The following is a 107,749-nucleotide window of genomic DNA, read 5'->3' as shown; positions in this document are numbered from 1 at the left end:
CTTGATTCCACGATCACACTTTGCCTTTACCTGCACCACAAACACATATTGAGATGCATGAGTATTATTAGAAACACTCAGTGAGGTGATCATGGCCAGAACACCCTCCTCCTGTTGTTCTAAGCAAACTCTACCAAGCTCAAATGGTCTGCCCAATGACCACCCCAATCCAACACGCACATCCTCAGTAAATCCTCCAAAATCTGGATAGTCCTCTCTGACTGATCGTCCGTCTGAGGATGGTATGCTGTACTCATATGCACCTTCGTACCCATCTCAGCCTGAAATAGTTTCCATAACACCGAGGTGAACTTGGAATCTCTATTAGACATAATACTAGCATACACACCATGTAATATGACTATCTCCCTCACGTAATTTCTAGCCAAAACCGCTGCTCCATCAGTTTTCTTGATGGCCAGAAAGTGCGCACACTTAGTCAAACGGTCCACAATGACCCAAATCGCATCAAACGTCCTCGACACAGGCAATCCCACCACGAATTCCATCGTGATCATATCCCACTTCCACTCTGGAATGGGCAAACTCTGCAATAATCCACCAGGAACCTAATGCTCCGCCTTCACTAGCTGACAAGTGTCACACTTTGCAACCCAATCGGCTACGTCCTTCTTCATCCTGACCCAGTGATAATACCGCTTGAGGTCACGGTACATCTTGGTCACTTCTGGATGAATAGAGAACTTGCTCGAATGAGCCTCTCTCAGGATCTTCTGCCTCAACTCCTCATCCTTAGGCACACAAATCTGCCCATGCACCGGAATAGTACCATTAGCCGAAACCTGATACTCTGAATCAACACCCTTTGAGGCATTCACCAGCCCCAAATCCTTCTCCTGAGCCAACCGCACTTTGCTCAACAGATCTGCTCTATCAGCTGCTCCTGAGAAACCGCACACAAGCTCAACGCACTGATCTCTCCTACCAGAGACTCCATATCCTACTCCTGAGCCAAAGCCGCCCGCTTCCGACTCAAGGCATCTGCAACCAAGTTAGCCTTACCAGGGTGATAGGCTATCTCCAAATCATAATCCGCCACAAGCTCCATCCACCGCCTCTTCCTCAAATTCAGCTCGGGCTGATTGAATATATACTTCAGGCTCTTTTGATCTGTAAACACCAGTTCCTTTGCACCATAAAGATAAGATCTCCAAATCTTCAGAGTATGATAGTTGTCCTCATGCTTCCACAACTGCCGCGAAGCATAGGCAATCACCTTCCCATGATGCATCAACACACACCCCAAACCAACTCTGGATGCATCTGTATGAACCACATAGGGTTCTCTCTGCTCAGGCAAAGCCAACACTGTTGTAGTAGTCAACATCTCCTTCAAGCTTGCAAAGCCCTCGCACTCATGTGACCACACGAAGGGAACATCCTTCCCTGTCAAATTAGTCATAGGACGTGCTCTGCTTGCAAAGCCCTACACAAACCTCATGTCACGTCAATCTCTAATAGCCTGAATCTTCTCCGGATCTACAAAAACCCCATCTACAGACACAATATGACCCATAAAACCCATCTCACGCTGCCCGAAACTAGACTTTCTCAGCTTAACAAAAAGCTTCTGCTCACGCAGCTTCTCCAGAACTGCTCCCAAATGCACTGCACGCTCCTCTCTTAGAATAAACCAGGATGTCTTCGATGAAGATGATGCTAGACACGTCCACAAACTCCTGAAACACGTTGTTCATCAACCTCATAAACGCTGCTGGCGCATTTGTTAACCCAAATAACATCTCCACGAACTCATAAACTCATACCTCGTCCTTCTACTTGACGAAAAACACCGAAGCTCCCCACGTTGAAGTGATAAGACGTAAGAACCCCCTATTTTTTTTCTTCCTCAGCTCTACTAGACTAATATTCAAATATGCTGACATCAACTCACCACCACCCGAATATCGACACCTCTTGTCCACCTAAGAACCTTTATTAACTTGTCTCTTAGGGAAACTTCCATAAGATAGCGTAATACAAAATTAGCTTTTCGCTTAGCAATTTTCCACAGCAAATCATCAATACGAGCGTAATATTCTGATTTACCTCATCGAATGCTTTGCAAGCCGCCAACTCAAACCACTTGCCTTGTTTCCCTCAGCAAGCTTACTGAACCCTTGAATCTAGCAACCCTGTCCATCTCCAATGAACGTATTCCAACATAGTCGCAACAATTAGATTATCCTGCCATGGAGGCTTCTCATGAACTTATGAACATGCCTTTCCCAGCTCAAACCTGCTGCAACTCCCCTTCCCGGGACTCCAGCACCACCGATGTCACAATCCTGGCGCAACAGCCACACATTCAAACCGCTATTGTCATAAAACCTTGACCCATTGGTCAACATATCCAACACCCAAGATTAAACCACCGTCAATCTCTCGAGGCCTACATTCAATCGTTATGTTCATACTCACGTCCTAGGAATTGCTTGCTCCCAAATCCTCCACCCTTAGGTCGCAACCTTCGAGCCATACCGATCTCACTCTCAGACCATCGTCTTTGAGTTATACCGTCTCACTCTTGGACCACAATCCTCAAGATCTCGGTATCAGGGGAACTACTCATCCCCTCAGGGGAACATAATTCCCCTCTGCCACTCTCGGAGCCCCCAACCCCTCGAGCTATTGGTATTCAGGAGAATCATCATCCCCTCAGGAGCAACCATCCTTAACGACTATAAACATCTCCCGACCAAAAGTACCTCCTGTGGTCCGAGTATAACATTGTAATGTTACACCTTCCCACTCAATTTCTCATATCATCCTGGATTACCCACCAAACAGAGAAGTATCTGATCCAACTGCATATGAACACCTATCTGCCCCTCTAGGCTCGATACCTCTCGAGAAAAATCTCGTACCGGTCATCTACAATTGCTCCATCCTCCTAAAAAAGATGGATAGTCCTCAACATCTGCAGCCCTCGACTGCACCCCGCCAAAACATGCCAACAGATCCGCCAAGCGATCATCTCGACCCTGGGCTCCACCTGATGCAACCCCACACTTGGGTTCCCAGCACCCCCGGCACGCTCACCGGCTAACCCCCTTTGGTCCCTCCTAATACGCTTGTGATCCTACGACGTACCTCCTCGTGGAACTCTGGACCACACACTCGCTGGCCTTAGGAAACCCGCCCGACCACGACCACGATAACGCCCACGTCCACGACCAACAACTCAAACACCTTTAACCACTGCACTTCCAAGAACAGAGGCTAACAAACAATCTTAACAAAACTCAAAAACACAAACACATAAACTCACCGTGGAATCACACTATAGGCTCGAAGAGGATGTTCTAGGACCTCCTGCCACACACAATTGACTAAATCACATAATCAACACTAGCATGAAATCCCAATGATCAACATCAAAAGCACAGTGAAACCTAGACCTAGAACCGTAAGGGCTATGATACCAAAATGAAAAACCCCTTCCCGTTTTTTTCCGTTTTTTTTTTAATAATAATATTAATTTAATAGTGGTCCCATACCCACTAACAATCTAGCAATAAACCACAACAGCGGATAACCAAAACAGTTCCATTAACCAATAAGAATTCCAACAACAACAATCCAATAACCAACAGTGCAATAATCCTGAACCATCAATGAAATAACCAAGTTCCAACATCCTACAATGTTCTATCAACTCAACACTAGAAACCTAACAATAGCTAGACCACAATTAATCAAGCCTCTAGAACATCCTCCTCCTCATCGCCTTGATTCCACGATCACACTTTGCCTTTACCTTCACCACAAACACATATTGAGATGCATGAGTATTATTTTAAACACTCAGTGAGACCATCCTCCCATCTATTGGGCTATACACACAAGCAACTGAGATTCCATTGCTAAGCTAAACAAATAAACACAATCAACACAACAAACAAGGCAAAACTCATCATCTGTTAAGATGGGTGTCGACCGACACCAGGTTGGTGTCGATCGCTAGCACAACATGGTGTCGACCGACACCACCTTGATGTCGATCGACACTGCTTCTGCAGACGCGAACTGCAGGAACCCGAACGTCGATCCTCCGTTTCAAATCATCTCGAAATCGTCCCATACTCACCCAAATGCCTCAGGAACCTATGGGAAACACGAAGACAACAAACCCAAGCAAGCAAACACCACAAATAAACAAATAACAGCCAAACAAAAGAGATCTCAGGCTTAGATCAGCCATGGAATAGCAATCACTTCTTTTACAGGAAGATATGATTGAAAAACGGTGGAAACAACACCTTAGGAAGCTTCTCCTTCGTTCCCAACAACAGCTCTACCTTCTACAGCCACAAATATTTTCAAAAACACCAAGAACAGACCCAAAACCTCACAGAAACACTCTCCAACCCTTTCTTTCCTTTTCCTCTCTTTTTCTCACTCAACGGCGACAAAAAAAAAACAAAAACCCTCGACTTGGGTCGTCCTTTCCTTGAAATACACGGTTTAGATAACCCAACCAAACCAAACCAACCAAAATTGCAAATTAAAATCAAACCTGACGAACCCAGAATTAGTGGTGTTGGTCGACACTCACTCTAAAAATACAAAAACTGGTTCGGGAATGTTACAAGGATCAACAAAGAGACCTTTGGGGGGGGGGGTGCTAGAACGAGTGTCCTCACGACTAGCAGGTTGGAAAGGGCAAGATCTGAGCATGGCATGGCGTTTGACATTGACAAAAGCTGTGCTCGCATCGATAACAGGCCATTCTATGAGTGCTATTGTGCTGCCGAAGTCGACTCTGGACTCGTTGGATAAGATTTGAGATCTTTTTATGGGGTCCACTCTAGAGAAGAAGCAGCAACATTTGCAGTCATGGAAACGGGTTTGTAAAACTAACCAAGAAGGTGGGTTGGGGATTCGGTCTGCTAGGATGATGAATACAACTTTATTAGCCAAATTGGGGTGGCGACTGTTAAATGACTCAGGGAGTTTGTTGGTTGAGGTGTTGCATACTAAATATAAGGTGAAAGGAGTGTATAATCTCTCTTGGCTTGTGCCTAATGGAACTTGGTCCTCTACCTGGTGAAGCGTGGGATTGGGCTAACGAGAGGTGGTGATACCAGGCTTGAGTTCGATATTGGATGATGGCCAGAGAATTCTTTTTTGGCAGGACAAGTGGAGGTTACATGTTTCCCTTTGTGATTGTTTGATAGGACCTTTACCGGATGAAGATGACTTAGTAACGATGTCTGAGGTGTGGAGAAATGGGCAAGGTTGGATATTGGATAAGATAGCTCCATATGTACCAGATCATGTTTGGTTGCGCCTGTACTCTGTAGTGTTGGAAAATGTTATTGGTGCGAAGGATCGAATTTCGTAGGGTGAGAGTTTGGATGGAAAGTTCACGGTTTGGTCTACATATAGTTTTTTAACTCGAGATGCTACACCTCGATCAGATCTTAGTAAGTTGTTTTATCATGTATGGAAGTTGATTGCTTCAGAAAGAGTGAAGGTTTTTTTGTGGCTCAGCGTGAATCAAGTGGTAATGACGAATGTGGAGAGAAAGAGAAGACACCTTTATCATGATTGTTTATGTCAGGTATGCAAAGGAGGGCAGGAGACAATTCTCTATGGGTTAATATATTTTCCTGCTATGTCTGCTGTGTGGAGCCAAATTATCCCGCAACGACACAGAGATAGTTTTTTTACACAGTCTTTATTTGAATGGGTGTATGATAATCTCAGGGATAAGGTGGTAGTGAGTGAGGTTCCTTGGGCCACACTATTTGTGATGGCCATTTGATGGGGATGGAAATGGAGATGTGGTAATGTTTTTGATACCAATGGTAAGTGCAAGGACCGTGTGAAGTTTATTAAAGACTTGGCCAAAGAAGTGATCTAGGCTCATGTCAAGTCATGACCTCATGGGCAGGCTATTGCTCAGGTGGAGAGATTTGTTTCGTGGGTTAAACCGAGAGGGAACTGGTTAAAGCTGAACACTGATGGGTCTTCTCGGGGGAATCCTGGCTTGGCTACGGCAGGAGGGTTTGGTTTGAATATTGGCATGTGTTCCGCTCCTTTAGCGGAACTGTGGGGTGTTTATTATGGCCTACATATTGCTTGTGAGTATCGCGCGACTTGTGTGGAGTTGGAGGTAGATTCAGCGGTAGTGGTTGATTTTCTTCAGACAGGGATTGATGATTTGCATCCTTTGTCATTCCTAGTACGACTTTGCTATGGCTTTATCTCGAGGGACTGGATAGTCCGTATTTCTCACGTGTATATGGAGGCTAAACGTCTTGCTGATGGGTTAGCAAACTATGTGTTTTCTTTACCGTTTGGTTACCATTCTTTTACTGTTTGTCCTGATGTTGTTCGTTCAGTGATGTTAGACGATGTTAATGGGTCTTCGATCCCACGTGATGTTCGTTTGTAATTCTTTAATTTTTCATAAAACATAGGAGACATTATCTCTTATTTCATACCAAAAAAAATATTTAAAGTTTCCTATCTTATATAAAACAGATAAAATCGAAAATTTGATAACTAAACCTTAAATTAATATAATATTTGTAAATTTATAATAACTAAATTTGTGTTATTTCTAACTCTATACCAAAAGTAATTATAAATCTTATTCCATCAGTTTACCAAAATTGTAAGTAGCTAAGTTATATGTCAAACTAGGTCATATGTGATATTAATAATTATATTATGGTTTTATTATTTATATTAAATGAAATTATTAGTGTTTGATATATTACATAAGACTTATCCAAGCAGGAGTGCTTGGCAAATAGAATAGCTCTAATAAAACAACTGCTTTAATTAAGAAAAAAAAAAGAGAGAGTTTAACACGTCCTTGGTCTCCATTCATGTTTTTCTTTCAAGAAATAGGAGATGTTTGGCTCCCTTGTATGTGATTTTCAACTAGAAAAAATATTATATTACTTAAAATATATTAAGACAACTTATAAAAGTTGTTGACAAAAAGAAAATTAATAAAAATTATTTAAATTATCATAGAGAAATAAAGTTACATATGCTCGCAAGTATGGACCTAAAAAAAACACCCTTTGAAAAACATAACTGGATAAAACAAAACAGAAATAAATATGTCATATTGTTTGAAACTTCATGGTTACAATCAATTTTCAACAAATCTATATATACTTTATATTGAATTTGGTTTGTGAGTAAGACTATTCAGATAGATTTTTGTACTCTCAAAACATATATTAAAAAAAATATATATATATAACTTCAATCCTTGATCCCATAGGATTGTCAAAGTCACCCCAACTCCCTTAGTTTTGTCCATAAAAATCAGGGCTGCTTGTCTGTGGTTGGTTGGACTCATTGATGATGAGTTGCTGGAACATGTTTGGGTCATTTTGATACATGTTTAATCCATCAGATTGGCTGTCGTTATGCATCACTTTTCCTATTACCATCTTTAGCCGCTGCACTTCTATCATCAATTGTTCGTTCGATGCTAATACTTCCTTCAGCCGTTGTGCTTCCACACTCACTTGTCCGTTCAACGTTGTCGTCCCCTTTAGACTTTCAATATCTGCATGCAATCGAATTATTTTGTTAACATATAACAGCCTTAAATCTTAAAGTTCAAACATTTACTATAGATTGCAGAACAAAGAACTTGCTAAAGTATCAATAAAAATTAATTAGGTGATGGTACCGTCAGGATGGAGTTTTGTCTGTTGCTTCAGCGATTCAAGTCGAATCCTGATTTCCTCCTTTTCATCAACCAACATTTGTTTATCTTTCTGCATGCAACAACAATATAAATTCCTTACATGAACGGATAAACCGTTTAGATAGAATATGACAAGTTTATATACTTGGTAATGTGATATGTCTCACCTCCAAAAGCTTCTCTTTTTTTTGCATCAACATGATCGCCTTTTCAAGATACTTTATTCTGCATTCCAAGTCAATACGGTACTGTGACTTCCTCTTCTTTGAACTTGCAGCTGCCTCTCTGTTTGCCAAGATTCTGAAAGACCATTCACGTCGATGAATCGTAAATGTATGATAAAAGAAAAAAAATGAGGAAAAAGAAAGATTTAATTAACCAGTACTTACCTTCTCACTTCCTTAGGATCAGGTCTGCCCTCATCTTTACCAAACTCGAGGTCCAAAGTATTCGCGCAGTCTCCATCAACCGAACTGGTAGGAGAAAGAGGCAGCTCCAAGAAGTCATTGAAACAACTATCCACCGAAACACTCCTGTAGTGTCTCATAATCGAAGGAGGCGATGTAGGGTTTTCGTTGAGCCTAATGGAGGAGTCTATATCCTCCACATCAGCCGATGACGAAGAACCACGTAACAACGTTGGAGAAAGGCTCAGCGATCTTAGTGGATGATTACGTAATGACGACGGAGAAAGGCTCAAAGGCGGCAAGGAGGAGTAGAAAGCCGACCGCTGCATCATCCTCGACAGTGGTTCGGAAGGAGTGATATTGTCCCATCCATTCATTGTTAAGGATTGTAGAAGACCAACAAAACAATGAGAGTATCTGCATCATATATATCAAAGTTATTTTTTATACGTATATCGTTTATCTTTCTTGCGTGCGAAAAAAACGAATAGATAAATGGGAAAAAAATAACAGTTTAAAACTATGATTAAAATTTAAAATTATCGAAGATCATTTATTTTCAATCGAGATTGTCATCACTCAATCAATTTATAGAAAAAGAAGAACAAACGTTGACCAAAGAAGAAAGAGTACTTATTACCTTAGGTTCAACAATGAACTACGAAAGTTGAACAGAATGATATGAGAAACTAGAATATGATTGTTGTTTTCTTTTATATTGATTAAGTGGAGGCTCATGTTTCAGGAATTAATCTTATTTTTTGTCAGTAAATTAACTTTTATTTTTTGAAGTCAAAATACTTAAATGAAGTTTGTGTTTTTAGGTAGTATAAATGGTCATTATAGTTTTTGGTTGACTCAATCTTAATTAAATTATTTATTTTGGCATGTTATTTACTTTTGCTAGTGAGAAAGTTTTGGTACATTGCATATTTTCACTAGTGAATAGCTATTTTGGCAAGTTATTTATCTTTGCTATTGACTTAGTTTTAGCATGTTGTTTAACTTTTACTTCTCAGTTGACATGGTCTTTAATTTTGCTATTAAGTTATTTTAGCAAGTTGTTTAATTACTTTTGGTAATTGAACAAGATATTATTTTAAAGGATGATAATCTAATTTCTCACTTTGCAAAAGAGGGGAAAAATGCCATTTTCCACCTGTACACCCCCAAAAGTGCGAATTCCTTTTTGTACATTCATGTAGTGCTAATTTAGATCTGTACCTCAATAAAATTCACAATTCATACATGTACTTATAAAATTGAGCCGATTTCAAAGTCCATGTTAACGGATTTAAGTCAACCGTTAGAGATACTGATTCAAACGAAACGACGCCGTTTTGCTATGTTAAATTTCAAAAAATATTATGTCAGAAATCTCCACTGTCGTGAATCGAACCTGTACACTCATACATGTTAGCATGTGACATAACCATTTGATCCCACAACCATTCTCGAAAGTAACATACAAACTTATTTTTATAAACAAGAAAAATTGTAAGTCGATAAATGAAATATCGTTGTTTTGAATTGGGAGAAAATTAAAAACCTAGGATTTTTCCTCTTCTTCGCCATTTGTGTTTTATTCGGGTTTTCTTCTTCTTCTTGTCACTGAACCGAGACCTGCTTCTTTTAATGGTAGATCTAAAAGTTTTTATGGATTCTGTTATGTCCCTCTGAATATTAGAATAATACAAACAGAGTACTTTAATGGCTGACGCTAAAACAAAATAGAAAAAGAAATACAGCTGTAGAAAACATCCCAAGTTGTCTGCAACTTTACGTTTCGTCTCAAAAAAAAATGTGAATCTATCGTACGAAGTGAAAAATAATATATAATACAAGGCCTAGACAAATGTTTTCACTATCACATACATTATATATATTTTTAATTCTTAAAAGTAAACTCAAGAGTATTATTCGTTACGAACGCTTCAATTTAATATAAAGTTTATTAATATTTTACAAATTTGAATAGTAAACCAAATAAGTTATATTAATACTGTTGTTTCGTATAACTTATTTTCAATTTTCTGGAGATAGATGATAAAATTGTAAAAAGTGGCGATTTCGATCGAGTGTTTTCTTTATTTACAAGTGTGTGTCGTAATATTAAATCTTCACGCTTATATGTTTTTAAATCTTTATTTACTAGTGTTTTATTACATTTTATAAACTTAATTGTAAAAGTAATACTAACACTATTCAAAATTGGAGAAAGAGTGTGTGTGAGATTTGAGTGTGATTACGGGTTTGTTTCCGTCGGTTTTTTTTTTTAAAAAGGACGATATGGGTGAGGTAAGACAGAGTTTCGAAAAAGGCATAACGATTAACGAGATCTATGGGTTGGAAGACCTAGAACCAATGTTTGATGAGGAGTACTTGAACGAGAAGGCAGCCAATGTGGATTTGTCTAAGCAGGACGAAAACATATATGTGGGGAGGACATTTGCTAGTAGAGAGCATTTCAAGGTTGGTTTATCTATATATACAATAAACCGTGTATTTAGATACAAATTCACATGGTATGAGAAGAACTCATTGGTTGCCGAATGCTATGCAAGAAAGGTTGTGACTGGCGAGTGTACGACCACCAGATATGTGGGACAGAAGAATATGCAGTCAGAAAGGCATAGTTAGAGCATACGTGGGATGTACAGACGCATAGCAAGTTCTCAGCACATGCCACATCCCGTGTCGTAGCCGCGCTGCTCAGGTCAAAGTATGCAAAAGCATATTGTGTACCAAGAGCTAGAGACTTACCAGAGTGTGTCCTGTCAGAGCACAACATACGGATGACCTACTGGAAGGGTTGGAAAGCAAAAGAACTTGTAGTGGTAACAGCTCACGGGACAGAGGAGAATAGTTAACTATTGTTTCCTGTGTATTTGCATTTCCTTCAGTTGGCTAATCCAGGAACCGTTTACCATCTGGAAACAGAGGCTATTCCCTGTAGCATTTGCTGTTGTGGATAGTGAGAACGATGATTCATGGTCATGGTATATGAAAAAGCTCAGTGAAATAGTTCCTGATGGTGATGAGCTAACATTTGTTTCTGACAGAAATGCGTCTCTCTTAAAAGCTATTTTAGAGGTGTATCCCCAATCACATCATGGAGCTTGTCTTGTCAACATTAAAAGAAATGTGAAAGGTAAGTATAAGAAAAAAGTGGACTACCCTCGCTGGTGTGGAGGGCAGGAAAAATGTACAGAAAGAAGGATTTTGCGGCTGAGTATGCTAGGATTAAAAAAAGGAATAGAGGATGTTGGGAATACCTAGAAGAAATTGGCGTCGAGAATTGGAGCAGAGCTCATTTTGCCGGCGAGAGGTATAATTTGATGTCATCTAACATTGCTGAGTCCTTGAACAATGCATTGATACCAACTAGAGGTAGTCCTGTTGTAGCATTGCTGGACTTTATTAGGAAAATGCTAGCTAGGTGGTTTGAATCACGTAGGAAAATGATTTCGAGAACTGTTGGTGATATACCTATAGCGGTTGAAAGAGAGTTGTTGAAACGGTTCAAAGGAGGACTAGGTATGGGTGTACTTGCTGTAGGAGAATGGGATTTCGAGGTTACATCAAAGGATGGAAAGCAATTCCTTGTGTCACCGGAAGACAAAACCTGCTCCTGCCTGGAGTTTCAGAAGCTCAAGATCCCTTGCACTCACGCAATGGCTGCAGCTCATGACAGGGGTTTGGAGTACAGGACACTTGTTGGATAGATGTATAGGATATCAACATGGACTCCTACAGTAGGAACAGCTATTCTGCCTGTCCAAGATCCAGCGGAAGTGAATGTCCCAGAGGAAATCAGAGTTGTCTGCTTGAGTCCTCCGATAACGAGGAGACCACCAGGGAGACCCCCGAAGTTGCGCATCCACTCAGCAGGAGAGTATTTGGTAATATAGAAATATTTAAGATGTATTCAAATTATATTCTGAATATATTAACTAATATAGTTTGCAATGTGTAACTGCAGGGAAATAATAAGTCGAGGCAACCAAACAAGTGTGGACGTTACGGTGGTTTTGGACACAATAGGGTAACTGATATGATCGTGGCCAGCAAGGAGACATAAGCTGCAGAGAAACCGGAGATCGTGGGAAGGATCACTCGTTCAAGAGCTAAGGAGATGGCCAAGGAAGCTCATGCACTCATAGCTGACGGGTCATTCAATCTACCGAGGATCCAAGTCTTCAACATATCCACCCTGAAGACTTCACCCGATAATGATAACTAGATAACTTAGGTGTGAAGTTTCTACTCTTTTTCCCATAGCTGAGTTTTGTCCCACTGGGTTTTCTCGGTATGGTTTTTAATGAGGCAAATGGATCACTACGTCGAGTTATCTAGAAGTCATTACCAATGGGGAATAATGTACTAATACAAGTGGCTTCTGTACTACTACAGATCACTTAAACGCTTCGTTGTTTTTCTTATTTCCTTTACACGCCTTGTTGTTTTATTTGGAGTGTCGAACCCTAGGGTTTATTATAAAACCCAAAAGCCACGCCTCCTTGTTTGGGAGCGAAGAAGTTGTATGAACAAGTATTGTCACACTTTTTCCTCACTTTGAATTCTAGAATGCGTTCTTGATTTCTGGGTTTCTGTACACTTTGTGAATCAGAAACTCTTCACTTTGTTCCAATCCATACAACCACCTAAACATCTATCTCCATCGAACCACTGTTTTCATCATTCGATCTTCACACATCATCACTCAAAGTCATTCGCCCATCATCATCAACCAGATCACGTCACCTATCACCTATCCTCAGCCTTTCATCGGAGTTCTATCCTAGGGAGATCGTATTATGTGGTATCAGAGCCAACTCTGTGCCAAAGGCTAAGCGATTCTAAAAACCCTAATCTCGTTTGTGGCTTGATTTATTTCGTTTGTCTAGTTTTAGGGTTTTTTTCGTTGTTCATTGGTGTTTAGATCGAGTTCTGTGAGTTTAGGATTTAGTTTTGGTGTTGTTTCGAATTAGACTGCAATTAGAATTAGTTATTTCGAATTTTATTCATCATAGGGCTGATATTGTTCGATTTTTCTAATAGTCTAGCTCGACAGTAGGTCTGCAGTCGTGTTTTCTTTTTAAAAATTCAGAGTTTCAGAGTTTATTTTCGGTTTTCTCATTCAAGGAACACTTTACTTCGAGTTTTTTTTTTTTAATTTGCAGGTACAATGGAGCTTTCTCCAGAAGCTATGGAAGCTTTGAACCAAGCCATGGCTAAGCAAATAACAGAAGCAAACAAGACAATGTCTACTCAGTTCCAGCAACAGATGGAGCAGCTCAGTAACATGTTTGAGAAGCAGATCAAAGATATAGCTCACACAACTAGCGCTTCAGATCAGGGTTCTTCAGAACCGCCTAGTCCTAATAAGGCCCTCCGCTTAGCTAAAGGAAAGGCACACGTGGGAGCTTCTTCCAAGCATACACGGATCAGAACAACTAAGTCACCTACTGGGGGAAGAGAGACTTGTTTCAATCAGAGAAGAAACACTCAAAGCACAGAAAGAGAGCATCGAAGAACTGGTAGAGATCCTACACGCCCACGACGAGCTGAACAAGTAGCTGGGCATCGAATATACATTGAGTCAGATAGAGAGTATTCTGAAGAAGAAGAAGTTTCAGATCATAGTCAAGAGACAATGAGGAGAAACAGAAACAGAGATCACGGTAGAGATTATGATCCCTTGAGGCATCAGCTGAATCATCTCAAGATTCAGTATCCTTTGTTCCATGGTACCAATGATCTAGAGACTTATCTAGATTGGGAAAGGAAGATGGAGTCGAACTTTCAGGTTCAGGGTACTTATGAGTTGAACAAGGTGAAGATAGCCATATCCGAATTCAATGGCTATGCTTTGTTGTGGTGGGAGCAGCTGGGACTTACTCGACATCGACAGAGAGAGCCTGCTATCACTACATGGGAACAGTTAGTCACGCAGATGAGAAAGAAGTTTGTGCCTACACATTACCAGAGAGAGATTCTTAACAAGCTTAGGCGTCTCATCCAAGGCACTAAGTCTGTTAGAGACTACTATCAAGAGCTGGAAACGCTTATGATCAGGGCTGATCTAAGAGAAAGTGAAGACATGGTTATGTCTAGGTTTCTTGGAGGTTTGAACAGAGAGATTCAAGACAAGATAGAGCTGCAGAACTATGAAGATGTGCAAGAAATGGCACATAAGGCAGAGTTAATTGAATCACAGATCAAGAGAAAGGGAGTGAGGTCAACATTTACGCCTAACATTCCCAAGCCAAGAGAGTTCAGTAAACCCGCCTTCACCAAGGACAGCAAACCCGTGACAGCCACAGTCAAAGAGGAAGTTAAAATCGATTTCAAGCCAAAGAGTAGCACCTCTACAAGTCATATCAGGTGTTTCAAATGCCAAGGAATGGGGCATTATTCCAGAGACTGTCCTAACAAGAAGATGTTTCTTCTTCAAGAAGGAGGAGAGATTGTGCCAGTAGACAGTTCAGAGAGTGAACCAGAGTCTGAATTCGGTGAAGAAGGTGAACCAGCAGTCATGGGAGAGATGCTAGTAGCACGCAGAGCTTTAAGTGTTCAGATTCACCCAGATGACAGAGGGCAGCGTGAGAACCTATTTCACACCTGGTGTATGGTTCAAGACAAGGTCTGCACCTTGATCGTTGATGGTGGTAGCTGTACTAATGCAGATAGTGAAGAGATGGTACAGAAGCTGAATCTCAAGACGACTTCACATCCAAGGCCTTATCAGCTACAGTGGTTGAACAACAAGGGAGCTTTAACAGTCTCACAACAAGTGATGGTGAAACTAGCGATTGGGAAATATGAGGATGAGATGCTTTGTGATGTGATTCCAATGAATTCAAGTCATATCCTTTTGGGAAGACCATGACAGTTTGACAGAGGAGTGTTTCATGATGGCTATACCAACAAGCAGTCATTTGAGTTCAAAGGACGCAAGGTCACTCTTCTACCACTTACACCCAGCGAAATCTACCAGGACCAGCTTCACATGAACCGCAAGGATACAGAGAAAGTGTCTCACAGCCTGTACATCAATCACAGCGAGTTCAAGCTATTTGATCCAGAGATGACCACATTCATGTTTGTGTGTAAGGAGACACTCACCAGTACTAAGTCAGCAGGAGAACTGCCACGCGAGATGATAGAGATTATAGAGGAGTACAAGGATGTATTTACAGAAGAGATACCTCCAGAAGGAGTTAGTGGACGATGAGAAGGTCAAGGCTATTAAGGAGTGGCCAACACCCAAAACCGTGGCAGAAGTCAAGAGCTTTCATGGACTAGCAGGGTGCTAGAGGCGATTTGTGCAAGACTTCAGTACTATTGCAACGCCACTTACAGAAGTTGTCAAGAAGGATGTAGGATTCAGATAGGAGGAAGCACAAGAGAGGGCATTGTCAGCCTTAAAGGAGTAGCTTATCACTGCCCCTATTCTTTTACTTCCTGACATTATGAAAACTTTTGAGATTGAATGTGATGCCTCTGGAGTGGGTATAGGTGCTGTTTTGATGCAGGATAGGAAGCCAGCAGCTTACTTCAGTGAGAAGCTAGGAGGATCGACGTTGAACTATCCTACATATGACAAGGAGCTGTACGCCTTGGTTCGGGCTCTTCAAACGTGGCAGCATTATCTGTGGCCCAAAGAGTTCGTTATTCACACAGATCATGAGTCCCTGAAGCATCTCAAAGGACAACAGAAGCTCAACAAGAGACATGCCAGATGGATGGAGTTCATTGAGACATTTCCCTACACGGTTAAGTACAAGAAAGGTAAGGATAATGTTGTCGCAGATGCATTATCCCGGAGGTACATTCTCATTTCTACTTTGTCTTCTAAGCTTGAAGGTTTTGATAAAATAGTAGAACTTTATGAGACTGACATCGATTTTGCTGAGAGCTATGGCAAATGCCATAAGTTTGCTTTTGAAAACTATTATAGGCAGGATGGATATCTATTTTATAAGGATCGATTGTGCATACCAAGCGGATCCATAAGGGAACTGTTGATTAGAGAAGCTCACGGAGGTGGACTAGCTGGACATTTCGGAGTGTCAAAGACTCTACTTGGACTGCAAGCACACTTCTATTGGCCTCAAATGAAGAAAGACGTTGAGAAGGTTTGTTCTAGGTGCCATATCTGCAAAATGGCGAAGGGTAAGGTACAGCCCCACGGCTTGTACACTCCTCTACCTATCCCTTCTCAACCTTGGACTCATATTTCTATGGATTTTGTTCTTGGCTTACCTCGAACCAGAAATGGTAGAGATTCGATTTTCGTTGTGGTTGACAGGTTTAGCAAAATGGCTCACTTCATTGCCAGTCACAAGACGGATGATGCTGTTATTGTAGCTAACTTGTTTTTCAGGAAAGTAGTACGTCTGCATGGAATACCTCAAGCAATCGTTTCAGACCGAGATACTAAGTTTCTAGGACACTTCTGGAGAACTCTATGGGCTAAACTCAGAACCAAGCTATCATTCTCAACCACATGCCATCCACAAACAGATGGACAAACCGAAGTTGTGAACAGAACGCTATCTACACTCCTCAGGACCTTAGTGAAAAGCAATCTCAAATCATGGGAAGAATGTTTACCACACGTAGAGTTCGCATATAATCACGCTAAGCATTCTGCTACTCTATTCTCTCCTTTTGAAATTGTTTATGGTTTTAATCCACAATCACCTCTAGACTTGATTCCTTTACCTTTAAGTGTGAAGTGTAGCTTTGATGGCAAAGAAAAGGCTGAACAGGTCAGGAGGATACATGCTAAGGCTAAGGAGAACATAGAGAAAAGGACCCAGCAATACGAGAAGCATGCGAACAAGGGGAGGAGGGGGATCGTTTTCGAAGAAGGAGACTTAGTGTGGATTCACTTACGCAAGGATAGGTTCCCAGAAGAGAGGAAGAGCAAGATTCTACCACAAGCTGATGGTCCATTTGAAGTCATCGAGCGGATCAATGACAACGCATATCAGATTGATCTTCAAGGTAAGTATACCATATCATCAACATTCAATGTTTCTGACTTGCTCCCTTACTATGCAGATTCCGATTTGAGGACAAATCTTTTTGAAGAGGGGGAGGATGATATGATCGTGGCCAGCAAGGAGACAGAAGCTGCAGAGAAACCAGAGATCGTGGGAAGGATCACTCGTTCAAGAGCTAAGGAGATGGCCAAGGAAGCTCATGCACTCATAGCTGACAGGTCATTCAATGTACCGAGGATCCAAGTCTTCAACATATCCACCCTGAAGACTTCACCCGGTAATGATAACTAGATAACTTAGGTGTGAAGCTTGTACTCTTTTTCCCATAGCTGAGTTTTGTCCCACTGGGTTTTCTCGGTATGGTTTTTAATGAGGCAAATGGATCACTACGTCGAGTTATCTAGAAGTCATTACCAATGGGGAATAATGTACTAATACAAGTGGCTTCTGTACTACTACAGATCACTTAAATGCTTCGTTGTTTTTCTTATTTCCTTTACACGCCTTGTTGTTTTATTTGGAGTGTCGAACCCTAGGGTTTATTATAAAACCCAAAAGCCACGCCTCCTTGTTTGGGAGCGAAGAAGTTGTATGAACAAGTATTGTCACACTTTTTCCTCACTTTGAATTCTAGAATGCGTTCTTGATTTCTGGGTTTCTATACACTTTGTGAATCAGAAACTCTTCACTTTGTTCCAATCCATACAACCACCTAAACATCTATCTCCATCGAACCACTGTTTTCATCATTCGATCTTCACACATCATCACTCAAAGTCATTCGCCCATCATCATCAACCAGATCACGTCCCCTATCACCTATCCTCAGCCTTTCATCGGAGTTCTATCCTAGGGAGATCGTATTATGTTCCCATAGCTGAGTTTTGTCCCACTGGGTTTTCTCGGTATGTTTTTTAATGAGGCAAATGGATCACTACGTTGAGTTATCTAGAAGTCATTACCAATGGGGAATAATGTACTAATACAAGTGGCTTCTGTACTACTACAGATCACTTAAACTCTTCGTTGTTTTTCTTATTTCCTTTACACGCCTTGTTGTTTTATTTGGAGTGTCGAACCCTAGGATTTATTATAAAACCCAAAAGCCACGCCTCCTTGTTTGGGAGCGAAGAAGTTGTATGAACAAGTATTGTCACACTTTTTCCTCACTTTGAATTCTAGAATGCGTTCTTGATTTCTGGGTTTCTATACACTTTGTGAATCAGAAACTCTTCACTTTGTTCCAATCCATACAACCACCTAAACATCTATCTCCATCGAACCACTGTTTTCATCATTCGATCTTCACACATCATCACTCAAAGTCATTCGCCCATCATCATCAACCAGATCACGTCACCTATCACCTATCCTCAGCCTTTCATCGGAGTTCTATCCTAGGGAGATCATATTAGTAACATGTACTGCTCCTCTTCGATGATGTATACGGTGAAGGATTTTGTCGGATTTTGAAGTTTTTTGATGAACGAGTGTATGGTTTTTTTGTAATTAAATGTAGAGCCCTTAAATGTTTGATCAATAATTAAGCCCCGTACGGGTATCCAGCATTATGTGTATTGCTGGGGTTTTAACATCAAGTAACTCAATTGATGTACGGTGTGAACACCATTAACACAGGGTAGTTTTATGTACATCTTTGTTTGAGTACAGGATGGTGTACATATAATCCGAATTCACTATCTAATGCTTCGTAGTCCATTATATCCCGTACTGATACATCAATGTACAGAAGTAAGTGTGCCAATATTGTTGTACATGAAACCATACACGCATGTAGTTGTGCAGTCAGGCACCCCAGGTAAGCGAAGATGGTAACCATATGTTACGAATTCATGTAGTCAACAGCCTGTACACCTCCATCTGAGTACGGGATTGGTGTACACTAAACAAATTCATATGTGGGTGTACAGATAATCGAAGATGGTACACAAATGTTACGAATTCACGCAGTCAACAGCCCGTACACCTCCATTTGAGTAATTGATTGGTGTACACTAACAAATTCATATGTGGGTGTACAGATAATCCAAATTCACTATATAATGCTTCCCAGTCGAATATATCTTGTACTCATATATTGGTGTACAGAGGTAAGTGTGTCAATATTGTTGTAAATCAAACCATACACATTTGATGTTGTACAGTGAGGCACCTCAGGCAACTTGTGGGTTGGAGAAAAAGTAGTTGGATATGGGTTTTACATACCCACTATAAATAGAAGATATTCAATGTATGGAAATAAGAAAATGTCAATATCAGAAATACCAGATGATATCTTCATGATAATACTGAAAATGCTTGGAAATGAAAATTATAGTTACTTTGGTCCAGTATAAGGAGTAACAAGTGTGGAAGGGATTTGGCGTTGTCAAGGGAGGTCTTACAGTCAGCGAACATCTCCACCTTGTGCTACACACCTAGAAACATATATGAAGGTGAGATAGGTAGGCAATTCTTCGTTCGATGTTTGGGTTATGAAAATGAAATGGCTTTATATTACGAATCGCTCAGGCTGATAACAAAAAATCATGATGTGCACGGTGCACTAAACCTCCTAGATCAACTAGTGCCATGACATGGCCCAACAACCGTAGCGTATGCCATGTTTCAGATGTTTGCGGGTATGGGTGACATGGTTGGGGCCGTATTTGATGTTATATTTGACAGATTTGGTGGTAATCCTTACCATGAAATCTACTCGATGGTTATAGAACAAATGTGTGAAAAACTAATCAAGACTTTGATGAGATTTGATCCGCCGTTGGGAGTTTCCATCAACAGACAAATTATACACCAATGACTGTAGTGAGGTGCACGGCGAAGACTATCATTGCGAGGGATGTTACATCTATGAGACTGCATTGCTTATCTTTGATCTGCTTTAGTAAAAGTCAGATGTAGGTATGTCCTTTAATAAATGTCAAATGTAATAGTTCCTGTGTTAATAGAAAGTTATACTAAGATATGTTATTTGGGAACAGATATTTTATTAATTCTCTGATTTAAAGTGGACTACAAAAAATGTTCCAGCCTTTAGGTTGATGTGACGCAAAATTTGTTGGCCTTTGGCATGAACGAGAGTCTTCATCACCCATCAAATCAAAAGTAATTTTAAATAGTAGCGTTATGGAGAGTAACACTTGCCTTTAGCCTGCGTAGAAGACACTTGATCCTATATTGAAGTAAATTTATATTTGCAACAATTGGTCACAAAAACAGTGACTCTTGAAACTTTTGTATTCCTTTTCTCTTTAACACATTATTTAACATTAAAACAGTAGACAACAATACATTATTGAACATATAATCCGACATAAAATTAGTAAGCTTACATAGGATACATAAGCAAATGATTATTCAAAAAACGAAACAGCATAACAAAGCATTACAACTTCTAAGAAAGAGTTATATTTTGATGAGAGATACTTATTAGAAAGGGGGACCAGACACACTAAATAAGCTCTGAAACTTTATTGGCTAACCACCAAATGTAGCAATTGACGCACCTAATATCATAATCGAGGTACTGTAGCCCTGAAACGCCAAATTGCAAGCAGCAGAGAATAGCACAGTCAGGGTTTGGGATAGTTGGGCATTCGGGATACCTGAACGTTTCCTCGAATGAATGACTGTACGGGGTATCAAATTTTATTAATTCCCAAATGACTTCCTCCCCGCAAAACCGTACACCCTCAGACAATAGCAGATGGTCATGAGATCCTAATAGGTGTAGAGACTGGACGGCCATGTCCTCTTCCCCGGCGCAAAATGAGAGCATAGCACAAGCAAGGGTCGCATGTCTAGCTTCGGGAACGTTCCGGCTTAGTAGGGCGGTTGCACCTTTAATATCCCTTTCTACAGCGGCAACCCTTAACCCTTCGTGGTAGATTGCTCTCTTGTTTCTGGCTTGGAAACATCTCTCGAAAAAGGGACGGTAACATCCTGGTCCGGCGAGACGACCAGATGTGTGATACGATGTGTAAATTAAAGGAGGATGCTGAATTAATGAGTATATAGACGTCTCCTTTAGTACTTCGGCTAGATATACGAAGTTCTTCCCTCTCTGGCCAGACTTCAAGATAGGAGCTGAGGAACGAGATGTCATCCCTGGCAACCCTTTTTACAATACTGACTAAAATATCGTCGGGCAGATCTGGAAAAGGCATCGATGGAATAAAGTGGGCAATTATAGATGTTATTGGATTATTTCCACTGTGGGGGATTGAAGGGAGATGTGGGACATTAATGCACGATGATTATCTCTAAAATGTTGTGTCTACTCTTTTAAGCCCTGCCTATATAATAGAGAAACTATTTATAAAATGAGTAATTTGTGTAAGGACTAAGAGAATAGAAGGTGTTGGGGAAATAACAATTGATTTCTTAACTGTTGTGAGCATATGACAGTTAGTGGGACACATAGGTACTAGCCCTTAACTGTTAAAAGATTATGTACTCCTTCGTATGTGTAGAGTCAAACTTATTGGACTAGTGCATAGTAGGGTACTGTATTGATTTGACACAATGTTACCTGTACACTTATGTGTGAGTACAGATACCATATAGGAAAATATGTGTACCTGCTTAATTCAGCAATTTAAATAGGAATTTTTTAAGATCCTGTACTCCTTAGTATGTGTACAGTCAAACTTATTAGACTAGTGCAGAGTAGTGTACCATCAAAGTTACTTGTACGCCTATGTTTGTGTGCATAGGCCGTACAGTAACATAGGTGTACATGACTAATTCTTCAATTTAAGTAGGAGTTTTTAGGGATTCTTTGAAAATTAGCCCTCTACATTTAAAATTGTCATATGTAAAGTCAGAGTAACGAAATGGTAGGACAAGAAGAAAAGTTGCCGGATTTGCCAGAAGATGTATTTTTGAAGATAGTAACCCTTGTAGGTGAAGACAGATGGTGGGTGCTCGGTCCAATTTTGAGGGCAGGACAAAGAGGGAAAAAAGTTGTTTACAGTGAATAAGTTCTCAAGGCTGCTGCTATCTACTGCCTATGTACGGATCCATCAGAAATCAACACATCATTGGATCCACACGGCGACCTCCAAATTGAAGGGCGTAACCGGTGTTTCTTCTTGAGATGCTATGACTCCGGCAACAAGATTGCCATCTACTATGAAGGGCTAAGAGTTGTGGCAACGGAGAGAGATCTAGCTCTTGAGATTAGTATACTCAGTCGTAACGTCCCAGAGGAAGCGGATGCAACACTTGCCTGTGGTGTTCTTAGTATTTGTCAAGGTAATGAGGAGAAGGCTGTCCGTTACCTTTCGCTGTTCAGTGCAAATCATTATCCTCTGCTCTCGGGGGTGTTAGGCGTATTGGTCGTATATTAATTTATGAGCTTTCTAGATACAGGACGGCCCGGGATAACACGTACGAACATTCTTATCTCTATCCATCCAGTGCATTGCTCCCTTCGCCAGACTGTGCTGAGATTTTTTATTCTGAATTCAGACGCCATTATCGAATGTATGAAAACACAGACATCTTCTGCAAGCATTGCCACATTTGGTGGTTGTCGAAAAAAATTTGTGAGATCCTCTAGGGTTTCCATAAGCCTATTGTTTTTTATTCTGTATTATTGTTTGTAATGTGCATTTTAATGTGTTTTTGGGTATTGATATGTAAAATATAGTTTTATCGAAGTCTTGTTATTTAACATTTGGTCCATGTAATCTGTATGCAACTATATTTGACCAGTAACAACCTCGATTTTTTATAAAGAATGAATATTATAAACATGTGTCCCAATTTTTGGTTTAGCAAAACTAGTTATCTCAAGCAATCGAGATAAAATTGTGGACATGATTAGACAGAATGATAGTTTTTAGAAAATATAAGTTTTGATATTCTGTATACAATAATCTTAACTAAGTAGAATATAGTTAGATAAAGATAAGATGGGGCAAGTGTAACAATCTAACCCATGTTTAAAGCAAAAAATATTTAAAACACGGGTTCTAAGTTCCAACATTGATCAAAAACAATAAAGGTAGATAATATCTTCAACACTAGTGATATCCAGCTATCAATTGAACGCTCTGCACTAGATTAGACGGATTGAGATTGTGTCAAAAGTATCAGTTTTTGATATTCTATCGAGATTTTGCAATACATGGGCTCCAACATTGATCAAAAACAATAAAAAGTAGATAATATCTTCAACACAAGTGATATCCAGCTATCAATAGTACGCTCTCCAATTGATTACACGGATTAAAATAGTGATATATGTTGATTTCATGACCTTTACTACTACTCGTTTACTGCCTTAATTACATCAACAGCTTTTTTGCTTCTAAAAATCTACACACTTGGATCATAGATACTGCCCACTACACAAGTGGATGCCTTGTCGCCAGATCCATCCAGCCAAATTAAGTACGGGCTATGAGTTTAGGGGATTGCTCAGTATACATGCCCATCCACTAAAGAGCAATACACTTTTGTGTAGAGGTAGCCGGGATATATACACGTACTCTTAAATATGTGTACATGATATAAGAAAATAAAAGAACATCTAAACGCCAATTAATTAATAAATACATAAACCATCAAAACATCAGAAGCATTATAGAGTATTTTACATATTTTACATAAACTTCCATAGCCAACAAAAGAGTAGTCTTACATCAATATTATTAGGTTCAAAGGCATAGCTTTTTAGTTTCAATACAATTAAGGTAAACGACGAACAATAGTTTTAGGCTAACTCGCCTTCAACGAATGACACGTACGTGTCAATGGCATCTGACTTCCTAATGCATACTACAATCTCGTCAGAAAGTGCAGCCATTTCCATCAAACCAAGTCCAAATGCGTGCATTTCGAGAAACTTGACACTCACAGGGCCGCAATCTTCATCTCCCTTGTTGTTGTATAAACCACGCGTACGAGACCATGTGAAAGGAGAAGTAATTAGGCTTTCCGAGATGTCAGACTTGACGAACCTTTTTAGTACCCAAGGCAAACATTGTATAACCAGAGCCATTTGGAAAGCTACCACATCATCGGTGAAAGGTTCAACGACGGGTCAAAGATCTCAATAGATCGAAGCTTCAAGTTGATGACCAAACCTACCCAATGAGTAGAACCCAGTTCATGGGGACGTACAGAACATCAACATCTTTAAGGAAAGCAGATTTCATTAATTTCCCGGTAGACTTCCCTTCGACATAAGCCTTGATACTTGGCCCCCAATTGAAGTTTTCCTTCTCATCACTTTTGTTGAAATCTTCATGGTGTGTTACAAGTAAGTCCACAAACCAGGGGTCGAGGAAGACTACCCTTTTAGCTGCAAAAGTTGTTGCCCTACGCTGCATAAGCATTGACGTAATTACCTGGATATGTTGCGTGACAGGAAGATATAATTACAAGGTCATCCAATTTAAGGAGATGTTAGTTGAATGATAAGAGCATATAGTTTTGTTACCTCTGTTGTGATCCACTTTTCTTTGGTTGCAATATCCAGGAAATGTCGGTTGGAGAGTTTGTGACCAGTGCATACGGTGTAGTACCTATGAAACACATAAAGTGTGACATGTTTTGATAAAATACACCTAAATCATTGTTTGCAAATCCATCAAAAGGATAAGTATTAACCTTACTGATCCTTGTCCTCATCAAGTACAGCCTTCCATTTCTGGAACTCAGATTCATCCACCTGTGGGAATGGGGAATATGTTGGTTTCTTCTTACGGCTGTTGAAAAGATCTTTGATCCAATGATCCCCAATGAAATCTTCATCATCAAGTAGCCGAGAACGTCTAGGAATACGCTTTGGTGGTAGAGGCTGACAAGGGTTAGTTGTTTCATGAACATAATAAGTTGGCCCCACGACAACAATCGAAGACAAGTGGCGGTATTTAACGACATAGTCGCTAGTCCTGCCATCGTTTGATTCTTTTATAGGCTGAAATGATTAAAACCTTAGTTAAAGCAATAATCAGGCAGTTTGCATCATGTTAACGAAGGAAAAAAACGTTAAACCTGAACAGGTGTGGCTGGTGTAGAAGGGCTTAATATAGGGGATGCATCAATGCTGTCAGGAACATCTACATCCACAAAATCATTAACATCTTCAGGTTCCGGGTTTTCATCTTGGACAGGGGCTCCGTCGTGATAAGACTCATGGTCCTGCCACATGATACAGTGTAAATCTTTTTAACCATCCAGTCAAGCCTATGAAAAATGTGGATACTCAGTAAACTATTTTGGGAATACCTGAACATCGGGATCTGGAATATCAGGACCACACTCTACATCCATGCTGTCCGGAACATAATGGTTAGGGGCTCCTTTGTGGTCAGACCCATTTACCTGCCAAATGACACAGTGTTAATCTTGTTAACTATCCAGTAAAAATAAGACATAGTGTACATCTGGTTATCCATCCAGTAAGACTAAGAAAATGCGGGATACCCAGTAACTATGTTGTTACCCATCCAGCAAACCAAAGATGGTAAAAAACGGAGAGAGATGACATATAATATGTAGACAGATGTGAGATGATCTTATATCTTGAATGGAAAAACCAACCTGGTCAATGACGCCTTTGGAAATACCATAAAAATCCCACCTCTCGTCATTATCACAAGTAGGACCAGGCAGAGGCGTATTTAACCTGACTCTTGAGCTTTGCGGGTCACTCCCAGTAGGAAAATGTTGGTTTACAGGAACTTCCTGGGGATTTATATTTGATTTACCAGGGTCTACAGAGTCATTGCCCACGACTCCAGTACACGGAGTCTCGGGAGAGTGTTGTTTGTCGGGATTTGATGTTTTCGGCCCTACTATGCCCATAAGATGGTGCATATCAGATACAATGTCACGACGGTGTGAGGCTAGCTGGGACGTAATCCAAGACTTTAAGTCAGCCAAATCTGAATGTGTTACAAATTGATCAACACGAGCTTGCCTGATTGGTTCGGCTGAAGCACCTTCACAAGAAGGAACACCTTTTATGGGTCATTTACCAACCTGACTTCTTCTAGAGTTCCGTGATTTGTTATCTTGCTGAGCATTGGTGGCAGATCTGGTGCACGGTTTTCGATTAACGTGTTGGTGTCTGAATTTTACCTTTTTCGTAGGAGGAGGATCCACAGTAATATCCACAACATCGGGCTCCTTTCTCCGACCACGAGGGATAATAGGTTGATCACCAACAGGCCATTCGTAAGGAGTGAACTTGTGTCCCTGCGATAACATGGAGAGGATGGTATCCACCTTATTATCACTTTCCTCATCACCCCACGCGAGCTCTTCTTCATTGACAGCAAACTGTGGGAATACAGTGTATCCAACAGACAACTGAACAAATAACAAACAAAATAATAGTTAAAACACGTATTACTAAAACGTAGTAACCTGTAAATCATATACATTTGGGAAGTAACAACTAAAATGTAGTAAACATCTTAATATTTACTTACATTAGGATCTTTCTCAGTCTCGTTGACGTCAGACTCTCTAATGAGACTAGCGCTCGCTACACATTCGGAGGACCTCTGAATGAAATTTCTTCAATCTAATGGGTCCTTCAACTTACAACATAAAGCAGGAATGGAGTTGAGAACTTGCAATTGTAGAGCGAGTGGAAAACCATAGCAGCAAGATGTTTGCTGTGCCAGCCTTTTCTTAAGTTCCTCAAATGGATCTTCCTTACCAAAAACAGGACCAAACCTGGACAATGTCTGACTAAAAGACAAGCGACCCCATGGGTATGACAGGAAGAAATCAACATCGTGCAGCATCTCGACATATTCTCCAGAAATACGACCATTTAAGGTGTTGCTGCATACAACAACACCATCAACTAACACAATCAAAGCAAGGCATAACTTTTTCCAGTGAGTAAGCCGGTTTTCTGGATCAGCATTCATATCAGCCCTAGGAATGTCCAAAACATCTTGAACCATTACAATCTTCTTGAAACCAAAAAGCCTATTTCATACACTTAAGTAGGCAGGGTCGTGGTGTTCAGCGACTTGAGCCTCTGAAGGCAATGGTCCACAGGACAACCCGGTTGTAAGGTGGAACTCTCTCAGTGAAAACCGAATTGGAAATCCTCCATATACGAACCACAATTCGTGTTTTTTTCTCGTCACCAACTGACGAGCGAACATGCCATGAATCAATCTCGCAGAGTGCGAACATCTCCTGACCGGGAGATCGAAAAGTCTCCCAAATTGTGAGGACCTGATAGTCTCCCATGCTTCACATCCATCGAGGAGTTCAACCAATAATCCCAAATACTCGGGCTTCGAGTGAATGTTGAGTCGAGCCCCATCGGGTAGCCGATCAACTGCGAAAAGCCGATATGGGAGATTAGGGTTCCAATGAATAGAATCCGTCTCCTCAGAACCAGCTGGAAAATCACACGGGAATATAATTGAATGAGTACGAAAGGTGGGCAATCAACTAAAAAGGTTCTTAAGATTGACCCAGGGAAAATAATTACGAGTACAACAAACCTTCGTCAAAGATGGTAGTTTTATGCCTTTCGCCGGCGACGGATGATTGTCCACCTTCCGCTTTCTTACATCCTGCAGATCTACTAGATCGCTCACTTCGGGAAAGAGATGATTGCAACCCTGTACGCTTTTTAAGTGCTCTCGTCATCAAAAACAGGGGGATCGAAGAAAAATGGTAGTTTTACCCTTGCAAAGTACCTTTTTACAATCTATATATTGGATAAGGCGAAATTGTATTGCGTTATGGATAAACGGATAAGGAATCGTCAAAGTTACTGTAGGATGGCATGAATGGTAATTAAATTGATAAGTGATACCCAAAAATGGAAAAAGAATAGTGTCAAAAGTTGGTCAACGGTTGTTTCTCTAATTGTAAATAGTATTAGTAATAGTTTTACAATTAAGTTTGTAAAATGTACTAAAACACCGAATAGCTCTTTTTAATCTGTAGAAGAAGAGGAAGACAGCCAAAATAGATGATAATTATATAGGGATACGGAGACAGCCAATAGGAAGGTGAACATTAAGCCAAATAAAAAAGAGAGGACAATGCATCGAAGAAGAATAAGATCAAATGATCTCATGTGAGCTTCAAAACACAAAGTATGTCACATTTATGTTTAGATATTATCAACCAAATCACATGTCAATGCCTAAAATCCATATACTTTTCAAATTATAATGTTAACTGATTTTTTGCATATTTAGTTGTAAATATTGAAGCTAGGAAGAAAGATGTGTGGCTGTTGGCAAGAGACCCATGGCAATGATCATCAGGTCTGCCCTGCTGCCAAATTTATTCTCTTTATATTTTCTTTAATTCGAAGATGCAAACAGCATATACTATATATGAAGATCATACTCAAATAATAGAGTATCAAAAATTTTCGACTTCTATGTCAGTGCGAAGTATAAAAAATAGTAGAGTTTGCTTCATCTAAACTAAGATGGTAGATAACAACAAATCAGGTGGGTGTTTTAATTTGTATTTTATGGTTTGACTCTATGTACCTGATACTACCTTTGTATACAATCTGCTGGGATAAATCAAAAATCATCAGCTCTGAGTATCACTCGACGGGATCAATTCTCCAGACCTCATCTCATTGATCTCAGCCTTTGCAAGCCGAACCAAGAACAAACCCGCCAAAAAAATTGAAACGATAAGCATGAAAAAAACACTGTTCCACCCTCTGCTCGATATGAAACCAGCGAGCAGCGGTCCCAAAGCCGCCCCAACTGAACCAGTACCGTCTATAATAGCAGTTACCGTGGCCAACGCCCTACCATTTCCTTTAATTGAGTCTTGTGTTCCAAGATCAGCTGCAACAGCCGTGGTTATGAGTGCATAAGGACCGTTTACTAATAACCCGGATATAAACATCAAGGCGATGTTGATGAACATGGACACACTCCCATAGATTCTGTATATAATAAGGGCAGGAATGGAGAGTGCCAAGAATGTGATTGATGTGACGGCACGGGCGTTGATTTTATCAGATATAAACCCTGCTGATATTCCACCTAGCACTCCTCCTACGTCAAAGACTGTCGAGAGAATCCCAGCGGTTTTATGCGAGAGATTCACACCCGCAACAGCTGTTTCAAAGCATAAGAGTAAGAACGTGGATGCAAGCCTGAGAGGTATATGGGAAAAGCCATGGATGCATACCTGTGTGCCTTAAGTAGTATGGTAACCAATACAGGAACGTGTAAGCGACGAGTTTCGAGAAAAACAAACAGAAAGCGTAAGGTGCCACACCAGGCAATCTCCAAGCCTCGAGAAACCCGATAGCAAACAAGGATTCATCTACTACAGTTTCAAGAAGCACTGCGTCCTCAGCTTCCTGTTTGCTCTCAACATTCACACCTAAACTCATCTCAATCTCCATCTGTTTGCCCGGTTCTTCAAACCCCAAATCATGAGGACTCACAACAAGAAACATAAACACAAACACCCCAGACACAATCACCAGCCCACCAGGCAAAACAAAAGACCACCCCCATCCGAGATCGAGAACCGAGGACGCAATAACCGAGCCAAGAATGTTCCCAACAGATGTATGAGAATTCCACACACCCATAATCAAACCACGTTTCTCTTTCCCAGACCAGTTACCAACAACAGAGACAACACAAGGCCAGCCAATAGACTGAAACAAACCACAAACAATCTGAACACTCAAGTAAAACCCAAGCGTATGAACATTCATCCAATACCCTAATCCAAAAACAAGGGTGAGGATCCCACTACCCATCATTCCAAACACAAGGAAGTATCTCAAATCAATCCTATCTCCTAAATGACCTGCAAAGTACATACCCAAAGCATACGACGAAAGAAACGCGTTCGGTTCCATTAAACGGAGCCCATCCATTGTCAATCGAGGATGAATTAGATCCAACTGGAGGTGGTCCGAGGACGCTCTTGACGATGCTGGGAGGTTTACGGGAAGCGTGAAACGAAGCATAGGCTATGAATGTAATGATGAGAACCAAGATTTGATGGAAAGTGAAGGTTTTGTGAGGTGTGTTTAGGTTAGGGAATAGAGAAAACGCCGGAGCTAATACGACGATTCTCGATTGCATTCTTGCCCTCAAACTCTGAGTTGAATCATTTGCAGAAAAAAAAAGGATGGATCTTTAGATCAGAAAAGCTTCAACCTTTGCGGATGTTTTACTTTTCTCCTCCTGGTTGGTGGGTACCGTACCGATAGGTCAGCCTTGTTTTTTTTGTCGGCGGTCAACTTCTGTTTGTTCTTTGGGTATTTTAGTTAGTTCCCGGTGGAAAAAAATTAAAGCTGGTCTGAACCGGAGTTTTTGTCTTATTAAGACAAACCATTTAGAGAGTCATCATCTTCCTATTGGATAAATCTAAATCTCCATAAATTAATAACGTCCAGATAGAAATATTTATTAATTTATATAATATTAGTTTATACGATAATTTATAAAGATTTTTTCTTTTTGTATTTTTCTAAAAAATATATTTAAAATCAGTTCTTTTTTTTTTATGAAAAAAATTATTTTTGAACTAATTAGAATTTTAAAAAAAGACAATTATCATCTCTAGAAATAACACCAATTTTTTTTGGATATAGTAAAAGAATTAAAATCAACTCCAACAAGAATTAATGCAAATTCAAGAAAAATATAGAATATTAATATCATATTTTCAACAAATTTTCTTACATATAGTATATATATGAAAATATTATTTTATAGTATTGATTTGAACATACTTTTATATAGGTGATTTGGAAATATGTATAAGTGATTAGGAAATTTGCCCAGTAAAAATATCATTAGGAAAACAGTGATCTTATATCATGTTAAACTTTTTTTTTTGAATATCCATTAGAAAATCCTTTTTTGGGCTCAAGACCTTCTCTTTTACTTAGTGTCTTTGCTTAAACCAAAAGTAGAACTTTCAGGTTGGAAAAACACTTTCCCTTTGTCGAATCTAGCCGTTTTTCACTATTTTACTGCTCTTTTAGATCAAATCCTCCAGATCTAAGGTGTTTGTGAAGGAAGTTTTTTCTGGGATTCCTATCTGTTACTTTTCACCCGGTGAATTCTTCCCCTAAAAGTCTAGTTGGTCACATCATATTGTATCTATCTGTTTTATCATGTCGTCGGCGATGGATAAGGCCCTTTTGGCCATGACTCTCGAAGAAGAAGAAGATTCCCCTTTCTTGATGCCTGATTACCAGATTTCATGTCTTTGCAGAGAAATTCTCTCAGCTTGATAGGCAGAACTCTAAATCCGGCTTGTCAAAAGATGAAGAATCTTATCAGAGAAATGCCCAGGAAATGGTAGAAATCTGGGAAGATGCAAGGCATAGCTCTTTCGGAAGAGAAGTTTCAGTTCATTTTCAGAATGAACATGACTTGCAGGAGGTCCTTGATAAAGGTACCCATACCTTCAACGATTGGTCTCTTGCAGTAGAGAGATGGTATGCGGTTGCACCAGCAAACTATTTGCAGTCGATACCAATTTGGGTTCAGATATGGAATCTTCCTGTGAATTACTATACATCAAAAGCTATCACCACTATAGGAGAATTACTAGGAGAGGTTAAGGAAGTTGCCTTTGACCCGGATAAGCCTTAGATCCATGGCTTTGTCTGTGTGAAGATTCTCTTTGATGTTTCTAGGCCCCTGCGGAATTTTAAAGTTATAGAATTACCAGAAGGAGGTTCGACCACAATCAAATTCAAGTACGAGAAAATCCAAAAGCGTTGCTTTCATTGCCAGCGTTTGACTCATGATGTGGATGTGTGCCCTTTTCTGATCAAGAAGAAATAAGCGGAAGCAAAGGTTAGGAAAACAGGAACTCCGATCCCTAAACCAGACAAGAAGACTTTCTTGAAAGCCTCTGATACTTTGTTTGGTGTTTTGCTTGAAGATCAGGTTGGAATTGATCCTAGTTCAGGTAGACATAGAATCGCAGAGGAGGTCCTTGAAGGTATGCGAAAACATTTACGGGCTAACACAAAAGAGGATCTTCATGTCAAAGTCGAAAGGATACAGAAAAAAGTTGGTGAGGTAGAGAAGGATCCCATCGCTAAGAAGTCCATACTCCGGTTGGAACCTTTGCCTATTATCCATCATGATGTCATTAAGAACAATAGTTTAGTTTATGATTAGCTCAGATCTCTCTTTGGTGGGAGTTTCTTCTACCTCCAAGACGCAAATGCATAAAGAACAAGGTCCTCCCTTGAATTTAGAAATGAATTGGTCTAAGGAAGATGGTTCCTCCAAGTCGTTTGTCCAGCCGCATCCAGAATTTCCATGCCTCTCCCTCGCTTTGTCCCAACCTTTTCAGGATAGTGCAACGGTTTTCAGGGCTGGTTCTTTTGGAGTTGGTTCCTCCGGCACTATCCCAAAAAAGCCTAAAGCGAGACGTAGACCCACAAAGAACGCAAGGTTGCCTAAAACTATTGAGCTTAGTGTAGCTGAGGGGTCTCATAGTCTTGATTCAGGTTTGGCTCCAGTCAGGAAAGATAAGAGAAAAGCAGGTAATGAGGGTACAAGCTCTGCAAAACAACTCAAGCTTACTCCCTTAGAGGTGGTCCCAAGGGAGGGACTGCCCCACTTTTAATGAGCATCCTGAGCTGGAATTGCCAAGGATTGGGACGGTGTCAAGACTTGGTTTTTCCCCGTCTGAAAGAACTGCGTAAAAAACACTTCCCTGAGATGATGTTTCTGATGGAGACTATGCATAGTAGAGATATATTAATTGACCTTCAAAGTATCTTAGGCTATGACCGTGTATATACTATTCAACCTGTTGGGAGGTGTAGAGGTCTAGCTCTTTTTTGGAAGAACAGTGTCCAAATTTACTTTAAGTTTTCAGACAAGAACTTGTTAGACATGCAAGTGCAATTTGGAGCTGCTTCTTTTTTTGTATCTTGTGTTTATGGAGATCCAGACTTCAAAAAAAGGAAGGTTATTTGGGAAAGAATCTCCAGGATTGGTTTAGCTCGTAAAGATGGTTGGATTATGGTCGGCGACTTTAATGACATTTCCCATAATGGTGAGAAGATAAGAGGACCGAGGAGAATTGATTCCCTCTTTAAACCTTTCAATGAGATGTTGTCAGTTTGCGATATGAACGAGTTATCAAGTAATGGCAACTGATTCACATGGGCTGGTAGAAGATATGATCTCTGGATTCAAAGTCGTTTGGATAGAGCTTTTCGAAACAATGAATGATTTACTTCTTTTCCAGCGTCAAATCAACATTTCTTGGAAATGAGAGGCTCAGATCACATGCCGGTTCTCATTCATCTTATTGCTTCTCAAGACTAGAGATATTGGTACCTTTAACCAAACTCTCTTAGAAAAGCAGGCATGGAGAATTATCCAGGAGCCCGACAGTCTGTTTTCTCGTCTCATGAAAAGTCGTTATTTCCCTAGAGAGGACCTTCAGTTTGCCCCTCTGGGTAATAGACCCTCCTTTGGTTGGAGAAGCTTACTCCATGGAAGAGAATTGTTATTCAAAGGGTTAATCAAAAGAGTTGGAAATGGAGCTAGCTTAAGTGTTTGGTGTGATCCTTGGTTGGTTGACGGGACCTCGAGAGCTCCTTTGATTAAAAACGACCTAATCAATATCAATCTTAAAGTCAGTGACTTGATAGACTTTGATAAAAGGGATTGGATTATTGACAAGCTGGATGAGCTGTTCTTTCCAGATGATGTCCAAAAGATAAGAGCAAATAAACCGGTGGCTTCAATGAACGACTTCTGGGCGTGGAAACACAACAAAAGTGGTGATTACTCGGTGAAATCAGGTTCCTGGTTGGCTTCTCAAATTGCAAAAGCTCCTCTCATAAGGGAAGTTTCAGCTTTACCATTTATCAATGGCTTCAAAGATCAAGTTTGGAAACTCGAGACTGAGCCAAAGATTAAAGTGTTCCTATGGAAATTATTGAGTGGAGCTCTTCCAGTAGGCTATCTGCTCTCTCGCAGGGGGTTAAAGTTTGATGTGGTTTGTTCTACGTGTGGCTTGGCAGGAGAATCGATCTCTCATGTACTTTTCTCTTGCTCTTTGGCTCGTCAGATATGGGCTCTTTCAGATTACCCTACACCAAACTTTAATCCGGGTGAAGGCTCTGTTTTTTCCCACATTCACCACCTCTTCATCAATAGGGATAACATTCTGTGCCCACAGAGATCAGAAGAAGTTTTCCTTGGATCTTATGGAGGATCTGGAAGAACCGGAATTCATTATTCTTTGAAGGAAAGAGTTTCTCTCCGTTAGAGACGGTGAAAAAGATCAAAGTTGATGTTGATGTTTGGTTTGATGCGCAAAGGGTGGAAGATTCAGGAGATACCCTTCCCCTCTCTTCAAGCATGCCTACTGTATCACCCTCCCCATCGACGACCTTGATTCTCTGGGATCCTCCATCTGAAGATTGGTTGAAATGTAGTATTGGAGACTCCTGGTCAAGAAGAACTGAGATAGTTGGAGCTTCTTGGATTCTACAGAATGCTTCTGGAACGGTAATCCTTCACAGTAGAAGACCTTTCTGCAAGATCAAATCCAAACAGGAGCTTCTCTCATTAGTGCGATTTGGGCAGTCGAAAGTATGATAAGCCACAAAATCAGTAAGGTCCTTTTTGCATTGGACGATTCGGTATTGGTAAGTGCAGTTAACAGGCCAAAGGCGTGGCCATTTTTTAGGTTCCATTCCTCTCAATTGGTATTGTGTTTAAACCTATTAGGGGAATGGTTTTTTGTTGGGGTTTCAAGGGCAGAGAATCAAGGAGCTTTTCTCATTGCCAGAAGTGTAACTGAAGATAATAGACTTCACTCTTATGTAGCATCGGGTCTTCCTTCCTGGTTAGCATATTTGTATTTTCATTGAGTGAATCCATTCTTAGATTAATCCGCTAACCCTAGACAAGATTTTTTTTGTTTTTTGTAAAGATCATGGTCTATGACATGTATCTACTGCGACTAGAAAATCCTTTCTAGTTTTCGAGTCCCTGGTCAGGTGAAGGCTTTCCATAAGCCAGTTCCCTGTTTGTAACACCGAATCTTCTAATCAATATATACTCAGTGAAAAAAAAAAATATCATGTGAAACTTGTATTACCAAATTGGCAAATTGTAATTAAATGTTTTATATTCATTCATCAAATCCGTAACATTATTCATGTCAAACATAATCCAACAATAGGTAGACGAATTGCTTTAAACAAGCATTACGAAGACGACTTAATTCTTTGACAAAAAAAGAAGAAGATGACATAATTCCAAACTCCACAAATCATTTCAAATCAACCATATGTATCATAAAATTTTAGCTTCAATAACCTGTACAAAGCCGATCAAGCACTGTAAAAATGATGAACCGATATGTGACATTTTGGTTTAAAAAAATTGATTTGACCACTTATGTCACAAAAGTGCATTTATCTTTTCAGTCAAAGATTGTGAGAGAACTCCACAGTTAAGGGTGTTTATGCTGGAGTGTCTCAGAATGGTTAACCTTCTCCTGAATCCTGAGGGGACGGGGGTTCCCTAGATACCGATAGTTCGAAGGACAGCGGTCCTGAGGGTGGCAGAGGAGATGGGGGCTCTCCTGAGGAGATGGAGGTTCTCTTGGTACCGATATCTCGAGGGTGAGACGGTATGACTCGAAGATGGGGGGTGTGAGAGTGAGATCGGTACGGCATGAGGGTTGCCACCTGAGAATATATGAGTGCGAGAGCAAACAGTGTCTAGAACATGGTTATGAGCATAGTGACTGGATGTAGACCTCGGAGGTCGGGAGTGATCTCGTGTTTTGGGTTGTGCTGACCAGTGGGGTTAGGGTTTTGTGGTCCGTTGGTCACGGGGGTGTCCGGGCTGTTACGATAGATGCATGGGGAAACCTTGGCAGACGTTGTTCAGTCCAGTCGGTGGGTTTACGGGCGGTGGTGACGGTTGTACGGAAGTCCTTGGTCAAATTTCCTATTGTGACTGGATGCGGATGGAAGAGATTGATGGGGGTTCAATCTCAGATTTCCTATTGTGATCGGATATGGATTTAGGAGATTGATGGGGGTTCAATCTCAGGTTTCCGGTTGAGACCGGATGTTGATCTCAGGGTTGATAGGGGTTCAATCTCGGGGGTTTATGTGTGTTGACTGGGAGGGTCAGGTGTATGCTGGTCGGGGGGACCAGCGTTGTGATGATTAGGAGAGTATGGTTTGGATTGACAAGTGGGGTCAGGACTTTGTTGACCGGTGGAGTCAGGATTGTGTCGACCAGTGGGGTCAGAATGATATTGACCGGTGGGGTCAGGATGGGTCGACGAGTGGGGTTAGGGTAGTTTGGACCAGTGGTGTCCTGGTTGTGGCAGACCAGATGGTTGGATGGTGCGAACCTTTGCGATGGTTGTTGGATGAGTTTTGTGGTTGAGTGGTGGTGTTTTGCAGATTCGAGGACAAATCTTTTGTTAGAGGGGGAGAATTGTAACATCCATGAACCGAATTCTGGATTATGGGGATGGGTGTCGATAGACATCAAGGTTAGTGTCGATCGACACCAACCTTAAATACCGAATTCTGAATTCTGGTTCTTCCGGTTTGTTTTAATTTGTCATTTGGTAGGGTTTGGTTTAGTGGAAACCTTAAATACCGATGTATTTAAGGTTGAACTCGACCTAGGTCGTGGGCGGGGAGTCGTTATGCCGTTTTAGAGATTAAAGGGTGAAGGAAGAGGGTTCTTGGGAGATTGGGAGTTTCTTGGCTTGGTTGAGAGATCTGTTGATGTTGAGTGAAGATCTTATGCTAGGCACAAAGGAGAAGAAGGGAGATCCGTCTTCTTCATGTGTGAGGGGATGGATGGGAACTTGGTGGTGGATTGGGATAGAGAAGGAGGCTTACTGAGGCTTGTTTATCCAGGTAAGTCGTGTTTTTTGAATTTAATCGATTAGGGAATAAATGGTTGTGAAGGATTAGGGTTTTGCAGCGAGAAGGAGCTTGAATGGAGGTTCGGATCGTGATTTCTGGGTTGGTGTCATTCGACATCATTGTGGTGTCGGTCGACACCAACACCTGCGGATGAACAACGCGAACTGGCTAGAGAGGGCTACTTTGGGCAATGTTTGGAGGATGAAACGGAGTCCGATTTTGCTGAATTTCGGTAGGCAGCTTCGTGGTGCTATAAGCTTCATATCCAACAATGAGTTTGTGAAATGATCGGTTTTTTTGTATTTTAATAAGTATTTGTATTGTGATCTGGTAGAGATGGTTTTGTGGTAAAGTTAGGGTGTCAAGCGACACCAAGATGGTGTCGGTCAACACCAGCATGTTGTTGTTTGTTTGGGTCGTAGGAGGACAGCTGGAGTTAGGTTTGGATGAAGAGAGATCGACGGAAATGATGTCGTGAACGTCGGTGTGTTGGTTCGCAAGTGGTGCGGTGGGTGTCGTTCGACACTAGACGAGTTGTTATTGAATTGGAGTAATTGTGTGAAAGTGTTTTCTGTGCCTGGACGGAATCAAAAATTCCAGCCCACCTCTCTTGTTACTCGGTCGCTAGGGGTTGTTGGTTGTACGACTCAGTAACTAGATGAGGTGGGTTTGGTGTGTTTGTGAGAGTTTTTGTAAAGAGTGATTTCTACGCTGGTTGTCTCGTAGGAATTATGGATCCTGTGTGAGGATTGGGAATCGTTTCGCGTGGATCCTGTGTGAGGATTGGGAATCCGGGTGCTGTCGTTTCACCTTCCGAGAAGTGATTGTCGGAACTGTGCGAGTGAAGACAAAACACAGAGAAAGATCATATGGTGATTTGTAGGAACGGTAACAAGTTTTTAAAACCTCCCGGACAGAGCAAACTGACCGTCAGATATGGGTGGGCTCACAGAACTAGTGAGAGGACGTGAAGCCCATTAACAAAGGTTGGCTCATGGATTGGGAGTGGACATAAGGTCCACTGAGAGGTGGCGTTCGGGTATTACACGGTGGTTAAAGGTTTTTCACCAAACCATTAAGCCTAACAAGTCTTGGAGTTGCTCTAGAACACTATCAATGCTGAGTCAAATATTAAAGCCTATTTTCTAAGTGTAACATCCGTGAACCAAATATTGGAAATTTGATTTGGATGTCGACCGACACCAGGAAGGATGTTGCACAACACCATTAGATCACAAGGTTTTCGATTCGATTTCAGGATTCTCAGTTCGAGCTGGTTCGTTTTGGAATTGTATTTAAGGTGTGAAACCAATGTTTTTAAGTTTAGTGAACCTATTGTCGCCTCCTTTTTGTGAAAAATAGAGAAAACGATTCCCAAAAGTTCCTTAGAGTTTCTGAAGTTTTTTCCTGAACCTTTTATTCTTGTTCTTGTGAGTTATGTCCTTGTGGTTGGAGGTCTAAGGCTGAGTACGTAAGAAAAGCATGTTGCTGTGTGTTTTTCGTCATTGTTGGTCAGAATATTCCTATTCTAAGGGTGAGTGCATTACCATGGCTTATCTAAGCTAAGATCTTCCTAGTCTTAGTAGTGCATATTGTTAGAGGTGTTGGAGCCTGTGTTTAAAAAGGCAATGCCTAGGCGTGACTAGGCGCTAGTAGATGAGGCCAGGCTATAACCCAAAGGTGCTCCCTCTTTGATGCCTTGACGTGAAGCTCGCTCTGGGATGCCTTGCACCTATTTAAAAAAAGGTAATGATAGTTAAAAGGTTATATTTACTTCCCTTTTATTGTTCTGATAAATATGTGGATGTGATTTTATTGCTAAAAAGTGAAAACCCTAAAACAATTTGTGCATATAAACTCCCCACGTCTTCGACCACTTCTCACGACTCTCAAATCTCCATTCTCCCTATTCTTTCTTTTTACTCTTCTTTCTTCATCAACTCCTCATCATGTCTCATTCTACTAAGCAACTTGATCCAACAAGGAAATATACCACTCAAGTTGCTAATAAACATGGTAGTTTTATTTGTATCTTCTGTAAGAATGTCACAAATGGTGTAGTTCAACGTATAAAACAGCATATTGTTGGGGGGGGGGGTTATCGAAATGTTACTGCCTGCAATCTAGTTTTAGATAGTATGAAGGAAGAAGCGAAAACTTTCATGCTTAATAAGGCTGAAGTTGAAGCCACTACTCAAATGATGCCACCACAAGCCACTATATACGATGTGGAAGATGAATATGAAGATGAAGGTTAGCCTAGTCAACTACCTTCCAAGAAACGTAAGGGTCCAATGGATAGGTATGTTCGTCCTACTCCTCATGATATTTTGAAAGGAAGAAAAGATGGAAAATAAGTTTTTGGAAAATCTGATAAGGAGCTTAGGGACAAACATGGGCTGCTATTGCAAAGTAGTTCTATGATGCAGGGCTTTCGTTTAATGCAGTTACCTTTGATAGTTCTAGATAAGCACTTGACTTATTTGGTCAATATAGGTTTGGCTTTAAACCACCAACTATGTATGAGTTGTGGCTTCCTTTCCTGAAGAAGGAAGTAAAAGAAACAGAAAAATTGATGGTGGAGCACAAAACAGAATGGGCAACTAAAGGATGTTCAATCATATCTGACAGATGGCGAGATTCTGTTGTCAAGAAGGACATTATTAACTTTCTTAACAACAACAATACAATGGAATTTATGTCATCATGTCATAATTACATCTCTATTTCTTAAGTAACAATCTTATTTTTTTTTTTACCTTGGTATCTGAAACTGACTTTCTTTGTGGTGTATGAATGAATGATGTATGGAATGATGATATATGGAATGAATAGAAGTCAGGGTGTTTCAATTCCCCTTATGCAGTTGCAGTATAAGAGGTGTCAATCCTATCTGAGTGATTGTGAACAATTAAGATGTGCATATGAGTCTAAGTCAAGCCAATTGTAAAGATTGTTTGTCACTAACAATCCTAAAATGAGATATGAAATGCAGAAAGTAAAAACAACTAGAACAAAATACTAAATGCAAACAGAACAGACAAATTAAAGCTATAAAGAAACTAGAACAGAGATAGACACTATGCTAATGAACTAATGCAAGACAAGTAATGAAGAGGAAACTATGTGAATGCAATGGAAATGAAACAGGAATGAAACAAGACAATCACAAATCAAAAACACAAGTTCTGGGGATGAACTCGAGCAGCACTCGACCGAGTGTAGGTCGAGTACGTGGTCGAGCTAGACTTAAACGTGAAAACAGAGCAACACAAGAAAAACAGAGCAATGCTAAAAGTAATCAAACAACAAGCAATCAATGATATTTAGACTAGGATTTCAATAAACAAAGAAGGCCTTGAGGAGGGATTCATGGGCTGAGCTAATCATTGTGGTTATCTAAATTGGTCAACAAATCTCAAGCAAACATTGAGCTGATCTCTAGACATACTATTTTAAGACATGTTTAATCCACTCTCATGGCAAGAAACAATCAAACCTATGAAATTCTAGACTTGTTCTCACAAAGTAAAGAATCTACACAAGCAGGCATTAAGCAATACATCTCAAACAAAACAAGACTCCTAATCTCTTAGCAAGCCTAATGGTAAGCTCTAGATCTAGCCTTATCTATGCTCCTTAGACATTGGTGTGATGCTAAGATGCTTGAAATCAAACCCTACCTTCTCAGATATAAGATCAGCATTAAGATCATCTAGCCTAGAAGAGATCTACAACAATCAAGCTTGACCAAATCAAACAAACCACAAGATCAACCCAGCCTAACCCATCCTCAAGGTCCTAAGCAAACTACTCACAAGAACACATGGTGAAATATGTCAAAAACCCAAAAAATAATGAAACTTGCATCATTAGAGAGATGAAACAGAGATCTACAATATTGATGAAGGAATAAAACTCGAAATCTTAATACTTTGAAAGTTATGAAACAAACAAAATATAAGAATCTAGTCTTTCTCTCTCAAACAAGTACAAGATCTAAAAAAATAAAATAAAAGTGCAAAAGGAATAATATCTAAAAAAGGTAAAAACTAGGTTTTGGACTCTCTAAAAAGCTGGACTCTTTGGTGGCTGCAAGTACAAGGGCTTTATATAGGAGGTGAGGTGGAAGCCCTAAAAATACAAAAAGTCAAAGTGGTCAACGGCTCGGTCAACTCGACCAGTGCTCGGTCGAGTGGCTGGTCGAGCTGGCTTCTCTCTTGCATTCTCCACTCGGTCGAGTCCTCCTCAGCACACGGTCGAGTCCTCCTCAGCACACGGTCGAGTCCTCCTCAGCACACGGTCGAGTGGTGCGGTCGTGTTGGACTCCGGACCTTGATTCTACAGCCTTAAATCTCTTGTTTTCTCTTCAGGACAGCTTTACTTCTCCTCAGCATTGCTTCTATGCTCCTTAAGCTCCAAAATCACCTGTTTATGCATGAAAAGATGCAAATGCAATGCAACTATACTCTAATGCATGATTAGTCCTAAAGCTACACAATAATGGCCTAAATGGATAGCAAAAGATGCAAAAGTTGTGAATAAACTAAGGGAAAACAAGGTAAAATATATGAACATCAACACCCCCAAACTTAGTCTTTGCTTGCCCTCAAGCAAATAATCAAAGACAAAAGAAGGTAGGTGAGGTTTGAAAGTGGGATCTCAGCTCCTAAAGCTTGCAAATAGACTATCTAGAATCAATGTCCAAGTTACTAGTACTATGATGCAAGTTGAATGAGCTATACTTAAAGACTTTAGACAAGCATATCACAACCTTCACTGATTTGAGCCTTAGACATCCACATGCATTCAAATCAACCATTTCCTTTAACATTCATTAATCAAGAACATGAATCAATTCTATGCAATGCTTAAACTCATTTGGCTTGGCAGTAAAAGGTTTAGAGACAATGATGGTCTCTTTTTAGAGTAGGGCTTATCAATATCAAGGTTCTCTCATAAAAAATGAATTGAGCTTTAGAAGAATGCTAAAGGTAAGAACACTTAGACACATCCAAGAACAAAACCTTGTCTACCCAAAGGTACCCAAAGTGTTTATCCTATCAATCTAAACCCAATTGATCCTAGTGCTACCCTTTAACTTCTTTTCTTCTTTTTCACCCTTTTCTCTTTTTGGTTTTAAAGTCTTAGGAGAGGTTTCTTATTTGATCTTTCTAGTGGAATGGGGGATTCTTACTCATTGGCTATGGTTCTCTTTTCTTCTTATTCTTAGGACATATAAGCATTTTGCTAGACTTCTCTTTTCTTTCTTTCTTTTCTTTAACTTGAACCATCTTTAAACAACCTTATTCTTCCCATTCTTTCACTAGACTTTAAATTTTCTTAAACACATTCCCCTCCTAAAGACCCTAACCTTTTCTTTCTCTTTTTCCTCTTTTCTTTTCATAATAGCCAAGTCCCAAACCCAACAAGTGAACCACCTAGTCCTATCTAGTTTGAAAAATGCAAACTAGAACTACACAAGGCTTTACTCTTGTCAGTTCAAACCTAACACTTTCTACCAAGCTCAATCCCAAAAATAGGCCTCACACACACAAGAATAAACATGGCTTGAAAGAAGGTTTGGTTTAGGGGTAGGGGAACTGATTCTTAATGAGGAAATCAGCTACTTGGATCAACAAGAGTGGTAAAAAGGAAAAAGATGATCCAAATATGTATGTGGTATCCATGAGTTTAAAGCATTGCACACATTGATAATTGAAAGTCAATATTAGGTTCTTATAAATAGGAAATGGTTTCAAATCTCAACATGCTTCAATTTAGACCAAATGCAATGTAGGAATTCAAGGCTTGGTTCAATCTTATTCTAACCACTCAACTAGCATCAAAGTACTATTAACTTGGGCATTGATCCTAGTCTAGTGAATAAACAAGCTAATAAGGGAATACTCATCATAGATCCCTAATGAAAGTACTATACAATCCTACATGAAACATGCTAAACAAGATCCTAATGTGCAGTGCAAACTACATGAACACTCTCTTTTTTTTATATAAAAGATTTTTGCAAAAAATTTCAAATTTTTAGGGTTTTTCTATGCCTTAGATGCTATGCAAGTATTAACATGATTATGCTAAAAATTTGAAATAAGAATCACAAAACACAATGTCAAATGCTATCTCAAACCCTCCCCCAAACTTAAATCACACAGTCCCTGTGTGAAAGAAATTTGATTGAGGATTCAAGATGAAAAACAAAAAACAAAACACAATGTCAAATGCAATGATATCTACAAGGGAAGGTGATAGTGGTACCTTAGGGATTGTGGAAGTAGTTGTCCACATCCATCTGCATGCTGTCATAGGAGTAGTTGGGGTCTTGTTGGTGACTTGGAGGTGGAGATTGGGGCAGCTCGACGATGGGGATCGACCGGGACTCGGTCGAGTACGTGCTCGAGTGGGGGGGTCGAGCTGGACCACGAGTGTCAAAATGCGGTCCTTGCTGCTGGTAGAACTGCTGGTAGAGTGCTGGATCCATGAAGTACTGGGGTGGGATGGGAGGGTAACCTTGATATCCTGGATAAGCAGCTGGAGGTGGGAAACCATAGGGTGATCTGGGCTGGAACTCGGCCGAGTGCATTGGGGGTGCTCGGTCTAGTGGGTGCTCGAGTGACCCGGTCGAGTACCTTGAAAAGGGTTGTTCTCGGGTACTTGAGCTCCTCTTCCTCTGATTTGGCTCATACATTGAAGCCCTAGCTGGTTCCACAGGGTTCGCAACTCTAGAAAGTGCTCTAGTTGAGCTACTCCTCCTCAAAGGGCTTGATGGTGTAGGTGAAGAATTCCCACTCTTCAACTCAGCAATCTCCTTCTTTAAGCCCTTGATGGACTTAGCCATGTTGGTCACCTTCTTCTTCAGCTTATCAAACCTCTTCCCATGCCATTTGTTCCATTTTTGCAGAAGGGTTAATCTCTTGGTAGCCTCCGTCACCCCTCTACTATCTCTTGGGTTGAGCTCATAATCCTCAAAGTAAAATTGCTCCTCCCCATCAGCCATTTGCACATCTCCAGCTTCATCAACTCTAAGTTGAACTATCCCATCAAACAAATGCTCCTCAGCTGGCAAAAAGTCAATGTTGGCTCCTTCTTGAATGGTGGTGAGCTCTTGGTTAGGCAAAATCAGTTGCTTTTTCCCAAGTGTTGGAAGTTCAAAGTTGAAAATGTGATTCCCTTGATGCATCTCCTTGGCTAGGATGAGAGTAGAGGTGAGGTAGCTAGAGTCAATCCATCTTGGTGAAACCCTTTCTCCTCTAAGTGGAACCTTAGCAGCTTGAAGGATTGGAGTAATGATGCCTCCAATGGTTAGTGCTCCTCTTGATCCTTTGTTCTCCAACTTGCCTATCCAACTTCTCAAGTAAATCATGTGGTCAATGAGCACCATTGCTAGGTCAGTCTCCACAGTGCTCCCAAGAATGACGGTACCATTTCTTGCTTGGAAGATGACTCCATTGAGAGCCAAATCAATCATCTTTAGCTCCCCCTCATTAATATTCCCAGTTTCCTTCCTAGCAAAGAAGATGTTGGCAAGAGCTTTGTGGAAGTACCTTAGAACTGGGCTCCATATCCTTGAACTCTTGGAATTGGAGGATGAGTAGTATTTGTTGTCCCCAATGGTTTCCCACACAGCATAGAGCTCTTCTCTTGGAATCATCAAACTCCTATTGCTCCCAACCTCAAAACCAAACACATTGGCTATCTTCTTCATTGAAAGTTCATACCTTTTCCCTTTGATTGTGAAAGCAATGTGACCAGCTCCAAACTCAGCATCCTTCCTTGCATATGTATGCAGCTTGACTGTGGCTAGAAACTCACAACTCTCTTCTTTGTAGCACTCCATGCAAAGCCCCATAAACTTGGTTAGGTTGCTCTTCTCAAAGAGATACTCCACATCTTCACCAATGGCTAGCTTCTCCATGGTTTCCTTGTGTGGATATCTAGTCCCTAAGAACTCCATTCTCATGAAAGCATCATAGAGTTGCCTCTTTGACAACCCACAAGACTCAGCTTCTCCATCATCCTCTATCTCTTCTTTTTCACTTTCTTCCTCACTCTCATTCTCACTCTCCTCTTGTTCAACCTCAACTGCTGGCCTCTTCCCTTTGGCCTTGTGTCTCCTCATGAACTCATTGAGAGTTGACTCCCTTTCCTCCTCACTCTCAGTCCTCTCAGGATCTTCCTCAACTCTCTCTCCCCTTGGACGCGGCATCTGGCTCGACCGGCTGCTCGAACCACCACTCGGTCGAGTGCATGATCGAGTGGGGCGTCGAGTGGTCCTTCCAGCTTGTCCTCTTGATTCAAGGCTAGCATCATGACGTTCCATGGAGGTTGCAGCGGTTTGTTGAGATTTCCTAGTGATTCTTGAAGACATTTTTCAAATAGAACTGAAGGGAATAGACTCAAAGCTCAAAGTTAATAGGTTAGTGAACCAAAAACTTGAAAGAACTAAGGTTGAGCAAAAGATAAGCTATGAGAGAGACTTTAAAACTTGAATTCAATGGTTTTGAGCAAATGAGAGAATGTGAGAGGTATAATTTCGTGCAAGGTCTATATAAAGAAGCTAAGGGGACAAAGAGACAAGGGTGGAGCGTCCATACCATTCAAATTTGAAATGGGAATCTTTGACCTGCTTTTTGCTGCCACTCGACCCCACACTCGACTGTACACGGTCGAGCACCTTGACCAAACTTTGAAATTTCAAAATTTTTCTTCTTGTTCTTCCCTCCACTTGATCGTTATAGCGATTTGAAGATCAAATGGGCCTCAATTCCTTCCCAGCTCGGTCGAGTACCTCTCGTGGGTAGGTCGAGTGGGCTTGCGAGTCTCCTTCTCCAAGTCTAAATCTCTCCTTACCCAACTACATTCTCACCTAAAGGCCTGTACAACACAAATATAAAAGAAAACACATCAAAACTACAAGGAAAATAAACCATATTTACAAAGGATACCTTAGGGACTTCCTCCCTAGTGAGCTTGTTTAAAGTCACTAAGCTTGACTTTGGTGTCCTTTTTAGACTTGGTTTAGATACCAAGGAGGTGATGAAATCCTCCCTGGAACCTCTTGATCACTGTGAAGTTGATCCTTGATCACCTCACCCTTAACACACAAACCATGTTTCTTCTTGATTTTGAGCCTTGGTCTTGCCTTCCTTAAGGACCTCTTGTTCAGCTTAACTTGAAGATCCTCAACCATACTAGTCAACTCTTGAACTGACCTCTTAAGCTTTTCCACAGAATCATCTTGAAAGGAGAGCTTAGCCTTTGGAGTTGCTTCACCACTTGAACCTTCTTGACCCCCTTTGTCCTTGATAGTAAAAGGTTGATCATCAATGGTAGGAAGGTTGGTTGGGTTATATATGTTAAACTTCATGGCTATATCTTCAGCAATGTTCAAGGTCACAAGACCCTCTTTGACATCAATAACTGCTCCAACAGTGGCTAGGAATGGCCTTCCAAGAATGATTGGATCTTCAGGTTCCTTGTCCATCTCCAACACCACAAAATCAGTGTGAACCCTTGCCTTCCCTATCTTGACTGGAACATTCTCCAACCTTCCAACTATCTCCTTGTTTGACCCATCAGCTAGACAAATATGAAGGTTGGTGGATTTGAAATCAGTTCTCCCAAGCTTTTGTGCTATGGAGTATGGCATCACACTTGTTGAAGCTCCCAAATCACAAAGGCATTGGTTGTAGTGAAGATAGCTAAGTGTGCAAGGCAGATAGAATGGGCCTGGATCCTTAAGCTTGATTGGAATGATAACTCTTCCAAGGTCCTCAAGATCCTTCTCATCTTGAGCTTCAGCCTTCTTCTTTGACAAATCAAGCAAAAAGTCTTTGTAGAGAGGATATGGATCATACTGTTCCAAGGCAGGTCCTCTCTCTTCTTCTTGGTAAGCAATGGTGATCTCTTGTATGGCCAACACTTCCTCAACCACAGCTTCTTCAATCACAACCACTTCCTTCAAAGCCTTCTCTTCCTCTTGTTGCTTAGCCATCATCTCCTTTCTCTCAATGATTTCCCTAAGCTCCTTAATCTTTTGTGCTTTAAAACGTCCTGGGAATGGAAGAGGTGGCTTGTAAGCAAGAGGAGTGTACTTAGCAGGCTTGTCAGCTTCTGAGTCTGCAACTCGATCGACCACTCGAGCATGCACTCGATCGAGTGGCTGTTCGAGTACTTGGTCGAGTGCAATAACAGACTCCAGTTGCTTTGCACAAACGTCACTTGGGGCTTCAGTAACTAATGAATTCCCCCAAACTTGGACTTCACTGTCCTCAGTGACTTCCTCATCAGAGATATGAATGGCTTTTGCAGTGAACTCTCTTGGATTTTGAACAGCTTTTCCAGGGAGTTGGTTGGGTTTAGGAGCTGAAGTAGAGGTAATGTTACTCTCCATATACTTCATTCTGGAGTTGAGACCGTCAAACTTCATGTTCAGATCATTGCAGTGTGATGTGAGCCTTTGATTCAACTCAGCAAACTGCTTGGCTTCCTCAATCTTGCCTTGTGTTTGCGCAATCAACAACTGTTGCATCATTGCTCTTAAGTCTTGTTCCTGGCCTTGGTTAGTCTGAAACCCTGGTGGGAGACACAATTGGGGCTGGAACACTTGGTGTTGTTGCTTGGGGATGTAGTTTTGTTGCTGTTGAGGTTGAGGAGGTGGATAGACCTGGTCTTGAGGGTTGGCCACATTGGTGCTCCTATAAGAGAGATTGTTGTCCTTGAAACCTCCTTGGTTGTAGCCTTTGAATCCTCCCTGGTTTTGCATGTAGCACAACTCAGCAAATTCAGGCTCCCCCTCTTGAACTGGAGCTTCCTCTTCACCAATGAAGTGAATGGACTTGGATTGGCTGAGGAGGATCTTGTCAAGCTTCTCATTGACCATCTTCAAATCCTTCTTATTCTTGTCCTCTTGATCAGTTGAGGAGCTCCTTATGGTCCTATCATAGTCCTCATTATAATTGCCATCAGATTGAGCAAGATTCTCAACTAATTCCCATCCTTCTTCCACATTCTTGTTGAGGAAGTTGCCATTAGAGGCTGTGTCAAGAAGCATTCTTATCTTGGGAAGCACTCCTCTATACAAGGTGCTTAGAAGTGACTCATTGCTGAAGCCATGGTGAGGACACTGAGTTTGGAATCCTTTAAACCTCTCCCAAGCTTCACAAAAGCTCTCATTATTCCTTTGAGCAAACCCAGAAATTTCATTCCTCAACCTAGCAGTCCTTGCATTGGAGAAGAACTTGGCCAGAAAAGCTTTCTTGCATGCATCCCATGTGGTGATAGCTCCAGTAGGAAGAGTCTTCTCCCAAAGGTGAGCTTTGTCTCCAAGAGAAAATGGGAAGAGCCTTAATTTGAATCCATCTTCACTCACTCCATTGATCTTTGTGAGTCCACAGATTCTGTCAAACTCATCAAGGTGATCTAGTGGATCCTCCATTGGCAACCCATGAAACGTGTTGGCTTGTATCATTGAGATCAATCCACTCTTGATATTAAAGTTATTGTTTGCTACTGAAGGTGGCACAATTCCAGCCCTTTGGTTGTGAGTATTGGGTGCATCTCCTGCACCAATGTGCCTTGGTCTTTGCTCATGGATAACTTGTTGCTCCATGATGTCTTGACCTTGTTGTTGTTGAACTACTCTTCCTTGCTTATGTCTCAAACCCTTTTGTAGCCTGTGGATGTTGTCAATAGGCTGTTGAAGACTATCTTTGCCTTTTGACCTTGTGTGCATCAACAAACTCTACTACAGACTCGAACAGGTACACGGTCGAGCGCAGGCTCGAGTGGGTGGTCAAGTCGACTGGGAAGTAATGGCTAATTTGATCCGGCTTCTGGCTCGATCAGGTGCTCGATCACTGCTCGGTCGAGTGGTGGTCGAGTAGGTGGTCGAGTGGGTACCTGAAACACAAAACAGCCAAGCAAAGGAAGATTCGAGCTCAGTAACTTCACAAGTGTTTAAAACGAACTTAATCTTAGACTAATAATGATCCTAAATGTCACAAAACACACTCAAATGGGCAACGGCGCCAAATTGAAACTGACTTTCTTTGTGGTGTATGAATGAATGATGTATGGAATGATGATATATGGAATGAATAGAAGTCAGGGTGTTTCAATTCCCCTTATGCAGTTGCAGTCTAAGAGGTGTCAATCCTATCTGAGTGATTGTGAACAATTAAGATGTGCATATGAGTCTAAGTCAAGCCAATTGTAAAGATTGTTTGTCACTAACAATCCTAAAATGAGATATGAAATGCAGAAAGTAAAAACAACTAGAACAAGATACTAAATGCAAACAGAACAGACAAATTAAAGCTATAAAGAAACTAGAACAGAGATAGACACTATGCTAATGAACTAATGCAAGACAAGTAATGAAGAGGAAACTATGTGAATGCAATAGAAATGAAACAGGAATGAAACAAGACAATCACAAATCAAAAACACAAGTTCTGGGGATGAACTCGAGCAGCACTCGACCGAGTGTAGGTCGAGTACGTGGTCGAGCTAGACTTAAACGTGAAAACAGAGCAACACAAGAAAAACAGAGCAATGCTAAAACTAATCAAACAACAAGCAAGCAATGATATTTAGACTAGGATTTCAATAAACAAAGAACGCCTTGAGGAGGGATTCATGGGCTGAGCTAATCATTGTGGTTATCTAACTTGGTCAACAAATCTCAAGCAAACATTGAGCTGATCTCTAGACATACTATTCTAAGACATGTTTAATCCACTCTCATGGCAAGAAACAATCAAACCTATGCAATTCTAGACTTGTTCTCACAAAGTAAAGAATCTACACAAGCAGGCATTAAGCAATACATCTCAAACCAAACAAGACTCCTAATCTCTTAGCAAGCCTAATGGTAAGCTCTAGATCTAGCCTTATCTATGCTCCTTAGACATTGGTGTGATGCTAAGATGCTTGAAATCAAACCCCACCTTCTCTGATATAGGATCAGCATTAAGATCATCTAGCCTAGAAGAGATATACAACAATCAAGCTTGACCAAATCAAACAAACCACAAGATCAACCCAGCCTAACCCATCCTCAAGGTCCTAAGCAAACTACTCACAAGAACACATGGTGAAATATGTCAAAAACCCAGAAAATAATGAAACTTGCATCATTAGAAAGATGAAACAGAGATCTACAATATTGATGAAGGAATAAAACTCGAGATCTTAATACTTTGAAAGTTATGAAACAAACAAAATATAAGAATCTAGTCTTTCTCTCTCAAACAAGTACAAGATCTAAAAAAATAAAATAAAAGTGCAAAAGGAATAATATCTAAAAAAGGTAAAAACTAGGTTTTAGACTCTCTAAAAAGCTGGACTCTTTGGTGGCTGCAAGTACAAGGGCCTTATATAGGAGGTGAGGTGGAAGCCCTAAAAATACAAAAAGTCAAAGTGGTCAACGGCTCGATCAACTCGACCAGTGCTCGGTCGAGTGGCTGGTCGAGCTGGCTTCTCTCGTGCATTCTCCACTCGGTCGAGTCCTCCTCAGCACACGGTCGAGTGGTGGTCGAGTGGTGCGGTCGTGTTGGACTCCGGACCTTGATTCTACAGCCTTAACTCTCTTGTTTTCTCCTCAGGACAGCTTTACTTCTTCTCAGCATTGCTTCCATGCTCCTTAAGCTCCAAAATCACCTGTTTATGCATGAAAAGATGCAAATGCAATGCAACTATACTCTAATGCATGATTAGTCCTAAAGCTACACAATAATGGCCTAAATGGATAGCAAAAGATGCAAAAGTTGTGAATAAACTAAGGGAAAACAAGGTAAAATATATGAACATCAGTATCATACTCCTGAGCTACTCGCCACAGATGTAGTACCTTCAACTTCATTATCAAAGTTTTCCTTAATATCACCTGTAATTAGAAAATTTAAATCAACAAAGCAAGGGAAGTTAACTATGAAAAAAAAATATGGATTCTTACCTTCTAACTCAGCATAACCACGTAACCAGTTTCGAGTGCATAGCAAGGCTTGAACATTTCTTAGAAGGAGACGGTTCCTGTAAGGATTCAATATCGGACCTCCAATTCTAAACGAAAACTCTGCTACTACTGTGGTAATTGGAATACTAAGCAAATCACAAGCTAGAGAAGCCAAATCACCATAGCGTTGCCCACTACCTTTCCAATAGCTCAAAACCTCCATATGAGTGAAATACTTCAAATCTAGCCTTGGATCATTCAAATAATTTTCTAAATTTGTTTTTGAATCCAAAGATGTTGTCGAGCTCAAAACCATGATGAAGGAGGGGGAAAGATCATCTAATGCAGCAAGAAAAGAGATTCAAAGCTTATCAAGGTCTCCATGGGGACAATATTCGTCACCAAGAAGAAGATGCAACACGCAAGCCCTCTACGAGTCGTTGCTAATCCAGCCCCGACGTCTCGAGACAACAAGTTTATGTGCGCCTTTATTGATAGTAAAGAAAACGCCCACAAAAATCAAAATCATGGCAAATTCTTTAATATGTAGAAGATTATGGAGAATCAACACCTTATTATGGAAAGACATAAACAACTTATGGTGAATCAACAACTACTATTGGAACGGGAGAGGCAAAACTCCCAAAACGTCGAAAATCTTAGCTTTAAATTCGAAGGCATGAATAATAAGAATGACGTAATGAATGCGGGAATTACGGGCCTATCTGCTCATGTTAGGAATGTTGAAGTACAAATCGCTCAGTTGGGTGAAGGAAGAATTCTCAAGCTAATTATCATCCTAGTGAAGCCGAGATAAATCCAAGAGGAAGTTTCAACATCATAACAGCTGAGGGTAAGGAAGAAGCTGAACCTACCACTAGCCTACCCAGCAAAGTTGATCCACCAACATGGCAAGAAGATGAGGAACCAATTAATAAACCACCACAACAAAGAAAGCTTCATAAGATAGACGATCCAGTGATGTTTTTCTTTCCTTGCCCTATCAAAGGTGTGGATTTTTTTGACTCTCTTTGTGACACAGGATCTGATTGCAATGTTATGTCAGAGACCGTTGCAAGAGAGCTAGAAATTTGTGACATCAAGCCTTCGACGATTTCTCTGAAGTTTGTAAACCCGTATAATGAAACTCCACGGGGTTTTGTACAAAATCTTTTGGTGCAAGTAGGAGGCTGACTTGTCCCTGTTGATTTTCATATCATAGAGATGAGAGATGGGTCTCATATGCCATTGATTGTTGGGAGTGCATTCCTTGCAACAGTAGGGGCAAATATCGATTATCCGAGAAGACGAGTTTCTTTCTCTAAAATCAAGATGAGAGTCTTCTACCATGTTATTCCTATTGATTGTTCTCACCGTGCAACCAAATCAGATGAAATGAAGGAGAATTTAGATATGGGAAATGATAAGAAGAAGCCACATGGGGTTATAAAAGAAGCCCCAAGCCTGACGAAGAAAGAAGTTCTCAAACCGACAAAGTCTAGCTACAAAACTTTTTCACGCGACAAAGTCTCTACTTTGACTATGCATGACTGCACTAAGAATGAGATTAGAGTGGTCCTACACATTGATGCACGTCCTAAGGTACCCCCAGTACCAATCTCATATGACCTTCCTTGGTTCAGACACATTGCAAACTACTTAGCAGCTGAGGTCGAGGCTCCTCAATTCTTCGGTTACCAAAAGAATTTATTTTTGCGTGAGGCTAGAAGATACTATTGGGATGATCCATACCTATACAAGAAGTATACTGATGGGATGTTTAGAAGGTGCATTCCGGAAGAAGACGTTCCAGGTATTCTCTTTGCTTTTCACGGATCGGATTATGGTGGACACTTTGCCAAATTCAAAACAGTCACTAAGGCATTACAAGCTGGTTTTTGGTAGCCAACAATGTTTAAAGACACCCATGAATTTATATCTAAGTGTGATGCTTGTCAAAGGCATGGGAACATCAGTAAAATAAATGAGATGCCGCAAAACTTCATACAAGAAGTTGAAGTTTTCAATGTTTGGGGAATAGATTTCATGGGTCCTTTTCCTTCGTATGGAAACAAATATATCGTTGTTGTTGTTGACTACGTGTATAAGTGGGTAGAAGCTATTGCTAGCCCCACAAATGATTCAAAGGTAGTAGTAAAGATGTTCAAGTCGATTATCTTTCCAAGATTTTGCGTTCCACGAGTTGTTATTAGCGACGGAGGTACGCATTTCATCAACAAAGTATTTGAGAACCTCTTGAAGAAAATGGAGTGAGACACAAGATTGCTACGCCTTACCACCATCAAACCAGTGGCCAAGTGGAAGTCTCCAACAGAGAATCAAAAGAACCTTGGAGAAAACAGTAGGAAAAACGAGGAAAGATTGGTCGGTAAGTCTTGATGATACTTTATGGGTGTATAGGACTGCATTCAAAACTCCTATAGGTACCACTCCATTTCACCTCGTCTATGGGAAATAATGTCATCTTCCGGTAGAGATTGAATATAAGGCCGCATGGGCGGTAAAGAAGTTGAACTACAACATTAAATCTGCAGCTGAGAGACGCTTGATTCAGTTGAATGAGTTAGAAGAGATTCGTTTTAATGCTTATGAGAATTCTAGGATCTACAAGGAGAAGAGTAAGATCTACCATGACCGGAAGGTAATCCCGAAGAGTAAGTTCTACTCTTCAACTCTCGTTTGAAACTTTTTCCTGAAAAACTCAAATCGCGATGGTCTGGACCATTCAAAATCAAAGAAGTAAAACCATATTGTGCTGTGGTACTTTATAACCATGATGGAGGTGAATTCACTGTCAATGGACAGGGGTCTCAAGCCATATCTCGCAGATGTGGAAGAAGAACTTGAAGATCCAATCACCCTAGACGATCCGCCTCAAGCCTAACAGGCTACCAACGTCGAGCCAACGACGTTAAACAAGCGCGCTACTTGGGAGGCAACCCATGTCTAGTAAGTTTTTATTTTTAGGATTTATTTTCTTTTATTTTTAATATTTTTGCATTTTAGTTTCAAGTTTTCATAAAAAAAAATATAGAAAAATAAAAAATAGAAAAGCCAAAAAGGAAGAAGAAGGACCATGGATTGGCAATGCACACTATGACTAGTGGCAAGTACCACCTACTGACCGGCCATGTTCATCATGACTGACGTATGCCGAAGGCAACGGATCATCACCGTCCTTGAGTGATCGATGCCGAGAGTCCCCACCAGCCATACAAATCGTAGCCAATGCCATGTCCTACGTTCCGCGTACCATGTACTATGTACCGTGTACCATGTCCTACGTACCGTATCCCACGTACCGTGTACGACGTACCATGTACCATATCCTGCGTACCGCAGACCATACCCACCATTTGCTGCTCTGTCCGCGACCGTTCATCCGTGTACGGCGAGACTAATCCGAACCACCACCATCCTACCACCAACCATCACCATTCTTTTATTCAGGTATGTTTTTCTTATTTTTATTTTCTCATTATTATTGATGGTTTTAGGTTTTTGTTTCAAGGAGGATGCATTTAGAGATATATCAAACAGAATTCGAATGAATTTAGCCTAGTTCATATTCGATGTCAAGCAACCAAAGGAAGTTACAAACGGTTAGTCACCACCTTTTCGTTCCACAGCCGACCTCTAGACAATTTTTGGGCAACCACTAAATGTCTAAGATTCGACACAATATCATTCCATCAAGGTGACATTGTTCCTAAACCCTACACTTTTCCTTATGATTATTCATCCTCATATCTTTCTTTTTTCCCACCGAGGACGGTGTGATTTAAGTCTGGGGGGAAGGATGTTCCATCCTATACTAATGCTACTTTCTATTTTGTTGACTTGAGACCGTTTTCCACTTTTTACATCAATAATTTTGAGTTTTTATCGAGTCACATTTTTTTATTGAGTCAAAACTAGTAGGAGATTATGATCTTATTCTAACGGTTTATTTGATTTGGATTAACACTCTTTTGACTCTTGATTATGCTTGACAATAGAACCAAAGTTTGGAAAGACTGTGAGCCGACTCAACAATCCCCCAAGTCCCTATTTGGTGGATATTCAGATGATCTAACCGAACCTGATGCCCGCAGCCACAACAAGGAGCCGGACCGCAGCTAGGACCGCAAGGAAGAAGTGCCTCATCTTTGTCCAAGATTTCGTCCAGGAACAAGCGGAACTCGCCCGCGGCCCCAACCGACCCGACGAGCAGCCAACCGAGGCTCTTCTAATGGTCTTCACCATCTCACAAGGGTGAATACCTCCAAGTCATTAGGGAAAGTAGTACTCTTTTTCCCACCTTGGGTTTGTCCCTACGTGGTTTACCAAGGGAGTTTTAACGAGGCTATGGACCCTAGTGCATGGCCATGGACCACTTCGGCCGCGTGGCCATTCTATCCTTTAAGACTATGTCCTGAACGCTGCGTTTTATCTCCACCCACGTGTTTAGGGTTTTGGGAGTTCCTTTATGTAAGCAGCCCTATATAAAGGGCCTAGACCCTATCATGTAAGGTAGACTATCAAGAATAAAGAACAAGAAGTTATCCTTCTCTCTCGTTTTCAGTGATTGAAACGAAACCCTAGAAGCTGCACGAACCGGGTTCGTTAGCTACTAGTTTGGCCGTATCGCAAGGAGATCCATCCATTGTGTGTCGCTACCTCATTCCACGTCTATCCCCATCTATCCAAGAGACAAACGAGTCGAGCATCTCGTCGCGAATCTCTCTTCGTCCGTTCTTGTCGTTCCTTGGTGTCGTTTCCTTCGTACATAGCTCCATCCGCCGATTCCATTCGTTCACGGCCCAACCGAGTCATACTTCCGAATCGTTCCGCTGGTTTTGCTCCGTCCGTACGTCCGTGGTTCACGTCCGTAGTCGGGGGTCACATCAGTTGGTATTAGAGCCAAAGTTCCTCACAAGGTTGTCTTTCCTTCCTATTCGTTCTTGTACGGTCAAAGTTCGAGTCTAGTCCGTTTTGTCTAAGGTTTTGTTCTTGCTAGGTCTTTAGTGTTCTTGAGCTGTTCTTCGCTTTGGTAGTTTAGATCCATAAAGTTGTGTTATTTTGCTTGGTCGTTGTTAGTGGTGGCCTAAAAAGCCACGTGTAGCGATTAGAGTCCCAGCGCGTGAGGTCCGTTTTTGTTTTAGTCTTAGGTTGTCGTGTAGTGCTTTTACTTTTGCTTTTTACTTTACCTTTTTCCAATCATTAGCTGACCAAGGTTTGTCCGATTTGTTGAACCTATCAAACAGAGAACCCACGCGTTCATTCTTTGTGTAGGATCTTTTCTAAACGGACATGCGTCATGGATCGACCGACGGTACCGATTGCCACCGTTCGACACGACCGTACGCCGGAGGACTTATCAACCGCCGCAGTACCCACTACTGACCGCCGGTGGTATCACTTCTCTAACCAGCCACTGCGAAGACCACCGTCCGAACAGTACCTGGCCGCCGTCCGTACCTCGGCCACCCTCCGTACAATAACCACCATCCGTACAGCTGATATGGCCGCACAACCTGGAAAGCCGCTTCCACCCCCGAAAATCGGGACAGTCTTAGCCGAGATCTGGATTCAACTAACCCAGCTAGGGAACCGGCTACAACGGATATAGGACGGACAACGGCAACCCGCAGCTCGTGGGCCGCCTGTCTCAGATTGCCAACGACGATATGACCCGGATCCAAGAGGAACGTCCGAAGAAGATGATGGCCCACCCTACCAAGGGAGACGCCCTCAACGTAGGGACGAGCATGAGGACGATTAACCCTACCGTCCGGTCGAACCGGGTCACAAACTTACGGCTCCGACGTTTGCCGGAAAAGTTAATCCGGAGGCTTATCTCAACTGGGAGGGAAGGATGGATCATATATTCGCCTGCTACAACTACCCCAAACCCAAGAAGATCGCCTATGCAGCCGCCCAGTTCACGGACCATGCCCTTACGTGGTGGGACCGTTCCGAAGCTGACCGAAGGAGGAACGTGGAACGCGCCTTACCGCATTGGGAGGCCATGAAGAACGAGATGAGACGCCGGTACGTGCCACCGCTGTACCACCGCGAGCTCCAGCGAAGGTTCCGCAAGCTGTCCCAAGGAGCCAAGAGCGTTGAGGACTACATTGAAGAGTTCGAATATCTTCGCAACCGGCTGGAGGTCGAAGATATCAAAGAAGGATTGATGGCCCAGTTCCTGGACGGACTACAAGACCGCATTGCGCGGAAGGTGGAACGTTTAACGTACAATGCGTTCGATGAACTCTTGCACCTAGAAATGCAAGTCGAACAGCAGATCAAGAGAAAGGCCAACACCATCCACCGCTCTCGCGCTCAAGGAACGCCTAGTTGGTCGCCTAACTCGTCCCCAGGACCGGGAGGACACCGCGGGCAAGAGAAGTCCAAGGCCGTCACCATTGACTCAAGGTTCAAACCAAGGGACTAGAACAAGGACCCTCGTACCGACCCCAGGCCGCAACCGACCGAAGGACGTAGCCGAGACATAATATGCTTCAAGTGCCAAGGTCGAGGCCACTACGCCCGAGATTGTCCCAATCCGCGTACCATGACCATTACCACGTCAGGGGAACTTGAATCCGTGGACGACGACGAACCTGACGAGCCGAACAACGCTAAGGAGGTCGAGGAAGCCGTCGCCAAGCCTGACGAGGGAGAGCTGCTTATGATCTGTCGGGTCCTTAATACTAGCCAGTGTCCGGACGATACGCACCAGCGGGACAATATATTCCACACGCGATGCACTGTAAGTGGGAAGGTTTGTGGCTTGATCATTGATGGTGGATCTTGCACCAATGTGGCAAGTTCCTACATGGTCAAGAAACTTTCTCTTGGTACCACAAACCATCCTAAACCCTACAAACTCAAATGGTTGAATGACAAGGCCGTGGTCCAAGTCACCGAACAGGTCACGGTCCCGTTTAGTGTAGGCCCCTATAAAGACCAAGTCTTGTGTGACATGGTTCCGATGCAAGCTAGCCACCTCCTTTTGGGGCGTCCTTGGCAGTTTGATAAGAGGACCTCTCACTGTGGCCACACCAACCAATACTCCTTTGTGCATGATAACAAGCGTATTTGCCTAAAACCATTGAGTCCCACACAAGTTTGTGAGCTGCAATCGAAAATGTCTAAGGAGCCGAGTACTAAAATGAACTTCTTGATTAATGCTAGTACGGTTAGGAGATCACTTAGTGACTCCACTTTTCAAGTCTTATTGATGGTCTTTAAGGATGTTGTGAGTATAGGTACGGAGCAGGACGCCGTCCCGGCCATGATCAGACCGCTCCTACGACGGTACCAGGACGTGCTTCCGGATGAATTACCGCACGGTCTACCACCACTTTGCGGCATTGAGCATCAGATTGACCTCTTACCCGGAGCCCAGCTCCCAAACCGTCCTGCCTACCGCGTGAATCACGAGGAGGCTAAGGAGCTTGAACGCCAAGTATCCGAAATCATGAAGCAAGGATACGTCCGAGAGAGCCTTAGTCCATGCGCGGTGCCAGTCTTGCTAGTACCTAAGAAGGACGGGACATGGCGTATGTGCGTGGATTGTCGGGCAGTAAACAACATCACCATCAAGTACCGCCATCCCATTCCGCGCCTAGACGACATGCTTGATGAACTCAGCGGTTCCACCATCTTCTCCAAGATAGACCTTAAAAGTGGCTATCATCAAGTGAGGATGAAAGAGAGAGATGAGTGTAAAACCGCGTTCAAAACCAAGCAAGGTTTGTACGAATGGTTGGTAATGCCATTCGGTCTATCTAATGCTCCCTCCACCTTTATGAGACTGATGAACCATGTCCTTAGGGTCTATATCAACAAGTTTGTGGTTGTTTACTTTGATGACATCCTTGTTTATAGTAAATGCCTTGAGGAACATTTAGAACATCTGTCCTTGGTCTTGGACACTCTTAGGGAGAACAAACTGTACGCTAACCTTAAGAAATGCGTGTTTGGAGCTAACGAGCTAGTTTTCCTAGGCTTTGTTGTAAGTGCGCAGGGGCTTAAGGTGGACAATGACAAGATCAAGGCCATTGAGGAGTGGCCGAACCCGACCAATATCAGTCAAGTCCGGAGCTTTCACGGCCTGGCCAGTTTCTATAGGCGGTTCGTGCGGGATTTCAGTTCGGTAGCTGCACCACTTACCGCCACCATAAAGAAGAGCGTTGAGTTCAAGTGGGGACTGCCCCAAGAAGCAGCCTTCCGCGAGCTCAAGCACCGGCTGACACACGCGCCTCTATTGGCCTTGCCGGATTTCAGTAAAACCTTTGAAGTAGAGTGCGACGTGTCCGGGGTGGGCATTGGAGCCGTGTTGACGCAAGGAGGCAAGCCTATTGCCTACTTCAGTGAGAAGCTCAGCGGACCGACGCTCAATTACCCAACCTACGACAAGGAACTGTACGCCTTAGTCTGCGCGATGGAGACTTGGCAACATTATCTGTTAGCGAAGGAGTGTGTCATTCATACCGACCATGAGACGTTGAAGCACTTGCGCGGCCAGACCAACCTTAAAAAGAGGCATGCCAAGTGGTTGGAGTTTATCGAAACCTTTCCTTACGGCATCAAGTACAAGAAGGGCAAGGAGAATGTTGTGGCCAACGCACTTTCGCGGTGCCATACGCTGATCACCACCATGGACGCACAGATCCTCGGGTTTGAGTACATCAAGGACGCATATGGTTTGGACCCGGACTTCGCTGAGTGCTACCAGGAGCATGGAAAAGGGAGCTATACCAAGTTCTTCGTACATGACGGGTTCCTATTCAAGGAGAGGCGCATGTGCGTCCCGGCTGGATCGATGCGGGAGTTATTAACGAGGGAAGCACACAGAGGAGGGCTTACGGGACACTTTGGCGTAGCCAAAACAATGGCCATCCTGAAGGAGCATTTCTATTGGCCTAAGATGAAGCGCATTGTGGAGAAATTCTGTGGTAGTTGCATTATGTGCCGGACGGCCAAGTCCACCACGCGTCCCTATGGCCTGTACACGCCCCTTCCGATCGTGTTAAGTCCGTGGGTTGACCTATCTATGGATTTTGTCCTTGGTCTACCACCGTGCGACAAGAAGGACGCTATTTTTTGTGGTCGTGGACCGTTTCTCCAAAATGGCCCATTTTATACCATGCAACAAGACCAACGATGCCATGCACATCGCCAACCTGTTCTTCCGAGAAGTAGTGCGGCTACACGGCCTCCCCCGCACCATTGTGTCCGATCGCGAGCCCAAGTTCCTCGGCCATTTTTGGAGGACAATATGGAGAAAACTCGGAACGCGGCTGTTGTACTCGACCGCGTGCCATCCGCTGACGGACGCCCAAACAGAGGTGGTTAACCGCACCCTCGGAGCACTACTGCGCACCACCATCGGCAGTAACAGGAAGACTTGGGTCGAATGCCTTCCATTTGTGGAGTTCGCCTACAACCTTGCCACGCACTCGACCACCCAAAAATTGCCAATCGAGATCGCTTATGGGTTTAAACCGCTGACTCCTATGGACGTGTTACCCTTGCCGCCCAGAGAAGTAGTGAACTAAGATGGCGCGAGCAAGGCCGAGCTTATCAAACAGTTACATGCAGAAGTGAAGGCCAACATAGAGCGGCGTACCGAACACTATGTGCGGACAGCCAACCAGGGCCGGAAGACCATGGTTTTCAAGGAAGGCGACTGGGTTTGGTTGCACCTACGGCCAGAACGGTTTCCGCAGAAGAGGAAGGACAAGCTGAGCCCCCGCGGAGATGGACCGTTCCGAGTCGTCGAGAGGATCCACGACAATTCCTACCGCCTTGAATTACCCGGTGAGTATTTGACTTCGACCTCATTCAATATTTCTGACTTGGCCTCGTTTGATGTAGGTACCGAGGAAGATGTTTTGAGGGCAAAACCTTTCCAAGGGGGAGGGAATGATGGAACCCGGGACGATGGCCAGCATACTGACACGGACGAGGACCGGAGCGCGCAAGGAACCAAGGACGCGACTGCGTCCGAAATTAGACGGCCCTTAGCCCAAGCACCGAACCTGATGCTCGGAGCCGCAACAAGGAGCCGGACCGCAGCTAGGACCGCAAGGAAGAAGTGCCTCATCTTTGTCCAAGCTTTCGTCCAGGAACAAGCGGAACTCTACCGTGGCCCCAACCGACCCGACGAGCAGCCAACCGAGGCTCTTCTAACGGTCTTCACCATCTCACAAGGGTGAAGACCTCCAAGTCATTAGGGAAAGTAGTACTCTTTTTCCCACCTTGGGTTTTTCCCTACGTGGTTTACCAAGGGGGTTTTAACAAGGCTATGGACCCTAGTGCATGGCCATGGACCACTTCGGCCGCGTGGCCATTCTATCCTTAGTTTAATTTTCTCTTTTTAAAACTATCTCCTGAACGCTGCGTTTTATTTCTCTTTTAAGACTATGTCCTGAATGCTGCGTTTTATCTCCACCCACGTGTTTAGGGTTTTGGGAGTTCCTTTATGTAAGCAGCCCTATATAAAGGGCCTAGACCCTATCATGTAAGGTAGACTATCAAGAATAAAGAACAAGAAGTTATCCTTCGCTCTCGTTTTCAGTAATTGAAACAAAACCCTAGAAGCTGCACGAACCGGGTTCGTTACCTACTAGTTTGGCCGTATCGCAAGGAGATCCATCCCTTGTGTGTCGCTACCTCATTCCACGTCTATCCCCATCTATCCGAGAGACAAACGAGTCGAGCATCTCCTCGCGAATCTCTCTCTGTCCGTTCTTGTCGTTCCTTGGTGCCGTTTCCTTCGTACATCGCTCCATCCACCGATTCCATTCGTTCACGGCCCAACCGAGTCATACTTCCGAATCTTTCCGCTGGGTTTGCTCCTTCCGTACGTCCGTGGTTCACGTCTGTAGTCCCGGGTCACATCACAAATCGTGGAAGCGAGGGGTAGGTAAATTACCGATGACCCCAATATTCGCCTACACCTTTGATTTAAGAAAAAAAAGAGAAGAAGTGAGAAAATAGAGAGGAAAGGCATCATACGAAGAAAGTTTTCGCTTGAAGAGAGTCGACAAACATTGATCAATTTTCCCTTGGTACGATATCACTTTTTATTATTGCTTTAATTTATGTAAAGAGATGACAATGGAGATTCCGGAAACTCCGAAGAATTGTGGGATCAAGGAGCGTTGATGATTCTCATGGACGATTAAAAATCTAAGTTTCTAATTTCAAGGTGAAGAAGAGTGCAAAGACAATATTCCCAAAGATAAGTGAATTCCCGTGATTTTCAAAACCTCTTTTCCATGATTTATTATGATTATTTGCTTGAGGACAAGGAAAGTCTAAGTCTATGTCTGGGAGAGTTGATAACATCATTATTTTACCCATATTAGCCATAGTTTTCATATGCATTTAGGAAGAGTTTAATGAGATTTCAGGTATGAAAGGTCTATTATCAAGTATTTTAGGTTTCAAGAAGGTTTTACAGGTTTTATACCAAAAAGGACCAAAAGACAAGGAAAACATGTTTCAAGACAGATTCAGAGCTTTACAGTACGGGCAACCTTTGAAGACCTTCCACAACTCACATTTTGACATTCTTGGTTTCTATGGAAATCTGAAAGAGTCATCTATCTCCTCGAAGTCGAATCAAGTCAATCCATTCATTCATCAGGAAGATATGCTCAATTTACCGAGTCGTGTTACAAACCGACGTGAAGAGAAGCAACTAGCCGATGGGCTTTTATCCAAGGTATGACAAGCGACCATCACTGCGGCCCAGTCCAAGCCTCCTCCACGGTCCAGAAGCCTCTTTCGCCGCCTCTTGTCCTGCACTTAAGAAGAGAAGACGTTTCTACCCTTACAAAACCCTAAACTTAGACAAAACCCTATAAATACTCTTAAACCCTAGGGGTTTGAGGTGTGCTTAATTCTACATCCATCCACGCCTCCAGCAGCAGCCCTAGAGACGACCAGAGACCCCTACACAGCCGTGAAAGCTCGTTCTCTCTCAGCTCTTCTTGGAAGCCATCGTCGTTCATCTTTGAAGTCACCATCTCTCTTTCTACTCTTTCTAAATTCTTTCGTTAGTGTTCTCTACTTGGTTAAGGAAGAAGAATCATCTACTTTGTATTCCAGAGAAGATTTCTAAACCGTTTTCTCATACTCTTAATCTTTTATGCAATATCTTATTCATATAACTTTGATTTGCATGACTATGTCTGAGTAGTTCTCTTGTTGGGTTTAAGGGTTTTCAAAAGGGGATTCATGAATTGTTGAGGGTGATTAGATTTGGGTCTGTTCGTTTATTGTTCTCCATCTAAATAAATCTTTGTTGCTTACTTCTTGATTGACGCCCTAGCTACTGCTTTTAGGATAGATTTAAATCGCATAAAGTAATTTAGATGAGCAAAGCGTCATAACCAACCGAAAGTTGAGTTATGGAGTTTTGTTTGTGAACTTATCAAACGTGGATTATTTATGTGTATTTACCTGTGGAAAAAGAGTAATCTAGGTTGCCTAGACATAGTGATTAGGTTTTATGGGAATAGGCCAGTTGCTTAGTCCAAATTTGAGTTCTTGAACGTTAATAATTGAAAATACCCTGTTTAGTTTATTAGTATGATTCGATCCATGATACCCTGAGAATTCCCTATTACCCAACACTTCGTCTATTGCTATTTACATTGCTTTATTTCTTATTTGCTTTTTATTTTGGTTCGTAGGAAAACCCACAACAAACCCCCCTTTTATTTTGTCTTAGCCATATTTCTTTTTCATAAAAATCGTCGCGTAACTTACTAGTCTTTGTGGGATCGATACCTTAAATACTACAATCGATTTGCTGTGCAGTTGCAGCTTTTTCGTTGTGTTATTCTAGGTTAAAACCTGACACACATCACCAATTCATACATCCTAAACACATCATTCCAAGCAGTTTGTCTACATATAGGCTGACAATTCAGATTCAAGTACCTATCTCTAGCTCTCACATTCTCATATTCAACATACCGAAAAGGCAATTTATAATATACAATAATTTCACTAACCATATCACGATCTACTTTGTGATCATAAGAACTTTCTTCACTCATCTTTGGAGGTCTCTTTGGACAAATATTTAAACGACGCTTTAAGGACGATTTTCCTTGACTAGTATCTATGATTAGCTTCTTATTAAAATGCATGCAACGACGTCAGGGTTTTCCATCTGGTTCTATTATTCCTACCGGTATAAACTCTTTCTAAACATAAGACTTCGATCATTTATTAGAGTCAAACACAGTATTACTCACTTAACTAGGCTGTGTTTCACTTGCTCCTTCAGCTTCAGCCTCGACATTCATTTCCATATACTCATTCTGCGCATTAAACCCGCCATTGTTTCTAGTAAGTGAGAATCCATCCTGAATAAATTATGTCCTAAAATTATATCAAAAGCTAGTCGTGGGCATCCGTTCGGGTTTTTTATACTACCGGGTCGGGTTTGGGTTTTATCTGTTCGGGTTCGGGTATACCTGAACACAAACAAACCATGAACAAAAAAAAACTAATATTTATTTTTTTTTACAAATTTTAGAACATTTGTATATATATAAATATTTAACATTTCACATTTGGATAGAGAAACTCATATGGCAAAATGGTTAAAGATGCATCCTTCAATGCTCAAGCTACTGGGTTCAAATCCCTTTAGATACATATTTTTACATTTAATTCGGATTAGTTTGGGTAGCTGGTAACTCTCTAATTTATATGTTTTTAGCATCCTTTTTTGTCCATATTTTGCATTGTTCATACCTCTAACTTAGCATTTTTAGGTCATTAACTGTAGGAATTCACTTTTAAACCATTTATGGTGTTGCATTTCTGCATTTGCATATTTTGGATGAAAACAGGTGCTAAAAAGCCAAAAATGGGGAAAAACAAGGACAATCCGAGCATGTACCCGAAGGAGCCATTGAGCTGCAAGAACAAGTCCGAACCCCAACACGATAAGGGAGGATCCGAGAGCATGAAAAACAACCCGAAGATCCACTCGAGGAGTAACCCGACTTCACACTCGTGTACCCCATCGAGTAGACCATCGGGCAGGTCTGGGAAGCTAGGTCAAAAGGGTTTCCATATACAAACCCCCTCCTCTCCTAGCTCGCAAGGGAGCAGGCCGCAGACCCTCAAACCAGAGAGCGAGAGCTTCAATGAGAGAACTGAGCGACTCAAACATTTTCCTTTTTGTTTTACATTTTTATTTTCATAGTTTTTATAGTTTGCTTAGATTTCTATTTTGTACTCTTTCTACTCTACTCTATCCTTTAATACAATGCAAGTTTCATTCATTTTCGTTATTTTGTTCCTTTTTATCTTGTCTGAGTAGTGTAGTAAAGTTTCTAGGGATGGGATAGATGATTTTGTGTTCTTGATCGGTTAGGATGCCTTAGTTTGATTGTAAATGATTGATAGATTTCCTTCTAGGTTGGTGTTCTTAATGCTGTCAACAGACCGAGAGGTTGAGATTAGATCTAGGGCGTTTCAGCGACCGAGAGGTGTAGATGAGATGCGTGAATTAGCCAATGCTAGAGGTTTACTTGACTGTGAGAATGGGATTAGATGAGTTTGAGTTTACTGACAATAATGAATCGTTATTAATGCCTGCTTGTTCATATTGCTAGTGCGAGAGTATGGTAAGTGATCAAGGTTGATTGTTGCTAGTGCGAGAGTGTGGTGACAAGGTTTTAGAGATTCATTGTCTAGGAAATAATTACTTGAGGCATGTAAGGCATCTGTACTGGTCTAGAATACTTAGGATTCGATTACCCCATCCTTAGGAGCTTTCGTATTTTATTTGTTTACATTTTCTTTACTTACTCGACCACTTACCCGATCAGGTACACGATATCCTGCATCGAGTAATACCTCGAGCTGTTCATATCTCATTTGCTTACTCGATCACCCCCACTCGATCCTGTACTCGACTGCTTGCATCGAGTGCTTAGGTCGTGTGGTTTCTTTGTTTATATTCCTTTTTTTTTTTATTTATTTTAGGACTGTTAGAACAAAAACTCTATCTGCTTGGCTTGACTTGTATTGTCCTGATCATATCCTTCCTGCTAGCAATAAACAACCATTTAGATTGATAACCCTTTGTACTACAATTGCATAGGGAATTGATACCCTGGGTGAAAACCCAACTATCAATTTGGCGTCGTTGCCATTTGGTTGATTTCATTTTGCTACGTTTAGGATTTCAACACTTGCTAAGTCAAGTTCTTTTGTTTATATTTGGTTCGGATACTGACTTGTTTGCTTTCGCATCGTTTGTTTTGAATCTCAGGTACAACCCGAGCACCCACCCGACCCGTCTCTCGATCACCTGGATCAAGTTTATCCTCGTGTACACACTCGGACAACTACCTGTGCATGCAAACACGATCCAGAGGTAGCACAGAACCTGAGTCCTTTCAACGACAACATCGACAAACCTAGGCTCCTCAGACAACAACAAGTTCAACCATAACCAGCAATCATTAAGGAGACGATTAATAATCAGAACGGTCCACCAGCTCCTCAAGCAAGGACCAATATCGGAGCAGGAGATGCTCCAATTACTCACACTCAAAGGAAAGGAATTGTGTCACCAGCTGTGCAGAACAACAATTTTGAGATCAAGAGTAGTCTCATCCAGATGATACAGAGTAATAAGTTTCATGGATTGCCAATGGAGGACCCATTGGATCATCTGGACGAATTTGATAGGCTCTGTAGCCTCACTAAGATCAATGGAGTCAGTGAAGATGGATTCAAGCTCAGGCTTTTCCCATTGTCTTTGGGAGACAAAGCACACATCTGGAAGAAATCGCTCCCTAAGGAGTCCATCACCACTTGGGAAGCGTGCAAGAAGGCATTCCTGGCCAAATTCTTCTCCAACTCCAGAACCGCAAGGCTGAGAAATGATATTTCCGGCTTTGTTCAGAAGAACAATGAAACGTTCAGTGAAGCTTGGGAACGTTTCAAGGGATACACTACCCGATGTTCACATCACGGCTTCAGCAATGCTTCATTGCTGAGCACACTTTACAGAGGAGTGGTCCCCAAGATACGGATGCTGCTGGACACCGCATGCCATGACAACTTCCTCAACATAGATGTCGATGAAGGTTGTGACCTAGTGGAGAACTTGGCTCAATCTGATGGCAACTACAATGAGGAATATTATCGCTCTGTGCGATCTACAGGAGACGAAGATGCCAAGTACAAGAGGGACATGAAAGCCCTCAATGACAAGCTTGACAAGCTCCTCAACCAGCAGCAGCATGTTCATGCCCTATCAGAGGAAGAGCAGTTTCTACAAAAAGATGGGGAGACTATACAGATAGAGGATGTTAACTAAATCAACAACCAAGGAGGTTACAACAGAGGGTACAACAACTTCAAGCTGAATCCGAATCTGTCTTATCGGAACCCGAATGTTGCCAATCCTCAGGACCAAACTTACCCATTTGCAGTTCAAGGGAACCCGGTCCAACAGAAGCCTTTTGTCCAGTACAACCAAGGCTATGCACCTAAGCAGTAGTACTCTGGGACCTACAACCAACCACCTGGATTCCAACAACAAGGTCAGCAGAACCAATCACAAGAAGCTGAATTACGCGGTCTCATTCAGCAAATTATTCAGAATCAGGCTACAACATTTATGGACATCGTGAAATGGTTCGCAGAGATGAGCAACAAGATCGACTCAGGATACAATGATCTGAACGTCAAGTACGAATCACTCAACACTAAGGTTAGATACCTGGAAGGTCACCAAAACAACCAACCAGCTCCAAAGATTAACCAACTCCCAGGTAAGGCTGTTCAAAACCCAAAGATTATGCCACTACTCAAGCCATCTTCCTTGATGATGACTATGAGGACTACCTCACTGGGGACAGTGACGATCAAGATGGGGAGGATGTGGAACACCCGATGAAAAATGAGGCCAAGTACTATATATCCGAGTACTGGTTCGAGGATCACAAACTGAAGAACAACCCGAAGTGGAACCCGATGACCTACACGATGGTGGTGATCGGATGATGCATCGAGTAGATGTTGAGAAGCAAGATCAGCAAGAGGGGAGTTAGAGGAAAGGTTCAACGCTGCACTTGACATCCAGCTGGAGGCGCTTGCAGAGAGAATGGCTAAGCGTAAAGCTCCACCACCTAAACTTTTGCCACCACACGAGCTTCAGGAGGAAATTGCCAAGGAGGCAGCTCGATTGGAGGATGAGGTTAAGGAAGCTGTCAAAGAAATTGGGTTTGAGATTCTCAGAAGTGGAGTGTGTCTGGATCCTGAGCTGCGAATTGAGGAAAAACTGTTAGATCTTGGCTCTTTCACCTTGCCGTGTTCGATAGGACTTTGGATATTCAAGAACTGTTTGTGCGACATTGGAGCTTCAGTTAGCATTATGCGGCTGTGAGTTGCCAACAAGATGGGATTCACTGATTTTAAACCAAGTAATATGTATTTGGTTCTGGCTGATAGAACATTGAGGCATCCAATTGAGATCCTGGAAAATCTGCCTCTCCGGATTGGTAGAGTGGAAATGCCTACCGACTTCATGATCCTTGATATGGACAAGGAAGTAGACGATCCACTGATTCTAGGGAGACCATTCTTGGCAACAGTTGGTGTTGTGATCGAGGTGAAACAAGGTAAAATCAGAATAGAACATGGTGAGCCCACTCTCGGTGAAGCCCACCAACCAAACCCTACTCTATTTAAGAGAGTCGAACCCTTCTCCCTCATTATCACCGATAAGTTGTGTCTAAACCCTAGAGTTCCATACTTTCTATTCTCTCTACAACTCGAGTTTTATTAGATTTCTCTGGGGCTAACCCTATTAACCTCGAGACTTAGCCTTTTTCTTCTCAAGGAATTCAAACATGGAGCCAATTGCGAAAACCTATCAAAGGAAGGGAAGGAGATCGACCTCCACCAATGCTACAACCGAAGGTGATGCCGTCGAAGCTCGAGAGTCTCAAGAGAAAGAAAACGTTCCACATTCCCAACCGCTGGTTGGACGTTATGCCTCCCCAACCCGATGCTCAACCCGATCCACCACCCGACCAGATGCTCGAGTAACCGATCGAGTAGGCCAACGAGTTCACTCACCGAGTCCAATGGCGAGTGCTGTCCGCCATTCTCCTCAACGTAGAGACCCGTCTACGTCCAAAAGAACCATAACCGACCCCATGGAAGTGGATTCTGATGCTGGAGGAGAAGAGCAAGGGGAGATCCAAATCTCTCGATCAAGGAGCAGAGCTGCGGTTGCAAGAGGGAATAAACCGGCTTCAGAGAAGGGTGAGAAGGTAGCTGAGAGAGCAGCTGAGGAAGAGGATTAACAAGGAGAGGAGGAGAACCAAGAGAGAGAGGAGGAGCAGAGAGAGAGGACACGCCAAGCCTCGCGGAGGCTGAAGCAGAAAGAGGTGGACACTCCGGCAAGACTATTCAAGGTCTTCAAGAAGATGAGCTTTGTTGGTACCCTATACCCTCACCGTGAGACCATGAAGCAATTGGGCATCGCTAGGGATGTAGAGTTTATGTTCGATATGTGCCACCTGGGCCATATGATGCGAGCTCACCTTGAAGCATATGAGGAGGAGACGGTCCATTTTCTTTCGACCTTGAAGCTGCATTATTTTGAGGACCACCCGACCCTACTACCCGATGGGGGGATCGGGTTCATCACCTTCTCCGTGAGGAACAAGGAGTACCGGCTCACTTTCAAGGAGATGGAGAAGCTATATGGCTTCAAAGTTGGTAGTGGAGAAGGAATGGAGGTTAGCAAGAATGAGATGAGGTCCGTATGGCTGACAATAGGAGACAAGCTCCCCTACAAGTCCACAAGCTCCAAATCCGCTCAAATAAGGAGCCCTGTTTTGAGGTATTTTCACAAGTCCCTTGCATGCACTCTTTTTGCTAGAAAAGAGACTGGAAATGTGAACGATCATGAGCTCCAGCTGTTAGACATTGCACTGTGTGGAGTTTTGGATAGCACTAGGGATGGCTCACCACTAGTAGGAGATGTTGCGGATACTAGTATGGTGTTTGTGCTACTCGATCAATTCCTCTATCTGAAATCATGGGCCGTGAAAAGAAGAGAAGGAGGCGGAGATATCTCCATTGGAGGACTGATTACACCGATCCTAGTGGCATGTGATGTGCCCTTGAAAGGAATTGTGCACAAACCAAGATGGCTAGATGCGGATTACCTCGTGCTGGCGAGATTTTTGGCCCATGAGAGGCCTAATGACATGATGCTGTTCAAGTTCGTCCATCCAACCGCCGAAGCTGCCCAAATGGTCCAACCTAATGTCATATGCACCAAGGTTCGGCTGGGAAACAACATTGACTTCGCACCACCTTTGGAGGAGTTGTACAACCCGGAGGAAGAGTCCGAAGCTGAGAAGAGAGAGGAAACCGGGTAGAGACAGGGAGATAGCTCGGAGGATTTCGATTTTGAAGAGTATGTGTGCTCTCAAAAACAACCGGTTGGAGTGAGGGAAGCTCACAAGAGGATCGGATGGCTGAAGAGGATGAACAAGTTTCTGGCAAAGAAGGTAAATGATCTTGCCGGTTCGGTGAAGACAATGGGAGGTCTAATTAAGGAGCTGCAAGACAAGGCAAGTTGTGCCTCATCTCCTACCTCGGCACATGCACAAGCTTGGATGGGGAGAAGCGGACCGCTAGGAGGAACTCGAGGACTGCCACCTCCAGAACCTTACAGAGCATCATCATACGAGCCCCAAGCTGAGGAGAACATCACCCGACCTGAAGCATCTCGGAGAAGCCATTCAGACGCCTATCCGACGCCCAACCCGATGGGATACACGATGAACTACCCGATGCACTCATCGAGCACCCAATCGGGTGATTACTCAAGTATTTTCCCTCCGCCTTACCAGATGCCATACACGATGTCGTACACCATGCACCCTGCGAGTGGATACACGGGTGATCATTCTGGACCTCTTCCACCATTTCCGTCGTACTACCTAATACCCTACCCGATGAGCTACGCGATCCAACCCTCGATCAACCCCTCGGATGCTGGTCCGAGTAAGTCGTCAGTGCGCATTTTTGAGCTCTCTGACGAGCAAACAACGGCACCTGCTGAAGTCGGAGACGACCCAGGCTACACGTTGGTGAGTATGGAGGTTGCTGCAACCTCCTTCTTCACCAACCCATGAAGTACCACTTTCATCCGATCCTTGTAAATAACATTGCATTTAGTTTCTTTCATTTTGTGTGGTTCTTGGATTCTTTTTCCAACTTTTATTTACACAGAGACTGTGTAATTTAAGTTTGGGGGAGGGTCCTAGAATGCATTTAACATTTTGTTTTATTTTCTTAATTTTCTTATTTCTAATCTTTGCATGCTAGTTTTATTCATTTGAGTCTGCATCTATTTGCATTAAAAAACAAAAAAAAAATTGAAAATTTTTAAGAAAAAGAAAAGAAAAGAGTGTTCATGTAGTTGCATTTACATATTAGGATTGAGTCTAGTTTGTTTCATATAGGATTGTTGCATTTGCATCTTAGGGGACAATGAGTAAAACTACCTTGTTTAAAATCAAACCTTAGGATTGAAGATATAGCCCTTAGTCACAGTTCATTGTTGCTAGATCAATCTTTGGAAAAAAATGAAAAATCTTTGCTAAGAACCTTGTGTCTTTTGAATGCTTCCTCCACTTGCTTGAACATTAGAACATCTCTATATTATTGGATTTAATTAGAACTTTAATTTTCTTGCTTATGGAACTTGAATACTTGCTCATGGTAACTCTAAACTCGGGTTAGCACTCCATTTTTACCAATCTTTTCGTTTAACCCGATTCATTTGTCCTACCCATGAACCCAAACTTTTCTTTCAAACCTTGTTGTGAATTGTTGAGTGAGGCCTCTTTCATTGTGCTATAGATTGTGAAACCTTGAGAGTATTGAGAACTACAAAGAACTGCCTCTTGATTTAGCTAAGTTAGAATTTGAACTAGCTAATAGATTCGGTTTTGAAAGATAGGTGGTTAGAATGTTTATTTGGGGTTGGGTTGTGGAATAAATAAAAAAAAAAAAGAGGAAGAAAAAGTCCCTAAAGTTAGAGTCAATTAGCTCTATGTCTCTAAAAAAAAAAGAGAAAATCTCTTGCTATAGTCGCCTAGAAAGAAAGAAAAAAACTATATATATATATTCATATTAGGAGTCTAGCAAAAAAAGAAAAGAGAAAAAAAGAGAGAGAGCTAGAAATTTAAAGTCTAAAAGTCTAAACTTTAGGAAATATATATAAAAAAAAGAGTTAAAATCAAGGATGTGGGTAGTTTAATTCTAGGGGGTTTAATAAAAAAAAAGGTGAATGAGAAAAGGGTAGATCATCAAAAGTTAAGCTTTGTATGCCCAAATTTTACTCAGTCTTAGATAGTTTTCACAACTATCTAGCATTCCTTGTTTTGAGAGAAAACCACCCAAAGAATTTTTTTAAAACCCCCTTACTAAAAAGCCTTACCCTTTAACCGATTGAACTTGATTCACCTTCCATCTGCAAGAATTCGCCAAACACTTAATTGAATGTGAAAGAGATGTTCTTTATCTTTAGTTGGAGGTTGAACTAGATCGAAGCATGGTAATAAGCATAGAAAAATATTTGCAAGTATGTTGATTGATCTTAGCACCATTAAACTATCTTTAAGGACTATAGCTTGAATCTTTCGCTTAGCATCTTAAGGTTATGAGTCCCCACTTTAAAACCGCACCCTCTTACTTCCTTGCTAGACGACTAGCAAGATTTAAGTTTGGGGGTCTGATAACTCTCTAATTTATATGTTTTTAGCATGTTTTTGTCCATAATTTGCATTGTTCATACCTCTAACTTAGCATTTTTAGGTCATTAACTGTAGGAATTCACTTTTAGACCATTTAGGGTGTTGCATTTCTGCATTTGCATATTTTGGATGAAAACAGGTGCTAAAGAACCAAAAATGGGGAAAAACAAGCATAATCCGAGCATGTACCCAAAGGAGCCATCGAGCTACAAGAACAAGTTCGAACCCCAACACGATCAAGGAGGATCCGAGAGCATGAAAAACAACCCGAAGATCTACCCGAAGAATAACCCGACTTCACCCTCGTGTACCCCATCGAGTAGACCATCGGGCAGGTCTGGGAAGCTAGGTCAAAAGGGTTTCCATATTTAAACCCCCTCCTCTCCTAGCTCGCAAGGGAGCACGCCGCAGACCTTCAAACCAGAGAGCGAGAGCGTCTGTGAGAGAACTGAGTAGTTATTATAGTTTTCGTAGATTTCTATCTTGTACTCTTTCTACTCTACTCTATCTTTTAATACAATGCAAGTTTCATTCATTTTCGTTATTTTGTTCCTTGTTATCATGTCCGAGTAGTGTAGTAAAGTTTCTAGGGATGGGATAGATGATTTTTTGTTCTTGATCGGTTAGGATGCCTTAGTTTGATTGTAAATGATTGATCGATTTCCTTCTAGGTTGGTGTTCTTAATGTTGTCAACAGACCGAGAGGTTGAGATTAGATCTAGGGCGTTTCAGCGACCGAGAGGTGTAGATGAGATGTGTGAATTAGCCAATGCTAGAGGTTTACTTGACTTAGAGTAAGGGATTAGATGAGTTTAAGTTTACTGACAATAATGAATCGTTCTTAATGCCTGCTTGTTCATATTGCTAGTGCGAGAGTGTGGTAAGTGATCAAGGTTGATTGTTGCTAGTGCGAGAGTGTGGTGACAAGGTTTTAGAGATTCATTGTCTAGGAAATAATTGCTTGAGGCATGTAAGGCATCTGTACTGGTCTAGAATACTTAGGATTCGATTACCCCATCTTTAGGAGCTTTCGTATTTTATTTGTTTACATTTTCTTTACTTACTCGACCACTTACCCGATTAGGTACACGACCTCTTTGATGTAAATGTGACACCCCGATTTCAGAGACATGCAGAGAGGTTTAAAGAATTGATTTGACAACCTATATCACCAAAGTGCACTTATCTTTTCGGTCAAGGGTCCTGAGAGAACTCCATAGTTAAGTGTGTTTATGCTGAAGTAGTCTCAAGATGGGAGACCTTCCGGAAGTGACTGTCGGAACTGTGAGAGTGAAAACAAAACACAGGGAAAGATCATGTGGTGATTTGTAGGGACGGTAACAAGTCTTTAAAGCCTCCCGGATGTAGCAAACTGGCCGTCGAATATTGATGGGCTCATGGGCCTAGTGAGAGGACATGAGGCCCATTAAGGAAAGTGGGCCCATGGACTAGGATTAGACATGGGGTCCACTGAGATGTGACGGTCGGGGCATTACAAGTGGTATCAGAGCCAAACCCAGACGCGTGTGGAGTCGAGTGGGCTCACACCGTTAGGGGGTGACGGTCTTGGTGCGCAACGAGGACGTTGCGATCTGTTAGTGGGGGTTAATTGTGACACCCCGGTTTCAGAGACTTATGGAGAGGTTTAAAGAAATGATTAGGCCACCTATATCACCAAAGTACACTTATCTTTTCGGTCAAGGGTCCTGAGAGAACTCCATAGTTAAGCGTGTTTATGCTCGAGTAGTCTCAGGATGGGTGACCTTCCGGGAAGTGACTGTCGGAACTGTGCGAGTGAGGAAAAAATACAGGGAAAGATCATGTGGTGATTTGTAGGGACGGTAACAAGTCTTTAAACCCTCCCAGACGTAGTAGACCGACCGTCGGATATGGATGGGCTCACTGGCCTAGTGAGAGGACGTGAGGCCCATTAAAGAAGTTGGGCCCACAGACTAGGATCGGACATGGGGCCCATTAAGAGGTGGTGTTTGCGGCGTTACAGTAACCCACCAAGGAGAACTCATTGATGTAACGCACCAAGGAGAAAGAACAAGTTCCAAAAGGAACAAATGAGTTTACCACTCTCAAATAAAAGATAAAAGATTTCTTGATTGACTTATTTCTCAAATGAGATTACATGTGTTTATAAATAGATAGAAAACTTGGTCACAAAGTCAAATATTATTCTTGAAACTAAAACACAATAAAGTTAGATAGTTGAATGAAGATCCAACTCTTGAAGGTTGCCTTCCCAAGGTCTCATTCCCAAGGTGAGTTGAACTCCATTTTTGTCACTCCTCTTTGACTACAAAATAAAGTGATTATTTTGGGCTTTCATGGGCTTGTATTAGGTTCAAAATAGACTGGAGTTGATAAACATCATCCCCAATAGAATTTCCCATGATCTCTTTGGCCATAAGCTCTTGAATTGACCCATTAAGTGTTTCCTTGATCTTCTCTCTCTTTGACTCTTTCATCCAACTTGTTGATGAGAAACAACATGGGCTGTATGATTTGTTCACCTTGGTCTTGTAGTAACAACTTCTGGCTGCCAAACATAATTTTGGAAGCACCTAAACCAATTGGACCTAAAGCTCTTCAGGTGAAGAACTAGATTGACCTCCTATGGCAAATGAAGTGTATCTTTGTATTCCACGGGCAAAATGTTTTGTTCCTGAACTTGTTGGAAATATAAGAGATCCATTAACATCCTCCAAGTAGTTTCATGTCCAAATTGTTTCTGAGTTGATCTGTGTAACACGATCTTTGGCTGAGATGAGAAACTAGGACTGGGGTAGATCCACCGATTTGAAATATCCGTATCTTTCACATATGAACTGATCTCAATGGATCAATATTCCATAACAGTTTAGTTCATAGCTTGAATCCTATTGACATGGTTAGGATCCTCTGTTGAAATACTCGTAGGTTTAAATCGCGTAGCCATGAGTTCACCTGATTTGTAAAATGAATAACTCCTTCATCCGAACTTTAATTCGACCGATTCCACTTTGAGATATGCTCTGAATGAGATAAGAATGTATCACAAATAGTTGTTTGGCTAGAAGAATTGATCTTCGACTTCTTTCGTCTTGAACAAGATTCAAGGATCTTCTTGGATAGTCTCATGATCATATCAGGTATCCAAATCTCAGAGATATTGAACCCGATCGGGTTCTATACAATACCCAAACCCGAACCAAACCATCTACTTCGGGTCGGGTTCGGGTTCGGATAATATGCCCAGAGCTATCAAAAACATGCAATCATATCAAATATGTCACAAAGCCAGATCAATATGCTACAAAACCAAATCACGGGTTAATAAAAGATACATAATTGAAACTATAAATTGAACCAGTCACGGGTTAATGGTTTTACCAAAACATCCCTACATTTATTCATGTGTATCCTAATACAAAGAACAAAATTTTGATTTGGTTTGACAAAAATCGTTTTGATAAAATTTATATATACATTTTTTAAAACATTTATGAAATAAATACTGAAGTTCATACTTATTTATACAAAGAATGTCATTGGCATGAATTATTTTGAATTTGTAAAAAAAAAATAAAAACAACATTTTGGACAACCGAGATTTCTTATATTCCTTTTCCAAAAATCTCTAACTTTACTCTTTTTAGAATCAATCTAGCTACAATTTAATTAATTCGCTGTTAACGAATTATTCTTTCCAAAATTAAAATTCTTAGATATCTACTTTCATTTGATTACTCAACACAATCAATTTCAATCGACTATTTTAAAGATCTTCTCCCTCCAATACCTGTACAAAATCGAAACAAAGAAATATAGTTAAATGCGGGTTTGCCAAAAAAAAACAGAGTTAAATGCGTAATGATATCATATTCCTATATAAAAAATTAGGAAGATTTTCTCCCTAATTAGTTGCTAACTTAAATATTTTGGGCGTGGAGAAGAACAGATTATCACCCTAATGATGAGCCTATAAATATTGTACACCTAAACTGCATTTACATAACCAAACACCTAAAACACACTGCTTACATAATAACACACACCTTCGTTCTCTGTTCTCTGTTCTCTGTTCTCTTGGTTATATAATTTTTAGTTGCTGGTTATAGTACACAAACGCAACTGTAAGAATCTTGGTTACTATAATTTTTAATTTTCTGTTTCGTTTATTTAAATCTTACTATTCTCTATTTTATCATTTTAGGGAATGGAAATCTATTGAATTGATTTTAGATGAAAAAACACTTTCAATTTAAAAGTGTAAGATATGATCGATCAGGTTGAATTGATTTTAGATGAAATAACACACTGCAACTCAAGTGAGGGTACCTGAAAGCGACTCCTTCTTGACGGCGTCGAGCTCTTCAGGCGTACGGACACTCGGATCAAACTCCCAAAAGTGCCGTCCGCCGTGGTTATGGGTGGGTCGCAGCCATGGACTACCTCCTTCGACGATCTTCAGCTTCCACATGATCGCTCAGAAGTCTGAAGAATTCGGACAGAAAGAATTGTGGAATCATTGCTAAGTTTTTGGTGGGGATAGAGAGAGTGACTGGATGTGTCAGCGAGAGAGTTTCAACATTTTATTTTAACTAATAGGCCAGATTTTTCATTAAAAGTACTCATATATTGGATAGGGCGAATTTGCACCATAACCAAAACAAAAAAATCAACAAAGAATATAGCCAACTAACATTAAAAATTAAGAGAGTAACCATTGGCTAGTGTAAAATGACAAGAGAGAGGTAATTGTGAGTGACACGCGCATTTTAAAGGAGTGCTGGAGTATGAGATGATATATATATATATATATATATATATATTTTATCTGATTAAATAATTCATACCCGTTTAAATTTTGATTTCATATATCTTTTTAACAGAAATAATTAAAATTTTAAAATTTATCATAAAAAGCTAGAATTTTTTTTCTACATTTGACATAATTTGGAATTTTAAAATCGGATGTTAAAAATTTGAAATGATGAATAGTTTTTATAATAAGAACAAGTTATACTAAGAATCTGTAAGAGATGTGATGAGAGAAGACCACCTTAGCGTTTAGCAAATAATATATTGACTCTCATGAAAATAAACTTTAGATTATATAGAATTATATAATACAAGAATTTCCTAAACTATAATGATATCTAAATAAGAAATATTACAATATCTCATATTAACTAGAGGATCTTCTAGATCTTTCTACACCCCCCTCAATCTCAAGGTGGTAATGGATCTAATGTAGAATTAATGGCTTGAGATTGATCTTAGTAGAATGGTAGAGCACATGCTTGAACAACACTATCTAAGCTTGCTTCGACGTCTTGGTGGTGTCTCCGGTGAACATGGTGATGGCTGTAAACAGATGTGATTTTTTTTTTTTAACTGGATTGAAAGATAACAAATAAAATTTTGAAGAAGCATCCATGGCTCAAAAACTGGAAATAAGATAGGTATTTTTTAATAATTTAAAGAAGCACTATGACTTTGATTCACAGACTCATAAAAAGCTTGAATGATAAAAGCACTTTTGGCTTGATAATAAAATTATAAAATAAAAGAGAAGCATTGGGCTTAGATTCAGAGGTCTAAGATAATAGAGTTGAATAAAGGAAGCTTGATGGCTTAGATTTAGAGGTTCATGATGAACTTGAATGTGGAAGCACTTGGCTTAACAAAAAATAAAAATATAAAAGGAAGAAGCATATAGCTTAGAACCAGGAACGAAGCCGATCGTTAGATCATTGTGGTTCTGATACCATGTAAGAGATGTGATGAGAGAAGAACATCTTAGTGTTTAGGAAATAATATATTTACTCTCATGAGAATAAGCTTTAGATTACATAGAATTATATAGTACAAGAGTTTCCTAAACTATAATGATTACAAATATATAATATCTAAATAAGAAATATTACAATATCTCATATTAACTAGAGGATCTTCTAGATCTTTCTACAGAGTCTAGGACTAAAATATATGATATGCATTGTAAAAAAAATAATTGTGAATAGTGAATTTTGAAATGAAATGTTATACAAAAAATAGATACCGTAAATGAAATAATATAGAAAAAAAATAAAATGGTATGGAACATAAACTTAAACACACACAAAACGCTATACATTAAGTGATACAACGAACAGAACCCAATCTACTGTGTTAAACAGTAACCGTAAGAGATAAAACATAAACAACTCAAAAGATAAAATTAAACGTATAATAAAAAAACGCTATACCCTAAGGGATACAACATACGCAACCCAAGCAACCATGTCAAACACTAATCATAAGAGATAAAACATAGACAACGCAAAAGATGAAATTAAACGCATAACAACAAAAAACGTTATACCCTAAAGGATACAACATAGGCAACACAAGCAACCATGTCAAACGCTAACCATAAGAGATAAAACATAAATAACTGAAACGACCTGACCCGTTTTTTTAAAAAAATAATAAATAATAATAACTATAATAATAAACTACAACTAGTGGTCCTATATCCACTAGCCACCTAACCACAATCACAACCAACAGCGGAATAACCAATACCAATAAATAACTAATAATAAACTAATATCATAATCATAACAATATCCAAATACCAAACAACACCAAAACACCAAACCGGCAATCCTAGCAATGTTTCTAATCACCCAACTCTAGCAACCTAGCAATGCAAGACAACATCCAATCGAGTCCCTAGAACATCCTCCTCTTCATTGCCTTGATTCCACGATCAAACTTTGCCTTTACCTGCACCACAAACACAAATTGCAATGCATGAGTATTTTATAAACACTCGGTAAGGCAATCCTCCCATCTACTGGGCTATACACACAAGCAATAGAGATACTCTAACCATCAAACAACAATCAACAACCAAACCAGGCTCTGCATCGACCGACACAAGATTGCATCGACAAACACCATCAGGGACCAGCATCGACCAACACAAGATATGCATCGATCGATACCAGGTTCACTTGCATCGACTGATGCTTCAACTTGAATCGATCGACACATGCTCGACATCATGTGGAAACCCTAATCGCATCGACTGATGCCTCTATATGGCATCGACCAATGCTCCTAGGTCAAACCGCACCGTCCTCGCACTAGCATCGACCGATGCACATAGTGCATCGACCAATGCTCATGCCGAGCATTGTTTTCCCCGAAGCTTCTCGTCGGATCGTTGTTCCTGCAACCACAAGAATCGATCCCAAGCTGCAAGAAAGCTTCCTAATGCCTCAAATAACATACTAGCAAGCCTAACAACACAGAAACAAACAGATCAGAGTAATATCCAGCTTAGATAAGCCATGGTCATGCACTTACCTTTGCCACAGAAGGAATCCGACCCAAACAAAGGAAGAAAACATTCCTAGAAAGCTCCTACAACGATTCCAGCTACAGATCTCTACAAGAACAGCCTCAAATCTCCATAAATCACCAAGAACACTCAAGAACACTCAAGAACACTTTTTCTCCCTTCTTTTCTCTCAAAAACGGCTAAAGTCGTCTAATGAGACAAAAGAAACGACTTAAGGGTTTTCTCATTTCCCTTTGCCCAAAACGCAGCGTTTAACTTAAGTCAAAACGCAGGAAATTGAGTCAGCATCGACCGATGCTCCAGCATCGATCGATGCAAATCCCAAACCGGGATTCCGGTTCGCGGATGTTACAATTTTCCCCCACCAATTTAGATTCATCCTCGAATCTCGAACAACATTCAGCCAAGGACTCCCGTGCTACCGTCTCCACGGCCCGCACTCCTCCGACCGATATACGAAAGGTCACCTCTAGGCGATAGACTCATGCTCCAGACATTATTTGCTCTCGACTTTTGGACTCTCCTTTTTACTCACAGGCCTAAACCTTGACTTTTTATTGGCTCCTCATCAGACCGAAGTCTGCAAGCCATAATATTGGCTCCTCATCGGGCCTAAACCCGCATGCCATATTCTATATAAGGAAGTCCAATACTCATCTCTTGGGTTTCCACCCTACAACGCGCCCCCGGATCGTCATCCGAAGTCGATATACCAGCCATACTCCCAAGCCACAAAGTCTTAGAATATGACGGTACAAGGAGAACCTAAGTTCCCCAAGAGTCGCGAGCAAACAATTTCGAACACGTCTGAGTCCTATCCCTATCCAGGTTTCCTTCCCGTGGCTCGCGTAAGACAACACGATGTGCTACTGAAACAAGATTTATATTGTGGTGTGTGGAATGATGTATGCAATGGTGAGATATGAATGGAATGATGGATGGGTGTTTCAATTCCCCTTATGCTATTGCAGTACAAGAGGTATCGATCCTAAATGAGTGTTTGTGAACAATTAAGATATGCATATGAATCTAAGTTAAGACAAATGTAAAGATTGTTTGTCGCTAACAATCCTAGGAAGAAAATGTAAAATGCAGAAAATAAACTACAAGAACTAACAACTAGATGCAAATGAAACTGAGTGATTGAAACAGTGATAAAGCAAGAACAGAAACAGAGACTACTACTAATGAACTAATGCAAGATAATTAATGAACTGAAAACTAAATGTATGCAACTGGAATGAAACAGGAATGAAACAAGATAAACACAAATCATAGACACAGAGTTCTGGGGATGAACTCGAGCAGCACTCGACCGAGTGTAGGTCGAGTGGGTGGTCGAGCTAGACTAGATGCAGAAACAGAGCAATGCAATAAAAACAGAGTAATGCTAAATCCAATCAAACAACAAGCAAGCAACAGGATTAAGACTAAGATTTCAATAAACAAAGAAGGTCCTGAGGATGGATTCATCGGATGGACTAATCATTGTGGTTATCTAACTTGGTCAACAAATCTCAAGCAAACTTTGAGCTAACCTCTAGACATATTAATCTAAGACAAGTTTCTCCCACTCTCATGGTCAAGAAACAATCAAACCTATGCAATTCTAGACTTGTTCTCACACAGTAAAGAATCTACACAAGCAGGCATTAAGCAATACATCTCAAACCAAACAAGACCTCTAATCTCTTAACAAGCCTAATGGTAAGCTCTAGATCTAGCCTTATCTATGCTTCCTAAACATTGGTGTGATGCTAAGAAGCTTGAAATCAGACTCTACCCTCTCAGATATAGAATCAGCATTAAGATCATCTACCCTAGAAGAGATCTACAACAATCAAGCTTGACCAAGTCACACAAACCACAAGATCAATCCATCCTAACCCATCCTCAAGATCCTAAGGAAACTACTCACAACAATACATGGTGATCAAAGTCAAAAACCCAGAAAATATTGAAACTTGCATTATTAGAAAGATTAAACAAAGATCTTCAATATTGATGAAAGGATGAAACTCAAATTCTCAATATCTTGAAAGTTATAGAACCAACAAAATATAAGAATCTAGTCTTCTTTTTTAATGAAGTACAAGATCTTAAAAATAAAAATGCAAAAGGAATAAAACTAAAAAAAGTAAAAACTAGGTTTAGGGAATATCTAAAAAGTTGCACTCTCTGGTGGCTGCAGGTACAAGGCCTTATATAGGTGAGGAGGTGGAAGCCCTAAAAATAGAAAAAGTCAAAGTAGTCAACGGCTCGGTCAACTCGACCAGTGCTCGGTCGAGTCCATGGTCGAGCTGGCTTCTCTCGTGCACACTCCACTCGGTCGAGTCCATCTACCCACTCGGTCGAGTGCTTGGTCGAGTTGGACTCTGGACCTTGGTTCTTCAGCCTTAACTCTCTTGCTTTCCCTTCAAGATTGCTTCACTTCTCCTCAGGATTGTTTCCATGCTCCTTAAGCTCCAAAATCACCTGTTTATGCATGAAAAGATGCAAATGCAATGCAACTAAACTCTAATGCATGATTAGTCCTAAAGCTACACAATAATGATGAAAATGGCTAGCAAAAGATGCAAAAGATGTGAATAAACTAAGGGAAAACATGGTAAAATATATGAACATCAACACCCCCAAACTTAGTCTTTGCTTGCCCTCAAGCAAATAAACAAGACATAAGAAGGTAGATGAGGTTTGAAAGTGGGATCTCAGCTCCTAAAGCTTGCAAATAGACTATCTAGAATCAATGTCCAAGTTACTAGTACTATGATGCAAGTTGAATGAGCTATACTTAAAGACTTTAGACAAGCATATCACAACCTTCACTGATTTGAGCCTTAGACATCCACATGCATTCAAATCAACCATTTCCTTTAACATTCATTAATCAAGAACATGAATCAATTCTATGCAATGCTTAAACTCATTTGGCTTGGCAGTAAAAGGTTTAGAGACAATGATGGTCTCTTTTTAATGTAGGGCTTATCAATATCAAGGTTCTCTCATAAAAAATGGATTGAGCTTTAGAAGAATGCTAAAGGTAAGAACACTTAGACACATACAAGAATAAAGCCTTGTCTACCCAAAGTGTTTATCCTATCAATCTAAACCCAAATGATCCTAGTGCTACCCTTTAACTTCTTCTTTTCTCTTTCACCCTTTTCTCTTTTGGTTTTAAAGTCTTAGGAGAGGTTTCTTAATTGATCTTTCTAGTGGAATGGGAATTTTTTTCTTATTGCTATGGTTCTCTTTTCTTCTTATTCTTAAGACATAAAAGCTTTTTGCTAAACTTTACTTTGCTTTCTTTTCTTTTCTTTAACTAGAACAATCTTAGATAACCTTATTCTTCCCATTCTTTCACTAGACTTTAAATTTACTTAAACACATTCCCCTCCTAAAGACTCTAACCTTTTCTTTCTCTTTTTCCTCTTTTCTTCTCATGACAGCCAAGTCCCAAACCCAACAAGTGAACCACCTAGTCCTATCTAGTTTGAAAAATGCAAACTAGAACTACACAAGGTTTTACTCTTGTCAGTTCAAACCTAACACTTTCTACCAAGCTCAATCCCAAAAATAGGCCTCACACACACAAGAATAAACATGGCTTGAAAGAAGGTTTGGTTAGGGGTAGGGAAACTGATTTAAAAGTGAAATCAGCTACTTGGATCAACAAGAGTGGCAAAAGGAGTAAGATGATCCAAATAAGTATATGGTATCCATGAGTTTAAAGCAATGGATACATTGATAATTAATAGTCAATATTAGGTTCTTATAGATAGGAAATGGCATCAAATCACAACATGCTTCAATTTAGACCAAATGCAATTCAGGAATTCAAGGCTTGGTTCAATCTTATGCTTCTAACCACTCAACTAGCATCAAAGTACTATCAACTTGGGCATTGATCCTAGTCTAGTGAATAAACAAGTTAACAAGGGAATACACATCATAGATCCCTAATGCAAATACTATACAATCCTACATGAAACATGCTAAACAAGATCCTAATGTGCAGTGCAAACTACATGAACACTCTTTTTTTTATAAAGATTTTTGCAAAAAATTTCAAATTTTTAGGGTTTTTCTATGCCTTAGATGATTATGCAAGTACTAACATGATGATGATAAAAATTTGAAATAAGAAAACAAAACACAACATCAAATGCTATCTCAAACCCTCCCCCAAACTTAAATCACACAGTCCCTTGTGTGAAAGAAATTTGCTTGAGGATTCAAGACTTAAAACAAAACACAACATATGAAATGCTATGGTATATACAATGGTAAGGTGATAATGTTACCTCAAGGATTGGAGAAGAAGCTGTCCACATCCTCCTGCATACTATCAAAGGTGTAGCTGGGATCCTGCTGGTGATTGGAGGAAGGTGATTGGGGCAGCTCGACAATGCCAATCGACCGTGACTCGGTCGAGTGCATGTCCGAGTGGGGGGGTCGAGCTGGACCACGAGTCTTCTTGTCCAAGTCTAAATGTCTCCTTACCCAACTACATTCTCATTAAACAGCCTGCCCAACACAAACATAAAACAAAAATATCAAAACTACAAGGAAAATAAAGCATATGTACAATGATACCTTAGGGACTTCCTCCCTAGTGAGCTTGTTTAAAGTCACTAAGCTTGACTTTTGATGCCTTTTCAGGCTTGTTTTAGAGACCAAGGAGGTGATGAAATCCCCCCTGGTTCTACTTGGTAACCTTGGTGTTCCTTCTTGATCACTACTTCTTTACCACTTGAACCATGTTTCTTCTTAAACTTGAGTCTTGGTCTTGCCTTCTTTAAAGACCTCTTGGTGAGCTGAACTTGAAGACCCTTCACTAAACCAGCTAACACTTGAACTGAATCCTTGAGATGTTGAACTAATTCTTCATGAGATGAGACCTTAGCTTTTGAAGTCTCTTCTTCTCTCAAAACCTCAAAATCAGCCTTATCTTCAATCTTAAATGGTTGACCTCCAATGGTTGGTTGGTTAGATGGATCTTTAATATCAAAGTTCATGGTCAAACCTTCAGCTATGTTCAACCTTATCAGCCCCTCCTTAACATCAATGATTGCTCCTGCTGTGGCAAGGAATGGTCTCCCAAGCAAGATTGGATCCTCCACCTCCTTATCCATCTTTATTATGATGAAATCAGTGGGAATTCTTGCCTTGCCTATCTTGAATAGGAGGCTCTCCAATTTACCAACTACATCTTTGTGTGAACCATCAGCTAGACTTATGTAGAGATTGCTTGGCTTGAATTCAGTGTGTCCAAGCTTTTCTGCTATAGAGTAGGGCATGACACTAACAGATGCTCCAAGATCACACAAGCATTTGTTGAAGTGAAGGTAGCTGATGGAGCAAGGTAGATTGAATGGACCTGGATCTTCAAGTTTTGTTGGTACAATAGCTGTCCCAATCTCTTCTTGATCTCTCCTGTTTTGATTATGAGCTTTCTGCTTGGATATGTCAAGTGACATGCCTTTGTAGAGAGGATATGGGGCATATTGTTCCAAAGCTGGTCCTCTCTCTGCTTCCTTCTCTTCAATGACAACCTCCTGTTGAATGGCCCTCACTTCCTTCTTTTCAATCACAACCTCTTCCTTCAAAGCCATGACTTCTTCCTTCTCAATGACTTCCCCTTGTTGTAAAGCTAACTCCTTCTCTTGTTGCAAAGCCAACTGTTCCCTTTTCTCAATAATTTCTCTGAGTTCTTTCAGCTTTTGTGCTTTGAAACGTCCTGGGAATGGTAGTGGAGGCTTGTAAGCAGGAGGAATGTACTTAACAGGTTTGACAGCTTCGGAGTCTCCAGCTCGACCGACCACTCGAGCATGCACCCGGTCGAGTGGCTGCTCAAGTTCCTGGTCGAGTGCAATGTCGACCTCCTTTTGCTTTGCACAAATGTCACTTGGGGCTTCAGTAACTGATGAATCCCCCCAAACTTGAACTGCACTGTCCTCAGTGGCTTCTTCCTCATGAACTTGAATGGCTTTGGCTGTGAACTCCCTTGGATGTTGAAGTTGGTTTGGTGTAGGAGAGGAAGTAGAAGCCATGCAACTCTCCATGTTCGTGATTGTAGAGCTCAGTCTCTCCAACTGGTTATTCAGTCCAGTAGAATAAGAATTCTGGTGCAGCTCACCAAACTGCGTTGCTTCCTCAATCTGCTTAGTGGCTTGCCCAAGCAACAGTTGTTGCATCATATCTCTTAAGTCAGGTTCTTGAGCTTGTGAGGTTTGGAACCATGGAGAGGGATACAATTCAGCCTCGTATATTGGTTGATGTTGCATGGGTATGTAATTGAACATACTGTTGTGGTACATCATTACTGACTCGAACAGGTACTCGGTCGAGCGCAGGCTCGAGTGGGTGGTCGAGTCGACTGGGAAGTAATGGCTATTTGGATCCGGCTTCTGGCTCGATCAAGTGCTCGATCACAGCTCGGTCGAGTGGTGGTCGAGTTGGTGGTCGAGCTGGTACCTGAAACTCAATCACAGACAAGCAGTAGAAGAAACGAGAGCAGTAGTGACCAAGTGGATAAACGAACTTAATCTTAGACTAATATGGATCCTAAATGTCACAAAAACACACTCAAATGGGCAACGGCGCCAAATTGAAACAAGATTTATATTGTGGTGTGTGGAATGATGTATGCAATGGTGAGATATGAATGGAATGATGGATGGGTGTTTCAATTCCCCTTATGCTATTGCAGTACAAGAGGTATTAATCCTAAATGAGTGTTTGTGAACAATTAAGATATGCATATGAATCTAAGTTAAGAAAACTGTAAAGATTGTTTGTCACTAACAATCCTAGGAAGAAAATGTAAAATGCAGAAAATAAACTACAAGAACTAACAACTAGATGCAAATGAAACTGAGTGATTGAAACAGTGATAAAGCAAGAACAGAAACAGAGACTACTACTAATGAACTAATGCAAGATAATTAATGAACTGAAAACTAAATGTATGCAACTGGAATGAAACAGGAATGAAACAAGACAAACACAAATCATAGACACAGAGTTCTGGGGATGAACTCGAGCAGCACTCGACCGAGTGGGTGGTTGAGCTAGACTAGATGCAGAAACAGAGCAATGCAATAAAAACAGAGTAATGCTAAATCCAATCAAACAACAAGCAAGCAACAGGATTAAGACTAAGATTTCAATAAACAAAGAAGGTCCTGAGGATGGATTCATGGGATGGACTAATCATTGTGGTTATCTAACTTGGTCAACAAATCTCAAGCAAACTTTGAGCTAACCTCTAGACATATTAATCTAAGACAAGTTTCTCCCACTCCCATGGTCAAGAAACAATCAAACCTATGCAATTCTAGACTTGTTCTCACACAGTAAAGAATCTACACAAGCAGGCATTAAGCAATACATCTCAAACCAAACAAGACCTCTAATCTCTTAGCAAGCCTAATGGTAAGCTCTAGATCTAGCCTTATCTATGCTTCCTAAACATTGGTGTGATGCTATGAAGCTTGAAATCAGACTCTACCCTCTCAGATATAGAATCAGCATTAAGATCATCTACCCTAGAAGAGATCTACAACAATCAAGCTTGACCAAGTCACACAAACCACAAGATCAATCCATCCTAACCCATCCTCAAGATCCTAAGGAAACTACTCACAACAATACATGGTGATCAAAGTCAAAAACCCAGAAAATATTGAAACTTGCATTATTAGAAAGATTAAACAAAGATCTTCAATATTGATGAAAGGATGAAACTCAAATTCTCAATATCTTGAAAGTTATAGAACCAACAAAATATAAGAATCTAGTCTTCTTTTTTAAGGAAGTACAAGATCTTAAAAATAAAAATGCAAAAGGAATAAAACTAAAAAAAGTAAAAACTAGGTTTAGGGAATATCTAAAAAGTTGCACTCTCTGGTGGCTGCAGGTACAAGGCCTTATATAGGTGAGGAGGTGGAAGCCCTAAAAATAGAAAAAGTCAAAGTAGTCAACGGCTCGGTCAACTCGACCAGTGCTCGGTCGAGTCCATGGTCGAGCTGGCTTCTCTCGTGCACACTCCACTCGGTCGAGTCCATCTACCCACTCGGTCGAGTGCTTGGTCGAGTTGGACTCTGGACCTTGGTTCTTCAGCCTTAACTCTCTTGCTTTCCCTTCAAGATTGCTTCACTTCTCCTCAGGATTGTTTCCATGCTCCTTAAGCTCCAAAATCACCTGTTTATGCATGAAAAGATGCAAATGCAATGCAACTAAACTCTAATGCATGATTAGTCCTAAAGCTACACAATAATGATGAAAATGGCTAGCAAAAGATGCAAAAGATGTGAATAGACTAAGGGAAAACATGGTAAAATATATGAACATCAGCTACCAACCACATATCCCCTCACTGGAATACCTCATACCTCATGACCACACAAGGATCATCTCACTGCCCAACGGGCCGCCACAAAGGCCAAACAAATGTCCTAAACAGGACCGCCACCAAGGCCAAACAAATTTCCTAAACAGGACCGCCACCAAGGCCAAACAAATTTCCTAGAAAGGACCGCCACCAAGGCCAAACAAATGTCCTAAAAAGGACCGCCACCAAGGCCACTCGTCCCGAAGGACCGTCACAAAGACCATCTGTCCCGAAGGACCGCCTGAACAGGCACTCTGGCTAAACAGCCCGCCACAAAGGCCACGCTCTGGCTAAACAGCCCACCACAAAGGCCACACAATGGCTAAACAGCCCGCCACAAAGGCCACACAATGGCTAAACAGCCCGCCACAAACGCCACACAATGGCTAAAAAGTCCGCCACAAAGGCCACACAATAACTGAAAAGACCGCCACACACGGCGCAACGACTCAAAAGTCCGCCACAAAGGCCACACAAGCCCCCCTCCAAGGCTCTCCGCCACTAAAAATGGACAAATTCTAACTCACATAAAACTTTCCATTTTTAGCACTTTCCATTTCTGGAAACTTTCCACTTATAGAAACCTCTAAAACAGGAACCTTTCCTCCAACACACTACCTCGCGGAAACTTTGTACCCCAAACACCACCTCATCTTGTTACTTAGTCGCACAACCAACCACCTCAAGCGACCGAGTAAACAAGAGAGATGGGCTGGAATACTCCATTCCCGCTCCAGCCATGGATTACAGATTGGACAAGGCTAGGCAAGCTCAAGTCGTGGCTTGCTTGTCATCCCACTTCTTGAACCTTTCCTTCATCCTTGCCTCAGGCTCCCAAGTCTTCTCCTCAACACCATCACAGTCCCAAAAGACTCTCATCAAAGGAATCTTCTTCTTTATGAAGTTCCTTGATCCTCCTCCCGAGAACCCTCACTGGTCTCGCCTCCAAAGTCATGTTAGGCTGAAGATCCTCAGGAATCTTAGCCAACAACTGATCTTCCTTGCGGAGATACTTCCGCAACATAGACACATGGAAAACCTTATGGAAAGCACGCACAACCTCAGGTAACTCCATTTTATATGCCACCGGTCCTACTCGCTCAATCACTCTGAACGGACCCATATACCTCGGATTCAACTTAGTCTTAGTCAATGACCTGTTTTGACCCCGCAACATGGCCATCTTGAGGTTCACTCTATCTCCAACCTGAATCTTCTCCGAGGTCTCCTCAACAAAATCTGCCCCGTACATGCTCCTCTCCCCCACCTGAGTCCAGCATAACGGTGTACGACACGGCCTCCCATACAAAGCCTCATAAGGTGCCATGCCAATACTCGCCAGGTAACTGTTGTTATAAGCAAACTCTACCAAGCTCAAATGATCTGCCCAATGGCCACCCCAATCCAACACATACATCCTCAGCAAATCCTCCAAAGTCAGGATCGTCATCTGTGATTGTCCATCTGTCTAGGGATGATAAGTTGTACTCATATGCACCTTAGTGCCCATCTCTGCCTGACATGCCCTCCAGAATACTGAAGTGAACTTGGAATCCCTATAAGACACAATACTCGCTGGCACCCCATGCAACCTGACTATCTCCTTCACATACTTCTTTGCCAAGACCGTTGCTCCATCAATCTTCTTAAATGGCCAGAAAATGTGCCGACTTAGTCAACCGGTCCACAATGACCCAAATAGCATCAAACATACTGGACACTGACAACCCTACCACGAAGTCCATAGTAATCATATCCCACTTCCACTTTGGAATGGGAAGACTCTTCAGCAAACCACATGGTACATGATGCTCAGCCTTCACTAACTGACACACATCGCACCTCGCAACCCAACTAGCCACATCCTTTTTCATCCCGACCCAGTGATAGTACCTCTTGAGATCTCGGTACATCTTAGTCGCTCCTGGATGAATAGAGAACATGCTAGCATGAGCCTCTCTCAGAATCTCCTGCCTCAACTCCTCATCCTTGGGCACACAGATCCGCCCATGCACCAGAATAATACCATTAGCCGAAACCTGATACTCTGAATCAATATCCTTTGAGGCATTCACCAGCCCAAAATCCGACTCCTGAGCCAACCGCACTCTGCTCAACAAATCTGCTCTATCAGCTACAACCAAACCCAACGGCTCCTGAGAAAACGCACACAAGCTCAACGCACTGATCTCTCCTACCAGAGAATCCATATCCTGCTCCTGAGCCGAAGCCGCCCGCTTCCGACTCAAAGCAGCTGCAACCAAGTTAGCCTTACCAGGATGATAGGCTACTCCAGATCATAATCCGCCATCAGCTCCATCCACCGCCTCTGCCTCAAGTTCGGCTCGGGCTGAGTGAATATGTACTTCAAGCTCTTATAATCTGTAAGCACCTGTACCTTTGCACCATAAAGATAAGATCTCCAAATCTTCAAGGCAAAAACCACAACATCCATCTCCAAGTCATGAGTAGGATAGTTGTCCTATGCTGCGAAACATAGGCAATCACCTTCCCATGCTGCATCAATACACATCCTAAACCCACTCTGGATGGATCTGTATAAACCACATAGAGTTCTCCCTGCTCAGGCAAAGCCAACACCGGAGCAATAGTCAACATCTTCTTCAGGCTTGCAAAGCCCTCCTCGCACTCCTGTGACCAGACAAAAGGGACATCCTTCCCCATCAACTTAGTCATAGGACATGCTCTGCTCGCAAACCCCTGCACAAATCTCCTATAATACCCTGCCAACCCGAGAAAACTCCTGATCTCCGTGGCATTCTGCGGTCTAGGCCAATCCCTGATAGCCTGAATCTTCTCTGGATCTACAGAAACCCCATCTGCAGACACAATGTGACCCAGAAAACCCATCTCACGCTGCCAGAAGCTACACTTGCTCAGCTTAGCAAACAACTTCTGCTCCCGCAGCTTCTCCAGGACTGCCCTCAAATGCACTGCATGCTCTTCAAGACTCTTAGAATAAACCAGGATGTCGTCGATGAAAATGATGACAGACACGTCTAGAAACTCCTGAAACACTCTGTTCATCAATCTCATAAACGCAGCTGGTGCGTTAGGCAACCCAAATGGCGTCACCACAAACTCATAATGCCCATACCTCATCCTGAAAGCAGTCTTCCTCACATCTGTCTCATCTATCGGGATCTGATGATAACCCGACGCCATATCTATCTTGGAGAACCAAGTAGCACCTCTCAACTGATCCAACAACTCATCGATCCTCGGAAGAGGGTACTTTTTTCTTCACAGTGACCCGGTTGAGACCCCTGTAATCAATACACAAGCGGAAACTCCCATCCTTCTTCTTAACGAATAACATTGGCGCTCCCCATGGTGATACACTAGGACGGATAAATCCCTTGCTCAACAAATCCTCTAGCTGCTTCTTCAGCTCTGCCATCTCTGCTGGAGTCATCCTGTAAGGAGCCTTGGATAACGGTGTCGTCCCTGGTTTCAGTTCAATCGTAAAAGGATCAGACCGAGAAGGTGGTAATCCTTGCAATGACTGGAACACATCCTCAAACTCCTCCACAACCGGAATACCGCTAACCGTAGACTTCCCCACTGACTCTGGAATAGATATAGTAACCAAATAAGCCTCACGGCCCTTCTCGATCATCTTCCCAGCCTGAATGGCCGAGATCACGAGACTCCCCGAAGTCGGTCTAATCCCCTGATAAACCAACTTCGCTCCTGAGCGCTCAAACTCCACTCTATCCTGATGACAATCCAGATGAACCATATGCCGATGGAACCAGTCCATCCCCAAGATGACGTCATACAGCTCCACTGCGCTGATAAGAAAATCCGCAGGCCAAGACTCTCCTGCGATCTGAATATCGATACCCCTCGCTCTACCAATGACCCTCAGAAACTTGCCTCCAACAACTCTGACAACTCCTGTACGCTCTCTGGGATCTCCCACAATACCTGCACCTGCTGCAACGCTGCCACTGTTACCGGCTGCAACTTGGGACAATAGGACCTGATGTGCCCTGGCTCCCTCCAATGATATCACACACGATCTGCTGCCGTCAGAGCACTCCTCTTGGGACAGCTAGCAATCTTGTGATCCTTGCCTCCACACCCAAAGCAACTCGGACCACCCGACCTCTGCGTAGCCTCCCATCTCCTCTTGGTTCCCTGCTCAGGCTTGCCGCCCTTGCTAGAACCTCCTTGATGCTGAGCCTTGCTAGGCTGGACTGCTAGGCTAGCCGCCACTGACTGTGCTCGGATATCCTTCTCAATTTCTGTGCAGTCTCAACCAGCTCTACACACGTAGCGTAACTCCGCCCACTACAGTGAACCCTCAAGTCATCACGTAAGGCTCTCAAAAACCTCCTGATCTGAGCCTGCTCAGACTCCATATCCCGACCCCCATACCTCAGAAGTCGACTGAACTCCAAGTCAAGCTCCCGCACTGACCGAGTCCCCTGAGCTAGCTGAAGGAACTGCACCTCCAACCTATCGAGTGCCTCTTTAGGGAAATACTTGCGGTTGAACTCCAAGATAAAGTCAGCCCAACTTAGCATCACCAGTCAAATGGTGGACCCCAATGTCCACCCAAAACTCCTCAGGACATCTCAGAGTATGGAAGTTACGTTCCACACTCATCCTCCACGCCTCCGCAACGATAGGATCAGTACCTCCCGAAAACCGCTCGGTACGAATACGACCCATCTATGTCAGCATGCTGATAAAACGAGAATGGAACCCCACATCTGCAGCCACTGGCTGCCGCTCCTCCGCCACCACTGGTGGCACTACCTGAGCCTGAGCTGGTGCCACTGCAGCAACCGCTCAATCAACTGTGCCAGCAAACCCGCAAGGTCGATACGCGGGACTCCACCCACTGGAACTCCCACACCTGGAGCCCTAACATCACCTGCCACTGGACCATCAACATGGCCCCCTCCGGCCACACTCATAGAATCCCCCTGGACACCCTGTGACTCGCCGACACCCTCTGCTGTCACACTCTGGTCCTCGGTCTCACTTACCACTGGGGCTCCCCCCCTACCACGACCACGTCCGCGTCCACGACCACGACCAGCAACAGCATCCCCTCTAACCATGTGCACTACCATGAACAGAAGGTTAAGCACACAATTAACGGAACACAAAAACATGAACTCACCGTGGAATCACACTGTAGGCTCAAAGAGGATGTTCTAGGACTCCATGCCGCACACAATTGACTAACTCACATAATCAATCAAGACATGCAATCCCAACATCAACAACAGAAACCTAGTGAACCCAAACCTAGAACCGTAAGGGCTCTGATACCAAACTGACCCGTTTTTTTTTAATAATAAATAATAATAACCATAATAATAAATAATAATAAACTAAAACTAGTGGTCCCATATCCACTAGCCACCTAACCACAATCACAACCAACAGCGGAATAACCAATACCAATAAATAACTAATAATAAACCAATATCGTAATCATAACAATATCCAAATACCAAACAACACCAAAACACCAAACCGGCAATCCTAGCAATGTTTCTAATCACCCAACTCTAGCAACCTAGCAATGCAAGACAACATCCAATCGAGTCCCTAGAACATCCTCCTCTTCATTGCCTTGATTCCACGATCACACTTTGCCTTTACCTGTACCACAAACACAAATTGCAATGCATGAGTATTTTATAAACACTCAGTAAGGCAATCCTCCCATCTACTGGGCTATACACACAAGCAATAGAGATACTCTAACCATCAAAAAACAATCAACAACCAAACCAGGCTCTGCATCGACTGACACAAGATTGCATCGACCGACACCATCAGGGACCAGCATCGACCGACACAAGATATGCATCAATCGATACCAGGTTCACTTGCATCGACCGATGCTTCCACTTGCATCGATCGACACATGCTCGACATCACGCAGAAACCCTAATCGCATCGACCCATGCCTCCACATGGCATCGACCGATCCCTCCACATCGCATCGACCGATGCTCCTAGGTCAAACCGCGCCGTCCTTACACTAGCATCGACCTTACGCACATAGTGCATCGACCGATGCTCATGCCGAGCATTGTTTTCCCCGAAGCTTCTCCCCGGATATTCGTTCATGCAACCACAAGAATCGATCCCAAGCCGCAAGAAAGGTTTCTAATGCCTCAAATAACATACTAGCAAGCCTAACAACACAAAAACAAACAGATCAGAGTAATCTCCAACTTAGATAAACCATGGTCATGCACTTACCTTTGCCACACAAGGAATCCGACCAAAACACAGGAAGAAAACGTTCCTAGGAAGCTCTTACAACGATCCCAGCTACAGATTTCTACAGGAACAGCCTCAAATCTCCAGAAATCTTCAAGAACACTCAAGAACACTTTTTCTCCCTTCTTTCTCTCAAAAACGGATAAATTCGTCTAATGAGACAAAAGGAACGACTTAAGGGTTTTCTCCTTTCCTTTTGCCCAAAACGCAGCGTTTAACTTAAGTCAAAACGCAGGAAATTGAGTCAGCATCGATTGATGCTCCTCCAGCATCGATCAATGCACATCCCAAACCGGGTTTCGGGTTCGCGGATGTTACAATAACTTTAACTACCAAAATAAATGCAAAACAAAAAAAATATACTCTAAAAGATACAACACATGAAAACCACATCAACTGAGTTAAACACTGATAATAAACGATATACTCTATAAATCGTTCATGTATTTATAATTATAATTCAATTTATGTAATTTGAAACTTGAGAAATATATTTTTTTAAAATGGAATAGAATGTTATTGTGTTCTATATATGATGAATATATTTGTTATTTAATAATTTATGAACTAAATTTTATCTTCCTAATATCTTTAAATCACTGTACAGTAAAATAAAAATTTGTGGTTTTAACTGTGTTTATGAAATCAAAACAGAGTGTTAAAAAAAATTATTGCAAATATGAAAGAGTAGAAGAAAAAAAATGAGAAAAATTTAGAGATGACAAAGATATATGTCCATATAGATAGAAAATACATGCATATACAGTTTGTTGGGCGAGTGGAACGGTTAATTTGGCAAGAGGTTAGAATTGTCATTATTATATATATTATAGAGTATATAATCTTTTCATGGTTAGAGAGGTTAGCTAGTGAATTATAAATTTTTTCTTGGTTATTGCTGCCAATTTCCCTATTGGATATGGGCTTGAAAAGCAATTTTTTTTTGGTTAAATATGTTTGTAGACAGATCTCATACTTATTTTAAAATTAAATCGAAATATATATATATATATATATTTTTTTTTTCTTTATATGTATTTTGTTAACTATTTACAAATTGTTTATTAATATATAGTTTAACTATGTAAAGCAAAACTCAAAATACAGTATTTTTAAATTAATTTCAATTATCCTTTCTATTATTAATATTTAGTCTAACTACACAAATCCCATAATAATAAACTTATACATAGATCATACCAAAAGATGGGTCACATAATTATAAAAATACCCTTTTAAGACTATAGTACATTTAAAAAAATAGTATTTACATATATAGTTAATATAATAATTAAATTAAATCTAACATTTCTAAATAAAAATATATTCCGCAGTATACTATGGGTGAATATCTAGTCGTTTACATATAAGAAGACTTATTCTAAGATTAAAATAAATCAAAAAGCCTATATCCTAGATGAAACGATAAGTAACTCACACCAAAACCACTTTCTCGATTTGAGAAAGAGAGAAGAATTAAAAAGCTAAACAATTAATTTTTAATTATGGGTTATAATATGAATTGGGGAAAAAACTTAATTTGAAAATTCGAGTAAGAATGGTAATCTGATAAGTAAGAATGGTAATTTTCGAGGTGTCGAAAATTGTGGCTTTGTGCCTCAACAAAACAAGAGCCAAGAACAGCGGCGTTGATGAAAGAATAGCCGACGAGAATGAGAGATTGAGAACGTCGTCGTTTAACCTGAACTAGGTTTAATGTTTTTATTGTTTGGAATTAAAAAATGAAAACGTCGTCGTTTAGTACATTGGAATTCAGAAAAAACCAAACCCGATGAGTGGTATCCAAAGTTTTATTAGGGTAAACCCGAATATGACTCTATCAATATGGGTACCCGCCCGACTTAAATCAATTTTTTTTTTAAATAAGATTGTGTACCCTATCTTTAAAACGAGTTTTGGTACCTGATGGGTTATTACCCACTTTTAAGAGCCATAATGGGTGAGATTAGTGTATAGTGTATTGAGAATGTGTGCTATCTAATAACAGTTTTTGGGTTTGGAGGCACCTGATTAATCATCTTTGTGTACTTTTACTTCAATTAAATTATCAATCCACAATCTGCATTAATCAACTCACTAAGAATACACAAAGATGATTAATCTATTCTTAAACATGAATTGGTTCTTTTGTACCAATCTTAACTAACAAACTGGTTCAAAGAAAGAAAACAAGCCAAATCAAAACAATGCAAACTCAAATAAACAGAACAAAACCAGCAACAAACTTTAAATCAAGATTAAACAAGTGAACTCTGGGCAAGGTAATTGACTTGGGAGATAGTTAACCAATCCTAGATGTCTAAGCAACAATCAAGAACAATCCTAGGCTAAGAACACTAATGCAAATCAATCCATTTCCATGATAAAGATTCCTATGCTAACCAAGTGATAATCAACTTTTTCCAAAAGAAATCACAAGGCAAGCATGCATTAAGAACAAGTCTCAATACCACTAAGCACCCTAATCATCAATTTCCATTGGCTAGGAATGCAAGTCTTGAATAGTTTGGTTCAGGAATTTCATCAAACACCTTCTGGGCATGAAATTCCTAAAGTATATAATCAACATGATCAAGGCTGATCTAGCATTATAATCACCAAGCAAGATAGGAAACACATAAATAAATCCCTAGACATTAAAGATCAGTCCTCTATCTACCTAATCTACCTAGCCCAAAGTTTTAAAAGATCTACTCACTCATCATTATGATCACACAAAGGAAATGGTTTGATCTTTGTGAAATCATAATAAGAGGTTATAGATTAAGAGATTTGAAAGAGAAATTGCTATTAAGAACTTAGAAGTACTCAATCATTCAACAAACCAAGAGTAGATAGGCTTAAACACCTTAAATAGCTGCTATACAAGAGATAAACAAAATATAAGTCTCCCCTTAATAGGGTTAGAGTATTTATAGGAAAACAGAAAAGGACCTGGGTCAACCCAAAACAAACTGGGTCAAACACGGATTAAAATTAAAACAAGTGTAGACTTAGATGAACCGGGCAAGCTTGGACCGATTGAGATGGCCGATTGGGACAACCGAGCACACTTTGGCCGATGGTGGTGGCCGCTGGTGGTGGCCGCTGGTGGTGGCCGCTGGTGGTGGCCGCTGGTGGTCCCTGATCTTGTGCATCTCCGGCTTCAATCGGCCGTCATTTGGCCGCTGGTGAAGGCCGCTTGAAGTCATACAGCCACGGTTTGGCCGCTGGTCCAAGTAAGTTTGATCAGCCTCCTCTTGGCTGATGGCCTTGACCGCTGGTGGTTCCTGTCCGCGGTATAGATGAGTTCGATCGGCCTGCTCTTGGTCGATGGTGGTGCTTGATGGTCTCCTACGGCCATGGTTTGCCCTATGGTCTTGACCGCGGCTAGCTCCTGTCCAAGTCACTTCTCTAACTCCAATCTTCTTGCTTCTTTATACCAAAATAAGTCCAAATGCTCCAAATGTAGCGAGATTACTCCAAGAACCTGAAAAATGAGACACTAGATGCATATGCTCCTAAAACAACCTAAAATAACAAGATTATGCAACAGAACTATGCAAAAACAAGGCTTAAAACCCAACAAAAACACAAGATATCAGTTAGCATAGGTGGGGTGATGTTCACATATTTTACCTTGTCTTACCTTAGTTTATTTACACATTTTGCATGTTTTACTAGCTTGTTAGGTCATCATTGAGTAGTTTTAGGGCTGTTTATGCATTAGAGTAGATTTGCATTGCATTTGCATTGTTTCTTGCATAAATAGGTGATTTAAGACCTAATGGAGAATGGATAAGTGCTGAGGGAGAGTGAAGCCATCAAGAGAAGCAGACAAAAGAGCTAGAGCAGAAGAGAATCAAGGTCCGGAAGTTCAGTCCACCACCTCACTCGACCAGACACTCGATCATGTGCTGAGAGGGACTCGACCGACTGAAAGGAGCAGAAGAAGATCTGACTCGACCATGCACTCGACAGAGCACCTGGTCGAGTCAACCGAGCCGCCTCTCTCTTTTGTCTTGTAGCTATTTTAGGGCTTTCCTACTTTTCTATATATACTCTTTGTACTCTATGGCCGCTGACAAGCCACCTTAGAGAGGAAAAATATCAGAAAACCTAGTTTTTATCCTTTTTGGGATTTTAGCTTTTAAGTTTACATCATCAACACTTTTAAGCTTTTTCTTTAGATTTCCATACCTTGTTCCTTCTGTAACTTTTTGGGTATTGATAATCTAAGTTTATTTCTTTGAACAAAGTTGTAGATCTTCATCTTATCTTTCTAATCATGCAAGATTCATTGATTTCTGGGTTTGTGATTTTGTTCATCATGTGTTGTTCATCTGAGTAGTGTGTTAGGATCTTAGGGATGGATTAGGCTGGATGAGAGTTATGGTAGTTTAGACTGATCAAGCTTAATTGTTTAAATATCTCTTCTAGCTTAGGCATGCTCTATGCTGTTCTTATATCCGAGAGGGTAAGAATAGATCCTGGGTTGCTTGGCATCATACCAATGTTTAAGCTTCTTGATAATACTAATGCTAGAGATTACTGTTCCTATCCCAAGAGATTGGTTGTGTAGGAAGGTTTTTGACATGTGATGATCTGGATCTTTATGCCTGCTTTTATATGCAATAGCTAGTGAGAACCAGATCTAGGAGTATCTAAGCTTGATTGTTATTGTCATGAAAATGGATTAACAAGTATTGGAAGATCATTTTCTAGAGATAGCTCACTGTTGATCGAGGTTTGTTGGTCAGTTTAGATTAGTATAGCTCAAGTCCAGTCCATGAATCCATCCCTAGGACCTTCTGTGTTTATTGACTTCTCTATTTGATTATTGTTATCCGCTTTCTGTTTGATTTACTTTCAACCTGCTCTGTTTAATTGCTAAGTTTTGTTTCTGTTCCTCGTAGCTTCCCACTCGACCCAATACTCGATCGAGTACCTGCTCGAGTCCTTTTCCCATTTCTTGCTTTATGTTCTGCATCTTTCTAATTTCATTCATGTTTCATTGCATATCTTAGCTTCAGTTATTATCTTGCATTTAAACCGTCATCTTAGTAGTTTTACTTTCTGCATTTACATTTCTGTCATCAAACTGTTACACCAAAACCATTTTCATATTTGGCTTAACTTAGATAAGTGTTTACATCTTGACTGCTTGCATCCTACTCAATATGGATTGACATTTCTTATACTGCAACTGCATAAGAGTAATTGAAACCTCTTGCATTCCACCTGATCATAAATCTTTGGTTTTAGCTTGTGTCTCTTGTCTGATTGCATCATTCATACATTCATAAGTATTCCAAACTTCCAAAAAGATATGTTTCAATTTGGCGCCATTGCCATTTGAGTAGTTGTTTGTGACAGTCAGGATTTACACAAGTTTAAGATTAAGTTCTATTGTTACAATTGATCTTTACTGATTTGAATCTTCATCTGCTTGGTTGTTTTGAGTTTCAGGTACCAACTCGACCCTGCACTCGACTGTCTGCACGTTTGAGTGATCGATCGAATCACCAAGACAGATTCAGTCAGTCCTCTAGTTTAAGTCAGTTCGATCCTCAACTCGAGCTAGTGCTCGACCAAGTGTCAGTTCGAGTGGTTGATCGAGTCACCAACAAAGCTTCACTCGAGCCTGTGCTCGACCGTGTGACAGTTCGAGTAGGTGATTGAGTCCAAACATGCAAACCAGGTCGAAAGGAAACAAGAACCTTGTAAGATACATTGAGCACATCAACCGTTTACCAAGAGATTGGAGGCAACAGAGAACCAGAATCCTTCAAGAACAAGAACACCAGCTGCTCATGGATCTACCTATGCAGAGACCAAGACAGATTGGAGCAGGTGATGCTCCAAACACCCACACACAAAGGGCATGAATAGTTCCACCTACAGTAGCAAATAATAATTTTGAGATAAAAAGTGGGCTGATTACTATGATCCAGTCAAACAAGTTTCATGGTCTGCCTATGGAGGATCCCTTAGACCATCTTGATGAGTTTGATAGGCTCTGTTGCCTGACCAAGATTAATGGAGTAAGTGAAGACAGTTTCAAGCTCAGACTCTTCCCATTTTCACTTGGAGATAAAGCTCACTTGTGGGAGAAGACTTTACCAATAGGAGCAATCACAACCTTGGATGGCTGCCAAAAGGCTTTCTTGGCCAAGTTCTTCTCTAATGCAAGGACTGCTAGACTAAGGAATGAGATATCTTGTTTTGCACAGAAGAATAATGAGACTTTCTGTCAAGCATGGGAAAGATTCAAAGGCTACCAAACCCAATGTCCTCATCATGGGTTTAGTAATGAGTCCCTCCTTAGCACACTGTATAGAGGAGTTCTACCAAAGATCAGAATGTTGTTGGACACTGCATCAAATGGGAACTTTCTCAACAAACATGTGGATGAAGGATGGGAACTGGTAGAAAACTTGGCTCAATAAATTACAATGGAGACTATGATAGGACTGTCAGATTTGTTGAACCTGTCCAGGATGAGAAGTACAAGAAAGATTTGAAGACTGTCCATGACAAGTTAGACAAGATTCTGCTTAGTCAACAAACTAACATTCACTTTCTTGTTGATGAAGACACAACAGTTCCAGCTGGGGAGAATGAAATGGCTGAGTTGTGTTATGTTCAGAATCAAGGTGGTTTCAAGCCTTACAACCATTTCAAGAACAACAATCTGTCTTACAGAAGTACTAATGTGGCAAACCCACAAGACCAAGTCTATCCAGCTCAACAGCCCCAGCAACATAACAATTATGTACCCAAGCAGCAAAACCAAAGTTTCCAGGCTCCAATGTGTCCCCCACCAGGGTTTCAGACTAACCAGAGACATGAAGCAGATTTAAGAGCTATGATGCAGCATATGCTACTTGGACAAGCAAATGGGCAGCTTGAGACAACAAAGAAGTTGGCTGAGTTCAACCAGAGGCTGGATTCTTATTACAATGATCTGAATATTAAGTTTGAGATTTTGAATTCTAAACTCAAGTTCATGGAGAGCAACATTGCTTCTACATCAGCTCCTAAGCCAAACCAACTACCTGGAAAGGCTGTTCAAAATCCAAGGGAGTTCACAGCTAAAGCAGTCCATTTCTATGAGGAAGCTGTCACTGAAGACAGTGAAGTTCAAGCTGGGGAGGATTTGTCACAAGACAAAGCTCAGAGTGAAGGTTTTACACAGCAAACAGAAAACGGAGTACCACTCGACCGCGTACTCGACCACTCACACAATCGAGTGCATGATCAAGTGGCTGATCCCGTAGAAGCTGTTAAACCTGTTAGATACATCCCTCCTGCTTACAAGCCTCCTCTACCATTCCCAGAGTGTTTCAAGAAACAAAAACTGAAGGAACTCAGGGGAATAATTGAAAATAAGGAATTGATGGCTTTGAAAGAAGAGGTTGTCATTCAGTACAAAGAAGAAGAGAGAGGACCTGCTTTGGAACAGTATGCTCCATACCCTCTCTACCAAAACATGCTACTTGAGATATAACAGCAGAAGGCTCAGAATCAGGATAGGAAGGATCTTGAGGAGATTGAGCGAGCCATCATTCCAACCAAACTTGAAGACCAATGTCCATTTGATCTGCCTTGTTCTTTCAGCTACTTGCCTTTCAACAAATGCTTGTGTGACCTAGGAGCATCTATTAGTGTAATGCCCTACTCCATTACACAGAAGCTTGGGCATACTGACTTCAAGCCCAATCACCTCTACTTGTGTCTAGTTGATGGATCAAATAAGGATGTGGTTGGTAAGATGGAAAATTTCCCAGTCAAGATAGGAAAGGCCAGAATTCCCATTGATATCCTCATTATAGACATGGATAAGGAGTTGGAAGACCCTATCATCCTAGGAAGACCATTCCTAGCCACTGCTGAAGCTGTAATTGATGTCAAGGAGGAGCTAATAACCTTGAAAATAGTTGAGGGTCTGATCATGAAATTTGATATCAACAACCCAACCAACTTGCCCTCTAGAGGCCAGCCTTTTTTTCTTAAAGACAAGAGAGATCATGAGGTCTCAAGTGAAGTGGGAACTCCAAAGGCTAAGTTCTCTTCTGATGAGGATTCAGTTGAAAAGCTCAAGGGTTCAGTTCAAGAGTTGACTAGCTTGGTGAAGGAACTTCAGGTTCAGATCAACAAGAGGTCTTTGAAGAAAGCAAGGCCAAGGTTCAAGCTTACGCAGAAACAAGGTTCAAGTTTAAGGGGTGAAGTGATCAAGAATCAGTTTCATAGTGATCAAGTTACACCAGGGAGGATCTCATCACCTCCTTGGTCTCCAAACCAATCCTGAAAAGGCATCAAAAGTCAAGCTCAATGACTTTGAACAAGCTCACTAGGGAGAAAGTCCCTAAGGTATCATTGTACATAAGTTTGATTTTCCTTGTAGTTTTGATATTTTCTTTTTATGTTTGTGTTGGACAGGCCTTTATTAGAAAGAATATATGGGTTTAGGAAGAATGGAACTTGTAGAAAGAAGTTTTTGGGGCCACTCGACCAGCCCACGAGGGGTACTCGATCGAGTGTCTACAAGCCCAAGCCCACTCGGTGCAAGGTCGATCGAGTGGAGGGAGAGACACTTTCGAAATTCAAATTTCGGCAAGGCCCTCGACCAAGTGGGGTCGAGTGGTGGGGTCAAGCGTGTGTCAAGATGAGTCAAAGATTCCAATTTCGAATTCAAAAGGTAAAAACACTCCACCTTGTTCCCTTGTCCCCTCCACTCCTTTATAAGAGAATAAATTCGAGCATAAGCACCCCACAATCTCTCTTGCATAAGCATTTCAGATTCTTGATAAAAACCTCTTTTAAAAGTTTAAGGTTCAGTTCTTTCATTCCTTTTGGTTTACTAACCTATTAATTCGAGTTTTGAGTTTATTCTTTCAAGTTTGTTTTGAAATGACCTCACAAGAAAGAGCTGCTGCTCGCCGAGAAGCTGCTAAGCTTGTGGCTGCCAGTTTCCCAGAGCTTCAAAAGGTACCTTACAATCCAAGAGAAACTGGGGAAAACACTCGACCTAGAACTCGACCACGCACTCGGTCGACTGTGCGGTCGGGTGACTTGTTGAGTCGTAGAGCATAGCAGAACCAATTTGAGGAAGAAGATTGGGTCATGAGTGAGAGTGAGGGCGAGTTGGTGTTTGACTTCTCTAAGCAAAGAAGACACAAGGCAAAAGGGAAGACGCCAGCTCAAGAACACCAAGAAGAAGAGAATGAAAGTGAAGAAGAAGAAGAAGTGGAAGAAGAATCTGGTTCCCAAACCCCAAGTCAACTCTATGAAGCTTCCATGAAGATGAGCTTCCAAGGAACAAGATATCCTCATAAAGAAACCATGGAGAAGCTGGGTATTGCTGAAGATGTTGAGTTTCTGTTTGAGAAATGCAACCTAAGCAAATTCATGGGTTTGTGCTTGGATGGGTATAGGGAAGAGAGTTGTGAATTTCTATCCACCATCAAGCTTCATCTCTTCACAAGCATGTACCAAGACATGGGAGCTGGTTACATTGACTTCACCATCAATGACAAGAAGTATGAGCTGTCACTCAAGCAGCTAGCCACACTCTATGGGTTTGAAGTTGGAAGTGAAGAGGACATGGTCATACCCAAGGAAGAACTTTTTTCTGTTTGGGAGACAATTGGAGACAACAACCTTTATTCCTCTTCCAAGACCAAGAGTTCAAAGATAAGGAGTCCAGTCTTAAGGTACTTCCACAAAGCTTTAGCAAACACATTCTTTGCTAGGAAGGAAACTGGAAACTTGAATGAGGGAGAGCTTAAGATGATTGATGTAGCACTCTATGGGATCATCACACAAGCAAGAGATGGGACTATTATCCTTGGGAGCAGTGTGGATACAGATTTGGCTATGGTCCTCATTGACCAATTCATCTATTATAGAAGCTGGGTTAGCAAGCTGCACAAGAGGAACTCAACTGGAGTTCTAACCATTGGAGGCATCATCACTCCAATCCTTGTAGCTGCAAATATACCACTTCAAGGAGAGAAAGCTAAACCAAGATGGATAGACACTCAATATCTCACTTCCACCCTCATACTAGCAAAGGAGTTGCACCATGGGAAGCATCTCTTCAACTTTGAGCATCCAACAGTGGGGAAGACTCAGTTTGTTCTACCTAATCGAGTACTCACCACCATAAGAGAAGGGCTGAACATTGACTTTTGGGCAGCTGCTGAATTGTTGTTTGATGGTACAACCCAAGTAAGAGAGGATCAAGCTAGAAATGTGGATATGGCTGATGGGGAAGAACAGTTTTATTTTGAAGAGTATGAACCAAGCCCAAAAGATAGTAGAGGGGTTAGAGAGACAAGCAAAAGGGTAACACTTTTACAAAAGTGGAACAAGTGGCATGGGAAGACTGTGGATAAATTGAAGAAGAAGATGGGTAAGATGGCTAAGTCCATAAATGGTTTAAAGAAGGAAATTGCTGAGCTAAAGAGTGGAGATTCATCACCAGCACCATCAAGACCTTTGAGGAGGAGCAGCTCAACTAAAGCATTGTCCAGAGCTGAAAACCCGGTGATACCAGCTAGAGCTTCACTGAATGAGCCAATTCAGAGGGAGAGTGGTTCAGGCCGCACAAAACGTCAGTTTTCGAGGCACTCGACTGGTGCACTCGAGCACCCACTTGACCGAGCACCTCCGATATACTAGACCGAGCACCTCCTAGACCTCCTTATGGATTTCCAGCTCCAACAGGTTATCCACCTTATCCTTATGGTCCAGCTTACCCACCCTTCCCACCGCAGTACTTCATGGACCCAGCCCTTCTACAACAATACTATGAGCACCAAGGTCAGCCATTCTACCCACAACAGGCCACTCGACCAGCCAGCTCAACGCAGCACTCGACCGAGCACTCGATCGAGTCGCAACCGATGGCCATAGTCGAGTACCCTTTTTCTCCACTTCCAAGTTAGAGTCCAGACCCCAACTACACCTATGACAGCATGAGTGATGTTGTAGACAACTTCTTCAACAATCCATAAGGTACCACAATCACCATCTCATTGTAAACACTATTGCATTTCTTGTTTTGTGTTATTTTAAGTCTTGAATCCTCTTTCAAATTTCTCTTACACAAGGGACTGTGTAATTTAAGTTTGGGGGAGGGTTTGAGATGACATTTGACATTGTTTTCTATTTTCTTAGTTCAAATTTTTAGCATTATCATATTAGAATTTGCATTTCATCTAAGGCATAGAAAAACCAAAAAAAATTGAAAAATTTTCACAAAAAAATCTTTAAAAAACAGAGTGTTCATGTAGTTTGCATTGCATATTAGGATCTTGTTTACCATGTTTCATATAGGACTGTTTCATATTTGCATTAGGGATCTATGATGAGTTTAGCCTTGTTAACTTGCTTGAATTCACTAAACTAGGATCAATGCCCAAGTTAATAGTACTTTAATGCTAGTTGAGTAGTTAGAAACATAAGATTGAACCAAGTCTAGAATTCTTATATTGCATTCTGTCTAAACTGAAGCATGTTGTGATATGAAACTATTTCCTATTTATAAGAACCTAATATTGACTTTTAATTATCAGTTTGTGCATTGCTTTAAACTCATGGATACTTTATACATATTTGGATCATCTTTTCCCATTTTCACCACTCTTGTTGATCCAAGTAGCTGATTTCATCATTGAATCAGTTTTCCCATACCCTTAACCAACCTTTCTTTCAAGCCTTGTTAAATCTTGTGTGTGTGAGACTTATTTTGGGATTGAGATTGGTAGAAAGTGTTAGGTTTGAACTGACAAGAATAAAACCTTGTGTAGTTCTAGTTTGCATTTTTCAAACTAGATAGGACTAGGTGGTTTAAATTCTGGGTTTGGGACTTGGTGAGTTCAAAAAGAAAAGAAAAGAGAGAAAAGAGAAGGAAAAGGGTAAAGTCCTTAGGAGGGAGTTGTTTGAAAGAAAATTCAAACTCTAAGTGAAAGAATGGGAGCATTAAAAGTTCTAAGTAAGGTTCTGGTCAAAGAAAAGAATGTTTTAAAAGAAGAGTCTAGTGAAAAGCTTTATGACTTGGGAAACAAGTAAGAGTAAGAACCTTAGTAAATAAGAAAGAAACCCCATTCCACTAAGAGAAATCAAGTAAGAAAAGATGAAGTTAAAGGGTAGAAATAGGACATCATGGGTTTAGAATGATTAGGAACAAACACTTTGGTGCCTTTGGGTAGACAAGGTTCTGTTCTTGTATGTGTCTAAGTGATCTTACCTTTACCCTTCTTCTAAAGCTCAATTCACTTTTTGTGAGAGAACCCTTGTTATTGATAAGCCCCACTCAAAAGAGAGACCATTTTTGTCTCTAAACCCTTATTACCAAGCCAAATGAGTTTAATCATTGCATAATCTGATTCATGTTCTTGTTTAATGAATGTTAAAGGAAATGGTTGATTTGAATGCATATGGAAGTCTAAGGCTTGAATCAGTTAAGGTAGTGAAAGGCTTGTCTAAAATCTTTAAGTACAGCCCATTCACCTTGCATCCTAGTACTAGTAACTTGGACATTGATTCTAGCTAGTCTATTAGCATGTTTAAGGTTTTGAGATCCCACTTTCAAACCTCACTTTCCTACTCATGTCTTGTTTGTTTGCTTGAGGGCAAACAAAGACTAAATTTGGGGGTGTTGATGTTCACATATTTTACCTTGTCTTACCTTAGTTTATTTACACATTTTGCATGTTTTACTAGATTGTTAGGTCATCACTGAGTAATTTAGGGCTGTTTATGCATTAGAGTAGATTTGCATTGCATTTGCATTGTTTCTTGCATAAATAGGTGATTTAGGACCCAATGGAGCATGGATAAGTGCTGAGGGAGAGTAAAGC

The 107,749-nt window shown here is 41.3% G+C and overlaps 3 protein-coding genes, 3 non-coding genes and 4 pseudogenes across 8 annotated transcripts; 5 read left to right on the top strand and 5 right to left on the bottom strand.

Moving 5' to 3' along the window:
• Positions 1 to 7,082: 7,082 nt before the first annotated feature.
• Positions 7,083 to 8,789, bottom strand: LOC104710179 (bZIP transcription factor 29-like). The gene is made up of 5 exons (XM_010426740.2): positions 8,753 to 8,789; positions 8,095 to 8,529; positions 7,873 to 8,005; positions 7,688 to 7,775; positions 7,083 to 7,561 (listed from the first exon to the last, which is right to left on the bottom strand). Exons 2-5 carry the CDS (start codon positions 8,487 to 8,489, stop codon positions 7,296 to 7,298), a joined length of 882 nt encoding a protein of 293 aa, XP_010425042.1. The 5' UTR covers positions 8,490 to 8,529; positions 8,753 to 8,789; the 3' UTR covers positions 7,083 to 7,295.
• A 1,612-nt stretch (positions 8,790 to 10,401) lies between these two features.
• LOC147950222 (uncharacterized) lies at positions 10,402 to 12,193 on the top strand (annotated as a pseudogene).
• A 13,854-nt stretch (positions 12,194 to 26,047) lies between these two features.
• Positions 26,048 to 27,785, bottom strand: LOC147950221 (uncharacterized; annotated as a pseudogene).
• A 662-nt stretch (positions 27,786 to 28,447) lies between these two features.
• Positions 28,448 to 30,372, bottom strand: LOC104699954 (putative glycerol-3-phosphate transporter 5; annotated as a pseudogene). The gene is made up of 2 exons (XR_015563631.1): positions 29,310 to 30,372; positions 28,448 to 29,236 (listed from the first exon to the last, which is right to left on the bottom strand). The product of XR_015563631.1 is annotated as a putative glycerol-3-phosphate transporter 5 (transcript).
• Positions 30,373 to 31,134: 762 nt separating this feature from the next.
• Positions 31,135 to 35,131, top strand: LOC147950219 (uncharacterized; annotated as a pseudogene). Its single transcript, XR_015563626.1, has one exon. The product of XR_015563626.1 is annotated as an uncharacterized LOC147950219 (transcript).
• Positions 33,537 to 34,936, top strand: LOC147950220 (uncharacterized). The gene is made up of 3 exons (XM_087512507.1): positions 33,537 to 34,245; positions 34,383 to 34,729; positions 34,868 to 34,936. The coding sequence occupies exons 1-3, from the start codon at positions 33,537 to 33,539 to the stop codon at positions 34,934 to 34,936; spliced, it is 1,125 nt and encodes a 374-aa protein (XP_087368633.1).
• A 13,039-nt stretch (positions 35,132 to 48,170) lies between the features above and the next one.
• LOC147950218 (small nucleolar RNA R71) lies at positions 48,171 to 48,277 on the top strand. The gene has a single exon (XR_015565260.1). It is a non-coding gene; the product is annotated as a small nucleolar RNA R71 (small nucleolar RNA).
• Positions 48,278 to 66,947: 18,670 nt separating this feature from the next.
• LOC147950217 (small nucleolar RNA R71) lies at positions 66,948 to 67,054 on the bottom strand. Its single transcript, XR_015565119.1, has one exon. It is a non-coding gene; the product is annotated as a small nucleolar RNA R71 (small nucleolar RNA).
• A 1,880-nt stretch (positions 67,055 to 68,934) lies between these two features.
• On the top strand, positions 68,935 to 70,741 carry LOC147950216 (uncharacterized). The gene is made up of 3 exons (XM_087512503.1): positions 68,935 to 69,066; positions 69,472 to 70,380; positions 70,715 to 70,741. Exons 1-3 carry the CDS (start codon positions 68,935 to 68,937, stop codon positions 70,739 to 70,741), a joined length of 1,068 nt encoding a protein of 355 aa, XP_087368629.1.
• A 30,339-nt stretch (positions 70,742 to 101,080) lies between these two features.
• On the bottom strand, positions 101,081 to 101,187 carry LOC147950215 (small nucleolar RNA R71). Its single transcript, XR_015565723.1, has one exon. It is a non-coding gene; the product is annotated as a small nucleolar RNA R71 (small nucleolar RNA).
• Between the last annotated feature and the right edge of the window lie 6,562 nt (positions 101,188 to 107,749).

This window comes from Camelina sativa, chromosome 1, assembly GCF_030686135.1.
Source record: "Camelina sativa cultivar CO46 ecotype springtype chromosome 1, ASM3068613v1".
Classification (NCBI taxonomy): Eukaryota; Viridiplantae; Streptophyta; class Magnoliopsida; order Brassicales; family Brassicaceae; genus Camelina; species Camelina sativa.
Note: the sequence above shows the minus strand (reverse complement) of the source record. Positions and strands in the feature narration are given on the sequence as shown.

Excerpts from the sequence above, each read along its gene's own strand:
- LOC104710179 (XM_010426740.2), bottom strand. The coding sequence starts at position 8,489 with ATGAATGGATGGGACAATATCACTCCTTCCGAACCACTGTCGAGGATG. Across the intron at positions 8,006-8,094 it reads GATCCTAAGGAAGTGAGAAG|AATCTTGGCAAACAGAGAGG; the intron begins GTAAGTACTGGT and ends ATGGTCTTTCAG. Across the intron at positions 7,562-7,687 it reads GACAAAACTCCATCCTGACG|ATATTGAAAGTCTAAAGGGG; the intron begins GTACCATCACCT and ends GATTGCATGCAG.
- LOC147950220 (XM_087512507.1), top strand. The coding sequence starts at position 33,537 with ATGAAAAGTCGTTATTTCCCTAGAGAGGACCTTCAGTTTGCCCCTCTG. Across the intron at positions 34,246-34,382 it reads TACACCAAACTTTAATCCGG|GAAAGAGTTTCTCTCCGTTA; the intron begins GTGAAGGCTCTG and ends TATTCTTTGAAG. Across the intron at positions 34,730-34,867 it reads TGCGATTTGGGCAGTCGAAA|GGGAATGGTTTTTTGTTGGG; the intron begins GTATGATAAGCC and ends TAAACCTATTAG.
- LOC147950216 (XM_087512503.1), top strand. The coding sequence starts at position 68,935 with ATGGAGCCAATTGCGAAAACCTATCAAAGGAAGGGAAGGAGATCGACC. Across the intron at positions 69,067-69,471 it reads TTCCACATTCCCAACCGCTG|AAAGAGGTGGACACTCCGGC; the intron begins GTTGGACGTTAT and ends AGGCTGAAGCAG. Across the intron at positions 70,381-70,714 it reads CTAATGTCATATGCACCAAG|CTTGGATGGGGAGAAGCGGA; the intron begins GTTCGGCTGGGA and ends CACATGCACAAG.